At 46.7% G+C, this 142,132-nt stretch overlaps 1 protein-coding gene, 1 long non-coding RNA gene and 2 other non-coding genes across 23 annotated transcripts; 3 read left to right on the top strand and 1 right to left on the bottom strand.

Moving 5' to 3' along the window:
• The first annotated feature begins 6,854 nt into the window (after positions 1 to 6,854).
• On the top strand, positions 6,855 to 6,928 carry TRNAS-AGA (transfer RNA serine (anticodon AGA)). Its single transcript has one exon. It is a non-coding gene; the product is annotated as a tRNA-Ser (tRNA).
• Positions 6,929 to 33,687: 26,759 nt separating this feature from the next.
• ZMYND8 (zinc finger MYND-type containing 8) lies at positions 33,688 to 141,709 on the top strand. 20 transcript variants are annotated; one of them, XM_074347366.1, is made up of 25 exons: positions 33,689 to 33,832; positions 34,514 to 34,747; positions 35,893 to 35,962; positions 43,552 to 43,622; positions 67,857 to 68,005; positions 75,839 to 76,057; positions 79,088 to 79,201; positions 81,127 to 81,219; positions 82,342 to 82,429; positions 85,067 to 85,122; positions 87,817 to 87,894; positions 89,083 to 89,198; positions 94,503 to 94,984; positions 105,068 to 105,208; positions 113,423 to 113,575; positions 116,242 to 116,754; positions 121,328 to 121,708; positions 123,654 to 123,844; positions 127,676 to 127,756; positions 129,510 to 129,588; positions 131,370 to 131,609; positions 132,800 to 132,957; positions 134,112 to 134,178; positions 138,149 to 138,232; positions 139,993 to 140,327. In XM_074347366.1, exons 4-25 carry the CDS (start codon positions 43,598 to 43,600, stop codon positions 140,130 to 140,132), a joined length of 3,648 nt encoding a protein of 1,215 aa, XP_074203467.1. In that variant the 5' UTR covers positions 33,689 to 33,832; positions 34,514 to 34,747; positions 35,893 to 35,962; positions 43,552 to 43,597; the 3' UTR covers positions 140,133 to 140,327. The 20 variants fall into 20 exon arrangements, with proteins under 20 accessions (XP_074203466.1, XP_074203477.1, XP_074203471.1 ...); XM_074347365.1 differs by lacking the exon at positions 35,893 to 35,962 and having other exon boundaries at positions 33,688 to 33,832; XM_074347380.1 differs by lacking the exon at positions 35,893 to 35,962 and having other exon boundaries at positions 75,914 to 76,057; positions 121,328 to 121,564.
• On the bottom strand, positions 108,619 to 113,365 carry LOC141574059 (uncharacterized). Its single transcript, XR_012500655.1, has 2 exons — positions 109,971 to 113,365; positions 108,619 to 109,572 (listed from the first exon to the last, which is right to left on the bottom strand). It is a non-coding gene; the product is annotated as an uncharacterized LOC141574059 (long non-coding RNA).
• Positions 109,421 to 109,574, top strand: LOC123617964 (small nucleolar RNA SNORA79). The gene has a single exon (XR_006726290.1). It is a non-coding gene; the product is annotated as a small nucleolar RNA SNORA79 (small nucleolar RNA).
• Positions 141,710 to 142,132: the final 423 nt, after the last annotated feature.

The following is a 142,132-nucleotide window of genomic DNA, read 5'->3' as shown; positions in this document are numbered from 1 at the left end:
ATATAGTAAATGTCAAGGAAATGTTTAACGAAATAAAGAACAAAGGAAAAACAAGCAGAACCCAAGATTCCTGCCCATAATGGAAGTACCATTAATCTGAAGAGACAAAGGAACCCAGATGAGGAACGGATGTATCGCAAACAACACAAAATACGGTGTTAAATCACTTAACGTTGTTTCTGTGGGGTAAGTCATTTTGTCTGGCTCCATGAGACCCCCTCAATCTCCTCATTTCCGCAAGAACTAACTCTCTAGACTGTGATTTACTCTATAGGACAAAAATCTCCACGGCCCACCCTTCACCTGGATCCAATTTCTAATGGACAAAAATATAAGTGACAGCAGTTGAGGGTAACTGGACAACTGGAACCCTTGTGAACTCAGATATCCATGCAGGTTTATCCTTGGAGAAAGTCACATGCGAGAAACACAGTTCAACAGCTGAAAGTAATTAAAAAGAAATTGCATTTTCCCCGCACTGCTCTCAAGAACATAAAACGAACTTCACAGCAACACTAATTAAAAGTGCCTGTCCCCCCATGCCCCTCCGCTGCTCTAGCGCCTGGCTTGCCAAGCCCCTCATCACCCCGTAAACTATGCCCTCCCTCTTCTCCTTCCCCTCAGCCCTCTAGATGAGAGGTTCTCAAAATGTGGTCCATGGACCAGCAGTATTAGCGTTATCTGAGAACTTGTTTGAAATATAAATCCTTGGGCTCACCCAGACCTTTCCAATGGGAACCTCTGAAGCAGGGCACAGGGGTTCCGTATGCACACTGAAGTTTAAGAAGGATCTTACCTGAGTCAGTGATTCTCAACTCTGGCTGCACATCTTAGGAGTTTAGAAAAATTCGGATGTCCGGTCCGCACCGCACGCAGGCCAATTAAGTCAGAATCTGTGGTTAAGGCACCAAAGGCCTCGCTATTACGAAGCCAGATTTGAAAACTGCTGATCTAAATCTTAGACCTTCATTCTTCTTCCCTCGTCCTAGGACTCTTTCCCTGAACCATAAGCGAATCCAACTCAAACTAACGAAAGGGGTGAAAAATTGGGAGAAGACGTGTAACTTGTAGAACTGAAATAAAACGTCCGAAATAGCTCTATCTTCCACCACGGGCAGGTCTCAGGTGCTCAGAGATGCAACCAGAATCTTCTATTTTCTCACGTTCTCAGCTTCTCCCGGGTGGGCTTCACTCCCTCAATGTGGTGGCAAAAAAAAACATCTGCTCCCAATTTCGAGAAAGATTTTCAGCGGCTCGGGCAGGAAGTTAATCCTCTGATTGGTGCAGCTTGGGTCACGTGTCAAGCTCTGATCCAATCACAGTGGCCAGATGGATTGCGTTTTCTGATTGGCTAGGCCTGTGACCTGGGTCCACAGCCGGAGTTGGGGGATTTAGCGAAGCAGACAGAATAGCATTGAGGGTGGGGCCGTCCTCTAACGGAATGACTAGCGGGTGAAAATACAGACACCTGTCCACAGTTCCCTCTCTGCCTTCTAGTTCATTCTGCACATCACAGAAGTCCGGGGAAACTATTGAAAAAAAGGAAATATCAGTCTGAGGGCCTCAGTTGCTGGGCCGCCGAAGACTGAACGGTCTTCGGGCACAGGGGTGCTGTAAAGCAATTCTATTAATTATTTAATCATATACATTACTACGAGGGATTCTGGATATATGTTGGGGGAGATTATGAATAATTCATATTTAAATCATAATGTATACATATTCTAATGCCAAATAAGTGGAAAATTATACACCAGAAATACTATTCATGCAAATGTGCATCTTTACATTCCCCACGAAGAAGTTGTCACGGATTAATTGATAATGATGAAGCCAAAGTAACAGTAATTTTAATTCTGCAGTAAGTTTGACTTAATTGATTATAATGCATTAGAAGTAAGTTTATGGTTTCAAGTTTTTAATGTGTGTATCTACACATATATATGATTTTACGTAAAATCATAAAGGTGACCGTGTCATACATATTGAGGGGTTTCACTTTTCTAGCGAAATCTTTTTGTTTTTTCTCTCTTTTTTTTTTCTGGTTGGCTTCTCTCTTGCCTTTTCTCCTTTTCCTCTCCATTCCTCACCTCTGGTTGATATACTCTCATCTTTTGCTCCATACCTATGTAATTTTTTGCAAATATATATATACACATGTGTATTTGGATACATATAGATATACAAATACATACATATATACATGTGTACATACAGTGGATACACAGGAGTTTATATAAATAGGATCATGTTATCTTCATTTTCCTGCACCCTGATTTTTTTGTTTAAAGGTATCACATGGAAAGCGGAACGCCCTCCAGGTGAGATGACAGAGAGCACTTTTTTTAACAGTGTGTATATATATATATGTGTGTGTGTATATATGTTATATATATATATTTCTTTTTTTTTTTTTTTTTGGTTGGGGGAGGTAATTAGGTTTATTTATTTTTTAAGTGGTGGTACTGGGGTTGAACCCAGGACCTTGTGAGTGCTAAGCATGTGTTCAATCACTGAGCTATACCCTCCCTCGACCCCACCCCCAACAGAAAGCATTTTAATGGTTGTGTGGGACTCTGCGGTGTGGCTAGATCATGATATATTCAACCACTTCCTCTGGATAGGTATTTAACTTGTTTGCCATTTTTGCCACTATGAACAATACTGCATAAATTTTCTTTCATGTATATCCTTACATATTGGTTCCTAAGAGTGGAATTTATCCCATAGAAGTGTTGAAATGTTAAAAGATATTGTCCAGGGGGAGTTTATAGCTCAAGTGGTAGAGCACATGCTTAGCATGCATGAGGTCCTGGGTTCAATCTCCAGTACCTCTGTTTAAAAAATAATAATAATAAAAACAAATAAACAAACCTAATTACCTCCCCCCAAAAATAAAATTTTTTTTAAATTTTAAATAAAAAAAAGATATTGCCCAAAGGCCATTGTAACAATATACAAATGTATGTGGATTTCCTCCATATGGCCACTGACAATAACTCTTCTGGTTCTTTCTTTTTCTTTCTTTCCCTCTTCCTCCTCCTCTTTCTAAATTGAGGTGGAATTCACATAACACAAAATTAACCATCAGTGGCATTTAACACAATCACAATGCTGTGTAATCACCACCTCTAGTTCTAAAGCATTTTCATCACCCTAAAATTTAGGAACCACCCCCCCCCCCAGCCATTAGCATCGCTCCCTATTCCTCCCTCCCCTCAGCCCCTGGCAATTGTTAATCTGCTTCTGTCTCTATAGATTTACCTATTCTGGACATTTCATATAAATAGAATCATACAATAAGTGGCCTTTTGCACTTGATTTCTTTCACTCAGCATGTTTTCAAGGTTCATCCATGTTGTAGCATATATCAGTACTTCATTTCTTTTTGTGACTGGATAATATTCCACTGCATGACTATAACATATTGTTTATCAGCTGATGGACATTTGGATAGCTTCTACCTTTGCGGGGGGTGGGGGGAGGCTTTTGTGACTAGTGCTGTTGTGAACATTCGTACCTAAGTATTTGTTTGAATACTTTTTGTTTTCCATTACCCTGGGTATACAGTCATCCCTCAGTATCCAAAAGGGATTGGTTCCAAGACCACCACTATTCCAGTCACTCCCTTGGGTACCAAAATCTGAAGATGTTCAAGTCACAGTCAACCCTCCATGTCCAAGGATGCAGAACTCACTGGTACAGAGGGCCACCTGTATACCCAGGAGTGGAATTCTTTGGTCAGAAGGTAATTTTATCTTTAATTTTTTGAGGAATTCCCAAACTGTTTGCCACAGTGGCTGCAGCATTTTACATTCCCACAAACAGTGCACAAAGGTCTGTTTTCTCTTCTTATAAGGATTCCAGTCATTGGATTAGGACCCACAATAACTCACTACAACCTCGTCTTAATTTAATTACATCTGCAAAGACCCTGTTTCCAAATAAGCTCACACTTACAAGTAGGGGGATTGACTTGACCATAACTTTTTGGAAGACAATTCAACCACAAGAGGGTGGAACATCTTTTTGTACACAGGAAAAAGAAGCAGCTATTGAAAACCATAATTCAAGATAATACCGATAACAAAGTGTCTTTTCCTTAAATTGTAGGAATTTCAGCTGTTTGTGCAAAGGCAAGGCCATCAAGCATTGAGTGGCAGCCAGACAGACTTGGCAGAACACCGGCGTGGATAAATTGGCTAATTTTAGTTCATGAATACCACATTTTAATAACCCTTAATAACTCATGCAGTGAATTACTCTCAAGTCTCCTGTGGATGTATAGTATAGAGAAAAATTATGACAATGTCCATCATTTAGAGGCAAGAACTGAAGGAAGGACAAGAGATTTCAATATTCCAAAACATTATGGCTTTTTTTTGGTTTCTTGTGGCAGATAAAGCCAATTGGCTGTGCCAAGTACCGTTCCCTGACCCTCTGAATCTCGTCTTCCTCCTATTTTAGAAGCTGAAAAGATCGTTTACAGCTATGGTTGCCAACTATGCTGTTGGATTTCCAGGAATATATTTGCTTTCCTGATAAAAGGGACAGACACAACTGGCTGCAGCCCTTCCCCTACCTCTTCCTGCCTTGAACACTGACGTGACGCCTGGAGCTACAGCAGCTGTCTTGTTGCACTATGAGGGAAAGGCCAAGATGATCACAGAGTAGCCGGCTCTGGTATCATTCACCCCATAACAGCAGCTACCTACTTCTAGATTCCTTGTTTTGGAAGAAAATATAAGCCACTCTTAATCAGGTTTTCTGTTGCTTATAGTCCAAAACATTCCTAACTGAGTCATAGCTTACGCTACTTAGACACAGCAGTACAATGCTGTAATTACATTTATGATTTCATTTTGCCTGGCAGTTCAGAAGTCCACTCCCGAAAGACAGATCTTAACGGGCTCCTTGAGAGTTGGCACCTCCAGGATTTCTTTTTTAATGAATTGAAATCCAAGGCTTAAAAATAGAGAGAAAAACAAATCAGACAGCCCCCTCCATCACAGAGGCTGATCGTCAAAGGGCTCACCTAAGTGCCACGGGGGGCCAGTTACATTTGTATTATCCAGGTGGCTTTTTTGTCCTCTTAGTCAGGACTATAAAAGGATCTCCAAATTCTGTAGGGATTTGGACTAACAACCGTTAGATGGTTTTAATCTCTTTCACAATACCACGGAGTATGCAAAGACTCACCCACTATCGGTTCCGAATCTTATTCTTTATGCCCTTTTGGCACCATTGGGGCAACATAAATTCTTCTGGACTGTTGTTAGAAGTGTAGGCTGAAACAATCTCTTGGAAGGAAATTTAGCAAGATTTCCCAAACTTGTAAATAAAGAGAACTTCTCCCCACCACCGGGCAACCAGATGTTCCTGCCCAAGAGTTTCAGCTCTTGAGCCAATAATGCCAAAATAAATGTACAGAGAGTTTGGATTTCCCTTGCTTCCCAGGAATCAGCGGCTGTGTGCTCAGCCAGGGCCAGGGTCCAGCTGTAGATGTGTACAATCGTGGCAGCAACATTGACCTGGGCAGAATCTTCCATGCTTATCCTCCCTCATCTCCTGCCAGTTTTTACCCTTCTTACTGACTCTATAAGCTCCCCACAGCCTACGAAGAAACCCCTTTGCAGTTGGAGTCTCTGTTGCTTGCAGTTGGCTTAGCTGATAGAAGCTGTCCCTGCAGCGAATCTCTAGAAAGTGACAAGAGAAACTGGCAATGTGCCTGCTTCTAGAGAAGCCAACTGAGGCCTGGGTTGGAGCCGGAAAGGACACTGCCTTCTGTCCTGCTTGACCTTTGGTGATTTAAAAATCAGATACACATATTACTTTTTTATGAATTAAAAATTCAAAGACAGAAACATCAAATTTTATTTGTAGCTCAAATCACTGTCAGATGGGTGGTGCTGATGTGCTTAGTCTTGGGGTTTTGTTAGTACCAATGTCAAGCCACTTTTCATAAAAAGAAGCACAAAGGAAAACATCCCTGGAAGGCTACGGAAGAGAGACAGTCTTGTGCCTGCTTGTCTGGTCTCCAGCCCTCGAGGGGGAATGTGGCTGGGTTTTAAGTTACCATCCTTTTATGAGGATGACCTGATTGTCATCCTCATAAGAGCAAAAACTGAACTGCAGTGTATGAGCATACATATGTCTTTTTAGCTTTAGAATCTGAATTTAGCAAAAGGAAATTTTTAAAAGCCAATTTTCTTATTTATGGGCCTTCCCAGTAGTATTACCTCATCTAAACTCTTGGAGAGCTCATGGGAGCTGTTTCTCATGTCCCATTTATTCCCACACATGGACTCACTCATTCATTCAATAAATATTCGTTCTGTGACCGACTGTGCTGGGTGGCAGAATGGGTGGGGTAAGGGCTATGAGTGAATTATTTTGGCTGTGAGAACCTAAGCCTAACTCAAATTGGCTTCAACAGAGGAAGAATTTATTGGCTTATGTAACTGTGAGCTTCAGTGCAAATCGGCTTCAGGCACGGTTGGTTCCAGCGGCATAAGCTACAGCATCTGTATCTAGCCTTCACCCCTCAGTTATGCTTTCTTCTGTGAAGGCTCCCCCCGTGAAGTGGCTTCCCCCTTCAAATAGTAGAAATCATGGCCTCCAACAGCTCCAGACTTACCAGCTTAGCCACCTGCAGGGAAAGGGCATTTTCCCAACAGTTCCAGTTAAAGTTCCGAGTTGGCTCTAATTTGGCCCAGCTTGACTCATGTGCCTTTACTTGATTGATTGAGAGATTAACATGTTGACTGGCCAGTGCTCAGTCACATGGTCAGACCAGGAAGTGAGGGAGCAAAGTCAGTCCCATCTGAATCACAGGGATTAAGACTGAAGGTGGGGGAGGATAATAGCTCAGTGGTAGAGCACGTGCTTAGAATGCACCAGGTCCTGGGTTCAATCCCCAGTACCTCCATTAAAAAAAAGAAGAAGAAGAAGAAGAAGAAAGCAAACTCATCAAAAAAAAAAAAAAAAAAAAAAAAAACCTAGGAATTTCCTAAGTGGTGAGAGAGATAACTTTTAAAAAAGATTGGAGGTACTTCCCCCAAAAAACACTTGGGTGCAGTGACCAGAAAAAGATGTATCCATGCAAAAACAATGGATGTCCAACTATGTATGTAACAAAAATGAATAAAATACCTTTTGGGTAGAAACCCCCATGGCTGCTGGTAGGACGGAAGACTGGGAGCAGCGATGCTGGACAGCAGCCTGGCCATACTTGCCACCCACACACCCTGTGACCTGGTATCTCCTCTCCTGAGTATAGCTCCCACAGAGCTGCTCGTTCAGTCCGCAGGGGACATGCACAAAGATGCCCATTGCAATGACAGGTGCAGAGGTGGAGGCAGGGATGAGGGCCCATTGCTAGGAGAATGCATTGCTAAAATGTGGCCAATGCACAGAGTAGGGGGAATTATTAAAGGCATGCATTAGGTGTGCACAGGGATGTGAACAGACCTTAAAAACAATGAAAAAAAACCCACTCTAGAACACAAGACTACTTGTGTAAATGTAAAATGTATGGCTACACTCTTAGTAATCAGAATAGGGTTTTCCTTGCAGAATGTGACTGGAAGGAAGCACAGGGCTGCCCAGTGAAAGACTACATTTCCCAGCTTTCCTTGCAGCTAGGTGTGATCATGTGACAAGGTTCCAGCCAATGGGATGGGAGCAGAAGTAATATATGCAACTTCCTGGATCAAGACCTTAAAAAGGAGAGCACACTCCCTCTGTCTTCCCTCTTGGGACCTGAAACAGCCATTTGGCCCCATAAGGCGGAAGCCACATGTTGATGATACTGAGCAAGACAAGGCAGAGCCACCCAGACAGCCCTGGACTCCTTACATAGGGTCTATTAAGTGAGAAATAAAAATCTCTCTTGTTTAATCTACTGTTTTCCTTTGGTCTTTGTACAGCTGTTGATCTAAAGCATTTCTCAGGTACAGTTCAACGAATTCTCTTGGAATCCTAATAGTGGAGGCTATACCCCCTTACAGCTCTCTAGTTGCACCTCTGGCTCAATTAAGTGAAAAATAAGGAAAGTATTGGTAGGCTATGGGAGAGTTTGTTGACTCAAAAGAAAGCCTGAAGAACCAGGCTCCTGGAAAACCAGGATCCGGGGCTAGTCCTGGACACCAGGTGGTAGGAACTAGAGAACACTGGTGCAGAGGAGATGAATTGTGGTTTATGGGGCAGGGAGGCTGTGTCTGCACAAGAGCATCTGCTGGGGAGGTCACTTCAGAATGGGCATCAGGGGAAGCTTCTCGAGAGGTGACACTGAAGCTGAGAATGGAGGAGGGGAAGGAGCCAGCCCTATGACACTGGAGGACAGTATGTCAAGGAAAATTCCCTTGGCAGGGAATCTTTGAGAAACACAAGGTGGGGCAGAGAATGGATGAAATGCAATCAGAGGCCAGCGTGAGGTCATGCAAGATCTTGGAGGCCAATGGAAAAGAGGTTTTATTCTGGTTGTTATGGAAAAGCAATGGAGAATTTTAAGCAGGGATCTGGAACTATTTGATTTACTTTTTCAGATCCACTTGACTACTGGGTAAGAAATTGATTGCAGTGGGGCAAGAGCGGAGGTAGGGGGACTGAGAGATGGGGGGTAGCGGGAGCCCACAGGGCTTGCCACTCCCGGATGTGGAGTGGGAGGAAGAGAGAACAAAGACTAGGCCTCACTTCTGTGCTTATCAAAGCCAAATGGAAGGGGGCAAGTTTGGTGGAGCAGGAGGCAGTCAAGCATTCTATTTTAGATAACCGACAATGATCGGAGATACCAGTCTGTAGATTTGGACATGCTTAGGGGACATAAATTAGCAGACACAAATGGGGAAGTCATCAACATCAAGATGCCATTTCAAATCTTGGCACTAAACAAGATTGTCGAGGAGGACAGGATCCAGGACCCAAATCCTCGGGTCAACCAAGGTTGACATGCACACGAGCCTACTTCTCATCCACTTGGACCCCTTCCTGGATGTCATTCCCAGGGACTGCACCATTTCTCTGCTCCCTTTTTTGGGGGGTGAGGGGGTAAGTTAGGTCTATTTACATGTTTATGTGTATATATTTTTTTAATGGAGGCACTGGGGAATGAATCTAGGACCTCGTGTATGCTAAGCATGCACTCTACCACAGAGCTGTATCTTCCCCCCTTCTCTGCTCCCTTTTTTGGTAAACTTTCTCAAAGACTTGTTTATAGTTCCTCTCTCCCCCTTTCTCTCCTCCTGTTCGCTCCTCAACCCACCCTGATCGGACTGAAATATGTATTTAAGTTTTGGAATTAAGTGACAACCATTTTGTTCATAACTGGGCAAGTGGTTCCTGACTACGAAAAAAAAAATATCCCAATCTATGATCAAGAACTAGGTCCTCAAACATACCTGCTTGCCCTGCCCCAGGGCCTTTGCTCTTACCATTTTCACCTCCTGGAACATTCTTTCCCCAGATATCTGCCACTTTCTTTCTCTCTCCTCCCTTATGTTTTTGCTTAAGTGTCACCTTCTCAGTGAGGGCTCCATTCCCCATCCTTATTTTTCTCCACGTGTTTCACTCACTCATTCATTCATTCATTTATTCTCTGATCGTTCTAGAGCAGGAGGGCATCATGAAGGCAGGGATTCTGTCTGTTCTGTGTATTTCTGTATCCCCAGCACCTAGAACAGTGCTGGCACACAGCAGGCACTCAAAAAAGAATCTGTTAAATGAATAAATGAATGAGCAAATGGACCAGACCAAGCAGTGGACACTGGCCTTCAAGGGAACACGCCAGACTTTGATAACAACCCCAGGAGATTTAGTCCTGGAAGTTCCTCGGCAGGAGTCTCGGGGAAGGTCAAAAGGTCAAAGTCCCGATTGTTCTCAGCCGCTTTCACCATCTTCACCATTTTACCCCAGCCCCCTGAGATCCCAGGGCCCAGTCCACCGCCCTTCCTCTACATTCCTCAGCCCTGAAGTCCCCACCCCCTTTCAACACCCTGAGTTCTTTCTGAGGATGGAATGAACTGAATAATATTTTCCGTGTTAGCAGTGGGGCCCAAGAATGCCTGTGACTCACTCAGAAGACAGAGCGCCCCGCCAGGGCAGCGGAACGTGGCTCTCCAAACAGCCACCAGGGGGCGCCATTCCTCCACGGAGTTCAGCGCCGCCTGCTCTGCAAGCAGCTGAAAGAATTAAAAAGCCAGGAGGATTTTGGGTGTAAGGCGCGCGGATGGGGATGCGAGCTCTCCAGCAGCTGGTGGGAGAGTTTGCTTTGATGCCAGGAAAGAAGTTGATGGCCCAGATTCTGTCTTGCCTTTAATGATATAAACCAGCGTTCAAACCCAGACTTTGGCAACTTTCTGGCTGTGTGACCTTGGCCAAGTCACTTCACATTTGGGAGACTGGGTTACCTCCTCCATAAAATACCGGCAATCAAGGGACCCCATTGCTACAAGGATGGAATGAAATACACCTTCCAGGTGCCAAGGATTGATCTGAGGTGGGAGATGGTGCCCTGAGCTGGATTTGTCCATGACCATGACAATCAACTCAGAACAGTGGTTCTCAAATCGTGTTCCCTGAACCAGCAGCAGCACCTGGGGACTTATTAGAAATCCAAATTCTCCCTCCCAACCTAGACCTTGTGATTAAACTACGGAGTGGGTCTTTCAGTGTTTAATAAATCCTGAAGGTTATTCTAATGGTGCTCAAATTGGCTCAGAGAGGTAAGGAGATCACAGCTGTTTGGAAAGTGAAGCTGGAATTAAGAAAAAAAATTGTGTTACCGACTGCAAAGCTTGTGTTTCTGTATGCACACATGCCCGCGTCTCATTAGATGCTGAAATTCAGAACCGCCCCTTGGAGTTCTCTTTAGAGCTAGTTTAAAGCTTTTTGTTCTCAACACTGGCTATACATTAGAATCAGCTGGAGCTCTTTAAAAACTGTATCAATGGTGCTCTCCCTAGACCAAATAATCCAGAATTTCCCAAAGCATCTGTGCTTTTACAAATGCCTCAAGTGGTACTGACACCCAGTGAGGATTGAAAGCCCCCACCCAAGAAGTACCTAACTTGCTATTTATAACAAAGACTCCAACTTTGGGTAGTTAGGGACATGTTGGACTCACAGAGAGATGTGGGTTCAGAGCCTGGTTTCCTCATCCGTAGAATCAGAATTGTGATACAGGCTTCTCCTGTGTCTTGTGAGAAAGAAACTAGAGAAACTACAGAAAGCTCCTGGCGTGGGTCTTGCCCTGGGGATGAATGGGTAAATGGGCAGCCAACAGTGAAGCATTTGCAGTTTGCAAAGCATAGTGCAAATCCCCTTACAAGCACCATCTCACCTAATCCTCTGCAAGACCCCCAATTCATAGCTGAAGACCCCGAGTCTTGGGGACATTAAATGTCACTGGGCCTGGCCACCTCCAGGTCAGTCACAGAGCCAGGACTCAGCAGCTCAGGACGGAAAAGCAGGCTGGGACTGGGGTGGGGCAAGGAGGCACCCAGAAGGCAGCATTTAAGGAGGCACTGACACTCAGGGTCAGGCGAGTGTGGAACAGGCGCCTGAGAGCAAGCGCCTCCTTAAATCTGGGGCCCTGGGTCTCTCTGGCCTCCCCCTGGTCCCAGCCCTGCTCCAGAGGCAGCCTGCTACGTCGCTAGGGTAGATCTCACTCTGAATGAAGGATTGGAGGAGGAGGGGTGGCTAGGCCAGGCAAAGGCAGCCTTGTTCAAAAGCCCACATTCTGCTACAGCAACAGAATTTTCTTCCCTTTAAGCAGAGAACACATTAATATATAAAAATAGAAATGTGTGTCAGGAAGGTGAGTTAATGATTAATAAGCAATGTACAGGGGGCTTGTAGTGGAGCCACTGGGAGAAATTTAAATTGGGGGCCCTTAAGGCAAACTTTTCAAAGTCTACATTATCCCATCCTTAGAATGAATGAACAAATGAACAAATAAAGGAAGAGTTTACTAAGTACTTAGATATGGCTTCAGGGGAGGACGGAGAGAACAAAGGGGCCCCATAGCTGCTGTCTGTCTACACTCTAGAAGTGCGGATCACTTCAGACAACCCACATGCAGGTTGAGTGTAGTCATGGAGACAAGGTTAGGATCCTCATTCTAAATCCCTTTAATTTACCCAAACACATAAGTCTGCACACTCTGCAAAGAAATCTAAGTGTGTTAAATAACATTTTATTTCTAAATGGGTGTGTTTTCTTAAATAGGTAATACGTTTACATAGTACAAAAATGAAAGGGTTCAAAAGAGCTACTAGTGAAATCTCTCTTCTTCCCTTGAAACCCACGGGCCAGGCTCTCATCCCCACAAGCAACCTCTGTTGTCAGTTTCCTGTGCATCCTCCCATGAATCTTCCACCCTTTCTACGCTAATTTACATTTTATAGCTGAGTCTATCCACAACCCACTGGAGCTGGAGCATGTGAGGATCTGAGGAAGGGAGTGCTGGGCACTTGTCCCCACTGGTCCCCAGGTCAGCCTTGGTCCCAGTGTGCCTCTCCTGGGGCAGCTGTGTTTTAGGATTCCATTTGCCTGGGACCAAGGGGTTCTCAGGATGCAGGATTTTCAGTTTAAAAAAAAACTGGGATGGGGTTTGAGTACAGTTCAGTGGTAGAGCGCTCTTGCTTAGCACGCATGAGGTCCTGGGTTCAATCCCCAGGACTTCCATTAAAAAAATAAATAAATAAAAAATAAAAAAAACAGGGACAATCGCCAGCCAACTGAGAGTTGGTCACCCCAGTCCATTCCTTATAGTAACTGTGATTCTAGCAATTAAAGATGCATATTTGCATACAGTTTCCCTCTAAACAACTGTTTTATCTAGAGCTCAAAGAAGCAGTTATTTTGTTCTAATGGAAGAGGGGGAGCTGGAAAGGTTGGACCAACTGAGAGATAGTATGGACTTTCAACTATGGTACCAGGAAGGGTTTCCCAGGGCAATTTTACAGGGTATGACTTAAGCTTCATGTGCTGACATCAGCATCGACTTGCCCATGTAAGTTTCCTTCTCCCTCAGGAAATGGATTCATTAGGGTAAAAGCCAGATTGCTCTAATGTCAGCTCTTGACTCCTCAAAATAAAGCACCAAACCTGTTGTTCAAGCAAAAGCATGTTGGGAGAGTCAGTAGAATCTCAGGAGGTGGAAGTCAGGGTAGGAGACTTACGGGGTTTGAGGACCTTCAATGGGTGATTTCAAGACAAGTCTTGCAAGACAGGGAACTGGGTAGAATTGGCAGAGTTCGACATAATAACTCTGGACTGGTGGGCACAGCAAAGGAAGGGTGAGTCTTGACCTTGATAAGTACGCTAGTTTAATGTGTTCAGTTTTATATGCCAGGAGCAAGTATTTCCTGAAGCAGGTAGCTCACCTTCAGCTCCCAGACTTGCTCAGCACAGGAGCAGGGAGGGATGTTGGCTTACACTGTAGCCTGAAATACATGTAAAAATTTGTTTAGATTTGTTGCGGCTGTTTACAGAATTCTCAGAAACCAAAAACTTGAAAATAACTTTTCACATCTATTAGAAAAATTTAAATGCCTAGACTTTCACAGTTTTACAAAAGCAAAAGAAACTGTATCTTATGAAAAATAATACACCATTTTACAGTGATTGGCAATACACAATGTAAACTTGTAGGCATAAATGAAACTCAGTAAGCATATGATTGAGTTGAGCTAGGGGTGCAACTTTAAACAGAGTAGTCAGGGAGGTGATACTGGGCAATGACTTGAATGAAAGGAGGGAGAGTGCCTAGAAGTATGTGAGGGAAGAGCAATCCAAGGAGAGCAAGTGGCAAGTGCAAAGGCCCTGAGGCTGCAGGATTTCCATGTGAAGAAAGAAGAGATGCACAAAGTGGTGGGAGTGTGTGAGCTGGGGAGGGTGGGAAGGAGAGGAGTTCAGAGAGATGGGGCCTGAGGGCCTTGTTTCTTAACTGGTACAGACGTCCTTCTTAAGCGGATTTGTTATTGTCTGGGGCTCTTTAGGGTTACAGATTCAGTGGCCCCCCTTTTACACTGCAAAATCTTAGTATTTTAGCCAGACTGCAGCCAGCTTTCAAAATATTTTGGCCAGTAATTGACTGAGGCGAAACTCAACACCTACCATGTCTGTCCTGTTCTAAAACATTTCCGTCACTGCCAAGTCGTGGTAAAGATTTAACTTCACACTGAGTGGGGTGGGAGCTCCAGGCAGATTCTGAGCAGAAAAAGGACCTGATGAGGTGACTTGTCCTGGAGATGGTGTAGACTGTGTTACCATGGGGAGCAGGGAGGGTACTGAGAAGCTAGACTCATGTTTGTTTGTTTTTAATTTTTAAATTTATTTTTAGAAACTAATAGTTTTTTAATGGCAGTACTAGGGATTGAACCTGGGACCTTAAGCATGCTAAGCGTGCGCTCTACCACTGAGCTCTACCCCCACCCCCATTTCTCTAGCTTTTAATTTAGTTCTCATATTAACTTTTGACTTCACCTCCTCCCAGTTGGTTTTTTGTTGTTTTTTTTTTTTTTTTTTTGAGGAATATCTCTTTGCATACCCTAAGGGCAGAGCACTGAGCTAATACAGTGTAGCTCTGATACATATCTAGTCAGCTAATATCTCCTGCTGTCTTCCCAGCAGGCCCACCCCAGCTCTGTCAGAAGAAGGAGCATCTGCTCCTTAGAATGTCCAGCCCCTGGTTGAAGACTTCCTCCGGAAGTACCCGGCCATCTCAGGTCTCAGGGATAGTCACTCCAAATCTGCCCCCACCCCAGCATACACAAAAGGAGACTCCCAAACCATTGCCTCCATGTGCTCCATGTGCTCCATGTGCCTTCTCTTATACCATTGAGAAGCTAGAAGCTGAGAAGCTAGAAGCGTGCACATCAGTAATGTGGCAAAAACATCACATTTTAAAGACACACACACCCCCGTATTTACACCAAAGCTGAAATACACCGAGACCAGCAGTTCCACTCTAGGAATGTTCCCTGTGGATAACTCTTGCCCAAGACAGATGAATAGCGATGTTTATTGTTGCATTGTTTGTAACAGAGACTGGAAACAACCCAGATGTCCGTCAATGGGAGATGGTTAAATAAATTACGATACAGCTGCCAATGGATACTACTCCTCAGCCACTTAAAAAGAATAACACAGGGGGTGTGTGTGGGGGTATAGCTTAGTTGGTAGAGTGCATTTTGAGCATGCACGAGATACTTGGTTCAATTCCCAGTACCTCCATTTGACAAAGAAAAAAAAAGAAGAATAAAACAGGTCTATGGCTATGGAGAGGGAGCAGTTCTCCAAGACAGACGGATGAGTGCAAAAAGCAAGGAGCAGAGCAGGTGACATGCCACTATTTGTGTCAACAGAAAAAAGGGAGGGAAGGTACCGTGCTTGCAGATGTAGCCATGCAGGAGCTTTCTGCTAACTGGTCCTAGTCATTGCCCCTGGGGAGGGCATCAAAGGATCAGGGTTGGGAAGGAGACTTCCATTACTCCTGGATAACTTTCTATATTTTAATTCTTTCCTATGTGCATTCATTTCCTATTCAAAATCATTTCGATTAATGTAATATATGCATTACATCTTGGTCAGGAAGCGCGAAGGTTTTGGACCTCACGCTAACAGCATGTGCCGTTCTTGAAAGGTTGAGATTTCTCAATCTGTTCTCTGCTGGGTGATGTCAGCAGGAGCTGAGCGACCTTGAGAGTTGATTTCGGTGGTGGTGTCTTTACAGAAGTGCTCAGTCGGCAACAATCGCCCATATAAGACATTTCACAGTTTATGAGGCTGAGAGCCTCTTTACTTACTGTGAGCTCATCTACCCTGACCGTGTTGGGGGGTAACTGGGGCAGGCAGGAACTTGTCCAAGGTCACACAGAGAAAGCCTGAGCCAGGCATGAACCCACATCTCTTCCTCTGCTGCTTTTGCATGGCAAGAAGTGGCAATCTTTGGAGAACATTTGAGACATTCCATCAACCAAGATTTATCAAGGGGCTTCTGCGTGACAGTCACCTGTGACGCCGTGTTTCTAAGTCCAATTGGTGGGCAATTCTCAGGCCTCGGCCAACTTGACCCGTCAGGAGTATCTGATGAGGTGGCTCACTCCTTCCTCCTTCACACACTTTCTGCCCTAGGGTTCTAGGAAGCCCCTCTTTCTTGATTCTCCTCCCACCTCACCAGAGACTTCTTGGCATCTTTGTTGGATCACTGTCAGAGCCAAAGGTTCCAATTGTGGAGAGCCCCAGGGACTGGCTCTTGGACCTGTCTCTGGAACCTCCAGTTCCAGGTGATCTCATCCTCCATCATGGTCTTAAGTACCATCTGCATGCCGATGCCTCCTCCCACTTTTATGCCTTCAGCCCAAACTGCCCCCCTGTGCTCCTCTACCCAAATGCTTGCTTGACGCCTGCACCTGGGTGACATAGTCCCTCGTCCCCTCTCCCGTCCTCCCCCAAGCTGCTCCTCCCATACCAGCCCCATCACAGCTGCCACCAACTGCTCAGGCCAAAAACCCTTGAAGCCACCCATGCCTCTCCTGCCCGACACGAACACTGTCTGCTGGACTTCCCAAGCAGATCTAGAATCTCACCACTTCTCTTCACCCCACAATCTCTGCTCCAGTCTGAGCCACCTTCACCTGGAGCCTGGAATATTCTAGCAGCCTCCCCACTGGTCTCCCTCCTACCCTTGCCCCTGTCATTAGGCCTGCTTTCAGGCCCACAGCCAGAGATCATCATTCAGAGCAAGTCAGTCTGTGTGTCTGTTCAGAGCTCAGTGGTAGAGCGACTGCTTGGCATGCACAAGGTCCTGGGTTCAATCCCCAGTACCTCCATTAGTAAATAAATAAGTAAACCTAATTCCCCTCCTCAATAAAAGAAAAAAAAATAAAAAGAGAAGAAAAAAATATATATTAAGAAAAAAACTTAAAAAAAAAAAGCTGCCATGGATTTCCCGTCTCATTTAGAGTAACAACTGAGCTCCTTAAAAGGGCCCCAAAGGCCTTCCTGTTCCTCCTATCCTCCATGGGCTCTGACCTCCACCACTATCTCCTCCCCTGGTGGAAATCCTTCCAGCACCCTGAGCTGCATTCCTCCAACACCCAACACCCCAGCAGGCAGGAAGCTCTCAGGGCGGAGCTTCCTCTTCCCTGTACCTCTGGGCTTCTCAGCCTCATGCTAAGGACGTTTGGGTTTGGGGCCAGTTAATTCTGTTGTGGGGGGCTGGACGGGCAGCAGCATTCCTGGCCGCTGCCCACTAGCTGCCCCTAGCATCTCCACATCTCCAGAAATTTCCACATGTCCTCCAGGGGGCAAAATCGCCAAGGCCCTACATGTAATGCACCCCCTAGACACCCCCAGGCCTCCTCCCTAATCTCTTCAGGTCTCCACTCAGCTGTCACCTCCTTATCCAGGCCTCTGACCACCCTGATTATCACTGCCGCTCACCCCAAACTCCCCATTTCCCTTCCCGCTAGAGTTTTCTCTGAAGCTCTCCCCACCACTTCCTGTTTCTTATCTCTCTTCTTACGAGACCATAAGCTTCAAAAAGCCAAGGGTTTTTGTCTGTCACATTCACTGTCGTATCTCCAGCAGATAGTAGGTGCTCAATAAATGCTTTTTTTAAAACATATATATATATTTTAATGGAGGTACTGGGGATTGAGCCCAGGACCTCATGCAAGCTAAGCATGTGCTCTACCGCGGAGCTTTACTTACCCTCCAATAAAGGCCTCTTGAAGGAACAGATAAACGCCAGGCTTTGCAACAGATGCATGAACATTAGACCTTGGCCTTGAGACACCTGCATCCCAGGGCGGTGCAGGGAGTCAAAAGAGTGACGAATGGATCCAGGGCAGGAGCTGATCAGTGGGAGGAAGAGAAAGAAAGCAGGTGTCCCGGTTTCCTGTGCTCCTGGAACGGAGTGCCACAAACGGGCTTCAAACCGCAGAGATTTATGGTCTCTCGGTTCTAGAGGGCAGAAGTCTGAAGTCAAGGTGTCGGCAGGGATGGACATGATCCATCCGTCTGAGACCTGCAGGGGGCTCCTTCCTTGCCTCCTCCGGCGCTGGTGGTGTGCAGGCTCTCTTGGCGTTCCGGGGCTTGCAGAAGCCTCCGTGTGATCCTCCATCTCCACAAGGCCTCCTCCCTGTGTGTCTTCATGTCGTCTTCCCTCTGTGCCTGTCTGTCCAAGTGTCCCTTTTGTACAAGGACACCCGTCTTGCTGGGTGAGGGCCCATCTGGATGACTGCAGATTAACCTGACTACTTCTGTAAAGATCCTCTTTCCCAAAAGGCCACAACATTCTGAGCTCCTGTTGGGGGTGGGCACGGTTTCAACATATTTCTTGGGCTGGGGGGACACGATTCAACCCCTCACAGCAACTCAGAGGTGCTGGGAAGGCCTCTGAGTTGGTGATATTTGAGCAGAGTCCTGAATGAAGGCCGGGGAGAGTCCTGTGGCTATCGGGGGCAGGGGGAGGGGGGAAGAGCATTCCAGGCAAAGGGAACAGCCTTTGCAAAGCGGCATAATCAAGGTATCTACCTCACGATACTATGAAGGTTCAGTGATTTAATGTCTGAAAGAAGCTAAGAGGCCTGCTTGGTACATAGTTAGCAGGCAGTTAATACGAGTTAGCGTTACTATTACTGTTATTATTACTGTTCATTCTTTTAACAGCCTCTTAGTGTCTACTCTGAGCCTGGCAGCCTTCTGGGCCTGGGGATCCAGGACAAACTAGCCAGACAGCATCCTGCCTTCATGTCCTAAAGGCCTAGCTGGGGAGACCAAGAGACCAACAAGTCAGAAAGCAAAGAACAGCATGTGGTGTGATTGCTGACAGCCACAGTGCTCAGTACAACAGGCTGATGTCATAGAGGGTAACTGCTGGGCGGGGCAGGGGCAGCCCTCTTAGCTAAGGCAATCAGGGAAGGCCTCTCAGAGGAGGTGATCTTGGAGCTGAAGGATCTTTCCTCCAGGGGAAGTCCGTGGAGGAAGGTCCTCTGGTCAGGTCGAGATCCATGACCAGGCTGGCATTGGCCATGGGGGCAGTGCCCCAAAGGTGAGAATTTAATGACCCTAATAACCTGCAAATCACTTCTGGTTATTACAAAGAGCATGAATCCTGATCAAATGGGTCTCAAACCCCAGATTTCTTTTATTGCACCCCACAGCCATCCCATCCTTACCTCCAAATAAAGAAAACATCAGTGAGAAATAGAAAAGAATTCCCTCAGTCAGACCACAGTGTTTATGTCTGACTTCAGGTACAGGTGGGAGCTGTTACACGGATGCCCCTGTGTACCTGTTGGGTGACTCTCAAAGAGACTTAACCCACATGATCAGCTAGTGGTTCCATATTCTCAGTGGGTCCTCTAGGTTGGATTCAGCATACCTCCTCCAATACCCTTGAAAATCCTTTTCATCTGAAAATTCCTTTATTCCCTAATTGTTTCGGGACAATTTGCCAGCAGATGGGAAAGTATGCAGTGTCTAATGAATGCTTAGTGCAACTGTTCCATCAGGTTCTCAGAAGTCCCTTCTCCCCAGCTAGAAAGCATCCAAGGTGGCTGTTTTGACATCCCCATGGTCATGTTTCTTTCTGTTGGAAGCTGCATTTTGCTTCAGTTCTGGGGGAAAAAAAAGGCAGAAATCTGCCTTAATTTCCCTCCAGTGTAAATGGGGTTATGGAGAAAACACAGAAAGGCAGACCTGGTTCAAGTCCCAGAACATGGCGAGAGATGGAGAGAAAGAGAGACCCACAGCATTTTGTTCTCTTATGTCATGGGGACACTGGTGGAGCTGTATTCACTCATTCCACAAATATTGTGGCACAACTCCTGAGGGCCAGGCACTGTGTTAGGCTCTGGGAGTCCCCCATCAAAACCCAAGACAAGGGGTGAGGATGTAGCTCAGTGGTAGAGCACATACTTGGCATGTGCAAGGTTCTGGGTTCAATCCCCAGTACCTCCTTTAAAAAATATATATATTTATCTCCTAATTACCAACCCCTCCAACAACCCCCCCCCCAAAAAACAAACCAACAAGACAAGTCCCTACCTTCCTGTAGCTTAAAGTTTACTGCACATTCACATCTGCTTGGCCCTGCCACTGAATAGCTGTCCTCAGTTTTCCTCCTCTGTAAATTGGGCTCAGTCATTCATGCTGCATAGCTCAGAAAGCTTTGGGACAAGGTCCAGGAGAAAGGGGTAGAAGGGTGGCCGTACTGGTTGCTCTTGACGGCGGGCTTCCTGGGTGCTAAGAACTGGGTAGGTCATTTTCTTGGAGTCCTGACTCCACCCTGAGTGGCTGGTGCTGTTATCTCCTTTACCCAGAAGCAGAAACAGATCAGAGGGGTTGAGTCATTCTTCCAAGGAGGCTCAGGACTCGAAAACAGAAAGGTAACTAAGAGAGGACACTGCCTGGGAGAGTTTGATGGGACAGGAGAGTTAGGGGATGCCAGACTAAATACAGGATGTACTTAGACTAAAGACTATTCATTGTTTATCTGAAGTTCAACTTTAAGTGGGTGTCCTAGTGGGGAGCGAATAGCTCAGTGGTAGAGTGTGTGCTTTGCATGCATGAGGAGGTCCTGGGTTCTATCCCCGGTACCTCCATTAAAAATAATAAAAAATAAATAAACTTAATTACCCCCCAAAAAAGTAGGTGTCCTACATTTTCATCAGCTAAACCTGGCCACCCCACCCCTGGTGGAAGTCTGGGGTATAGCTGGAACAAGAGGCGTTGGGGTGGGCGGGGGAGCCGCTGTTTCTGGGGCTGGTGAGCCGGGAGGGTGGGGAGGTGAAGGGTTTTAGCAGCGGTAGGAACAGTGAGGAGGGACAAGAATGGGAAGACCAGAACACAGGCAGCCTCCTTCCACAGAGTGGCACTACCTCGGCCTGTTCAGCTCTCAGCTGCTCCTTTGTTTGAACTGCTCTCCCATGAATTCTAAACAGTCAGTTTAGGCTGGCCTTCCCCTGCCCGCTGGTCGGCCAGCCCAGTCCCGCTTTTGCTTTACATACCAATCACTGTAGCTTCCTTTTGTAACCTGGCTACCCCCAGCTGGCTTCGGTTTTTCGGTATCCTCATTAAAACTCTCCTAATACTTTGACTGGAAAATTGGAGGTTCAGGCATCCTCGTGGTTCATTCATTCAGCCATCCCTTGTTCGACATTCACCAAATTTTTCTTGAGCACCTACTATGTGTGAGGGAGATAGAGAATTGGACCAGACATTAAATAAGAAGTCAATCATGAAAACTTACATCCAGTTATTAAACAGGTATTAAGCATTAAATTATAGTTGCCGCACCAATAGGGCCACGCATAGCAGGGGGGCAGTCTGATTAATTGGGAAATGAGTCGAGGAAAGGTACTCGGAAGAAATGAATTTTGTGTTGAGTTTTGAAGGATGAGTAGGAGTTACCTAAATAACAACAGTGATAGCTAAGTGGTGCCAAACACTGTGCCAAATAAGTACGATTGCTAAAGGAACTAACTGAATCCTGACAACATTATGGGATGTGTTATTATCCACATTTTACAGGCCCAGAGAGGTTAAGTTACTTGCACAAAGTCACACAGTAAGTGAATGGCAGAGTCAGAGTTTGAACCCAGCCAGAGGGCTGGCTGCTTTCAGAGCCTCCCATGCCTGCTAGGGTCTGGCTGGAGCTGAGACTGAGCTGAGGTTGGGGAAGGGAGTCCAGCAGACCCCTTGAAAGCCTGGTTAAGAATGAAAGACTTTGACTTGAAAACAATAGGAAACCTTTGAAGGGTTTTTAGAGGTAGGGGGTGAGAGGTGGGGGTGTGTCCTGGTCCAAATTGAAATTTCAAAAGATTCCTTTGGCTGCTGAGGGTGGGGGATGGGAGCGGACTGGGGCAAGGGGGCTGGTAGGAGGCTGTGCCCTTCCTTCCCGGATCACAGCTCACGGTGGACCTGGAGCTGACCACCGGCTCTGCAGAATGGAGCTACGTGGCCGGACTCGACAGTGTAAGACGCCCAGAAGGTAAATCCCGTAGGACTCCCAGATGGGAGGTGGGAGAAGAGAGGTCAAGGGTAAGGGCCACGTTTGGGGCTTGCAGACCTGGATGGGAAACACTGGGCGAGACTGAGGTTTGGTGACCTGAGAACACCTGAGTATTGAGTTTTGATGCAATCGCCCAAGCCAGGTGTTTCTTTTTGGGCTTTGCAGTGCTTCGTGCTCTCTTGTTGCTGGGAAGTTTGTTCCAGATCGCCTTTGACTGTTTCCTATCTACGCTGGTTCCCTTTCTCCGCAGTATTTGTTTCATGGAATTTGAGAGGCTGGGATTGCTTACACTTTTTCTTATGAATGTCTTTTTCAGATGAGTGCGTTACTTAATCTCTCTGCTCCTCAGTTTTCTCATTTGAAAAATATGGGTCATAAGAGGGCTTGGTTCATGGAGTCATTGGGAGGATTAATTAACTGATACGTAAATTGTGCTTAGTACGGCGCCTGGACGTGGTTGACTCACGCTCGTGGGAGGTAACAATGCTGCTGCTCTTATGACGAGGCGGGAGGTGGAGGCAGGGGAGGCTGCAGAAGGAGGCTAAAGCCCACAGACGTCCCTCCAGTTACTTAGCAAGCACATAGGAAGCATCTTTTTGTGCCCAGTAATAAGCAGACTGTTTTAAAATTGTGTACAGAAGCTCAAGAAATGTACAGTCACTCAAACGAACAAACACCGAGTGCCAGACCTGCTCTAGACTCTGGGGTGACAACTGTGTATGTGAAAACAAGTTTCCTGCCTTGAAAAGCAGATACAACACTTAATTTAATTAGTTTTAAATTTTTATTTGTGGTTTATTTATTTATTGGGGGGAGGTAATTTGGCTTATTTATTTATTATTTATTTAATGGGAGGCACTGAGGATTGAACTCAGGACTTTGTGCATGCTAAGCACATGCTCTACCACTGAGCTATACCCTCCTCCCAACACTTAATTTTAGAATGTCCTAAATGATGGGAAGACAATGAAACAACCGTTGGGACATGCTGTGATCTCGGAGAGCTTCCTGGAAGAGGTGACGTTTGGTTCTGGATCTGAAACAGAAGGAGCAAGCAAAAGTCCTTAAGGGGTGGGAACTAGCTGGGCAGGAGACAACTAGCACATTCCTAGGACCTCAGAGTAGGTAAGGTGGCTGGAGTGCAATAAACAGCTGAAGGGAAGAATTATTTATTTGCATTTCTATATTTTGCCATGAATGAAATTACTGGTTGGCAGCTTTAATTTGTATACAAATTGTAACTCCATATGGTGAAAGAAGCTAGAAAATCTAAATCATGGCCATGGCTGATCTATTGGAGATCTTGTAGAGAAACTCCTTCATGTAAGAATTTGCCATTCATGGGACAAATATTAATTGAGCAACTACTATACTCCAGGCTTATGCTAGCCTGGGGAACACTAGTGAACCAATTTACAAAGTCCCTGCCTTTTTGTCCACAGACAAAATGTAAGTAAATGGAGAAATAAGGTGCTTGTATGTTATGCTAAGTCCTAGGGAAGAAATAACAGGTCCCAGAAAATGTAACACAGTCAGTGTCAGATGGGTAGTTAGCAAAGGCCTCTTGGAGATCAGAGAGTAACCACCAGCCCAGAGGGTAGCGACCAGCCCAGAGAGTGCTCTGCAGGCCATGTTCAGAGACAGGATTTTCTTCTGAAGGGGGATTTGTAGAGGTTTTCTGTAAAGAATCAGAGAGTAAATATTTCAGGCTTTGAGGGCCAATATGATCTCTATTGTAACTATTTGACTCTATCACTGTAGCCTAAAAGCAGGCCTGGACAGTAATAAGTGAATTCCCCAAGGCTGTGTTCCAATGAAACTACTTATGGACACTGAAATTTGGATTTCATATAATTCATGGATGCTACAAATTACTTTCATTCCTAATTTTTTTTTCAACCATTTTAAAATGTAAAACATTTTTTAGCTTGGAAGCCAGACAGAAATAGTTGGTGGGCTGAATTTGGCCAGTGGGCTGTACTTTGCAGACTCCCAGACTAAAGTCATGGGAACCCTTTGGAGGGTTTTGAGCTGGGGATTGAAGGGTTGTGATTTAAGATGGGAAGGTATAAAGACATGGTCTGATGCCAGGAAGTGGATGTAAGGATTCCATTCTAATCAAGCAATTAGTTGTTCATTCAACAAACATGGATTTCCTATAATAGTCATGGTACCACTGGAGGGGCCTATGATCTGTGAGGCACAGTTCTACACTTGTGGACTTCATAACAGCAGGTGAGATTCAAGAGCAAGATAGAAATAATGACAAATTTTAAGGTCAAAAGAGACAAAAAAGCAATAGTTGCATTGAAAAACAGCAAAGTGGCAGACAGATAGCTGGAGTCAAGTAAGTGGGAAATTGTTAGGAGTTGAGGGGCTGGCATGTGGAGGAGTTGGGATTTTATTCTAAGTGAGATAAAAAGACTGTGGAAGGTTTTTTAAAAATTGTGATCTAATATACATGACATAAAATTTACCATTTTAGAGTGTACAATCCAGTGGCATTAAGTACATTCACAATGTTGTGCAACCACTACTGTCTAGTTTCAGAACTTTTTCATCACCCCAGCAGAACCCCACCCCCTGCCCCAGTCCCCTGGTAACCATCAGTCCACTTTCTGTCCTTAAGGATTTGCCTCTTCTGAACATTTTATGTAAATGGAATCATACAGTCTGTGGCTTTTTGTGTCTGGCTTCTTTCACTTAAGCATAAAGTTTTCAATGTTCGTTCATGTTGTGTTTATCAAGTACTTCATTCCTTTTTGTGGCTGAATAATACTCCATTGTGTGGAAAGACTGGATTTGTTTATTCATTCATCTGAATGATAGTTGGGGTGTTTCTTTCTTTTAACTATTGTGTTTTCTTTTTCTTATTTTTGGCAAGGGAAGGTATTTACTTTTAGAGGAGGTGCTGGGGATTGAACCCAGGACCTCGTGCATGCTAAGCATGCACTCTACCACTCAAGCGATACCCTTGCCCCCTCGTTTGGCTATTGTGAATAGTGCTGCCCGCAGTAAGATTCGAGCAGGCAAGTGATATCTTGTTAACAGGATCCCTCAGGCTGCTGTGTGGGGAAGAGCCCAGAGGGGGCAGGAGGGGAGGTCGGAGACCAATTAGAACAGGATTCTTAGACTTGACTGCCCAGGGTGAACCCCTGAGAAGGAAAACATGTTCTCCCGCAGAACCAAAGCAGAATCCTCCAGGTGATTCTCAAGTGAAGGAGGATGGAGGATTGACAGCTACTGGGGGGAAGGCTGTAGGCTCCTCCCGGTTAGCGGGGCCGGTGGTGCTGACTGAGGGGATTTGATGACAAGCAGAGGAACCAGGTTTGGAACAGGGTGCCCAGGCTTGCTGATAGTTTGGATGAGGGTGTGTGCAGATGTGAGGAGTCCAGGATGGAAGTTTGAAGTGACCACTGGAAGGGTGATTCTGTTAGCTGGGATGGGAAGACTTTCGGAGGAGCTGGTTTAGGAGAGTCTCGAAGTTGGGTTTGCTTTGTTCATTGAGTGGTCCCAGGAGACCCCATGCTGAGAAGTCACACAGGCAGGGGCTGTGTGCTTTGGGGGTGGAGGAGTTCGGGAGCCCAGAAGCCTCCCAGGAGAGATATCAGGAAAGATCCTCTGGATTTGAGTTGGTACCTAGGACTTGAAGAGTGGGTGTTATGCCAGCAAAGCAAGGGAAACACGGAAAACGAGCCACGGTGGGACATAACATGGGTCATGTGTCCCAGTTTCAATGAGTGACAGAGGAAGATGAGGCGGGAAAGACAGGTATGGAGTCAGATAAAGGGGTTCTGATGGGGGTCAGGGTTGCATATAGTTAGTGGAGAATTGCTGACAGTTTTTTGAAAACAGCAGTGAAAGTGATCATAGCCAATGTGTGTTTTGAATGTTTTGTTTAATGGCAGGTGTCTTTATGCCCTTTAATTCATTTACTCTTCAGCACAACTTTATGAGACAGGAAGTACTATTCTTGTTTATAGTCAGAGAACTAGGTGTAGAGAGTTACGGAAATTATTTGGGGTTTTGGAACTATATAGTGGCAGACATAGTCCCAAGTTGCTCGGGTCCTGAGTGTACATGTTCCATGAGGCTCTCATTTGGGTAGAATCAGAGATGGTGTGGACTAGATGAACGGAGGGGAATGGAAGGATAAAGAATATTCTGGAAGATTTTGAGTCTGAGTAATGGAAGGATGACAGAGGAAATAGTGGGCTTATTTCTGACTTCTCCATGCTCAAGCATGGCAGCCATGCTTGAACTTTTTTTATTGTTCCTAGGTCAGGAACAACAAGCTACCCAGGTCGGGCCTGCCTCAGGGCCTTTGTACTTGCTGCTGGCTCCACCTGGAAGGCTCAAGCTCCTTTAGCTCACTGGAAGCCTTCCCTGCACCTGTCTAAAGCAGACCCCATCCTGTCACTCCCCTATACTCTCACCTTGCTTTGTTTTTTTTCATGGCGTTAGTCTCAATTTGATATTTTGTCTTATTCACGTATTGGTTTAATAGTGCATTACGTCCTCTGCTCAGCTGTCAGCTCCTTGAAGGCAGGAGTAAGAGAAAATAAATCTGGAGCTTAGAGGTGGAGGAGGGCTCCCCACACATTTATGGACTGCTTGAATCCACAGCAAGAAAATGCCTGCCCAGCAGTCAGATACATAGATCTAGGGGTTGGGGTGTAGGTTGGACCTGGGTAGTTAGATTTGGAATTTGCTGTGGCAGTGGATGAAATGATTGCTTGGAAACACCATCCTCTGCCTGTGTTAATCCTCATGATGTCTCTGAGGCAAGGACTATAAACCCCACTTTACAGATTTGGAAACTGAGGCACAGAAAGGTGAAATAACTTACTCAAGTTTTGTCAGTAGGAAGGGAGGAACCTTGGAATGGATTCCTTTTCCCCAACAGGCTGGCTCCAGAGCCCAGATGAGGAGCCCCGTTGGCCAGAAAGACAGAGCAGAGTCTGGAGGGAGTCGTGTCAGTGCCCTTGGAGAGTTGGGGTCACTGCACGAGGCAGTGGGTTAGAAACTCAGAAATGTCCAACATCAAATGTTAGCAAGAGGTCAAGGAACAGTGGACCCAATACACACTAAGCCTGCTGGAGGTCAGTGATGACTTCTTTTTCTTTTAAAAAACTACTGTTCAAGAGTAATTTTAAACGGTTACATTCAAATATAAAATGAACACATCAGAGATTTTATCTAATTCATTATTAATGAGGGCACTTGTAAGGTGTTATGACTGATTCCAAGGTGGATTCAAAGTACTGCACAAGGAAGGAAGGTGAACGCTGACATGAATTTACAAACAGATGCAAAAACCAGCAAAAACTCAGTCAATATCCACCAGGCAATAATCAATTGCATTCCAGGGAATTACATTTGCATTTCTGTGGACAAGAGTCATTTACATTACTATTAGTCTTCTACAAGTTACAGAGTTGTAAAATAGCTCCAAAACAATGAAGGGTCCAGGAGACTCAATGGGGAAGCTAGACAGACTGTACATTAATCTTTTTTTTTCCTGCCCATTTCCCAGTCTTCCACAATTTTCCAAATATTACATTTATTATTATTTTTTTAATTTTTATTTTTTTGGTGGGGGGAGGACATTAGGTCTATTTGTTTATTTTTGTGGGAGGTACTGGGGATTGAACCCAGGACCTCGTGCATGCTAAGCATGTGCTCTACCACTCGAGCTACACCCTCCCCACTATTAATTTATTTTTGAAGAAGTGATACATTCACATGGTTAAAATTCAAAAGATACAATGCTCGGGGGAAAAAAAAACATAATGGTGACGTCTCTTTCTCACTCCTGAGCCTCAGCCACCCAGTACCCCTTGGAGGCAACCATTGCGAGCAGTTTCTTAAGGATGCTTCCATGAGATTCTATCATAATAAGCAAACATGTTAAGAAAAGATAGACACACATAGGTTTACTTATTTAGGAAAAAAACAAAATGACATTATATTCCACATTCTGCTCTTGTGTTTTTTAAACCCAGCCATATGTCTTAGAGATTGTCCCATTAAAGTGTTCCCAGATTCTTATTTTTAGGTGAAAAACACCATTTATGTATTTATTAATTATTATTTTTATTGCAGTAGAGTTCACATACAATATTTTAGTTGTTTCAGGTATACAACGAAACGATTCCACATTCGTGTGCATTATGAATTGATCATCGTGCTAAGACCAGTTACCATCTGTCACTGTACAAAGTCATTGCAATATTATTGACTAAGCCCCTATGCTGTACATCACACCCCGGTGACTTGCTGATTTCATAACTAGGGGTTTGTACCTCTGAATCCCCTTCCCCTGTTTCACCCGGCCTCCCCCACCCCCGGCAACCACCAGGTTGCTCTCTGTATCTCTGAGTCTGTTTTTGTTGTTTTTAAGTCCCAGATTCTTTTTTCCACAGCTTCATAATATTCTGTGGTGTGGCAGGATGTGTTTTTTTAATCAGTCCTTTATCGATGGCAGGGTGACTTCTGAGTAAATAGCTAATTGAAAGGTGTTGAGGAGTGAGTGAGCAGTGAGGCAGAACAGACTGCAGGAGTTTTCTTAGGGGAATGGGACTGTCAATAGCTCCAACCTCAGTTTCATTATCTAGGAAGTGGGGTGGTTGATGATAATGGTGCCCACCTTACAGTCGTGAAGGTAAATGGGTTAGTTCTTGTAATTTGCTTAGAACAGTACTTGACATAGTACCTAGTATATGGTAACCATCAGTGTTTCATTATCCTCCTTTGGGAAGTTTGATGGTGAAAGAAGGAAGAAAACTGAGGGAGAAGCTTCCAGAAAACACCTTTTCCAGAGTAAGCACAGAGGGAACCAGTAACAGTGATTAAAGGAGTGCTGACTGTGCGCTGTGTTGCTACAAGCTGGACAGGCCCGACCCATCGAAGGTTTCTGGGTTGGCATGACGACCGTGCCCATTATACAGATGAGGAAAACCAGGCACAGAGAATGTTGTGCCTCAGGCAACGCTGCCCAGCTGGCAGGCAAGGCAGCTGGATTCACACCCAGACAGTCAGATGTCAGCAGCCACACACTCGACCACTGCACAGTTCTGCCCCTTGATGTGGGGAAGAAAGGACAACAGGTCAGGGTGTTAGAGAAAGGGGGCTGTGGAGCCAGGGCTCAGATGAGGAGGCATCTGGTAGAGGGAGCAGGGGGAGGAGATGTGGGGATGGGCTTGAGGAAGTGAACCTCCATACACAAGAAGGCAGGAGGGGAGAGGCCGACCCGTGGAGGCAGAGGAAGTGGGAGATGGGCTGATCGTGAGACTGGGAAGATCAAGAGCAAAGGCCCGGCGGCGGGAGGGAGGGAGTTAGGCCCTGGAAAGAACAGATGGGTGATCCGCAGTGGCTGGAGCAGAATGAGCCCAGGGAACGGGGGAAGGAGATGAATGAAGTCAGAGATGACGAGGATACTGATCCCGTCTCCCAGGGCCATTTTTAGCTCTTGGGCTTTTACTCTGAGTGATGTGGGAGTTATTAACGGATTTTGAGTAGAGGAGGGATAAGCTCTGACTTTTTTTTTTTTTTAATAGAGCTACTGGGGATTGAACCCAAGACCTCATGCATGCTAATAATGTGCTGTACCACTGAACTACAGCCTCCCCACAAGATCTAACTTGCTTTGAAAGGATCCCTGGGTGCCTCTGTGTCTGTGTCTGTGTGTGTGTGGTGTGCATGTGAGAAAGCATACACATACACACACACACACACACACACACACACACACACACACAAGCATTTGCAAGGGCAGAAGCAGAGGGCCCAGGTAGGAGACATACTGCCCAAGTAGGAGATGATGTTTTATTGAGCTCTAATACCCGTAGAACATGGTGTTAGACTCAGGGCACAGTGGTGAAGGATTCAGACAAGGTCTTTGCCTTGTTGAAGCTTTCAGTCTAATGCAGGGTTTCTCAGCTTCAGCCCTAGTGACATTGGGGCTGGCTAGCTGTCTGCTGTGGGGGCCTGTCCTGTGCGCTGTAGTGTATTTCAGTAGCATCCCTGGTCTCTAGCCTCTAGATGCCAGTAGCATCCCCCCACCTCCAGATGTGACAACCTAAAATGTCTCCAGACATTGCTACTGGTCTAGGGAGAGAGAGAAACCAACAGCAAATAAACACATGCTCTTTTTTCCATAATGATGATTGTTAGGAAGTAAAAAGAATGGTCAGGAGAAGTCCTGAATCTTCTTCCTTCTGATTTTCATTTTTCTGCATCCCTTATGTGTTTCCCCAGCCTCACCACTGCCATCTGCCTGAAGAGGGTCCAGAACCACCCCCCTCCCCTTTCCACCTGCCCTTCCCTCCCCGCTCCATTAGCCTCATCCTGCCAGTCCTTCCTAGAAAGAAGGAACAAAACAAAATCAAGAAACCTTCTAGAGGACACCTCTTCTCCAAGGGAGGGCCGAGTCCTAATTGCCTGTTGGAGGCTGTAACCTGACTCGATCAGCTCCATGCTCTGAAGGTGAGCCCTTGTGTCACTGCGCCCAAAGTTGGCCTTGGTTCCAATTGGCCAAAAGGGAACAAAACAAAACAAAGATATTTAAGACACTTTCCTGCTTCAATCCTGTCCGTTTCACATAACGGACAGAGAGGCCTGCTGCTCGCTGGAGGCAGATAACTCCAAGGGCGCTTATTTTCCTCCTCAGCTGAACAGACTATCTCGAGACGCAGCTTTGCTCCTGCCGCCGCTCCTGCCGCGGGCCTGGCTGTGGGCCATGTCAGCGGGGCCAGGCCTCATCCTGGAACGTGCCTGGGGAAGGGGCTGGGGTCAGCCCTTTGCTCTCCTTGGAGGCCAGCTTTATCATGGACACGCGCTGTCTTCCTTCAGTGAGATTCTGCCCCTGCCCCCCATTCTCTCTGTCCCCTGGAAACAGTGAGAGAGACACATTTTAATCTATTTTTATTAGCTCACGGTTTATTCCTATTACCACGGAACCTGCTTGTTTAGGCCTGTGATGACTTTGCTAGCCAGAGCCACAGTGGCTGCATTTTTTTCTTCCTTTTCATTTAAGCTAAGGTTTCCCCACCTCAGCACAGTGACTGTTTGGATCACATAGTTCCTTGTTGGGGGCTGTCCTGGGCGGGGTAGGATGTTTAGCAGCATCTCCAGGTCTCCACCCACTAGATGCCAGTAGCATCTCTTCCCCACCGAGTTGTGACAACCCCAAAAGTCTCCAGACATGGCCACATATCCCCTGGGGGGCAAAACCACCCCTGGTTGAGAACCATTGATTTTAAGGACTATAAAAGCCTGATTTTAGAGATTGCAATGTGTCTATTTTGACATCTTGCTGGAGGTTTGTAGGGAGGGAGGAGCTTTCTCTGGGCCTTCAAATGAGTCTGATCTAAAGGTCTCGCACCTCCATCATTCAGTACTTAAAACTTATGCTCCTAAAAGAAAACACAGACCATGCAGTTGCTGTTGGTAGATTTTAGTCTTGTTTCTGCTCTGCTTGATTCGTTGTCTTTTGTTTCTTTCTTTAGAGGCAGGTGAAGGTACAGGATTTAGGCATGTGGAGTCATAACTGGGTTGGAAGTCTGACGTCTGGCACTGGCCTGCTGTGTGACCGCAGGCAGCTCACTTTACCTCTCTGGGCTCAGTTCCAGCTCTCTAACAATGGCTCCTACCTCACGGAGTCAGTCTGTATAAAGTGCTGATTTTAACTAGTGTCACGCCCAGGGTGAGCATGCAGAAATTGCTGGGACTACTCTGTGCACTGGGGGCTTGAGAAGGGCCCACTGGGTAATCTCCAGATTGAGGCCGGCAACGTTTGGTTTGGTTTTCTTTATTCCCTGCTTATCAGCGACATTCCATCAAACCCAGGACTGGCCCTTAGTAGGCCTGCCCTGGGCTTCCCTTTTCTATCCCTGTCCCTCCCAGGATTCCATCTGCCACCATACCTTTGTCTCTGTCCCCAGCCGAATTGCTGTTTCCAGATAACCTCAGACCTCCCCGAATGCCAACAGCATTCCTCAAACAGAGAAGAGTTGCCAGAATAAGCCAGCGGCTTCCTGCTCTTTGCCCCAGAAAACATTTCCAGTGATCAAGTGATCAGAGGGAGGGAGGGAGGGAGGTGGGGGGAGGATGCTGCAGCTGCTTATGCAATCAGCTTTAATCCAGGGTTAAAATCCACCACACGAACCAGCGGCATATTTTATTTCCTCGTTGGGCTGGGAAGTGAGTTGTACACGAGGTCTGCCAGAAACTCAAAAGTCCTATTTGTTCCTCCCAAAGCAGCACCCACAGACCCAAAGAGCATTCCTTATGGGATGGCAGTTGGGGGGCGGGCACTGCCCACACAGCCAGCAGGGAGAACACAAGGTGATTAGCTCTGGCCTCCGCCTCTTATTCCCAGTTTGGGGACACGGTTCCACTCCCAGGAAGGGGCGGCCCCTCCCTCCTGGTGAGGCCCAGGCCTGTTGTCCCGAGTGCAGACCTTTGTCAGGCTGGGTGGCGGTGAAGGTGTCCCTCCCTGCCTCTTGGCCTCTTCAGCCTAAAACACAACAACACCAGCACCAAAAATCCCCTCCCTTATCATAAAGCCCGGGCCCTGGCCCTGCAGCACAGTGTGCTTAGACGCCTGGCTTGCTCCTGTCTGATCTAAGATTCCCAGCCAGGGAGAATTTACTTACACGCGGTGGGCATCTGTCGTCCAATGGGGGGGGGCAGGGCGAACAGGCCATCAGCTCCATCGTTTTCTTTGTGGCAACGAATGGGGTGGGATGAGAAAGCCCACAAGCCTTACTTTTAGGAGGAGAAGGGGAGACTTTATTGGGCCATCGGTTTACCTCCTGGCATATGGCTACGTCACCTCTGGAAACTTTCTCCAGCCTCTAAAGAATGGTGTTTATTTAGCGTCTGTTGTTCCAGCTTACTGTTTAAGAAAAAAACCTTGCTAATTAAGCACCTTGCCTTTTTTTTTTTTTTTTTAAAGAAGCAAGCCAGCATGGACATTTTAAGATCCTTTTGGATTTGCCTTTTCTTTCTCAGGCTACAGACGAGCTACAAAGGCAGCTTTACAGAGGAAAGAGGCAAAGACCTCTTAATACTATTGAAATGGTAGAATTAAAAGCAGTTCGGAAACACTAGTTAATATTTTACTGGGGAGCAGTGCCAGAGATATGGGGGTGGGGGGGTTGCCAAGGGTAGGGCTGGGTGTGAAAGAGCTGTTCCATCTGCCTTTGGGGATCCAAAGAAGCCATTCTCTGTGGAAATAAATTTAAGCAAGAATCTTTATAAAGCTCATGGGATTTGTCTGCCCACCAAGGGCCCAGTTCCCCAAGAACATCCCTCCAGGGATGACTGTGACAGGAAGGGCAAAGCAGTGGGTGTAGGCCTGCCTAATAATGGGGGTTCTTGTTCCCTGGCTGAGTTTGACATCTTTCTTTTTCCCTCTGGATTTAAATGGCTTCTCAGCCTGAGAGGCACTGCCTGTGCCCTGGATTCAGAAGGTACACGCCTCCTTGGGAAGCCAAGGCGAGAGACAGCAGCTCACTCTCTCTCTCTCTCTCTTTCTGCATCTGCCGGGAGAGCTGCCGCTGGTATTTTTCCACAGGCCTTTTCTGCGATCTCAGGGCCTAGTTTTTCCCAGCCAGGCCCAGAGTCCGAGAGAGGGTTAATAGGCAGGAAGCTGAAGCCATCGCAGACTAATACGGAAGTCAGATTTTTGTTTAACTGACAGGTTTAGCAGGCCTCAGCGGTGGGGGAGGGGGCCGGGAGGGGAAGGGAAGTTTGTAGATCTAGGCATGTGGCCTGCTAGGAGCGCATTTGGCTTTTCTTAGGGTAAGGACGGAGGGGAGGGGGGGCCCTGGCATCCTGGCAGGGAGGCAGGAACCCTTTTTGGTTTTCCTTTGAGTTCTGGCTGAGGGGGGGAGGCGGTGAGAGGTTAGATTCTGGGCCGGGGCAAATGGCCCTCCGGCCTGCTTCGTCCTGGAGGCATTTTGACAATGACTCTGCAAACTTGACCACTCGGTTCCCCTCCTCCCCTTGCAGCCTGAGTCCTCTGCCCTCTGAGAAGCCCGGGCTGCTCTGGAGCGATCTGGGGGGAGGGGGAGCTCCCTTGGCCTGTCTGTTTTGCCTCAGAGGCCTGCCTCCAACCTCTTTCTCTTGCCCCCTGGGCTGTTTTCCTGGCCCTCCACTCCCCACCTCCTCAGCTTCACTTCCTCCCTGGGGGTGGGGGAGAACATTCTGCTGGATGGTTCTAGAAAAGGGCCAGCCTTCCTCCCAGCAGAGAGCCGCTTCCGTGGGGGCAGAGGAGGGTGAGCCTTTCCAGCTCACCCCCAAAACTCTCTTGCCTGTGGCCTCCGGGCCTCAGGCTTTGCTGGAGCAGGTCAGGCTGGCTGCACGGGTTTGGCCGTGCCGGGAAATCTAGGCAGGGTGTGGGAGAAGGGCGTCTGGGGGCCCCTTTCCTAAGTTTTTCTTGCTGCAAAAGGCCTAGCTTAGCCTGTCTTTTTCTATGCACAGGATGGCTCTTGCTCACCAGAGCCTCACAAAGATAATCGCTCAGGAAGTGTTTCAGCCAATCCGGGGCCGCCTTACACTCCGATTTGCCGGGGCAGCCAATCGGGGATGAGCTCTTATTAGGCGGCCAGATCATCCAGCCGAAGTGCCAAACCCTTTTTCTGTGAGAACTAGGAGCCTGTCCTCCATGTTTTATAAGTATTGACATTACACAGTGTTAACAATGCATCCACAGAGGTAAGCTCGACTTTTTAACCATCTTTTCTCCCCCTCCCTCTGAGACATCCGAATTGTGGGCGAGCAGTGTGATTTCTCTGTGGCTGGCCGTGCCACACTCACCCCCACAGCACTTAGGTTAACTTGGAACTGTTTAGAGAGAATTTTTTTTTTTGCTTTCTTGGGTCACATGGCTAAGTAGCCATTAGCCAGAGCTTGATTTTGCAAACTGGCAAGGGCCTGGCACACCTTTTCTTCCACCAGGACATGGTGTTTCTAGAAGAGTGTGAAGCCAGATCCTGGTATTGCCAAAAAAGAAGGTTTTTTCCCCCCCCTCCCTCCTCTCTTTCTCTCTCTCTCTCTCTCTCTCTCCCTCTCTCTGAGCAGTCGTCCCCCCCAACCCCCGCACTATTGTCTTCTCATGCCTGCTGGGGGAAGAATATGGAAGGTAAGCAAGCAGGCTCCTCTCCAAGGAGAGCTCATAGCAGCCAGCTAAGCAGGCAAGTTTACCTCTCCAAAGAGGTGCTGGGAAGGCTGGACTCAGCTCTGACCAGAGAGGACGTGTGTTTGAAAAAGAACCAGGCCCTCAGCAGAGCAGTGCTTAGCAGAGATCCCAGGTCCTGGGGCCTAGGTGGGTGGTGGTGTCTCCCCATGGTCTTTTCCTACAGGGCTTCTTCACTTGAAACTACATTGTTCAGCCTTTTTTTTTCCTGACTTCTGTTGATACAGAGTGTTCTGCAAGCCAGCCTACAGCCAGCAAATGTTTCTGAAAGTGTTTTCGAGGCTTTGGAGGAAGTTTTTGGAGGAGGGATGGTGATGGGGGGCGGGGGGAGTGTAGGAGGTGGTGGTGGTGGGTGGGGGAGAGGTGATGGACAAGATCCTGCAATAAATCTGAGGACTCTTTTTTGAATCCCTTAGTTTTCTACTCTTGCATGGTTTTCAATGAACTCATGTATCTTTTCTCCTTGTTTTCATTTTCCTTTCCCTCTTTTACATTGTATCCTCCTCTGTCCTCCTGTGTGATAGAGTGCAGAGGAAATAAAATCACGTCTGTGGCTCATGACAGCATTCCATATTCAGTGGTTGGGTTGTGTTGTTGTTGTTGTTGTGTGTGTGTTTTTAATAATCCCATGTAACTGTTTAAAAAAATTTCCTTTTTGATCAAGTCCCAAATCTGCCAGCCTGTTCTCTCTTCTTAACTGGGAAAAATGAGACGGTTGCTTGAACATTTGTTGGGTAAGTAAAGCAATCCATTTCCTCTGTGACCATGTATAAAGAGTTTGGCGAACATTTGGGGTCGGTTTGTAACAGGGGGTCTTTGGCTCCAGCCGTTGGGGGCTTTTTATGAGCAGGAACTCAAGAAGGGCTTTTTAATAGGGTCTTGATTTTAGGTAATTGTTTGAATCCACTGTTTTTGCTGATAACCTGCGGCTAGGATTGAAGAGTGTACTTCCTGTTTGCCCTCAGACAGGGAAGCAATGTTCAGCTCATTGTGACTTGACTGGAGACCTTGAATTGGGTTTGTTTGGATATATTAGGTAGAAAACTCTGGGTAGGTGAGCTACTTGTGAAATGTAAGGACAGTGCTGTTCTTAGAGTCACAGAGCCTTAAGCATGGGTGGCGGGGGCGGGGAGGGCCGGAGCTGTGGGTGGTGGTATGTGTAGGGGGTGGTGGTGTCAGTGCTTCTGTTTTAGGATATTTCCATGTCTGTAAAATCCCACCCACCACCAAACTTGGTCTGATTCAGGGCTCAGTACACACCAGACCCAGCCCTTTACCAAGCCTGACTCACACCTCTGAATGCACGCTGGCCTTGGCTTCTGATTTGTTTCTCACTTTTTACATCCCCCCCCCCCTTAATGCTGTAGCTTGAACTTCAGAGTGAAAAAAGTAGACTCTTGTTTAGCATTTGCTTCAGAATTTCCCTAGAAGTTCTCCACAGCAGTTTCCAGCCTGGAGACCAGTCCAGTGTCACTGTAAATGCTGGAAATATATTCAGTTGCTGTGTTATGCCAACTTTATGGAGTCAATAATCTTTCTTCTTTTAAAGTGGTGTCCAGCAAGCTACCTTTTAGTGCCAATGGGAAAAAGGCTCATTTAAAAATGAGAAATGTAACGCAGTCTAAGTTGAGAAAAGTCTGTCTAAGACAGGCCAGCTTCTTGGAGTAAAAGTACGGGCAGTTAATGATGTTACAGACTTAAAGCTGAACTGCTTCTGCATGTCTGCCCCACACAAGAAAGTTCAGACACTTAGCTGTTTGCTTTGTTCTTATCTTCTGGCTGTAAATGGAAATTACATATTGAGGTTCTTGTGGCCTCCTCAGAAGCAATATCTAATCACAAGACTCCTGGTTTGGTGCCTTCAGTGTTTGCATAATGGTGTATTTGTTGGGCTGGAAGGGAACCTAAGGGCAAGGCATTTGTCCTCCAAAAGCTTGCCTTAAAATGGCTCCCACAGGTTTGCAAAGCCAAGCTCTGTTTTCAGATGTGCGGCCCCAGCAAGTTCCCAGCCCTGGACCAAGCCAGCCCCTTGCCTCTGGTACTGTGGCCACCACCAAACATGAGTCTGTAAAAAGTTAATGGTGTTCAAAGTCGCATGATTTTCCAGTTTCACTAAAGGGGGGATAAAGTAAATGTCTGCATTGCAGCAGGACGAGGTAGGGACAGCATTGCTGGCTCACAGTGCAGCCCAATGGGGTTCCTCTCTCCAGCTTTTGAACCAATAGACTTGGAGGAAAGGTTACAGATTGACAATTGCAGTGGCCGGCCTGAGAGCAGGCCTTCTGGAAATTTCTCCCATCTTTGTTCCTTTTAGGAAAAGCAGGTCTGCAGAGCTGAAGAGTCTCCTCCATTCCATGCCTGGGGCACCCCCCCATTTCCTTTTTACATCAAGGTAGACTGTTCTCTCTGCCACGTTTGTAAATTGCAGAGGGAGGAACAGAATGTTGGGCTGTTTTCCTTTTCCTTCTGCCTCCTCAGTCCCCAAAGAGGATGCGCAGCTGCAAGGAACAAACACAGACACACTGGAGCTTTTGATTCCCCTCATTTTTTTTTTTTTTTCTTCCCTTCAAGACCCTCCAGGATGGATTCACTTTCTGCTTTGGGAAATTAAGTGGCATTCGTGTGGGGGAGGGGGAGGAACAGCCTTTATTAGCTCCAGAAAATGGTCAGTGTTCCGTCTGTAACTAGGAATTAATTATATATAATCACTCAGTAAACTTTCTACAGAGTTTTTCTAATTGCTGCGCATGAACATGGTTAGCCTGTTGGAGCTGAGTCCAGTTACTTTTATAATTAACAGCTCAAAGATTTGAGTCAGAAAGAAAGAAACAACGAGGCCTCTTGGATTATAAATTAGGGATGAAAACAATAGCCTTTCTTTCTCTTTCTATCTTTCTTTCTTATTAACCCTTTTCTTTTAAACAAAACATTCTCCCTTTTCTTTTCCTGGGAAAACAGTGGAGAAATGGCTTCAGGTCTTAAATAGGAGTGGTGAGGGGGAATGAGTCACTCTTTAAAAAGTAGGGTGACAGCAGCCCAGAAAACCCTGAAAGCAAAGGTAGGTTTTTTTCTCCAAAATCCAACCACTTCAAACGTGTGATCTCTTTGTTTCTTCTGCCTCCTTTCCCCCTTCCCTCTCCTGTGGAAGAGGCCACAAACATTTGTCAGCTGGGGAGCCCTAGATCTGGCTGTGCCTCTGGTTTGACCCTGAAAAGAAAGACACAGGCAGAAGTGGTCCCCCCCCCCCACCCCAGCAGAGAGTGAGGAAGGGAATCTGTGTGGAAGCCCTCCCCTGGCTGGCTCTTCCAGGCACAAACGGGGGAGGATTCACCCTGGGCTTTAGGTTGCTGAGGCTAGAGCGGCCCTTCCCCCTTCTCCCCAGCCCGCTGACGGATAAACAAGTAGGCAGGAGCCATTTCAGCGCTGCAGCTCGCCTGGCTGCCAGGCTGTCCCTGCTCATCAAGATTACCTACCTACCGGCCAGGAGCCAGCCGCCCGGCCTCACCCTGGCACAGCCTCGGGCCGTCTGCCCTCCTTTCTCTCCTGAAGCTACAAAACAGTCACCTTGAAACTCCCCACTCGCAGCACCAGAAGAGTTCTGAGGCCATGCTCAGACCTGTACCAGTAAATTACATGATCCACCGTGAGCCTCTTAGTTCGGCCTGTGAAAGCGGGTCTGGCCAAACCCATTGTTAATTTTGAGGGCTCTGTTGGGGGTGGACAAAAGTCTAATTTGTGAGTATCCCGCGCCTTGGCTCAGGGACTGTTTTCCTGTTGTTTCTCCTCTGCAGACGCGGATTGTCTTTCCTTGATGTTAACTGTCTTAGGACTGGCTGGGTGTTTGGTGGCCGTTTTCAGACTTAATAAACAGCCTTTTTATTTCACTGTGGCCTCCGACTGGGGTGCAGCCCTGCAGTCTGGCTTTTCAGATGCCTGCTGCCCTGGGAGCACTTTGCATTCTACCTGGCTCCTGTGCGGTAGGGATGCAGAGCTGGCTTCTGGTCCCCCAAGAAGGGGGAGTGGGTTTTCTCCCCCTCCCCAGCCTGCTCCTTTTGAACATTTTTGTTGTTTGCGCAGACACCTGTCTGTCTGCAGTTTGTGCCACAGGGCTGCCTCTTGCTAACCTCCCACCCACCTCATTCGAGGGCCACGGGGCCTCATTTTAGAGCCTCACGTTGAAGGCTCAGGAGCTAAAAGGGAAGGGTTTTCCTTAGGAACCTGTGACTTCACAAACTCCCCCTGTCATCGCAGATTTTTTTTTTTTTTAAGCTTCTAAACGTTGGGTTGTTGGTGTCCTTTGGTTGAGCTTTGCCTAGTTTTGATATTTAGGAAGGTGGCTTTGAAACTAGAAGGCAGCTTAAGCAAGAGCTACAGCTATTGAACAAACTGCTACCATTTTAGCTTCAACACAGGAATGAGGCAGTGTTGCCAGACGCCATTTTAAGAATCCTGCATAAATAGCTTAGCTACCGATGACTCTGCCTGTTTTAGGTGAGTGCTTATATAAAGCTGCTAACCATTCCCTCCCCTCCCCCCAATTTTTTTAAAGAAATTAATTGCAGATTTAGGGAAGCATGGCTTTTGATTCTGATGTTCACTGTTTTGTGATCTGGAAGAGGAAGATGTTGTGTCTTGGGGATTAACTATTTCTTACAGCCTGGACCAGTTTTGGTATTTTGAATGAAAGTAAAAAGCTGAAGGAAAAGTCCTGTCGAATGATGCATGATTCTTGAGTTGCTGTGTGATGATCCTCAGCTGTAGAACCAGAGTCTCGTGCATGCTGGTTATATGTTCTAGACGGGTTAGGTATTCTTGGTTAAGAGTCAAATAGTAGGGGCACTTGGGGAAAAGAAATATCTGGGCATTGTGTTTCCAGGCGTTTTGCTGTCCAAACTAGAGCTCTTCTCTTTTCTCTTCTCTCTGTCCTGGAAGTGTTGAGGGGATGGGATTCCTGGGAATTACGGACCTGCCTTGAGTCTTCAGAATTAATAATCAGAAGGCTTAAAACATCCTGGAGGTGCAGTTCATCTGCAACTTTTAATTGCTCTTTTCCAGTGCATGCAGGTTAAGAAGTAAGCAGAGGTTTTCCTTGCTCAGGCATTGGGGGAGAAACCTTTTTATTCTTCCTGGGACGGGACGGGATGGTCTTGGTTGTATTTGCAGGCGCTTGTTATTTCTTCTTTACCTGAAATCTATCAGTTTGCGAGATCCAGGGGCAAGTGACTTAGGGGAAACGTGAGTTCAAGAGGTGGTGGTGGTGGGAACATAAAGTATATACAGCTAGTTGATGGTGTATTTTCCAGTTGGGGTGGGGGGGTAGAGGTGGTTGATTTTTTTCAGCTAATTTTACCCTTCCCTTTAGCTGGCCCCCAGCCTTCCCAGCGACCTAAAAAAAAAAAAGTAATGTCAGTTTGAAACAAGGGCTGCTTGTTCCATTGTTTTTGATTTAAATAATCGGGGTTGCTGGAAGCTAGCAGATACGGAGGGAAAGATGCTGTGTATTTTCTAAGACTTTAATGTGTTAATGATAAGAGTTCAAAGTCTTTTCTCCAGATGCAGCTGCTTTTTCTTTTTAGCAATTATTATTTGACTGTTTTTTTTTTCTCCTCCAAATGACTGAACAGTTCTTAACCTAAATTGACCAAGCTCTGTGGGGGCATTCAGACAGGTACAAATCTTTTCTCACCACCACTTTTGATGTAATATTCATAGTTTTTCCCCTAATAACATACTAGTACTTAACACTAAACCAGAAAGGAAAAAAAACCATGAGATCAGTGGTGTAGAAAAAAGGAAGTCCCTTTAGATGTGGCTGTTCAAAATGACTAATTTTGCATTCTGGTCTTTGCTTTTGTAAATGAAGTTTTTTTTTCCCCTTTAAATGCATAGACTTTGCAATTTCCTTTAGTCAAATACAAGTTATTGTGTGTGTGTGTGTGTGTGTGAGAGAGAGAGAGAGAGAGAGAGAGAGTGAGCGCGCGTGTGTGCATTGGTTCCCTTTGAAAGGATGGCTTGCTGATCTGTGAAAAAGATGGTTTTCTGAAATTGTTGTGCTTCAAATCCTTGGCTAAAGCTGGTGGTGCTATTGCTAAAGTTAGGTGATTATAGTGCCTACTTGTAATACTTGGAAAGATAAAACAGCTTCACTTTCTTTTCCTTCTTTTCTGCTCCAGGATTGATTCTCTTAAACTCAGCAGCAAATAGCCACCACCTAACTAGTTTGCATTTCCTTAGCCTCTCAGCTGCTTTCCTGCCTGAAGTATTCAGCTCCTCTAGGCTGTTACAAGCCAAATAATTGTTCCCTTGAATGGAGCCCTCCTCTGTGATCAATACACCTTAGAATGTTTTCCTCCCTGCAGAAATCCTTCGAGTGGGTTTGGGGGGCTCTGTTCTTCGTAATTGTTCCTTTCACCACCGAACATTTTGGTTGGACCCAGAAGAGCGTTTTTCTCCATCCCTCAAAATATGGGATCGGTTTCAAGAAGTTTAGGATTTCACAGACTTCATGCTAGAGAGGGAAACAATTCTAGTTGCTAGAAAGATCAAGATTGCTTTGAGTTCTTTTGAAGCTGGCCGTCTACGCCTCTCCCCTTCTCTGAAGGAGCTGCAGGGGGCTTTTTGTTAAAATGTATTTCCAGTCACCCCAAGCAAGAAATCATCGGCAGTATCCATTTGGACAGTCTGTGTATGTTGCAGGCAGGGTGTGTTTCTGAGTGGAGAATGTTTGCCTCTTAAGTTGGAGTCAAAAGTTGTTAGTGCTAAAATCACCTTCCACAAATCACCATATTATTGCATGTTAGCTATGTGTTTAAATTTCAGAGGCGCTTTCTTCTGATGAAAACCATTTGTGACAACATGTCAGTTGTTCCTTCGGTGATTGTGTCCCAGGCTTTCTCTCCAGACGCAGTGTGGATGAAATTGTCAACGGGATTCAACTATCGGAGAGCTAAATGTGTTATTATTCTGATTTAAAACTAAACTGCCTCTCTTCTCTCTGCTGGGACTAGTTAAGTTCGAGGCCTCCAAGTTCTTCTAACTTAATTCTGAGCTCTCATCCTTTCTATCTGGTTCCCCCAGCAAACATGGAATTCGCCTAAACACATCTCCATCTGACCTGAGGTTCCAGGCCTTTTCAGACTTAACTTTTGTCTCGTCACAGTCCCAGGCCACGAAGCACAGAGGGGACATTCTAACTCTTCCTCTCTTACCCAGTCCCCCTCCTGTCCTGGTTTTTGAGTCTTCCAAATGGAAAGTTTCAGCCATCTCAGTTGGTGATGCGCCCATTTCTTCTTGTTGAACCACAGTCCGATGGAGTTGCACCTAGAGGAATTATGCAGGTTCTTGTCACTTTGTTGTCAGCCAAATACTTGGGAAGTTCCAGCACCTCAAAGAGTTGGCACTTAGAAAAGCAGAACTTTCCTGGCTTGGCCGGGGAGGCGTGTGTGGGAGATACGAAATGGCCTGCACTCTGTTCAGCAGGGAGTTCCAACAGAGAGAGGGAGAGAAGCTTCTGGTGGACGGCCCAGCAGAGGGGCCTGTTTTCCCTGCTTCTCTCCCCACCCCCTAACTCCCAGCCTGTCCTTTAAATAATCCTTCCTCATTCCACTTTTGTGGTTGGGGGGGTGGGGGTGGCGATAATTAGTCACAGCTCAAAAGAGTGCTGAATGCTTTTCTTTAAGCCATGCCTGCTACAGAGAGGAAACATGCAGGCAGTTCGGAGTGTGGACACCCCAGTCCTAGTTCCTGGGCTAAATGCTGGTGGTTGGAACGTTTTGACACCAGGCCTTTTGCTTCTAGCCTGGGCGTATTTTTCTACTTTGTAATTTAACGTGTATCTTTTTTTCATGTTCCTGCCTCACCGGGAGATTGTAAGATTCAGCGGGGTGGTCTGGGAAAATACTCTGCCTTGCAGAACTCAGAGATCAGAACTCTGGGTACCCAGAAAACCACCTCCAACCTGAACCCGGTGTTAACAATGAGAAACTTATTTACGTGAAGGCTGGTTTCTCATTGGTCCACAGGGGCTGATGGTAATTGTGTGTCTCAAAAAAAAAAAAAAAAGCTTTTTTGTATCTTCCGACAAGATGACAAGTGGCATAGTAATTTGACTTAAAGAAAGAACAACCTAGTGTTTAAAAAATAACTCCTTAGGCATCTGACCATTTTGTTTGAAATCAACTGTGAGTTTCTTTCCTCCTACCCCTGCATAAAGATGGGGGATTGTCTTAAAAAGGTGGGTTTGTTGTTAGAACTTCAAAATAACTGCCCCTGTGGGGCAAGTTCTCAGTCTCCCTAAACGTGAACGTAATTTGCTCTGTTTCAGCTTGGCTGAAGAGGAAATAAAAACAGAACAGGAGGTGGTAGAGGGCATGGATATCTCTACTCGCTCCAAAGGTGAGTAAAAACCTTGTATCGTCTATTCCAGAGCAGAGGAGGAAATTGGAATTTCTTTTTCTTGTTGTGGTGGTGCAGTGAAGTGTGGCTTACGAGCCAAGGTTGCAACACTCCTCCGATTTTGAGATGTGGCACCTCTTTGATGGATGAACCTAATTTATAGAGAAATCTCCTTTTGATCTTCTTTCCCTTGCGTGTCTGTGTAGGTGTTCTGATCTGTCGGGGAATTGTCCCGTGAGTGAATTTTGCGTGTGTGTCATGACCGAGGGCGGCCGGCTACCTCTCTGCAGGGTGACTTTCAGGAATCAATTTAAATAAAGCATGTTCTAGAAGCCACTAGAGTCGCCAGCTGCTGCTAGGTTTCTGATTTTAATAACAGGCCTCTTTGGAATCGCAGAGGTGGAACGAAGTTGACCCACTTCATTGAGATAAAAAGGAAATGTTAGGACTTCCTGGAATGCTGGGGCACGTGTTTGCATGTAGGACGCAATTTTGCAAATTACGGTAAATGTGGTGTCTGCTTCTGTTCAGAATCTCTTGTATTAGAACTCCTTAAAATCTTCCGATGGAGGGGTTGGTACTTTTTGTTTGACCCCTGTGAGACTGGACGAGGTTTCCCACAAGGAAGCAGTTACCCACGTGGGCCTTCTGGGTGCTTTTAGAAATGAGCTGCTGGAGGGTTTTTTCACCTCTTTGGTTGACGAAAGTGCTCATCCCCAAAACTTAATGGTTGTACCACGGCGCTGTCATTCCTTCAACAAGTCACCGAGTACCTGCTCTGAGCACACACATGGCAATGGGTTCTGGGGGAGGCAGGAGGGCTAGAGAGAGGGACACTATGGACTCTGCCAGAGAGTCCCATCTTGCTCAGAGCGTCACAAAAAGTGGCTCCATAAAGCGGTTGGATCCAACAGAGCTTTTGGAGGATTTTTGTAAGATAGCATGTCATTCGGTGCAAAGATGAGGGTCAGATAGTGGCGGCTGGGACCTGGGATGCGGGTGCTGGCTGTTGTGGGGGGCTGGCATACCAGATGGGGCTGGGCCTGGTTCTGGGAGGAGGGGATGCATCTCAGGTGGGGAGGCCAGGCCTGGTGGGTGGTCTGTACCTGGGGGAGTTGGGGGGAAGGACATTGGGAGGGAGGGAGAGCCCAGTCAGAGGGTGGCTGCCCTTCACCACAGCCCCCACTCAGCAGCCCATGCTGGCCAGCAGCACCTGAGCCATGGGGGAGTCTGAACAAGGAAAGAACCTTTCTGAAGAGATGTTTTGAGGAGACAGTTGCTGATGGGGAAGCACGTTCGAGCCCCTTGTTGTGGTCAGAAGGTGTGGAGTGAGCCCAGAGCATGGGGGCCGGGAGCCGGGGCTTTGTCCTTGCTCTGCCACCCACTTGACACTTTCTGTCTCTGCCTCTCTGTTTTCTTATCTGTAAAGTTGGGTATCGCATTAGATTCTAAGATTCCTTCTACCTTGGGCTTCTCTTGTGAAAATAACCCTTTGCTGGTGGCATGTATGAAGGCTGTACTTATAGGATCCAGGAGCCTTTTCTTAGCTGGGAAGAGGTGGGAGGTGGTGTTACCGTTTTGCAGATGAGGAAACTGAGGCTCCTAGTGGTTATGTCTCCCAGGTAGTAAGTGTAGGAGGGGAGCAAACCAAATCAAGGCTCTGCATCCAAGGAGGTGCCTCCTTCCTGAGCCCTTGGTGCCTGGAACGCCCTGGAGCCCCGGCGTGGAGACTTCTTCCAAATGGTCAACACTGGGGACTGACCACTGGGTGGAGGCCTGCCTTGCTCAGGCCCTGCCCTCTGCGTGTGAAGACCCTTCTTCTCTTCCCCTTGAGTGTGGAGATCTTGCTTCTTCTTTCAGACCCCTTAGATTCTCCTGGCTCTTCACCCCATGTCTGGGATCATCATTGTCCCTCTTTCTTATCTGCCCCACCCCCATTCTCTCTGACAGCAGCCAGGGCCAGGGTGATCTGGGAAGAACACGTCTTGCTGAGTCCTTCTGCTGACCTTCCAGGGCCCTCAGCCTCCAGTCTGAAGTCACTGGGACCTACCTGCCTGGCCTGACCCCTTCAACTTCCTTCAGCTTTGTTTACCTTGGGACGTTCTGTGCCCTGGACTGGTTCTCTCCCTGACCCCACTGGAGCTCCCCAGCCTCCTTCCCCTCTGCTCCCTCCTGGGGGGGCCCTTTACTGGGAACACGCTGCTCTGGGTCCTGCTGCAGATTTTCTCATCTCTCAGGTTCATCTCAGATGGGGCTCCTCAGAGAGGCCTCCGGTGGCCACCCAGTCCACAGGAGCCATTCCATCCTTTTCTGTTACATTAAAAAAAAACCAAACTTCTAATTTCAGAGCAGTTTTAGATTTCTGGGTAAGTTGTGATGATAGTACAAAATGTTCCTGTATCACCCCCCCCACCTACACACACACACACACACACACACACAGAGTTTTCCCCCTATTATGAACATTGTACATTATTATGGTCCGTTTGTCACAATGAATCGGTATTGGCGTGTTATTATTACTAACTCGGGTTCATGCTTTGTTCAGATTTCCTTAGTTTTCCACTGAGTTCCCTTTTCTGTTCCAGAATCCCACCCGGGATCCCGCAGGATGCTTAGTTATCATGTCTCCTTTGAATTCTCTCGGCTGTGGCAGTTTCTTAGACTTTCCTTGTTTTCGATGGCCTTGAGAACTGGTCAGGTACTTTGTAGGATGGGATCTTCCATTGGGGTTTGATTGCACTGGGGCAGGCTGGAGTTACGGGCTTCTGGAAGGAAGAACACAGACTGGCGTGCCATTTACATCATGTCATATCAAGGGTACCCGTTATCAACGTGATTTGTCCCTGGGGATATTGACCTTGATCACTTGCCTGAGGGCGGGTTTGTCAGGTTTCTCCTTTGGAATGAAGTCACAGTGCCCAGCGCACACTTACGGAGGGGGGTGTCATGCACCACCTCCCTAAGGCCAGAGTATCTACATAAATTATTTGAAATTCTTCTGGGTGGGAGATGTCTTGTCTCTCCCAGTTATTGGTTTGGTCGTTTATTTAGATCAGCACAGACTCAGCTATTTTATATTCTAGGTTTTAGTCCAGTACTACTTAATTTACTTTGTATGGGCTGTCACTTCATACCTGTCAGAATGGCTAACATCAAAAAGTCTACAAATAACTAGTGTTGGTGAGGATCTGGAGAAAAGGGAACCTTTGTGCACTGTTGGTGGGAATGCAAATTGGTGCAGTCATTATGGAAACCAGTGTGGAGGTTCCTCAAAAAACTAAAAATAGAACTACCATATGATAACAGCAGTTCCACTCCTGGGTGTATATATATGGAATAAAAAAGAAAAGTAATTTAAAAAGACACATGCACCCCAATATTTGTAGCAGCCCTATTTACAACACCTAAGATGTGGAAGCAACGCAAGTGTCCATCAACAGATGAGTGGATAAAGAAGATGTGTATGTGTGTTTGTATATACATACACAATGGAATATTACTCAGCTATAAAAAAGAATGAAATTTTGCCATTTGCAGCAACATGGATGGACCTAGAGAACATTAGGCTTAGTGGGGTAAGTCAGGCGAAGACAAATACTGTATAGTATCACTTACATATGGAATCTAAAAGATAAAACAAACAAATGTATACAGCAGAACAGAAACAGACTCACTGATACAGAACACAAACTAGTGGTTACCAGGAGGGAGAGAGAAGAGGGTATGGAATTAAGAGACACAAACTACTATGTATAGTATAGATAAGCCACAAGGATATACTGTACAGCACAGGGAAGAACAGTCATCCTTTTGTAATAACTTAAAGGAGTATAATCTGTAAAGATACTGAATCACTATACTATATCACTATACACCTGAAACTAATATAATACTCTAAATCAGTGACAAAATTGTACTTGCAATTAAAAAAAAAATTAAAAATTGTAGGGCAGCCCAGCAGGCAGGCTTTGGACCGGCATCCTGTCCTCTGAGACGTTTGAAGAAAGCCAGTCTGCAGCTGTTTGGATGGATTTTCGTAGGTATTTTGGAACCTCTGTTATGGTGGGGAAACGTGAAGGGGAAGGGATCACCTGGTTTTGAGGGAGCCCATCCTCTCTTCCCAGGGTCTGCCTTGGACGGCTTTCATTGTGTGGGGCTGAGCATCCTGGTCATCAGATGGCCAGGTGACTGGCTACTTCTGTGTCTAAGGAACCTTTCCTAATGAGCCTCTTGGGTCAGGCAAGGATGTCGCCTTCACAAAGGCCGGGGGGTTGTGATACTGGGTTGCTGGGGTTCTGAGAGCTGAAGTCAACCTGCTCAAAACGTGATGCTTGCAGAGGTGGGGGCCAAGGCTTGTCTCTCTTTGCATCCTAATTATCTCCAAATCCATGTTGTGATGGTGTGGGCTCCGTGAACACGTACTTCCTCGTCTAGCCTGCTTTTCTTATGGTTTGGGAAATTTGGTGCTTCAGCCCCAACCTGATACTGTCCAATCAGGCTTCTTTGGTTGTGAGCAACAGAAGCCAGCTCTGGTTAATTGGAGCAGAAAGGGGTGGACTGGGAGGTGGTCAGTTGGCTCATAGGGTCGATGGATTGGCTGGAGGTTCAGGGCTGCTCTGGGAATAGGACCTCGTGTATAACCTCCTCAGGGTTAAAAGGACAAAGTGCCCAGGGAGAGTCCCTTACCTAGTGTCACGTTTCTGCCCTTTGGCCAGGGAAGGGCTGGTATCTAGACACCTGGACCCACCAACGTTGCTCCCACTCGGGAAGAGATACTTCCTCAAAGGAAGGTGAGGTGTCTACCCAGGAGTCTTGGGAAACTGGCAACATCATCCTCTGTTGTGGGTGGATAAGAGGCCCAGAGCTGCCCTGTGCTGGGGAAACTTAGACCCTCTGACAATAATTGACTCACAGTTCTTTAATTCTATTCCTACATCTAGTTCGTACGACCTTTCAGGTTCTCTAACTAAATTTCAATTTGTCTACCCTCTTCCCCCTGACACGTACTCACTCATTAACTAAGTAATTCCCAAGCCAGTCATTGCCATTACGCCAGCCTTGGCATTTACCGGGGCATTTTAGTTCTCAGGAGACAAAGCTTTCGAGCTTTCAAGATGTCAGGTTGACATTTGTGTCCGAGGGTAATGATCTGCGGAAAGATGCTCAAGTAGAACTCGAAGTACCGTCTAGATGCCAGGCGCGTTTGCCTAGCTGATGTTTTCTGAGTACTTACTGGGTGCTGGGTATTATATACAGATTACTTTGATTCTCCTAATAATGCTGTGTTGTTGTTCCCATTTTACGTTTAAGGAAATGGAGGCTCAGAGGGATTGATGAAGCAACGAAGTGGAGAAATAGGGTCAGGTTTTATCTTTGATTTTAAACCTTTGTACTTAGTCACGAACTCCATCTCAAGGATCCCGAGTGAGTTGTCTTCAGGGGTCGGCGGTAGACCAGTGAATGTAGCTGGTATCCAGGATGCGGGGCCCTTTGGTGAGTGGGAGGGTATCTGTCCTAAGGGGGGGACTGTGCCTCCATCTGATTGCTGACCAGCAGGAATATGGATCACTTGGTGTTGCCAGCTGGGATTTTTTTTCCCCTTTAAAAATGCCTGATTTAGAAACGTGATCCATGCAGCCTTGTTTCTGAAAGACCATGCATGAACCTAACAGAACACATCTCCGGGTCACAAGTGGCTGAGGGTTATAGGTTTGCATTCTCTGCCTGAGACTTGTCACAGCCCAGTTCATTGCATGACTGGCCACACGATGCAGGAGTCGAAACAAGCCCCTCCAAGGCCAGGGACTTGAAGTCTGAAAAATGATGCTGGGAGCTCAGTGTCTCCATACAAAGGCTCCCCTGTTTGAGCTGCTTGTGTCTTGATCCTGCTACGTGTGCATTTTGCAGTAATGATTGTGCTGTGCGGATGCCAGGCTGCCAAAGCTGAAACCATTTTTTAAAATGTCTGTGTAGCGTCACCCGCACGAGGGAACGAGCCACTTGGAAACCATGCACAGATGCAGCGGAAGTCCAAGATATTAAAATCTTGAACAGTATCATTCTTGCTGAGATTTGCCTGGGTATGGATATGTTTTCTGAGACAGGATGCTGGAGAATATACAATTATAGCAATTTGCTCACCAGCCCCAGACCTTAATTAGTACAGGATCCTCGTTCTCACTGTTGTATGTAAATTAAGACTGTTTCACAAAGGGATAGTTTATGAGGATGGCTATGAGATAGAGACCTTCTGTCATTTATTTTTTTCAAGGAAATTCTTTAAGAAAATATAACCATAAACACTCTTAAATCACAGTGCGATGCTGAAGTGCTGAGAATTTTTCTTTTAAAAAATGAGCATCGATATTTTTAACTATTTTGGCTCTTCTACATCTCCTGCAGCCCCAGAAGTGCCATCTATATACTGTGCAATGGGAGGAATTTATTTGCGACTTAGATACTACCAGATTGTTCCTCTCCCAACAAGGTCTAAAATATCCCGGAACTCTGAGGATGTCGCATAACGGCTTTCCAAATGAGAAATCTCCCTTCTCTTGGCCAGCATAGCATCCACCGTGCATCTGTTCTTGGAGTCCTGTCGGCACCGTCCGTGCAGTTTATCTTTGTGGTTCACTTGTGAGAAATTTTGCATTTGCCCCATTTTTGAAGCCTGACCCACGTTACATGTTTAGGTGACTACTATTATTCCAGAAGACTGTGATCTAAAGTAGACCGTTTTCAACCTTAGTTGAAAAAAAAAAAAACCGTCTCTTCTTTTTCTTCCTCCAAATGCCTGTGGAGTTTATGTAGTCGGACTGAGGCCGTGTAGAGACCCTGCCACTTTTTTTTTTTTTTTTTGCCTGAAAGTTTTAAACAGTAGTTATTTCATTTTGTTCCTCTAATGAGGGTTCCTTTACTGTTGACTTGAGGAAGGTAAGTTTGACAAGCCCGATCTCAGAGTGAGGGTGAGTGCAGTGTTACGGGGCCCTCCCAACACTCCCCCTTCACCCCATTCTCTCCACCTGCCTCCAGCTTTCCTGGAACCCAGAGATCCATCCTTTCAAAGTGATCAGTAATATGGTTTTTAATATGTTCATAGAATTTTGCAGCTGTCATCACAATTTAATTTTAATTCATTTTTTGATATATATATGGTTATTGAAATATAGTCAGTTTACAATGTTGTATCAAAATCACAGTTAATTTTTGAACATTTTCATCATCCCAGTTAGATACCCTGTGTTCCTTAGCAGTCACTCCCTGTTCATTCCTCCTTTACCCCAGCCCCTGACGACCGCTCATCTACTTTTTTTTTTCCATCTACTGTCTTACTTTGGACATTTCATAGAAATGAAATCATACAGTGTATGAACTTTTGTGCCTGACTTCTTTCACTTAGAATACTGTTTCCAGGGATCATCCCTGTGGCAGCACATATCCATCCTCAATTCCTTTTTATGGCTAAGTAATATTCCACCATCACATTGTTACCCATTCGTCCACTGATGGACATTTGAGTTGTTCCCTCTTTTTGGCTGTTGTGAAGAACGGGGCTGTGAATGTTCATGAACAGGTTTTTGTGGGGAAGCATATTTTCATTTCTTTTGGGTGTAGACCTGGGAGTGGGGTTGTGCCGTCCTGGGGTAACTCTTTTCCCCTCTTTGAGGAATGTACAGACTCGGGAACACACCTAAGTCTCTTCCATGTTTCCTCTCCACCCTGCAGCTTCCCTACTAGCAATTCTGTCTCTGACCTCTTCACAGTCAGACTTCTTAAGAGCAGTGTCTGGGCTCGGGTCTGGGTGTCCTCGCCTCCTGCTTCGTCCTGCCAGCTCCGCTGTCGTCCCACTGAGTCCCTGCTTGTTTGCTGGCAGGGCTGGGCTGTGCTTCCTGTGGACCCCATGTTGCTTTTTCCGGTGGATGTTTTCAGGACTCATGTGCCTTGATCTAGCGGAGGCCTTGGGCACTGCTGATCCTTCTTCTCCTGGACACTGTCTCTTCCTGTGCTTTTCCTGTTTTCTTGGCTCCTTCTCGTCTCTCCACCTATAAATGTTGGAGTTGCTGAAAGCTGGGCTCTGTCCACATCTCTCCCAGCATGTTCTTTCCCTGGGTGAGCTCGCCCACATCTGTAGCTTTATGACTCACAGGTATTTTCTTTCCAACCCAGATCTTTTTCCTGAGTCATGATGCAGAGGGCCAGCTGCCGACCTGGCCACTCCTACCTGTTGTTCATGGGTGTCTCAAACGCAGCATGTCCAAAACCAATCTCACATGTCAACCTTCCCTTCTGCTCCCCACCTGCCCCCCAACAAAACACCTGCTTCTGCACCATGACCAATAAGCCAGGACTCTGCCAGTGGGCTAGAACAGGGATATGGGACTGATCCTCCGTTCTTCTGTCCTTTGCCCTTTTTGTGTCACTTACTGACAATAATATATTCTAAATATCACTCTTCAGGTTATTACCAGCGAACAGCACTTCTCTTTTAGCTGGTCTCCTATCTCCATCTGCTCCACCCTCTCGATCTTTCTAAAAGGAACATCTCTTCCAGCTGCCACCTCCTACTTTATAAACTCTTAAGGGCTTGATTCTTGGTTTTAGGATGAGATCATAATTCTAAAATCCTTACGTACTGGCCCTGCCCACCTTTCCAGCCTCCTGTCTCCACATTCTCCTTTCTTTCCTCCAGCCACGCTGATCTTCCAGATCCTCAAAAGAGCCATCTCTGGCCTGGAAGACCCTCCCCTCGTTTTTCTCTCCTAACCTCCCACCCCCACCAGATTCTAAGGCTCCCAGTGAGGGCGGGCCCTGCCTCTTGTTTTTGTGCGTCTTCTTGTCCCCTGGGCCCATTTTACTGCCACTGTGCCCTTTCTGGTTGGTGTACAGTAAATATCTATTTTGAACGAATGAGTGAATGAGTTGACTGTGTCTTTCAGGTGGATAGAACTTTACTCCTGGAGAAGGAAGTAAAGGCAGCCTTTCAGCTAGAGAGGATGGCTTTGTTTCCAGCATAATCTGTGCCTGGAAGTAATTACCCAAGCTCAAATGTCTGCTCTCTCTGAAATGACGTGGCCTGTCTGTCCTTTCCTCCAGGGACATAGTACTCTCTGAAATGGCCCCATTCTCTCTGATTTCTTTCCTTCCCTGAATATTCTAATAGACCATTTCCCAAACACGAGTCCAGTTGTCCTGTTCGCCCGCTTCAGGTTGCCACTGGTTCCTGAAGATGACCACAATCCTGAGCAGAGGTTCGAGGCCCCGCCCTATCTGTCCTTGCCAGGATCCGGTCAGTGTGCCTGCGGAAGCTGCCCCTCCTATACGGCCTTCCAGGCCCAACGCTGGTCCTGTGATGTGCCGGGTTCCCTTCTGCCCTTCACCGAGTCACACCTTTGTAGATCCTTTATCCTTTTAGACTGCTCTCCCTGAGGACCTGCCTTCCCTCTGCCTTTTGCATGTCCTTGGGGACCCAGGCACCTCTCTTTCTGAGCCTTCATTTATACCTCCTGCAGTGGCGTCCTTTAGCTTCCAGAGTCAAAGTCACCCTGGAAGGTCATTTAAATTGCCCACGAAAGTACAGTCATCAGCTCTGATTAGACATTCGCATGCATCACAAAGGTTTGAGAATTTCCAAGCCAGGCTAAAGGAGGCAAGTCCATGTACACACTTCTAGGCGTCCGGTCATCAAGCCTTGAAGGCTACCACCAGATCCCTCAGATGGGGGTAGGGGGTTCTGCGGTGTCCTGCTCGCCTGCTAGGGTTCGTCCCTTGTCTGCTACATATTGAGCGCCTACAGCTATGCTTGTCTGATAAGGTAGCCACTAGCTGTATGTGGCTGTTTCAATTTACGTTCATTTAAAAAAAAAAGAAAGAAAGAATTCCTTCCTCAGCCACATTTCAAGTGCCCAGTAGCCACACGTGGCGAGACGCTTCCATGTTAGCACAGATACAGAACATTGCCATCCTTACAGAAAGTCCTCTTGGACAACACTGCTCTTTGCACAGCGTGTAACATGCTCAAAAGGTAATTATTGTATTGGCATCTTATGTTTTACTTGATTAGATCCTCCTGGGCCTACTCTTTTTTGAAAAGTTCTACAAAGAGGACATGACTCTCTAAACATCTTCCCAGTTTGGCATTTCTTATCCAGGACCCACTGAGCAGCCTTTCTGCTGGGCCTTGTGGCATCTTGGTGCGCTGGCTGGGGGAAGATAATCCAGAAGGGCTGGGCCACCCTCTTTCCAGCCTTTCAAATTCTCTCCTGTTGAGTTCATTCACCTGTGTCTCCTCGCCTAAACAGACAAGGGGGCTGGGCCCCTCTCACCTCTTTAACGTGGGGCTAGTGATTCATAGTAGCTGCTCAGTAAATGCTTTTTAAATGAAGAATCTCTTAAAAGAATAAAGTCTATTTAAAAAAAAAAAGGATCTCTTCCGAGAAATATAAACTAATTAAGGAAAGAAAATGGTTTACTGGATTTTCCTTTCACATGATAAAATCAGAGCACCTCCTTGCAACAAGCCAAAGTATACAAAGAAAAAGCGAAAAAATCCTCTGCCAGGTAACCTCAGTTTATTCTATTTATTTTGGTGGTGGGGAGGTGATTAGGTTTATTTATTCTTAGAGGAGGTGCTGGGGATTGAACCCAGGACCTTATGCATGCTAAGCATGCGCTCTACCCCTTGAGCTATACTCTCCCCCACTCGTTTGATATGTTTTCATCAATACTTTTCCTCCCTCTTAGAAAAATGTAGACAAACGTAGACCACATTGGGCTTGAACTGTCTAGAACTTGGTCTTTCTAACAAAGCATTCCTTATCTCTTGTCCTTCTGTTTCTCTTCCTGCCCTTCTCTGCTTTACTCTGCCTTGAAGGGATTTTCAAGGTTATGTTTAATTATCTTGACAGTCGAGAAGGGTGGAAACCTTGGCAAACAGGGAAATTTCATATTCCATCCTAAAGCTGGGGCAGGAAGATTGTACCATGTAGAAATGGGGACCCTGTGTGGCTGGAACTTGATTTCTCTCTTTTTTTTTAAAGAGAAGCTAGTGATCTGGATTTCTCGATACAGTGTCTCCCCATTTTTAACTACTGACAACTAACTTAAAGAATCACCCAGCAGTGGGTGGACTGGATTGAGTCTGGGGTCCTTTGATGGGCCACCACTGGCCCAGGCCTTAGCTGCCAGTTTCCCTGGATGGTTTCCTGGAGATGGCTTCCTTTCTGCATCACTGGTTCATTTCATCAGCTGTCACTCCAGCCCTCTTCCTCATAAGGCTGACCTGGTTTTGTCCTTCACCTCCTTAATGAGCCTCTAGTAACTGCCCCCCCCCCCATCCCCGCACAGGAATGAGGGGACCGTCTTTCAGGCCAGCTTTTCCTTGGGTGAGGACCAGGTATAGTAGTGGGTGAGTTGTTTGACAAATATCTTTACCATCTAGACCTCCATTCAGGCCTGGTGAGATGCTTTCCTCTGAGAAGCCCGAGGGAATGGAGCAGGAGACAGGGAAGAGCAGATTTAATATCTCTTGACTCAAGCCTGTTGAGTGGTAAGAAGGAAGATGAACTTGAAACCTAATTTTTTACTTTCCTTTTTGAGCTTCTGTTGCCTCCTTCTCGTGCTTCACTTGCCATCAGTGCTTGCGGGATGGGCCCTGGGGCTTCACCCTGCCGGGGCAGGGCAGGAGACTGGGCGAGGATTAAGGGAGGTGTTGAAAAGAGATCTTCAGCCTTAAAGGGGTCTGATAAGAAAAAGGGCGAATAATCAGGACTAAAAAATGTGGTTAAATGGTCATCACAATGGGGGGTCGCTCAGTGGGGAGTGTGTTTTCCCTGGAGAAAGTCATTCCTCTTTTTTAATGCTAAATGATTCTGAAACAATAGCTCTCCCCCAGAAGAAAGGAGAGCGTTAGGAAATGGGAGGCCTGAGAAAACCTCCTGAGTTTCCCCCCAGTAATTGTGTTTAGCTGCAAGGGCCCCATCACGTTCAGGATATAAATCCTCGCTTAATCCCCTCCTTTGAGGGAAATGGGTTCTTTAGGGCAGAATCGAGAATGGCTGAGTATCTGTTGACAAGGGAATTTCCTCTAGTTTCTTTTAGACCCTGAAATGGCCGGGCTCCCTTTTGTGTAATCTTCCCCATCGACTTCACAACCATCCGGCCGTCCTGGTTTGCTGCTGGGACAAATTCTTAGACCTGGGAAGAAAAAACTGGAGTTTCCAGTGAGGCAGGCCTGTGGGCACATCTCGGAGCCCAGTGGCCCTCCGCGGTCGCTCATGTAGCTGGTCAGAGGTGTGTTCAGAGGGTGCCTGTGAGCCAGACCTGGCATTAGGGACTGGGCTGCGTCACAGAAAGACAGAAAAACTGATCAAACTCACATGGTGGGGGAGACACAATATACAAGTGAACCAGCCAAAAAGAAAATAAGTTTTGACAATGTTTAGCAAGAGAGGACCGCAAAGAAAAACTACTTCAAGCTGATACAATAAGGGGCCTGGACGCTGGGGTGGTCAGGGAAGGCTTCTCTGGGGAGGTGACCTTTAAGCAAAAAGTTGACGCCAACTATGTAGATTGATCATAGAACATTCAAGATGGAAGAGTCAGCGAGTACAAATGAGCTTGGCTCCTTAGAGGCTGCTGCGGTTAGGGCTGAATGAGAGGACGAGAAACGGTGGGCGGGCCCAGATCCCTGGGGCCTCGATAAAGTGCCTCCGATAAACCCCTGGGTGGCTTTTCAGCAGAGGACTGCTTGTTTTATTTAGGTTTGAAGAAGACTGCTGGCCAGGGCAAGTGAATGGTCACTGGGTGCCCACTGGGAAGGCTGGACTGAGCAGGCGCACGCAGAAGTGAGGGTGGGCAAGGGAGGAACCGCCCTCTGCAGAGCACTCGCTGTGTGCCAGACCCCACGTAGGCGCCTCCCGGCCATCATCCTAGCCCTGAGAGGTCCGCATTCCTCCTGCACGTTGCACGTTACTAGGATTCTCTCCCAGGCTTCCTGAGCCTCAATTGAGTAGGGAGGAGAGGGCCTTAGGAGCCTCCTAGGGTGGAAGGTCAGTCCGGAAGGGTGGGGTCGGGACTGTGGGCCACCACCTGGTGCTTCTGCTTTGATCTGGGAGGAAATCCTTGAGCCCTGAGGGGATTTCGAGCCTGGTCTGGTTGAACTTGTGTCTGCCTGGGAGGACTGACTGTAAGAGGTGGTATTTCTCATCAGTGAGCCCATTTCAGAATCAGGCCAGGAAGAACAAATCTGGTGCAAAGCAAGATGAAGATACAAAAAGACTTGGGGAAACTGGGTTTGAGATTTCTGGGTTAATGTCTTTCCTTGGCCCTGGCACCTTCTTCTACAGGAGAATCACCTACCAGTAATAACTGGTGGTGCTGTGATGTGCTGTTCACTGTACATGCACTGCCTCGTTTCTTCCTAACTGTCCTTTAAGGGAGAGTCTTACCATTTACAGCTGAATTGACTGAGGCACAGAGAGGCTAAGTAACTTGGCGAAGGACACACAGCAGGAAGGTGGCGGGGCTTGGATTCAGACCCAGTGGTGTGGCTCTGGAGCCCACACACTGAACAGCTGTGCTGTGTTGACATTGGCTGACACCAGACATGTCCCCTTAGTGATGGAGAATTTCAAGGTGGTGCTCTGTACCTCAGGGAAGTCAGTGACTGGTTTGAAGGGCTTTGGAGTGGGACCCAGCTGTTCCCAGCATGATATTTTGACCTGCGTGCCTTAAGCCCATTACCTCTCTGAGCCTCACTTATGAAATGGGTACAAAAATACCATCCTGACCTCATGGGATTCTTGGGGAGGGTTTGTTAAGTAGCTTCTTAAAAAACAGTACCTGTAAATCTCGTGAACCCAGTTTGAAAAGGAAACAGAAGTGTTTTCCCCTCCTTAATATGTATCCACAAATTCCTAGTATTTCTCCTGCTCAGCTTTTTGTCCATCTTTAATCAGTTTCTCAGTCTTTATTTCTAGATTGAATATATTCTATTTTTCTATATTCATTCTGTATTTACTAGCCACTTCGTTATGGACTTATATTTCCCTGGGCTTCAGCTTTCTCATCAATAAAACAAGGCGGCTCTGGCCCTGCCTCCTTGTAGGACTAAGGTGAGGAGTAAGTAAACTGACATTGTATTTAGAACAGTGTTTTACAGGTGGTAAATGGTCAACAAAAGGCAACTATTATTATTTGTTTCTGGCTGTCCTCCCACGGGGGAAGGCCCCTCCCTGGGTAGTTCCCTGGGTAGCCCAGATGTCTAGTAGTTGCTCAGTGACTATTTGTTGACTGACTGGTGCCCATTGTTTTCTTCTCTTTGAAACCTGAAGTCAGGGCCGCCAGGTGAAACATAAGGCATCGTTTTCCTTCTTAATGGCTGCAGATGCCTCCGTGGGTGGTGTATTTACACAAGGTTAGACCTGCCTGGCAGCTCGCTGCAAGTTTTCTTTACACCAGGGTTTCTCAACATCGGGCACTATTGGCATTTTCTAGGCCTGATCATTTTCTGTTGTGGGGGCGGTCCTGTGCGCTGTGGGGTGTTTACCAGCATCCCTGGACTCTACCCAGTAGATGCCAGTAGGAACCCCTCTCTTTGCCTAGTTGTGACAACCAAAAGATGTCTCTAGACATTCAGTGTCCCTTGGGGCGACTGGGTTGAGAAGCACTGTTTCTCACTATTCCAGACACCTGAGCCCCTTAAAAGTGGCACGTGATTAATGCCGGGGCGGGTGGGGGGGTGTTCTGTACTGCTGTGTGCCGAGGGCTGCAGGTGCAGACCTGGTCCCTGGCTGGTGAGGTCTGTGGCCTGTAGTGAGAGTTCCACAGATCTTGTTATTATCATCCATGTCCCCAGGCCAGAGCCATTTAAAAATACCTTAAATAGTTAAATACGTGAATGTGGTCAGAAAGAACTCAAAGAGGAGTTCAGTGTTTACTGATTCCCTGGGTGTTCCTCCAGGCCTTTGCAAACCCACAGCCACGCAGCTCCATTTCTTCCACCCAGGTTCTATTTCTGGCCTTTTTTGACTTGATTTTGTTCCACGCCAGTGCATAAAGACGTGATTCCTTCTTCATTTCATTTTGTGGCTGTATCTCAGTCCCCTGTGGATGACACTGAAGTTACTTCCCATCTTTGGCCTCCAGAAGGCATGTTGCAGTGGCCATGCTAATCATCCTTCTGTGCACTCTTAACAGCCCGCAGCCCCCAATATCCAGGTGATGTTAAGGCGTCCTTTTGACCAGGGTAATCTGGGTGACATTCTGGACCTAAAATCTTTGCTTCCTCAAAAAAAGGGTGATGAGATGAGACTGTAGAGGGCCTGTCCCTTCTTCCCTGGTGTCTTCCTAGAGAATTTTCTTTGTCTTCCTTAAGGTGACTTATTGAAAGGCCAGACCCCGCCCAGGGCGTGTAGAGGGATGTTGCCTGGTTACCAGCAGCGGTACCTCTTCCTTCATCTGCCCCCTTCCCTGAAGCCTGTTCGTTCCCCGTTTCTTCCCTCACCCACTTCTTTGCTTCAGCTGCTGTCGGCAGTCTTTTTGTTTCGGAATTGGCCCCGTGATGCTGCAGTTCCCCATTGCAGTTAGCAAGCCACCCACCAGCACCTGAGCTTTATGAGAACCTGAGCTGAGTCCTGCAGCCTAGATAAATAATGCACACAGGTTTCAACCACTAGAACCAGCTCCTCCTGCAAGCTCTCCCCTCCACCAGCTACGCAGTAAAGACCAAAGGCAGTGGGTTCCTCCACATTTTCTTTGTGGTGATTTGGCGGAGTTTTTAGGGCCTCAAAGATGTACGCGCGTCAGATGTAGCCTTCCGGGCCTGGACCTGCTGAGGGGGCGGGTGAGGCGCAGCGTCTTTTCTAGCAGGGAGTTGGGCCCTGCCTCCCCCTCTTGGTTAGGACTGAAAGAGCTTGGCATTCTGGAACCAGGAAATTCCTGTTGAGATGTTGTCGGTTTTTCCAGAAAGCTTCATCTCAGCTGAGGGGGGAGAAAGGGCTCTGTGGTTGCAATTGCCTCTCGTTGTTGAGGGCTAAACAGTGAATTCATTTGTAAATCAGCCTCTTCTCCCTAGATGGAAGCAATTTCTGTCTTGCCAGGAGAGTTTGGAAGTTCATCTTTTACATATGAATGTGCCCATTAATCACCACTTCTGCATTATTGAGAGAGAAAGAGAGGGAGAGAGGGAGGGAGAGAGAGGGAGAGAAGGGCAGAGGAGGAGGGAGGGAAGGGGGAGGGGGGAGGCGAGGGAGAGGAGGACTGTATGTGTAGTGGGAAGATGGTTTTCTCATTTCTAGGAGAAAAGTAATTGGAAACAATTATTTCAGGACACCTTCAAAATGCAAACACCCCAGCATCCTGCCACCCAACTCCCTTCCGATATTCTCCCGCCAGCAAGCGGAACCACTGCAATTTGTTGTGTTTATTCACATCAGTGAAATAAATGGCTCTTTGGTGCTTGCCCTGAAGATCTTCAGCTTAGCCGAGCTGCTTTCTGTCGAGGGTGATAAATTAGAGCCAGAAGCCTGGGGCCATGAAGGCAGGTTGGCCCGGCCTCAGGCTGCCTGATTGCAGGGAGGTGAGGGTGTCCTTGCCCCGCTGGGTGACCTGGTGCAGACGAGACCGGGGCTGGCCTGGTAAGTGGTGACTCTTAGCCTGTCCTCTGCTGCTTCCTCCTCCCCCTGGGAGAGGCCGCGGAGGATCCGGAAGCAGGACCGTGTGAGCCTCTGTTCTCTAGAAAAGAGAGGCTGGGTCCTCAGAACAGCAGAGCTTTCTCGATGGCAGGTAAGCGCCCCTTCCCAGGGTTACCTGTCCTTCACTGGCTTGGCCTCCGAGGTACCCGGATTCCTGGAACAGTGACATTTCCCCGAGTTGAGAATGACCCCCTTCTTTCCACTACTTCGTCTCCATTCCAGCCCTTCTTTTCCTGATCCAGAAGTTCACAGGCACGTGCGGGAGACCTTGTAGAAGCCCAGCTTAGGCGAGTGCAGCCTTTCCCCGGGAGGCCCAAGTCGGCCAGGCTACCTGCCGCCCTGTCTTCCAGATCCTGTGGGTCCGGGCCACGTTCAGTGTGAGCAGACTATTTGCCTGAGAGTTTCTGTCGCTCACATGTTCCTTGTGGCTGAGACATTCTCTGTTGCAAGAAAAATTTGGCCCCCTCCACCTCCCACACCCCCATCCTTTGCCCCTGGTTTCTCTCATTTCTGCTCTGGGCCTGGAGGAAATTCCGGGCTTTTGTTTCATTATGACGTGATCACTGGCTGGAGAGGGCCCTGAGATTCCTGGGGAGGGGGGTGTGTCTTAGGTACCTGCTCTGTGTCTTTGCAACGATTAACCACGCTCTGCTCTGCTGCTCCCCAGAGAGCAGCGCGGGCTCACGTTTGAAGCCGGTGACAGAGAGGCCTGGCAATTCCTGCGCGCGTGCTCCTGCCTGAGCCAGCACAGGCCTCTGCTCCGGACCCTGCCTCTCAGTTACAGGAGGAGACCTGGACTTGTCACAGTCTGATGGACATGGAGAATCGCCACCTGGGCTGATTCCGGTCTCCACTTTCTATAGGCGGGCGTTTCTGTAGCTGAACTTGCAGCATTGATTTAACCTGCTCCTCAGAGAAATCAGCTCTGTTTTTGGAGGGGGATGGTGGTGGAGAAGGAGGGGAAAGGAGGAAAGGAGGATGTGTGTTCGTTTAAAAAAAAAAAAGCTACTTTTTGTTTTTTTGGTAGCTGCTGGGCCTCCCCTCCCTTTTGGCCACCACACCCACCTCCCCTCCAGCTACTGTTCATTGAGTGCTTACTGTCTGCTAGATATTATCCTAAAAGCATCACATGAATTAACTCCTTTCATCTGTGGATAACTCCATGAGGTACCACGATCTAGAGGAAGGAAGAGCGGAGGCACAGAGAGGTTAAGTTGCTTTCTTAAGGCCACACTGCAGGGTGGCAGCAGGATCAGGTCCTGACCCCTGTGCACCCCGCCTGTATCATCTGTGACCCGGCCTGATGTCTGTGTAGGGTGATTAACTTGTCTGGGTTTACCTAAGACCGTCCATCTCTGGCTAACCAATGGTTGGTCACCCAGCTTCTTTGGCCTCTGATGCCGGCCCCAGCCTGCTGAGCGGCATTCTCCTTTCCCTCAGTCCCAGCCGTCTTGCCATTGACATCATCAAGGAAGTTTAACACCCGCGAAAACACACTGCACGTCTGGTCCTCGAGGGGAAGTGCCTGGCCTTGAGCTGGGGCCCAGTCCGTCTCCGGAGGAGACAGTTCCTTGTAATCGGTGTGTCATTTCCTAGACTCCGAAGATCGGCAAGTGCTGTGACTCAGGCACCGGATGTGGGCGGGGGGTGAGGCGCCTGGTGTGGCTGGGCCTGGATGGACATTGGGAAGGAGTGTTGGGGGAGGGGAGGTGGCTGTGGAGCCCCTCAGCCTATTTTGTGGTGTCGGCCAGGTTGGGGTGCCACCATTGAAGGTTGGGGGCTGAACATGCTTTCTGGGAGCTGCCTTTGGGGGCAGTGTGCGTTGTCATTAGCGAGTGACACGTGCCCAGTCTTCCACCTTTCTCCCAGTTCCTGGAGCTCCCCAACCCCCACAGCCCACCACCTGCACTGGTAAAAGGCAAAATGAGAGAGTCCTCTTAAAACAGAGAGCCTGGATTAGGAGGTCATCTGGCTACAGAGCTGGCACAAGCTGACCCTGGTGGTTGGCCACGTGTGAGCCTTGGATCCACACTGCCTGAGCTCTCGTCCCAGTCCGGCCACTGGTGTGATCTGGGGCGAGTGACTCAGGGGGAAGGACACAAGGCCTTTCGAACAGGGCCTGGTACGGCTTCGGCAATGAAGGAACATCTTAGCCATTAATACTCATGGCTGAGGAAAGCTAAGAGACTGGGTTCTCTTGAGGGAAGGCATCCCTTAAGTCCAGGGGCGTCTAGGAAGGGATCAGCAGGATTATTTCTGGCCATTCGCAAGACACAGGGTCGGGGAGGATGTCCTCACGTGCTTGGTTCCTGATGCCCAGGAGACCTCTCCGTATTATTAAGACTTCAGTGAAATGTCACAGGAGGGGGACATTCTGCTGCTTCCTGCTGCACGCCACGCTCTTTTCCCTGAGTCATTGCTCTGTCCTTCTGTTCCCACGCCCACGTTAACTCCTTCGGAACCAGACTTATTCTGGGGGGGAGTTGGGGTGGAGACAGGGTTGCTGGTCGGCCAGACACTTGGAATCCCAGGTCCTTCTGCCTCCGAGGAAGGTCTTTCAGGTCAAGGCTGAACCATTCCCCTGGTGATTCAGTGCACAGTGGCCGTTTCTCGTCATTCCAAATTTATACATGAAGTGCATTTAGAAATATGTCCCTGTCAGAATTAAATCATTAAAGATGGGAAATAAAAAATGCCTAAAAACTTTGACTCAGCTTTCTGGAAAAGGTCTTTAAGGCAGCTTTGTTACCATGACTACAGCAAGGTTCCCACCCACCATTCTCTCACCGCCAGCGGCCTAGCCTCCACTGGAGTGGGTAGGTTTTTTAAGTTAGAATGCTGACCTGCTGTCTCATCTCTGAAGGACACTGAATCCAGCCAGCATTTCTCAATTTTTCTCCCCAAGTGCCTTCATTGAAAGCCTCTGCTGTTGACAGATGTGTCTGTTGTTTGGAACCTATTAAATTTCCACCCCTTGGATACAGCCACTGAACTCCCATTAACTCTGGAGGGAGTCGGTGTGTTTGTCACTGGGAACGGAATTGGGGTTCTTATGTTTTGCTCAGACTAGAAGGTTGGGATAGATAGGTACAGGCAGCCTTGGGTCAGATCCCTCTGCTCACCGAGCCAGACCCTGCTTTTTTTTGTTTCTCAGTGGCCCTGGGCAAAACCGCCCCCGCCCCCCAGCTCTGAATGGCTTATGAGTATATTCATTTCTAATAATTCTTTCCCCTTCTTTCCCGTGGAATTAAACAATTTCAAAGATAACAGATTGTATGATCCTCTGGGGCTGTAGCTTTTTACTCGTTAGAGGTGATGACATCTTTGAGAAGGTGAAGTAGGCCGTGGCCCCTCTTCCCAGGGAACTGGACCCACATCCAGAACCGCGGCAGGTGGATCCTGGGTCCCTGATGCACTTTCATAGACTCTGGGTAAAAACCGGTCTGATCTCTTTCTCCACCTCTCCTCTGGTTTTACAGATGTGTACAGATGTGTCCCCGAGGCCCTGAGAAGTAGGGAGAGTCGCCTGGGGTCATCTGTTTTCATTCTTTCTCCTTGTCTCCTTGCTTGGCTTCTGTTTCCCCAGTCCTGCAGCAACTCTGCAGGTAGCGGCGAGGAAGCAGAGGAAGACCGGCTCACAGGCGTCCAGCAGGACTCTCTGGGCTTGAGAACTCAGACTCCACCCCCTAGACACACACCCTAGAGCATCTCCAACTAGCCTGGGTCCGAATCCTTCAGGGGGCTGGTTAAACCTCAGATGACTGGGTCCCACTTCAATGTCTGATTCTGTAGCTCTGATGTGGAGCCTGAGAAGGTGCATTTCTAGCAGATTCCTATGTGATGCTGCTGGGGCCAGTGTAAGGATGGCACTTTGGGGATGACACCGTCCTAGGGGAGCTCAGCTACAGGCAGTTAACTGCCCAGGGCGGAGCTGCAGCCCCTTCTGGCTCCTGAGTTTGATGAGGTGTGGGCTGGGCTGGGTGTTCACCCGCTGGGCTCTCCGTGCGCCTGCTCAGCGGTTCTGCAGGAGGCTCCTGGGAGGGATTGGGATGTAAGTGGGGTGCTTTCAGTTGTCACAGTGTTTGGGAGCACAGATGGCAGCCGATGGGAGGGTGCTGGGATTGTCCCTGTCCCTTCCAAAAAATCTAGCAGTGCCCCATCAAGAAACATCAAAACACGACAGTTGACCCTTGGACAACACGTGTTTGAACTGCTCGGGTCCACTTATACGTGAATTTTTTTCAGTAAATAATAGTACCTGTATTTTCATGTTACCGATCTTCAAGTGTGGGGTAGAGTTTGTATTTGATCACAGTGTATGGAATCACAAAAGCTAGGGTCTGCTTCCTGATGCTGTCCAGACGGTTTCAGCTTCCTGCCCTTGGGTGAGGTGTTTATCAGTCCCTTTGTTTCTCAGACAGAGATAACAGTACTTGGATTTTCGGCTGTGAGGGGGTTGAAGCCCCAACAACCCCTGTGGTGTTCAAGGGTCAGCTGTACTTGGGTTTTTCCGAACCTGGTCCGAACTTCCCACTGGCCTGAGTTTGCTCACGAGCTCTCCTTTCAAAATCTGTTCACACACGGAACAAAACATACAAAATCAAAACCTTGGCCCACAGGCTTTCAATTTTTGCCCAGACAGGTGCCATTTCTTCTGGGACACATCTCCTTTGAGCCCCCCTAACACCTTTCTTAAACACCCATCCTCTGACATTTGAGAAAAGTTACTTGAGTAGATTAAATCCAAGGAAAACAAATCACAGTTTCCTTCCTGGGACTGACAAGCCCACAGCAGTCAGCCCCAAGTCTGTCCATCTGGTGACATTTTTTATCCTGAATCACGCTTCAGTCATTTGCTCATTACTGGCTTTGGGTTTGTTTTTTTAATTTTTTTTTAATGTGACATTGGACCTTCTAAAATACTTCATTTAAAAATTTTCTTATTTTGATAACATAGTCTAGACAACGTGATAAAGTACACGAGGGAGAACAGTGAGAAATAACCCCTCCCCACTCCCTGCGAGTTCTCCCCCTGAGGGTGACCACCGGTCCCCACTGAGAGCTTGTACTTCTGTGTTCAACCAGGAATATATATAAACATATTTTTGGGGGGCTATGTGTCTTGGTCCATTAATGGTGTTACACATGCATTGCCTTGTTTTATATGGTGTTAAGAGAATGTTCTAATTTCATTTGCATGTCACTGTCCAGTTTTCCCAGCATCCCTTATTGAAAAGACTCTCTTTTCTCCATTGCATATTCTTGCCTCCTTTGTCATAGATTAATTGATTGTAAGTGTGTAGGTTTATTTCTGGGCTTTCTATCCTGTTCCATTGCTCTGTTTTTCTGTTTTTATGCCAGTACTATACTGTTTTGATTACTGTAGCTTTGTAGTATGGTCTGAAGTCAGGGAGCATGATTTCTCCAGCTCTGTTCTTCTTTCTCAAGATGGTTTTGGCTATTCGGCTATTGGTTTCCATACAAATTTTAAAATTATTCTCGTTCTGTGAAAAATGCTATTGGTGTTTTGAGTTGTTGAATTTTTAACCTGATACAGAAGCTTGGAGATAGTCACATGTCAGTTTGTCTAGAGGCACCTCATTATTCTTCATGGCCATATCCCACTGTGAGTTATCAGACCAGCTCTCAATTTGTGGACGTGTAAGTCCCATCTAGTTTTAGGTATAACATGCCACACTGCAGCTGAATCCTCTTGCACGTCCTCTGCTCGCCTGTGGCCTTGTCTGTAGAACGTGTTTCCAGGAGGAGGTTGCTGGGTCACAGACCTGATAGAGAAATTGAGAGTTTTCACGTATGATGGCAAAGCTGGGTGAGGCTCCCTGCGGGAGTGAGGGGAGGTTCTCTCTGGGGAAACATGCCAACCCCAGGCTACATCTTTTTAGTGTGTTTTCTCACTAGTGAGGTGTGTTGTGCCTCGGGGCCAACCTTTTGGGCTTTTGGGGGCACCATTTTGCTGTCTGTGGGATGGTCACCTGAACTATGGAGTGTCTTCTCCCACCAGGTGCCTGTGGTTAGCATTTAATTTCCCCTCTGGGGCTGTGTCTCAGGGTAGTACCCTGAACATTTGTTCAGGATTTTCCTGAAGCCCGCTGTTGAGCCTGGAGAATTCCCTCTAGTGGATCGGATTTTGCAAAAGCAATCCATTATCTTCCTTCATGAGCCTACTGGAAGGTGCACCACCTTTCTGTCAAAAGTAAACCACTGGGAGGCCTCGCCGGTGGCCATACTGGGCCCTGTTGAGCTGCCCCAGCGGCTCCTGTCCAGACACAGAGGACAGTGACACACACACAGCCTGCATGCTGGGACTTGCCCGAGAGTTAACCCTGGAGTGGGAACGCCATCAGGCTATCTTTGTGGAGAGTCATCCTTCCGGACTCCTCATCCCATCCCACCACCTCTGCTCTCAGCATAGCTGCCTCCCATTCTGGTGCCTGTGACTTTCACTCCACTAGAATCGTCCCTGATCTAACAAGACAGCCGTCGGGCATGGAATGGATTCAGATCTTTGCAGGTGAAGATTGGATGGTGGTGGAAGTGTAAATGTGTTTAAATGAGATGCTGGGAGAATAGGAATAGAAAGGCACAGATGGTCAGAGTAGGGTTGGCATTTTTCAGACGCGAATTGGTGAGCGTGTAGTGTTGATCTCTTTGGAGGAGTGTCACAAACTCGATGCCTACTGGTGACTTTCTGGTGCGTGGGGTATATTCTTTTTCCATAGTTAGACTTTGTTAACCCAATACACATGAATAAATGTCTTCTACAACGAAGTATCTGCCTTCATTTTCTTGAGGTGTGTGGTCTATCTTTTCTGGTTTCCTGCTTTTGTCATGGAGCAAGGGTGTGGAGAAGAAATATTTCTTTGGGATAAGGACAGTACTGATGGCTGTGTGACAGCTCATGGCAGCTGGGTCATGGCTTCATCAACAGGGACACAGTGGGGAAGGTTGGGGATTGTGGCAAATGAAGGGTACCTTCCCATCTAAAACTGGCTGGCTGGTATTCAGCTCTGTCTGTTCCCATGAGGCCCTGCAGGCCCTGATTTTTTAAAAAAATTTTTAATGTTTTTTATGATTATTTTATTTTATTATTTTATTTTATTTTATTTTATTTTGGGGGGGAAGGTAATTAGGTTTACTTATTTATTTGTTTTTAGAGGAGGTACTGGGGAGTGAACCCAGGACCTTGGTGCATGCTGAGCACACACTCTACCACTTCAGCTATACCCCCCGCTTTTTAAGAGAAGCCCCAAATCTATTGGTATTATGTGAAGGTTCCCAATTTTTATATTATGGCAGTGAATTAAAATTTTTATAGAAATGTCACATAGGCCAAAGAAAGCCTGTCTGACCTCTGAGACAGGCAATGGAGAGGCGGGAGGTAAGTGTGTTTTAGGAGGAAGAACACTAAAATGGCATTGGGTTTGGGGACAAAGTGGGTTGTATCCCCCGTATCCCCTTCCTGCGGGGCCTCGTCCTCCCTGACTGCTTTAAACTACGTGATCCATTGTGTCTCTTTCAGATCCTGGCTCCACAGAGAGAACAGCCCAGAAAAGAAAGTTCCCCAGCCCTCCGCATTCTTCCAATGGCCACTCGCCCCAGGACACATCAACAAGCCCCATTAAAAAGAAAAAGAAACCCGGCTTACTGAACAATAACAATAAGGAGCAGGTAAAGGGCCACCGGGACTGGCGTCCACACCTGCGGCTCTCTGCGTTTTTCTAGCCACCGGTGTGCTTGGCTTTTAGCAAGCTGCCTTGCCCCGGCTGTTATTTGCATAAGACAAAAAGGACAACTCAAAATGGGCCTGTGTAGAAATTTCCAGCAGGTTTTCAGATCTCTTTTGGGGACAGGGCAGTGACCCAGATAAGATAAAGATACCATCCTCTAGGATTTGGGGATTTTCCTTGGGTGTCTTTTTTTCACACTTTAGGACTGTTTCCCCGTGTGGCCTGGGGATGCTTCCCTGCTGGGCCACGCCCGGAGGACAGTGCTGAGCTCTGCCTGGAGGTGGTTGTGTGGCTGGAGCGTGCTCCCTTCTGGTCTCAATTTTCTCATCTGTAAAATAATGGGTTAAGGTCAGTGGTGAGAGGAAGCTGCTCTCTCTGCCCATTGCCCACCTCGACGTTGGTAGTTGGTCGCCATCCTTTCTCATAGAGCGGAGTCCCTGGCAGACCCTACCCTCCCTCTGCAGCCAGGGCCAGTCAGCTAGACGTGAGAGTCTGTTCACCATCTTGGGTCTTGTCTAAGGAACCTTCTAGTTCTACAATTCTCTGATGCAGGCTAGCGACTCTTCTGACTTAAAAAACTGAGAGATGCTTTCGTGGACCATGAGGTCAAGTCTCCTAGTGCTGGAGGAAGTCAGATGCCCGGAAGCTCTGATACCATTTGAGCAGGGATTCCTTGGGATGTAGTGATCCGTTTGTGCAGATCATGGATGCTGAAGTGGGCCCTGGGGACTTGAGGTTGAATATAAAACAAGATTGTTGCTTTCACGGGAGGAAACCTAGCAACAGTTAAATGCCCAGGACTGTGAGAGGGGTATGGTTCTGTGCACGAATCTATTTTCACTCTCAAAATTACATAGCGAAATGCCAGCTCTGCTTTTGCTGTGTGGCCGTGGGCAAGTTAACCTCTTTGTGTCTGGTTTTCTCATTTACTGAGATGGGAATTACGATACCACTGCTATGAAACCCACAGGGCTGTTGTGAAGATGAATTGAGCTAAATAACTACGACTACTGCTACTTTTATTGTTAGTTTTAAAAGTTAATCCAGGGTCTACACTAAGTGGAATAATCACACAGACTATCCATGAAATAATTAAACAACAGTGATAGAAATGTTTGAGGCCTGCATGATTCAGTGTGATAGCCACAAGCCACGTGTGGCCATTGAGCACTAGCAAAAGAGGCAAATATATACAAGGAACTGAATTTTTAATTTAATTTAAATTTAAATGGCTACCTCTGGTTTGTAGCTACCATGTGGGACAGACAGCCCAGATTTAATGAGTTGGGAATCTCATTATAGTAGAAGAAACTGGTGGGTTCTTAAGTAAATTTCTGAGGGGACTGCAGTTTGAAAAAACAGAGTGTTGGTAATAATAATAGTACTAAAAGCATTGCTTACAGTGTGCCCATCCTATTGTAAGCCTTTTTCTGCATTAATGTTTATAATAACCCCATGAGGAAGGATTATAGTTGTTTCCATTTTACAGATGAAAACACAGAGGTTCAGAGAGGTTAGGTCACCTCCCCAAGGCCTCAGAGCGAGTAAGCTTAGGTCTGTCTGTCTGTCTGGCTTGAAGCTGGTGACCACCCACTCCTGCCACCCAGGAGTCATCCCATATCTGTTGGACTGGAACACTTAAGAAAGGAACGGGAAGGCCATAGATAATCCCCAGGTTTTAACTTTGTCTGTCATTCAACTTCTGGGGCAAACCCTCTCTTACCAGTTCCCAGTAAGTCACGAAGCAGCATTGTCCCCTCTGGAAAGAGATGGTCTCCTAGTGCCTCCTCTGTGTGTGCACACACGCACTCACGCTTTGGGAGTTCCTCCCTGTACTGGAAGAAGTGGCTTGCATCTCTTTCTAGAAACTGATCAACTTAGGCAGTTCACGCATTTTCTTCTCTCCTTTCCTCATCTATGTGTTAATACCACTCGTGTAACACTGAAGCCTTGTGACCAGAATGGTGTGTTTGCGAATCTTGGTCCCCCTCTGGACTAGCAGCCTCAGAAAGTGGCCAGTGGCTGCTGTTGCCCAGACTTGGACACAGGGTAGGAGCTCATGAATGCAGAACACACTCTGGCTGTGGAGCAGAGCAGAGCAGAGCAGGGGTGCCTGGACACAGGGCATGACGGTGGTTCTGAATAATCAGTCACCGTCAGAACGGATAGAACCATGGCCCCGGAGGGAAAGGGTTCCACACCTGGAGACCTGGCTCCTTCTAGCCCCACTGCATCTGGGAAACTCACCATGTGACCTTGTCTGTTGCTTTCCTATCTCTGAGCCTCAGTTACCTTGTAAAGTAAGGATTGAAATTCTAAGGTTGATTGTAGGTTTTTGTTTTTCACATCTCAAACTCCCTAGGGCTGAATGGCCAGGAGTTGGCAAAGGAGAAATAGCCTTCACTGCAGAGAATAGAAATTCCTGACCCTTGACCCCATAATTCATTCTAGCATATAATGTTTGCATAGAAGGGGCAGTCTCCCTCACGCACAATCTGTTTTCCGAAGGGGAACTTAAATTCTGTTAAAAAAAAAAAATTCTGCCTCTTTTTTCTTTTCTTCTCTTCCCTTTCCATTTTCTTTCCTCTTTCTTTTAGAATGAAAAGAATTTTAAAAATTAGGGAGTTAAAAGCAAAGTGTAGGTTTGCGTATGTTGGGTTTTACCAATGCAGTATAATTTCTGTTAGTAACTGACATTTGAATGAAGACCATGAGATTTCAAATAACAACTTGTATTTCTGGGCTCCTATAAAAACTCAGAAAAATCCAGCAGTAAGCTGGAGTTGAGTAGTGCCTGGGCTGTATAGACACAGGGCCCGTGTGCTCTGGTTTTTCGCACTCCCCACCCCTCCCTATAATGTTACACCCTGCCAGCTTTGCTCTCCCTTCTGCCTCTGGCTCTTTTAGGTGTTCAAGTTCTTTTGATTTTTTGCAAATAACAAGACTTTACACCCCCTTCCTCTTTTTCTTCACTCTACAATTCTTTTTTGTGTTCCAATGTTCTAAGAAGAAAACCTTTGTAGCCTAAAAATACCAACCTCCCCCCACGTGTTTTTTCCCATTTTTCGTAGAGACCTTTTATTACAAAATGGAGATAAAGATTAAGTTTTAAGGTTTCACCCATTTTTTCCTATATTGGGAAATCATGACTTGTAGGGGAATTTTAAGGGTTTTGAGAAGAACTTCAAGACACATCTATTTTTAGGGTAAAAATCTAAAGTTTCTGATTAAAGTTTTTTACAACCCTCTGTCCAGTAAGGTTTCACCTTTTAGGAAAGGTTTGAAAACATACAGGCGCTTTTTCTTGGGACTGGGGTGGAAAGTTGCTTCTGGCATTGTGTAGAGGAGGATCAGGTTGCTAAATGTCCTGCTGGGGCAAGAAATACCTTGTCCCAAGGGACGTTAGGGCCTTTACTGAAAAATACCAATTTAATTTGTAGTTCTTGGGACATTCTGAGTTTGAGAGTCCTTTGGGGAGGTTGTCCTCTCCCCTCCCCCACTCCTCCTTTACTCCTCTGCCCCTCCCTTCTTCCTTTTTCTTTCCCTTTTCCCTTTGCTTTTCTTCTCTTTTCTTTCTCTTTAAAGGATTGAACAATAGTCTGCTAACAAATTTATGCCAGAGGGCCTCAGGTATACCTTTGATCGAACATGGCAAAGAAACGATGGGGCCCCTTCATCCCCTCTGAGTGCAGGGGTACACGTATAAATCGGAGGGCTAGGACTTACTTTGTTGGGCATGGGTTGTCTTAAAAACTGGGACATTTCACAGACCCTTGTTGGGTGGGGGCAGTGTATTAACAGCAGAGACAGGCCAAGGGACAGACAGCAGGGCTGCGGGCTGCACGCTCCTCCCTGAGCCCTGGCGGCCTGGCCCCACTGGGTGTCGGCCTGGCTGCCTTGATCACGGGAGCTGAGCGCCCTTAAGTCAGGCAGGAGCTCTGCCCCTCCCCGCTGTCCCGCCGGCTCCGCCGAGGCTGGACGCCAGCATTGTGATTCCATATACTGCAGGGCTGAACAGCTTTTCTTACGACAGAGACATATTCTGCAGAGAAACGAAAGCTGAGCGAGGACTCTTCATCTCTGTTACCTGTGTGGCCCCGGAAGGAATTCGAGTTTGTGGTCCCCTCCCCTCGTCCCCCAGCCCCGCAGACGTGTACCCTGTGCTCACACCCAGCCCCATCCTCTGGTTTATGCAAACCAGGTGTGGCCCGGAGCCCGTTTTTGTGAATAAGGTTTATTGGCCCAGAGCCACATCCTCTCCCTTCCATATCGTTGAGATTGCTCTTGCTCTCCTGTGACAAGGGTTGAGTAGTTGGAACAGAGATCACATGACCTGCAAAGCTTCAGTGACTTACTATCTTTAAATAGCCCTTTTATAGAGAAAGTTTCCTGGCTCCTGGTGTAGACTGAGGTGTTCCAGAAGCGGACGTGCAAGCCTGTGTATTTTCTCACAGAGCCAGCCGGTGGAAGAAGCAGGGAAATGAGAACGTTTGCGCTCCGAGCCTGCAATTACCCCGTAACAACACAGGTTGTAACTTGTTTGCTTTACCAGCAGGCTGGGAACACACCTTGTGCATGTGGGGGCGACAAACCCTAACTTATTTTACCTGAAATGATTTGCCTTTCCTTTTAAACGTTCCATATCTGTTATCAGATGATTTTTACGGAGTAGGAAACACTTCGAAGCAGCAGATAAGGCAGGTATCTGATTGACAAGGAGATTACCAGGAGGCTAGTTCTCAGCACCAGCTGCTGCTTCGCTTCAGGAAAGGGTGAAATCTGAAAAGAGTAGAGGTCAGTCCAGCCCTCACTCCTCACGGTCCTCCCAGGAACGCCACCCCTAGCCAGGTGGGGGCCGGGGCAGGGATGTGGTGGGAAACTTCACTCATGAAGTGGCAATATCTCTGCTTCTATTTGATGGAAAAGACTTAGGTTGCCGGCTAGGGAGATGACCTGTCATATTCGATTCTTCTCGTTTCATTTAGGTCTTAATGACTCTTCCTGGCCTATTATTAACTTACTAAAAGGAAGTCAGGCCCTGAAATATGGCTTATTGCTATCTTGCAAAAGCCACAAAGCATCCTGGAAGACCCCACTCAGGTTAGAAATAGTTCCTGCTTGCTTGATGTGTACAGTTTATCTTTCAGTGGGAATTCCTTCCTCCTCCTTCCCCTCCGCCAATCCCCCCTTTAACAACCCCCCCACCCCAAAGAAACTCGAACACCCATTTTCCTAGGCGGATAGCAGGTCCTCTACATTGGTGGCTCTCAACTGAGGGTGGCTTTGTCCTCACCAAGGGACACTGTGCAGTGTCTGGAGACATTTTTGGTTATCACACAGTTTTGTGAAGCGAGGGTGCCACCAGCACCTAGCCAAGGCTGATGCCATTCACCCTAAGTGCCCAGGACAGCTGTCTACAATGAAGAATTTTCTGGCCCAAGATGTCATCTGAGTCGAAAACCCCTTGCTCTGGATGCTGGTATCTTTCCATGTCCCCTTCTGTTATGTTTCTAGTTGTCTTTCTAATTTTCAGATCTTTTCTCCCCCCTCCAGCTTTTTGCATTAAGCAGAAGGTATTTTGAGTTATAGAGAATGTTCTCTGAGGGGGTCACTTAATCATCAGAGTCTTTTTTGCATCCAGCATCATCTTATGTGGGGCCTAGGGCTGAGAGAGAGTCCTGGGAGACCCAGGCTGGAGTCCTTGCTCTGGGCTTGGAGGGGGTCAGATAAATCTTTTTAATCTAGTTTTCTCATCTGTTCAGTAAGATTCGTGGTATCTACCCTGAGTATCTCTGTGGGTGGTTGTGAGGATAAAATGAAGGTGGTGTGTTGGAAAATGTAACATGGGAAGAATATCGTGACAATGATTTTGTTCTCTGGAAACCAAGTAGAGTTCTCTATGTTAAATGTTGAACTGAAACAGGGAAATAACTGTACTGAAGAATTACGCAGTCGCCCTAATAATAAGTCTTAGCTGTGTTCTTAGTAGAAATGATGGTAGGGGTGCTTAGAAGGACTGGTTCACAAAGATTTGCTAAATAAGCATCTGTGAGGCTCTTTATCAAGGAGTCTGGAAGTAGCAGGCATTTCGAGAACATTAAAACCTCATTAAAAAGACCAGGAGCAAGGTGGGGAGGGTAGAGCTCAGTGGTACAGCGAGTGCTCAGCATGCACGAGGTCCTGGGTTCAATCCCCAGTACCTCTATTAAAAATAAATAGATACTGGGGGTTCACAGTCCTTAAGGCAGTAGCCTGCTGCGATGCCCTTTGCCTGGCAAAACAGTAAAGCTGTTCTTTTCTACCCTCTACCCCACCCACCCCCATAAATAGATAAATAAATCTAAACCCAAACAAGAAAGCAAAAACAAAAACCAGGAGCAAGACAGGGGTGCCTGCAGTCTCGGCCACTCTTTTCTATTATCCTGGGGGTCCTAGGCAGTAAAAGAAGGAGGAAAGAAAAACAGTGTAAAAATATTCAGTGTGGACAAAGAAAACTACTGTTACTTAGAGATAAGGTTTTTAATCAATAAATTATTAGAACTGTTTATGTTTGAGGTCAGTATTAAAAATCTAACAGCCCTTCTATGTACCAACAATAACTTTTTAGGAAATGTAATAACAAAGAAGGTCCCATTCGCAGCAGCCACAAAAATTACGCAGTTCCTAACCCATATGTGAGCTCTTTACAGAGGAAACGGTAATGCTTACCTGACGGACAGGAAAGAAGCTTGTTAGACAAGGAGGTTTATTCAGAGGTAGGCACTCTGGTTATGGCTGAGCTGTTGTCCACAGAATCAAGGCTGAATGGGCTAAGTAGCTGTCTCAAGGTCACATAGCCACTTACCAGGTCATTTTGACACTAAGCACCAGACTTTCTCATGCTTTCTGAACAGGATTTCTTACTGGTTTCCAGTAGACATTTTCCTAGTGAGTTTCTTCTGAGGGACTGTATATGCTGGGAGGGTGGGTCTGCTGAATCGTATAAAATATCATTAGGGAAGCATTTCTCTTGCTTACTGCCATGAATTGGCCACCCCTCTCTCTCATCTTTCTGCCACTGTTGGTTCTCAGTAGGAAATGCAGCTTTTCTGCGAATACTCAGACCTACCCTGTTCTAGGGTCATGGTTTTAGGGAAGCCTCTTGTTGGCTCTGAGTACTTTATGCATTGGAGGTAGACTTAAAAACATGATCATTTTTGGTGACTCAAGTCCAATTGATCTACTCCGCAAAAGACTCCCAGGGCAAACTGCTATACTTTTACTGGCGTTGTATGTTTAGATTTCCTTACGTTGGGCTGTTAACCATATTAGCAATGTTAGTAATGGTGGCACTGTGTTAGACGCATACGTTATATGATCCCATTGAGTTCCAACCACAGTACCATGAAGTTAAGTATTCTCGTCCCCATTTTACAGATGAGAAAATTGAAGCTGAGAAGTTAATTAAGAGACTTGCCCTGAGTCGTGCAGCTGGTGGAGCTAAAATTTGAACCATTGTACCTGGGTTGTAGCCATTGTACTGCCCTGCTAGGGCTGCCATAGACACCAGCTTTTCAATCTGTGGCCTCTTAAAATACAAGAAGAAAAGATAAATCTCAATATCTACTAACAACTTGTAAACTCTGTGTTTAGTAGAATAACCCCAGGTGGCTTTTTAATGAATGTGTGAAATGCTGTAATTTTCTTTTGTTGTGATTGATGTATTTGTTCAAATTCCTTTTGAGAATGCACATTTGTTTTGAAACCAAACCTGTCTTTCTTGCCTACATTTCAGTCAGAACTAAGACATGGTCCGTTTTACTATATGAAGCAGCCACTCACCACAGACCCTGTTGATGTTGTACCGCAGGATGGACGAAATGATTTCTACTGCTGGGTTTGTCACCGGGAAGGCCAAGTCCTTTGCTGTGAGCTCTGTCCCCGGGTTTATCACGCTAAGTGTCTGAGACTGACATCGGAACCAGAGGGGGACTGGTTTTGTCCTGAATGTGAGGTTAGTTCCTGATGAGTGAATGCGTTGTCTGCCTCGCTTCCTCTCTTTTCTCTTTCTTCCTTTTATTTGTAATTTTTCGAATAATCCAGACACAAGGAAAAGAGACATTTCTTGCCTTCCATCTGCTCTATCCTGGTCACCCACTTTTTTGGACCAATCATGGCAGTGGCCTCAGCACTGCAGCTCTTGGAAAGACAATTGCACTGAATATCGTTTCTGATTCTTCGTGGGTCTCTGGATCACTCTGAGATCTGCAGCCTTCTCTGATTCTCCTGTAATGAACATTTCAGAAATTAACTCACAAACGTCTAACAGCTCCCGTATTTTAAAAAGATCTCATGCTATTTCCCTGCTTCTTGGATGTTGTCTGTACTTCATCATTGAATTGTCGGCAGTAGCCAAGGGAGACCAGCGTTTGTCGTGTGTTCCATGTGATTGCCATCTGATGCTTTCATTCATGCACCAACTGTTTCTCCAGTGCCTGTCAGGTACCAGGGATTCGACAGTGAAACAAAAAGAGGCCTGAATCACATTCTTTTCCACAGAAAAGGACAAAAACCAAAATAAATAAAATCATACATAATGTGTTTGAAGAAGAGTGTTCTGGAGAAAATGAATTCAAGGTGAGGAATAGGGAGTGAGGGGTGTGTGCAGGGTGTTCACATTTTAAATGAAGAGGTCCTGGAAGTCCTCATTAAGATTTGAGAAAGACTTGAAGAAAGGGAAAGTGTGAGCCGTGGAGCCGTGGAGCTGTGGGGAAGACCGTCCAGGCACAGGGGCTGCAGGTGCAGAACCCGAGGCAGAAACTCACCAGCGTAGTGAAGGGAACATGTGTATTTCATTTGTACTAAAGCCTAAACATTCTTCGTGAAAACACCTGTTATGGTTTCTACTCTTCTGGGGTGTCTTCTCATCTTGGCAACTTCCAGCAGTGATGCTTTTTTCAAAATGCTGCAAATAAGAATGTCACCTACAGCATCATGTAATGGGGAATGTCACCTGGACTCAAAGGTATATTGGCATTAGATTTCAAATGAGGATGCTCTCTATGTATAAGATGGAGAGCTCTGTCCCAGATGTCGAGAGTGGGGGGAAGAGCAAACTCTTAGGGTCTGTTAACCCCGCTTTTGTGTACTGAAAGGAGAAGAATAAGAAATATATGGAAAGAAATTAGACCTCAAATCGGCAAGATGATGACATTTTCATGGCGTTTGGCCCCTAAAATTGCAAAAGATGGCCACCGGTTCTCTTCGGGTTACTCCAGATGGAGAGATGCTCAGGACACGCGTTGCCCAGTGATGCCCTTCTGTCCAGAACCTGACCTCGTTCTGCTGCATTTAGTGTGGGAAATGGAACCTTCATCTAGTTCCTGTCTCTACCACTCCTTCCCGATGGTGTAATAATTTTACAAAGAAGACAGTGGCTTGGATAGGATGCTTTTGCTGCAAATAATAAATGTTGTTAAAAGGCTGAAACAATAGGGATTTGTTATCATGCGTAGAAAGAACCCAGTGGCAGGCCAGAGTTTGTTCAGAGCCAGACTGTCTGCATTTCATTGTGGAGATGACGTGTCTCTCATGGCCACAAGGTGGCCGCTGAGGGTTTTATCATGTGTATGTGTCTAGACAAAACCCCCCCTAAAAGGAGTATCTCTCCTCACATCCCTTTTAATCAAACAGAAGATTTTGCCTGTCAGCCTGCAGCTGACAAGCCCTTGGGCTTGTTGGTCTGAGTCTGATCACCAGTCCCCATGCAAGAAAGGCTTGAAAATGGTCATCTGGTACTTTCAGTCTGTAATATGGGAACCAGGCATTGCCGGCCTGGAGAAAGGGGCTGGAAGAGGGGAGGGGAAGGGGTGAGTGAGAGTTGAGTGGGCAACCCAAGTGTTCGCCATGGAGAGTTACCTGGAAACGAACTGGAATTCAGACAGACAGGTGTTCTGTGTCTCAGAGACCCGAATCTCTTCTTCCGGGGTGAAATGATGAGGTGGTCACTGGGGAAGAAGAGCTATATCAGACTCTGAATCTAAGCAATTAGATATGTGTGTCACGGTCCGATTTCAGCTTCCTAGCACCTCTTCTGTTGCCCTTTTTCTCAGCAACCCACCAGACACCCTTGAAGGTTTCCTTTGGAGGAACCAGAAATCCGAAGAATGGAAATGAAATCCAAATTAACTGGAGAAAACTCTTCTCAGCTCTCCCTACACAGATGGTTCAAGAGTGTTTCCTGACATCACCAAAATCTGCTATTTTTGTTGTTGCTGCTGCCTTAAGGATTCTGAAGCTCTGAGATAAAGTACCCAGTTTACGTAGCAGAATCTGGTTTCAGACGTTTCTTTGATGGGAATTCCCCTTACAAAGTGACGTTTATTGCCCAAGAGATAGACAGCTGCACTCTGCTCCATGCGTGCTTTGCCAGAACATCCCGAGTGGGTTCACATCACTGGTGACAGAGAATGAAGTCATATTTATTATTAGTTCACTACCATCCCTTGGATTCTTTCTGCAGGGAAGCCTGTCCCTTTCTATCAGTGATGTCATTAAGTTAGTGCCTTGTCAGTTTCCTGAAAGATAGCCCAGAACCTTAAGAAGATAAGTGAAGTAGCTGATTCATTGTATGAAGAAATTACCCCGAAACCATCAGTGGCCTTTCGTGTACTCCTTTTTTTTTTTTTTTTTTTTGAATTTCATGTCCTCTTCTCCAAATCCAAGGTTGCAAAAATGACGAGCTTTCAGGTCCTTGCCCACCCAGACCTTTTTCAGATTATATCATCTACAAGAGCTAAAAAACACTTCTTAATAAGGTAATCCATGGATGGGAATTGGTGTGCTTTTTAATTTTTATCCACTGATCCAGCGCACACAAGTTAAGTAGATTGGAGTCTTTGTCAAGTGAAACAATTGGTCTCATTTAGATGGGAATTATTTTTTTTCAGTGTGAGCTTTATTGGAAAATTAGGAGGAAAGGGAAATGAATACATGGGATGTAACTCTTTTCCCTAACTGGATATTTGTGTCATTTGACTTGTAGAAGATTACAGTAGCAGAATGCATCGAGACTCAGAGTAAAGCCATGACAATGCTCACCATTGAACAATTATCCTACCTGCTCAAGTTTGCCATTCAGAAAATGAAACAGCCAGGGGTAAGAAGGCGCTTCCTCTTGTTACACGTGTGAATGGGAGCAGTGACTTGGTTTGTTCTCTTTTGTTCACATTCTTGTCCCTGGTGAGTAGTTGCCTTAGCTTTTCAGGCATCTGTGCTTTTTGCACTTTGGGTCCTGTGTGCCCGATTTCAAATCTCTGTAAGTTAAATAGAGGGCGTGACAGCATTCAGTTAATTCCCAAAAGTGAGCACTTTGTGTCCCCAAGGAGTTTAATCAGGAAGCGACAGATAGTAGAAAGTTGGTGGGGATTTAAAGTTTTGAGTTGTTGTGAAGTGAAACTTCACACCGCTTTGGGTCAGGGGGAGGTAATAAAATTCCATTTCGGTGAGAGAGCTGAGTGCAGCCTGGTTTATTTATAATCAAGGTCTAATGATGGAAACTTCAAGTAAAACTCAAACCACTGAGATTTCCGTAAAGGGTGAGAATTTGATTCATGCCTTCACTTTTAAAATGGGATTTGCTGTACAGTCTTTGCCCTTTAGGGAAAATCTGCATGTGAAAGCAGGACCCCCGCATTCAGCTGGCAAGCCCTGTCCTTCCTAGAGGTTTTCCTCCCAAGAGTCCCGGTCACAGCATAGCCGTGCTGGTTTTGTCGTTTTGAGATAGTTTTTAGAAAGATGACAGTAAAATACCTTGCTTTTAAAAATAGCAATTTACGACAAGATAATCAACACGTTATGACATTTTTTTTTCCTACAGAGACTTGGGTTCTGTTCTGATGTGCACAAAGGTACCACATGGACTAGTGGTGACTCTTTGTGAAACTCCCCACAGTTGGTTTTCGAAGTCAAATGAATATATGGAAATGTAGAATCTTAGAGCTTTTAGAAACCACGGTGGTTTAAGTTCTTTAAAAAAAAAATAGAAGCTTTAGTTTTGAGATTATGTTCTGAAATCTGATATCATGATGAAAAAAATTCAAAGCATACCAGTTGGGCGTTGCTAAATTGGGAACCTGTCTGTCTCTTTCACAAAATCTCCGTCAATGGAAGCAAAAGTAGATAGTCTGAGTCTTGTAAAAAAAAAAAACTTTGACAAGAATAGATTCATGTAGATTTGTCAACACTGTAGAAGAAGAAGAAGGTGTCAGTTTCTTATGTAAATTGTTATAAAATCAGTTAGGGCAGAGAGCTGTGGATTTTGTGGAAGCATCTTTGTAACTTACAAGGGCCAAGCTGATTCTGGATAGAAGAGAGCTCGGAGGACTGCAAACGGTAACCCACTCAGATGCCTTGCTTGAGCATAATTTGGTGTTCAGTTAAGTCTTTCAGATTTTTTTCTTTTGATGAGTAAATAGCACCCATCAACAAACCAGGCCTTACATTTTGAACTGATTCAAGTAGGGCTTCAGAAAGTAGATCAAGCTACAAAAGCTTTACAGAGTCCCTGTGTTGAAGGTAATTTGGCTCCTCAAAGGAGGAGCAAAATCTCACTAAACTTTTTCTCCATGTGTCGAATATCTGTTGGCACTTAGGGAAGCTTTATTTGGCGTTATCATCTCCAGGGGTAGCCAGACTTGACCCTCAGTCAGTTCCGATTATGGACATTTGCAGTGTATAGATAAGTGTCCTTTGGAGTTCAGGTCTAAAGTAATTGATAGCGTGTTGTTCTTGTCAATCTTAATTTAGGAGGCCTGGACCTGTAATTTGAGTATATATTGAAAACAGAACAAATGACAAAGCTGGAACACAACTGGGCCCATGATTATTGATAACCAGGCAGAATTAGAAGGTGCACTAGTGTGGAGCTTCTCAAGGTCCTGTTTTTGTAGAAAGCTTTAGAACTGTATTGTCTGGGGGGTTGTCTCCATTTTTTCAAGTACTTTGTTGTTGGTGTTGGTGCTTGTTCTTCCACAGCAGTGACTGGGTTTGTGTCTGTATACGCATCTTTTCTTTCTTTTATAGACAGACGCATTCCAGAAGCCCGTTCCTTTGGAACAGCATCCTGACTATGCGGAGTACATCTTCCATCCCATGGACCTTTGTACATTGGAAAAGGTTGGTTTCCATCCAAGAGCCCACAGTTGTCAAGATGACTGAAGGCCCTCCCTTTCTTCCCATGCCCCATCTCCAGTGACATGGTTTCTCTCCATCTCCCCTGCGCCATTTTTATTTGGATGGGAGAACTCTCAGTTCCCTGTAACTTCTGTAACATTTTCCCAAGGATTCCAGAGGGGTGTTGAAATCCACTGCTTAGCTCCAAATATTACTCCTGCTAGTGATGCTTTTTATCTGAGAAAGTCGACAGCTTCTAAGAATTAGTGAGCTGATTGATTTGAGGCTTGCCCTTCTCTTTCTTTCGGAGGTGCTAATGAGAACAGCAGGAAGGAAGGAGAGAAAGTTACATGTCTGGGAAACCTCCGTGTTAGCAATAAATATGTGGCTTCTTAGATCATGACTTACTTCACTGATAAGGATATTTCTTTAATGCCTGAAGGTGCTTTTAAAGGTTCAAACTAAAATTGCTTGCTGAAAATTATACTTGTAACATTTGTGTATGTCACCCCGGTGCTGATTGCCCAGTTGCACCAAAATATGGTTAAAGAAAAGCATGGATGAGATGAAAACCTTACTTTACATTGTCTGCATTGATGTCCCCTCCCCCCCCCAAACAATAAATCCAGGCTGCTTTGGAAAATTGCACACACCCTCATGGTATTATAAAAAGAAGGCATTCCAAAAAGACAAGGCTGGCATCTTAGCTTCATGAATTAATAGCTTTGGAACTTCGGATTAGTTCCTTAACATTACCATACCTCAGTTTCCCTGTCTGTAAAATGGAGATAGTAATTGCTTCATTGAGTTTTCAGTTATGAGGCTTATGTGAGACTACAGTTACTAGTCAGTATGTAAATCTATAAAATACCCTGGTTCTTTGGAAGAAGCCACTTGATAAATGACAGTGTTATAAGATGAGAAAATTCAAGTTAGTGTGATGAATTCAGTGAATGCATTTTTATAGAGTTATAGATCTCAGCTATAATAGCATCTTGGGAAATGAGTAAAAGCATTAATTAATTTGGCAAATGACTGCTAAGAAAATGATATGGGGACGCAGGTGTTGCTGCCTGTGCTTGTAGAGACTCGCTGGTGATTATTTTCCATGACTTTTCTCCCCAGAACGCTAAAAAGAAAATGTACGGCTGCACGGAAGCCTTCCTGGCTGATGCGAAATGGATTTTGCACAACTGCATCATTTATAATGGGGGTGAGTGGCTTAGATGACACCTAGGAAAGAGAGTACGCTGTGTGGTGCCCATTTTCCTACCCTTCAGACAAAATCAGGCTCTTTTTTCATGCCTCAGGGCCAACAGCTTAGAATCCTTGTGTATAGATTGCTGACGTGAATAGGGGGCAGCAACTATGTACATTTTAGGGTCTGAGCCAATGTCCATAGGGGCTTGTGACTATACGATACTGTTACCTGTCCTTTTTAAAAACCTTATTTTACTGGAGGAATACTTACATAAAATAAAAGCACAGATTTTACAGGCACATTCCATGAATTTGACAAATGGGTAACCACCTCTATAACTAAAACCCCGAATAAGATCCTAGAACTTTTCTATTGCCCTATTATATTCCTACTTGCCCCTCTCCAGTAAACCCACCCTCCTCAAAAGGAACTGCTGTTCTCTTTTCTGTAACTATAGGTTACTTTTATTTATTCTAGAATTTCCTGTCAGTGGAGTCAAAGTACCTCATTTTATGTATGGCTAAGTTGACAGAGCTGAATATTTTGGGGGTTCATTCATGTTTCCCAACGTGTGTATCAGTGGTTTGTTTCCTTTTATTGCTGAGTGGCTTTTCATTGTTTCCACGTGCAGTTTATGTATCCGTTCCCTTTGCTGATGCTGGTGGATATTTGAGTTGTTTTTGGTTTTTGGCTATTATGAATAAAGCCGCTGTGAGCATTCTTACACAAGTCTTTGTGTGGACATGTGTTTTCATTTCTCCTGGGTAAATAAATACCCAGGAATGGTATTGCTACATCATTGAGTAGGTTTATATTTAAATTTATAAGAAATTTTACCAAACTTCTTTGCAAGTAGGTTGTATCATTTTACACTCCTCCTGGCAGTATATGTGAGAGTCTTTGTTGCTCCACATCATTGTCAACACTTAGTCTTGTCTCTTTTCAATTTTAGCCATTCTTGAAGGCATGAGATACTACGTCATGGTGGTTTTGCCTGTCTCTGATGACTAAGGGTGTTGAGTCTCTCCATGTGCTTATTAGTCATTTGTATATCTTTTGTTGGTAAAATAATCTATTCACATCTTTTACTCATTTCAAAAATTGGGTTGTTTGTGTTTTTATTGTGGAGTTTTAGGGTTTCTTTATATTTGGGATAAAATTTTGTCTGTGGTATTTTTGTGAATTGAGCCTTCTGGACAGAATGAAGGAGGATTCCCATTAAAATCCCCTTGATGGCGCCTTTCCCATTGCCCTGCCTTCTCTCACAGTCCTCTCTGCCTGTCTTCTGGCCAGGTAGGCCTTTCAGAGTCCTGCCCCATCCTGCCTCTCTTAGCCCATGCTGGAACACTTTCCCCCCTTCTTGCCTTGATGATTTTTCCTTAGCCTTCAGTCTTAGCCTCTCAGTCCTCTGAGGAGCCTTCGCTGGTGACCCAGACCATCCTGTGTACTCTTGTTAAGGGCTCTCCCGCTACCTGTACTTCCGCGTGACAGCTTTTGTCCCACCCTCTGGATGGTGCTTTTTTCATTTGAGTTGCTCACCAGGACGTCAGCTCATTAAGGGCAGATGCCACATCTGGTTTCCTGTTTACTCCTGGGCGTAGCTGATGTTTGAGGGCAGATACATGAACGGATGGCCGTCTGCTTAAAGTACATGTTTTGCATTAATAACTCAGTAGCGGGGCTGGGGGTGCAGGGAGGGGAGAAAGAAAGGCACCTAGGTGTCGAGAATCTGTGTAAAGGTTATAAACGCAAATATATAGAGAGGCCGGCAGGATCATAGAAACAAGTGAATGAGGTGAGGTAGCAGAAAAACAGCAGCATAAGCTGGGATGACCCCTGGCTGTGGGGAGACCGCAGGGAACAGGGATCTCTTGCCTGGTCTGGAGGGGTCGCCACTGCGCACTCCAGTGGCTTGTTGGATACAGAGTTCTCAGATCTTCTGAGTTTTCAAGGCAATCTAGAAATCTAGGTATTTGTGTGTGTGTGTGTGTTTATGTATGAAATCTTTTTGCCACCAGATTCACAATTTTGAAAAATACAATGTTTGAAGAAAACATGGCTTTTTGGCCATCTTGTCCTCTGGCTTAGTGAGAAGGTGGCGAATTTAGTTAGACCTGGGACCATATCCTCAACTCATTAGCTAAGTGGTCTCATATAAGTGATGACTTCTGAGCCTTGATTCTCTCATTGGCCTGCCTCCTGATACGACTTCTTGAGAAGGTAACAAGAAAATGTGTTTCATAGCACCAGGCACACCAGTTACTCAATTAAATGTCTCCTTTCCCCTGTACTCTTGGGTTGAAGTCTGGGACAATTGGTAAAAGGGGGCCCCTTTCTACTAATTTGAACCTTGAGAATATAAAAGCATCTTTTCAAATATTAATTCATGAACTGCAGGGAAACCAGCATGAATGGCTTAAGTTTCAGAGAAGATGTCATCCAGGCACCAAAAAATGGATTCATGGGACAAGTCACATAATTTGAACTAATGTTAGAAGCCAGAAATGTCTGGTTTTTAGTATTTAAAAGATTAAAAAAAAGGGGTGTAGCGGGGGAAGCAAATTAAAAAGGTTTTAATGGAAGTATAATCCCAAGACTGGGCCTTTCAGTGTTTCCATTTGAATTAATCCTGTTTTCTTATTCCCGTAGGAAATCACAAATTGACGCAGATAGCGAAAGTAGTCATCAAAATCTGTGAGCATGAGGTATGTGTTTTCCCAGGGTCACCTCTTTAAGTGTACCTGGAGTGAGGGGTTGGGGTGATTCAAGTTTGCATTTGTGGAATCTCCCACAGTGGGCAGCTGTGGGATTTTGTTGAGGCACAGACAGCGTTCCCTCTCTTCAAGGAGAATAAAAACAACAGGGGGTCCCTAATATGTTAATAACCCCCTAACCGTAGGGCAAGACCTCAGGGAGATAGTATTTTTCAGCCTTGACTCATGGTCACGCATTGGACGACCTGAGTTTTCTTGGTCGCATAGAGTTCCTGATTTCTTGGCCCCGCAATCAGTGGCACTGCCTCAGGTCCCTTTCAGCCTTCTTGCAGGAGTTGTTTGGGTTTTTATGTTATTTGCAGGGAAGGTCCTGACTTTCTCAGAGTGGCCCAGGTGTCCTGAAGAGTCTGTCCCTCTCACAAGTGCCCCATAGTTTTGGGGATGCGGGTGAAATGAGCATCCTGGGCTGGGCGCCCTGAGGCTCCGCCAGTTGCAGGACAGGCTGATGGCGGAATGGCATGTGGGAGACTTTCTTTGTTAGTTCCCCGTTGTGAGCGTAAAAATCAAGATGTAATGGCCTTCGACTTGTCTGCACTTTTATCCATGCACTTGTTGATTTATAAAGAAAAAACATTTGGATATCTTAGAATATGTCCATGTCTGTATCTTTGTACATAGGGAGTTTTATAATTTACATTTTTCACTTGGAGTGTTTTCCCAGGTAATTAAACACAGGAGGAGTAGGATTTTCATGACTGTTCTGATGATTTATTTCCTCAGCATAATTGTTAGAAATGCAGCTACCAAATCCGAGGCTGTAAATGTGGCTTTGTTGTTTTCTTGAAACGCTATAGCATCTGATACAATGACCTGGACAAATGTGGTTTTTCTGTGTCCTTTGCCATGTTGGAAGTTCTAATTTACAAAATATATGTGTATATGTTTTTGCCCCAATGTGATCAGTAAAAACAGTGGCATCTCACTGTGGTTTTGGTTTGGATTTTTTTGATGCAAGTGGTGGTGGACTTTTTTTGATATGGTTGTCGGTGATTTGGAATTACATGTGGATGAGTTCAGTTTTTTTTCCCTTGAGGGTTAGTTTCCCTGGATTTGGGTGCTGAAGCCTAGACTTTGAATCAGTGGATTGCCACAAGGGAGATTTTATTGACACCAAGATGCTCTTTGTCTGGCATTCTGAACCTTCCTCTTGACAACAACACACTGCTGCTTCGTGGGCTCCAAGGCCAGGGCTGCCCTGGACCTGATGTTGCCACTTTGTTCTACCCAGTACTTTGAAATAACCCAGGAGGAGAGTGGGGAGAAGGAGGAAGTCGATCCCACCATTCATTCATTCATTCATTCATTGCCTGAGTCAGTCATACCATTACAATTAATTATATCTATAAAACTGTTAAATAATAGTCACTAACTGAGCACCTGCTATGTATCTGGCACCTTGCGTGATGCGGGAGATAAAGAGAAAAACAAGCCGCATGTTGATGGAGGGTAATAGCCACCAACAGGGCAGTGGTTGGTGATGTGTGTGGGCTTTGGAGCCCGACTACCTGAGTTCAGACCCTGGCCCTGCCACTTTGTCCAGTGAGACCTTGGGCAGGTCTCATTGATTTCTTGAGGCCTCATTGTCTCCTTCTATGAAACAGGGATATGACCAGCACGTGAGTTCATACCCGTAGAATGTCTGCTGACGAGCACACTGTAAATGTTAACTGATGCACTGATGACTCTGTCACTTGGAGTGCTTCACACTGATCTCATTTGATTTTTATAAGAAATCTGTTTGGTAGGTACTGCTTTCATCCCCATTCTATGAGGAAACGAAGGCTCAGACAAGAATAGCAACTTTCCTAAAATTACAGAGCATGTAAATGCTGGAGTCTGAGTTTAGATCCAGGAAGGGAGCTTCTGGGGCCCTTAGTTCTATGTCTGATGATTCTCGGGGGGCATGCACTTTCTCAAGAGGGAGAAGGACAGTAAGTCAGTTATAGACTTTTCCAGATTGCTATCTGTGAAAATGAAATAGGGTCACGTGGTCTTAATTAACTGCTCCAGATGGTGTGGTTAGAGATGCATAGAAATTGAGCGTGACAAGCAGAGGCCAGAGGTGCGGGAAGGGATTGGGGAGCTCAGACAAGGTGGGCCTGGGCAGCCCACACATGGCCTTGAAGGAACTGACCAGCTGTTTGGATTTCATCGTTAGTTTCTCAACCTCAGCACTGCTGACATTGAGGCTGGAGAAGTCTTTGTTGCAGGAACTGTCCTTGTTCCATTGTAGATTCTGGTTGCAACTGTCCACTCCCAGTTGTGATAATCGAAAATATCTCCAGACATTGCCAAGTGTCCCTGGAAAGATTAAAAAGCCCTGAAAGAGAACCACTGTTCTAAGGGGAGGGCCCAGATTGGATCTGTGTTTGTGGAAGATGACTCTGCCTGCCGTATCTGTGTGGAGGATGGACCGTAGTTGGGAAGCTGGGAGACAAGGTCCAGAGAGAGATGGGAGTGGCTTGGGCTTGGTGGGAACATTGGGGTTGGTGAGAAATAGCTGGCTTAATGTCTAGGGTGGTCCCCACCGTGGGACTTGGTTGTCAAATCATCATGCATTTCTTGAGGGCTCGCATATAGAAGGCCCTTGGGAATGACACATTCTAACACGTTTTTGCTTTGCAGATGAATGAAATCGAAGTATGTCCAGAGTGTTATCTAGCTGCTTGCCAAAAACGAGATAACTGGTTTTGTGAGCCTTGTGTAAGTTGGATTTCCTTTCCTTTTTTTGTTTTGCGAATTCTTTGCCTTGCATGACCCAAGACGGCTTTCTCCAGGTGGCTTACTTGATGGAACTTTGGGTGAAGTTTTTAAAATAATTTTCTTACTGATCAAGTTGTGGCAGACTGGGAGTAATCCAGGCGGGATAAACCTCTTTGCTGAAAGTTCAGGTACCAGAGGCAGCATCATGATTTACTGGGCTCATTAGCCCTAGAAAACAGCAGGATGCAGAGTAAAAAGCAGCTCATTCGGGTGGAGGGACACACCCAAGTGATGCAGATAATGAGATCAGTGTTAAATGAGTGTATTATTTACAGACCACGTTGGGTCTGTTTTAATTTTTGTTCTGTTTTTTGTTTTGTTTTGGGGGAGGTAATTAAGTTTATTTATTTATTATTTTTAGAGGAGGTACTGGGGATTGAACCCAGGACCTCTTGCATGCTAAGTATGTGTTCTACCACTGAGCTATACCCTCCCCCTGGGTCTATTTTAAGAGGTTTGGAAATCCCTCTTAGGATTAATTCCATGGTGTCTCCAAACCATGGTTCTTGAGGGTGGGATTCGGGGTCGGGGGAGACAGTCACCCTAGTTGCCCCCACGGATCTGCGTTTTCCATACTGGGGTTCTGCAGAGAAGAGTGTTGTTGGGGTGGGCTGGGAGAATGGGGGTTGGGTGGGCAGCAGGAGTGGGCAAGTGAGAGTTGAGAATCAAGACATCGTTTATGTCTTTTCCTGCCTTTGGAGATGACCATCTGAATCGCTAAAGCTTGAGGAAGGCTTTAGCGATAGAATAAAGGTGGCTAATACTGTACCTTATTGTTTGCTGGACATAATGTGCATTTAACCCTCCAGCTCAGCAGAGGGCGTAGGTATTACTGTCAGTCTGTTGCCCAGATGGGTACAGTCTCTTGCTTCTTCCCACCCATGTGATAGAGGCACAGCCAGGATTCAACCCTGGTTTTGTCAGCGTTCCTCCCTTCTTCTCGGTTTCCCTGTTTAACCCCATTCCCAGCCATGCGCAGGATGACCGGCCACACAGCTAGGGAATGCCACACGGGGAGACCCAGCTTGGAACTTTTTCAGTTTGTGGCCTGAATCACACACTGAACTTTATCTGCATATCTTGATGTCAAATGCCTACCAACACTGGATTTTGTTTTTCTTTTCCTAGAGCAATCCACATCCTTTGGTTTGGGCAAAACTGAAGGGGTTTCCGTTCTGGCCCGCTAAAGCTCTGAGGGATAAGGATGGGCAGGTTGATGCCCGTTTCTTTGGACAACACGACAGGTGGGAGTTAAACACAAGCTTCAAACATGTAGCTTTAACTGAACCTTTGATACTGTCAACAGATACGAGATGGGGACGTGGGTGGGGTAGGGGTATGGCTGTTATTTTGTCTTGATACCAACCAGGGCTATGGTAAGCCGGATTATGCATGGGCTTCAGTTTTTTTCAGTTATGTTAGGAAAGAACCTTGCCTTCATGGCTTTGTTGATGAAACTGACATCAGAATAGATTTCCACATCTATTTTAAACACTGCTGTTCTTTTTGGATTTTTCTAGAGTAAATTAAATCACTGCACAAATTGCTCTTCAAAATAATGCTTTCAGGGATCAGAAGTATTTCCCCAGATTGCCAGTAAATGAATCTCCCATCGTTGTGCTGGGTAGTCCCCTCCTGTTTCCTTTTCTGTGGAGCTAAAATGGGAAATTACAAGGGGTTGCTGTTTTGACAGGTGTGAGCCCTCCCTCCCAGCCTTTGCACCCTCCCCTTTCCTCCTCTCCTGGCGAACTGAGTTATGCTGGCTAATAGCAGTTCTCTGCAGAGTGCAGCCCCCTGCCAGCTGGAGAACAACAGGTAGACGGCGATGAGCGGCAGTGAAGAGCTCGATGCCCTTTTAGCAAGTTGTATTATGATTAAATGAGGCTAAAACCCTCTGGAAGCCCTTCCAAGCAGTCGAGAGAGAGAGAGAGAGAGAGAGAGAGAGAGAGAGAGAGAGAGAGTGAGAGTGAGTGTGTGTGTGTGTGTGTGTGTGTGAGAATATTTTAAAAGGCACATTTTGAAAATTATTCCCACCCACAGAATATTCAGAAAATACAGTTTATCGTTTTAAACCACACCAGAAGCTGAATTATTGCCTTTTGTTAAATTTTGCTTGTCATCTTGCAAATAGAAAAAAAAAGTGAATTTCAAAGTAATCTACAAAATCATTTACTAGGAGTCCTGGCTGTCCATTGACAGGAAACAGAATGGAAATTAGCTGAGATGGTACAGGGTGTGATAGGAAGTGTTATACTTTGGTTTTGACCATTTTCATTGGAAATCTTTCTAAAATGAATTTATTCGTTCAAAGAAATATATGTTCGGTGCCTGTCGTGTGCCAGGCCAAGTGCTAGATGCTGGGGGTGTAGGCGTGAGCAGGTGGACACTGCCCTTCGGAAGGCTGACACCCCAGTAGGGAGGACAGATAATACCCCAGTAAGCAGTCGGCGGTGTGATCTCAGGTTGGGAGGGAGCGGCGGGGGCCGCGTGAGGATGTGGGTTGAGGGACCAGAGAGTGCGGGGACCCAGGCAGGGAAGGGCCAAGGCTGCGTGTGTGCAGGGGAAGCCAGGAGCACAGTGTGGTGTGAACAGGATGAGGGAGGAGAGGGTGGTCAGAGGTGGGATCACAGGGGTGGGCAGGGCCTGGGTCCCCAGGGTTGCTATCAGAAGCCTGCTTTTTATTTGAAGAGCAGGAGGAGTTGGTAGCAGGTGGTACATCTTCCTGTCTCTGCATTAGAGCGTGACACGTGTACGTGAACCAACCACCCTGATGATTCGGGATTAGTCTTGTTCTGCGGTACAACATAGCGTGGGTATACTTAGGGTGTTGGTGGGCGTTTGTCCCGAGGCACCAACCATTCCCAGGCCCTGAAGAGTCATGGATTCTCTCTCAGCTCCACCCACTCTGCCCCAGCCTCTTCCTTCCACCTGTCTCACAGCCACTGAAGATGGCGTAGGGAGTATGAGCTTTGCCAGTCCTGTTTCCAGAGGCTGTTTCCCCTGAACTTAACCAGTGTAGGTTGGCTCTGGGTGGGAGCTGTGCTGGAAGCCAGGCCCCTACATTTGTTTAAAAAAAAAAGACAGCAGCCCGAGTCTGATGCCCCACGAGATTTTGCTAACCCTCCATCCCTTGGAAGGAATGTGTCGAGCTCTTGGACTCATACTGGGTAAGGGGTGTGCATTGGGGGAGTTGTTAAGGACATCCCACTGGTGGGATGTTTCGCTTGGCCTTGGGCAGGGAGTCACTGAGAGCTGCAGGGAAAGCCACGTCTAAAAGGAGGATGTCTTTTCCTCCCCAGAGAATTTTTTTCTTTAAATTAAAAAAAAAAAAAAAAGGATGTACTAGGGATTAAATCCGGAATCTCACGCATGCTAAGCATATGCTCTACCACTGAGCTATACCCACCCCTCCCCACCCCCTGGAGATATTCTTAAAGCAGAATGGGGCAGGCTTGTTGACAGTCTGCTCTGGGTCAGACCCAGGAACACAAGGCGGACTAAAGGGAGACTGCACAGGGTGTAACAGGCTGTCCTTGACTCAGGGACCTGCTCTGGGGTTGCAGAGCCAATGTGTAAGCCTGGGCCGGGGTAAGCGAAATCGGGCAGGACAGCAGAGTAGGAAATAGCCCAGACCACTGCATGTTCATTGTCAAGTTAATAGATGCTAGAGAGGGCTCCGGGGGGGTCTCTTGCACAAATCAAGACATATTCTGAAGACTCTCATCACGAGCCTTTTGTCCTTTAAAAGATTTTGCTTTTTTTTCCCCCTTTGGTTTTATTTCACAGATAGACACACAATATTATACAAAAATGTAGAAAATATTTTATTAAATGCCTGCAGAGCTAAAAAAAAAGAAATAGCTGGCATTAATTGAATGCCTTTATGGCAGCAGGCACTGTGCTTTTTGTAGAAGCTGCTTTTATCTCCATTTGACTGATAAGAAGAATGAGGCCCAGAGGTAGGAAGCAGCTCAGCTCTGTGACTCTGGGGTGCCTTGGGACATCGCACTCGCAGGCCCCCAGCTTTATATTGTTAAGCAAATCTGATTTCCCTTTCACTGTTTCCCGGGTCTGCTTTAAGGAAGAGAACACTTTATTGAAATCACTTACGAAGCTGCTTCGTTGAGGTTAAGGCCCTGATTCTAGGCAAAAGTGTGGGGGAAACAATCACAGTGACCATCTGGCCGATCAGCTGCTGTTGGTGCGAGGACTGGTCAGGCACATCTCATTGGCCTCCCTCAGCATCTCTCCAGGCAGGGGCTCATCCTCCATCTCAGGCTGGCTTAGAGAAGGGGAGTAACCTGTCGGGGGCAGCCTAGGGACCCCCACTGCTCCTCAGCCCTGTCTATCCAGGCTCCTGCCCACGCAGCTGAAACCCACAGAGGCCCCGCGGACCCTCAGCCTGAGGGCGTTTGGCTCCTGCCCAGCCCTCATTCTGTCTGGCTGCACCTGTGGTTCCTCAGGTCTCTGCAGAATGACAGCAGCGAGTTGGAACAGATGAGAAGCTGGCGATTTCCAGCACTGAGAGAGCAGGGAAGTATTTTTGGGCGTTCAGCGTTCATTTGTGTCGTGATGTAGCATCACCAAGAGGTGTGAGCAGCCAGCCTGCGTCCTGAATTCTGTCCCATGGACAGACTTTATTTCTCTTTCTTCATTTGACTTTCTCTTAAAAATGGATGAATAAAATGCCAGCTGTTAACATTTGGGGACAGTAAAATACAAGAAGTCCATATTTTCTCCTCTTTAAAATCATAGAAGACTTGGCAGTGTTGGGACCAGACAGCATCTAAGTAGATGGCGCTGGACTAGGTGTGAGTTTGCCATCTCCCCACAGTCTACTTCGCTCCCTATTGCTTTGGGTTTCTTTCTTTTCTTTCTTTCCTTTCTTCCTTCCTTCCTTCCTTTCTTTCCTCTTTCTTTCTTTCTTTCTTTCTTTCTTTCTTTCTTTCTTTCTTTCTTTCTTTCTTTCTTTCTTTCTTCCTTTCTTCCTTTCTTCCTTTCTTCCTTTCTTCCTTTCTTTCCTCTTTCTTTCTTTCTTTCTTTCTTTCTTTCTTTCTTTCTTTCTTTCTTTCTTTCTTTCTTTCTTTCTTTCTTTCTTTCTTTCTTTCCTTCTTTCCTTTCTTTCCTTTCTTTCCTTTCTTCCTTCCTTCCTTCCTTCCTTTCTTTCCTCTTTTCTTTTCTTTTCTTTTCTTTTCTTTTCTTTTCTTTTCTTTTCTTTTCTTTCTTTTCTTTCGATTTATTTATTCATTTTGATGGAGGCACTGGGAATTGAACCCAGGGCCTTGTACTTGCTAAGTACACACTCTGTCACTGAGCTATACCCTCCCCCTCTGCTCCCTATTGCTTTGTATGTGGCTTGAGTTTATGGTCTGTGAAATCCAAATAGCCTCCTAGGAAAAGCTCATTCCCATCAGATTCCCAGCTACAAACTGGGTTGAGGCTGAGGAATCAGATGCCACAGAGTTACACCCTGGATGTTCTGTATCGGCCTCCCCAGAGCATGGCAGTCGTGTTCACATCTCCTGCCAGCAGTCACTTGGATGGCTCGTTCCAGAAAAGCAGCTCATTTTTCTTGAATTTCTGCAGAGCACCCTGGGATGTGGGGAGTTGGAGGGCACAAACCGCAAGGCTAATAAGCTTTTTTTCCATTATTTTCCACGTGAATTATCTCACATTCAAAACCACACACCTCCTCCTGGGGTTGTAGTTTTCCAACATTTCCTTGCGTAGAATCCCAATTTTAAAAAGAGAAAAGAAAGCTCTCCATATCTGAGTGCAGGAGAGTGAGGTTTGGGGATAATTGCTCTTTTCTGAGGTTTAGTCCAGGTTGCAGGGACAGTTCGGCTCTACCAACCCAAAGCCAAAGGGGATTTATTATTTTTTTTAATGGATTAAAGGGCTGTTGAGTCGTAGTTCATGTTTGGTCCTTGTGACAGAATGTGTTTGTTAAATGGATCATTTATTAACCCTTCAAACTGAGTTATGTTTAAAAAGTGGAGTATGTATTTAAGAATCTTGGCAGATCCACTAGGCTAATTTGGTTTGCATTAAGGAAAAGGCAGTTCTGGAAACAAACTAAATGACAGGTGAATGGATCAAGAAAATGTGTGTCCATACAGCAGAATAGTATTCAGCCTGGAAAAGTATGTGGCAACATGGCTGAACCTTGAGGACGTTGTGCTAAGTGGAATAAGCCAGTCACAGGCAAATACCACACGATTTTGCTTGTAACGAGGTATCTAAAATTGTCAAGTTCTAAGAATGGTGTGTTAGTGGAATGGTGGTTGCCAGGGACTAGGGGGAGGGAGAAATGGGGAATATTAATCAACAGGCGTAACTCAGTTAAATAAAATGAGTAAGCTCTGGAGATGGTATAGCACCGTATACCTGCAATTGACAATAACGTGTTACACACTTAAACATTTGTGAAGGGGGTAAAACTCACGTTCAGTGTTCTTGCACAATAAAATAAGTTTTTTAAAAAAACTTAAGAATCTTGGAAGCCACCAGAGCCAGACTTAAACGCTCTTTCTCTTTTGTACTCCCAGGGCCTGGGTTCCAATAAATAATTGCTACCTCATGTCTAAAGAAATTCCTTTTTCTGTGAAAAAGACTAAAAGCATCTTCAACAGTGCAATGCAAGAGATGGAGGTTTACGTGGAGAACATCCGCCGGAAGTTTGGGGTCTTTAATTACTCTCCGTTCAGGACACCCTACACGCCCAACAGCCAGTACCAAATGCTGCTCGACCCCGCCAACCCCAGCGCCGGCGCCGCCAAGATCGACAAGCAGGAGAAGGTCAAGCTCAACTTCGACATGACGGCGTCGCCCAAGATCCTGATGAGCAAGCCCATGCTGAGCGGGGGCACGAGCCGCAGGGTCTCCCTGTCGGACATGCCCCGCTCCCCGATGAGCACCAACTCCTCGGTGCACACGGGCTCCGACGTGGAACAGGACGCCGAGAAGAAGGCCACGTCCAGCCATTTCAGCGCCAGCGAGGAGTCCATGGACTTCCTGGATAAGAGTACAGGTCAGTCCAGGTGGGGTAGAGTGGAGCAGGCCCCTGGGGCCCATGGCTTTCCCTCGGGGCCACACCTGTGGGGCCCTAGCTGGTGAGTGTCACAGGATCAAAGGGAGCGGTGTGGGGTTTCAGCCAAGTGGAGCAAATTTTAAATTTTAAAGGAATAGCCCATTGGGATTCTTGCCGCTAGGGACCCCCAAAATGAGAAAAGTGTTCTCAAAAGGCCAGCTGGAGGTCATTCCTAGTAGTGAGCAGAGGATGGCCAGAAATTGTTCAGAGTTCATTTCAAATACCTCTGAGATAAATCAAAACTTCCTGCAATAGCTTTTTGTTTTCTTTCCCAAGAATTTTGTTTTAACTGAAACATTATTTCTCTATCAAGACCGTATACTCACATTTCTTAGTGCTCAGATATTAGAGAAGCGTGTAAGTTAAACAGTATGCTCTCCCCAGAGCAATCCCATTTCTTAGGTTCCCCCTGTTGGTCAGTTGTGTTGTTCTGGAGACTTGCTGCTATAGCAGAGTAATGAAGGAGGATGCTGGCCTCAAACCCAGTCCCAGCTCTGCCACTCGCTAGCTTTGTGGCTTTGGGCCTGGTACCTAACCCCTCAAAGCCTTGGTTTCCACACCTGGAACATGAGGATAATGGTAGGACCGGCCTCCGCGTTCTTGTAAGGATAAATGCACCAGCTTACACAGAGGGTTTAGAACAGTGCCTGAAATATTAACTAAGTGCTACAAAAATGTTGGCTACTTAATTATTTCTTCTGGTAGTTACTCATCACATGCCTGCAAGGATTCAGAGAGGTGATGTAAACGAGGGATGCTGGCTGAGAGTAACAAAAGTAAGGGTGACTCAAATTGAATTCTTTCTGTCCACACATAATTCGGTTGCATGATAAAACCTTAGAACTGTATGATTTCCACAAGGAAATGGGTTTACTCTGATTTTTTTTTTTGACACATGGCTGTCACAGTTTGTTCTTTCTTGTTCTGCCTTTGAAAGACATGGAAAAGAAGCATTTACATTGGGTGGGAGGATGAAGGCAGTCAGCCCTCGGGCTCTGGGCTAGGGAGACTGTTGATGGACCCAGGGCTGGTGAATCCCAGGGCACACGCGCCATCTCTGAGGTTTCAGCCCATGGATGCCATACAGGAATGTGGACCCATGGCTTTCACATCTTAACATTCTTCCAGAGAGATGGGGAATCACATTTTTATATGACATCTCCAATTATGAAATTTCAGCTGAAAATGTCTTAGAATAATTTCCAGAGTGAATGAAGCATGTCTACAGGTTGCACCACCAGTGGTAGACTTCTGGCCAGGGCATTATCCTTGGATAGCTTTTCAGATTCTCTCCTTCCCTCTCTCCCTCCCTTCCTCCATCTCTTCCTTCTTTCCTTCACATGAGAACTTTTTAAGGAGCAGGTATCAGTTAAGAGACCACCAATGTCCCCAGAAGATAAAATGATGGGGAGTTAGTCAATGGTGAACTCAAAGAGTTCTACTCATTTTGGCTGTGTTGTGGCTTCTTTTTGGGTAGCTGGTTATTCTCAAGTACTGCTTGTAGCTCTCCCAATACAGGTGGAGCACAGAGTATTAATTACCAGTGGCTTTGGATTCTTCAGAATGAAGTCTGCAGTCTCTTTCCCCAGTTCTGATCCAGCCGTGTGGTTGAGGGATTCACAGTTGAGTTTTAGAGCTTTGTTCTAGGATGACATAACTTATGTTGACATAGCCTCAGAAGAAAACTTCCCTTTGCCCCCTAGTTTCTGACCAGAGTCCTTAAAAGCTTACTTTTATTGCACAACATGATTCCGTTGAAGCCAAGTTAACAAAGCATCGTATATTTAATCAAACCCCTCACCCTGTTAGTTCCCATAGAGAGCATGCTTATGGAGAACACGTTTGGCCCAAGCAGCAATCCTGTGACTTACTGTTGCCTGAATTTCATCGCTGTGATTTTTGCCGTATTCTGGTTCTGGTACCATCTATTTTATTGCATTCTTCAAATACTAAATTTGCAATTTAGTTTCATTGTAAGCTAAATAAAACATATATGCTCAGGTGTTTAAATTGCTTGCTGTTTTCTCCTAATACACATGAAATTACTACGTAGCTTGTAAAATAAAACATGTTGGTTTGTGAACTGCTGTCGGTACTCCTGTACTGTATTTCTGGAAACATGATTTTACAGGAATACAAGAACACGTGTAATGTGTTTCATTAAGCTTCTCTCTTCCCTGGAGATGCAGAGGTTGAAATGACAACTGAATTCCTGACAGAATTCCTCATTTGAGTGACTTTTTAGGCGATAAGTTAGTGGGTACCCCATTTCAGTAGAGTTTAAAGTCCCTTTCCCAAAATATAGTCTGCTTGCTAGTATGCACTCGGGTTATTTTGCGAGTTAGGCAGCCAGTGAGTGATGTAGGAAGGGAAGGTGTTTATTCAAAATGGTTTTAGTCTTACAGATTGCCCCCTTTTCCTGTGAGGAGCCAGTCAACAGATATTTTAGACTTTCCAGGTCTCTTGTCACAACTGTGCAACTGTTCAATGCCATGGTTGTTACTAAATCAGCCATAGGCAGTATGTGGCTATGACACTGAATTTTTAATTTCATATAATTTGTATATTTCATGAACTATGCCCCTCTCACCTCCCAATTTAAAAATGGTAAATACCATTCTTAGTTTGCAGGCCATAGCAGAACAATAGGTGGTATGCCAGATTTGGCCCATGGGTTGGTTTGCCAATTTCCATTGTAGAGTAAGAGAAACTCCAAGTCAGTCTCCCCATTTTACAGAAGGCAAGTTGAGGTCTCTGTGAAGAGTATGGGGGTGTGCCGAGGTTCCCACAGCCAGATCCTGAATCTAGACCGGCTTTCCTTGCATTGCATGCCACTGCCCTCTCCTGTTAGCAGTGATAATAGCATTTGGTTGAAGGAGAAGTGGGATATTTATTGAAAATGCCCCCACAGAGAGGCTATAATTGAGATAAGACTCTGCTTTATCCAAAATTGTGTTTAAAACAAGAGAGAGAGAGACTGCCATAGGATTGAAAAACCTTACTAGTTTCAGCAGTGAAAATTTTGTAACCAGCCACATAAAACAACACATTGGAATAAATCATTAAATAAATTTTTTACGAGAGTTTAGAAACCCTCCTTTTGTTTGGGCCATTGAGAAGCTCAGAATCATGAGTCTGTAATCCGCAGGGCTGGATTTAGCTTTCTGAGAAGCACTTTGCCCAGCCAGAAGCCTTGCATTCCTGGTGTCTTGGAATCCTGTTGTCTTGAGGGTCAGAGTGTTTTATATTCTCAGTAATTTGTCTGCTTCCCCCCTTCTCTAGACCTCCTGGGCAGAATTGATGCCTTTGCCAATATTTGCTTGCGGGATCCTGATTTAAGTCATAAATATGTACAAGGGTAAGAGTCCTGGGGCCTGGCTTCCATCAGCCTCTGAGTTAACAGTGGTCCTTCGGTCTTGCAGGTCCATATGGGTTACTTTAGGAAGATGGGAAACGGTTTTCAGATACTCTTTTTTTTCCCTGGGAAATCAGTACGTATTTTTTGTAAAACAATTGTTCATTACAAAAACTGAAGTCACAGGTAAATCCCACCTCCCACAATCAGCCCTTTGATAAGTTTTCCTGGACTTTTCCTATGTTGGTTTATACATCATATTATCAAGTTGAAATCTTGATACTTCCAGGGATCAGCTAGATTTGGAAATGATCAGGGTTTGGAAGTGATGGGGACTGGGATGAACTAAAGCAGAAATCCTCTCCTCCCTGGGACCAGTTCTACACCCACTTGTGCTTGTGTCGCACTTCCCAAAGCAGTACTTTTCTGAAACATGTGCGCTGAGCTGGAGAGGTGTGCCTTTTCTCAAGGGCACTGGGATCTTTTCTTCTTGCTGGTTCTAGCCAAGTGGGAATGTGAGCTCAGTGTTGCCAGATTTCTGGTTGTTCAAGAAATGTCTCAAGTATTTTTGTGAATGCAAACTACCCTAACTTCTGCACGTTGGCTCAAATTTAAAAACATTTTTTATTGACTGCACCATGTTCATCTGTGAACTTCTTGGTCACTTGTTTGGTATAGCTTGTTGAGGGTTTTCTTTTTTAACTTAACCTGTGTTCTGAATACTTTTCTACGTTAGTATACAACCATTCAGAGCAGCATTTTCTGTCCTGTCCCAGCCCATCCAGTGATTCTGTGCGATGTAGCTCATTTGTGCGTGCCACCAGGAGTTGTGCAAGATGAAGCCAGCCCTTTTAACACAGAGGTTGCTTCCAAGGCTTTGTAAGTAGAGGAACTTCAGCACGAAGCATTACGTCCTCCACTGCCACCCCACCCAGATTTTTTCTAATTTTTTCTAATTTAATTCTAATGTAGTTCATGTTTCATGCAGTCAGAAGGGCACTCAGGACAGGCTGGGATTTTGTAAATGTGGATAATAAATGATGTGTTTTAGCTCACACTCGTGAATTGCACATCAAAGCACAAAATCTGATTAAATTATTTGTGACTTCAGAGGCAATTAGTTCTTCCTTTGGGCAAGATTTATGGCTTTATAAAAGGATTGGCATCCGTTTCAAAGCTTAATTGAAACGAGCATTTCCAAATGTCGTTTTGCTTTTGAAAACGTCTAGGCAAGAGTGATTTAAAACAGGGTTTCTCAGTCTCAGCACTGCTGGCATCTTGGGCTGGATGATTCTGTCGTAGGGGAGTGTCCTGTGCACTAGAGGCCTAGACCCATTAGATGCCAGTAGCACACCTCTGCCCACAATGATCACAGCCCCAAACACCTCCAGGCATTGTCACATGTCCCTTCGAGGGGCAGGGCATGGTTACCCCCTAGTCCCCATTGAGAACCATTGATTTAATGTACCATGCTTCTGAGTTTCAGCACTGATAACAGAATTCTCGTTGCTTATTGGAAGCTCTTCAATATTTATGTTTAACTTTTCATTGTTTTTCTCCCTGGATATAAAATATTCCTTTCAGATTTTATTAATATAGAATAAATAGCACATAATTCTACCCTAAGAGGTGACAACTGCTAAGAATTGGGTGTTCCTTCAGATTTTTTAATGAATATGATCACATTGATGATGACAATGATAATAATTGTGTGTGTAATGGAAGGGGATCATACTCAACTTTTTGCTTTTTTCAACTTAGCGATGTTTCTTTGACATCTTTCTATGTGAGTACGCATAGCTCTACCTGTCAGTAGTAGGCAGATGGTACATAAATATGACCAGTGATGGGGACATATGAATGACTGAATTTTGAGAAACTTTCTTGGGGAAGAAACCAGATTTTATGAAGTAATACAAATGCAAATATTTTCCACAGATATATTGATTTGTTTTCTTCATGTGAATTACATATATATATATATTCCTTGCTAGGTTTCTGATTCCCAATGCTGTGGACATTTCGGCCAGTTTAGTATTTTACATGTTTGATGGACATGAATAAAAGTCTTCAACAACATATCTATTAAACATCCTAGAGTCATACAGTTACAGAATTCCTCTCCCTTTGTTTTTTTTTTTATATTAACAACTACATTTTTACACCTGTTTTAAAGCCCCCCCCCCAACAAAACCACAGTAAAAGCATTTTTAAAAGGGCAAAATGGCCCATAATCTAAATGCCTCTAGTTGACTTTTTTTTTTTAATGGAGGTTCTGGGGATTGAACCCAGGACCTTGTGAATGCGAAGCATGTGCTCTTACCACTGAGCTATACCCTCCCCCTGACTTTTTTTTTAAATGATGGGAGTGTTGTGTGCACATTTATAATTAAAACAACGAAACAAAACCCAGCAATATTAGAGCAGTATAGAAAGGCATAAAATAAAAGTGAAAGGTTTTTTTATACCCACATTCTGAGCTCTAGTTTTTCTCCAAAGTTTACCATGATTATGGAATGTGCTGCTAGAAAAAAAAAGTATACATTCATTCAAAGATGTGTGTACGCTTTAAAAAAACATTTACACGCTTGATTCTACCTTTCTCTTTTTTCCCCACACATATTTTTGTCCGCCTGGAGATGTGCATCATTCTTTGTAAGGGTTGTACGGCATTTATAACATTCATTTAGCCAGTCTCTAACTTAGAGGCATTTATAAGCCATCTTCCATTCCTTTACTGTTATAAATACTGCTGCAGTGGACCCTCTCATGCATATACCATATTGGAGACATTTCTACCTGTATATCTGTGGGGTGAATTCGTAGCAGTGGAAATTTGGGGTCCATGTGTTGTATACACTTTAATTTTGGGTAGTATCAAATATCCCCTAATTGCTCTCCTAAATAAGGTTTTGGATGCCTGTGAGTGTTCCTCTTTCCTCACCTGTCCTAAACACTAGGTGTTACTTTTTGAAACAAGTGTACCACGCAGGTGGAAAAGATGTAGGATGGAGGTACATCCATATACCTCCGTGCCCCCTGTTGAGCTCAGGATTCTCTCTAGACACTCTCCTTGACCGTCTGTATTCTTCTGTGAGCTGCTTATTCGTGTTTCTTCTTTGGATGCTTAATCACTCAGCACACCTTGTTTTCAGTAGCTGCAAAATATTGAGGAGATGGTTTAAATTGGCATCTTTGTGTGGAAGAGATCTGATTTTGGTTGTCATTATCCTTTCTTTATTGCTAATCGTGACCACAATAACGAGAAGAGAAATGGAGACCTCATTCTTCAATTAACTGTCTCATGTGTTTGCTCGTGTTCCTGTAAATGCCTCAGGTGCCTTGATAGCATCCTAGGTGCCTGGCGGCGTCCGAGGCTGGCAAGGAGCCTGCTCTCCCGGAGCTGGTGTTCTCGTGGCCAAAGGGAGACAGTAAACGAAGGACACTTGAGCCACCTTAGTGGGGCCAGCAGGGGAGGGCTCCCAGGAGGTGGTGTTTGAGCTGGAACGAAACCTTGAGGATTGCCAGCCAGTATGATCTGGGTGGGAGTTTGGTGAGGGTGATCTTTCCTCGGAAATCCCAAGTGTAAAGGCTTGATGTGGGAGCAGGCTTGATCTTGGAGGAACAGCATGAGAGGCCACGTGGCTGGAGATTCCGGAATGAGGCCAGGGAAGGTCGGATGTGCTTTTGGAGTTTATTCAGGGGTAGGGGTGAGGTGGTGGGGAGGGTGCCCTGGGTGGTTTTAGATGGAGGAGTGATGTAGCCTCTCTCCTGGTTTAAGGCACCGCCCTGGCTGCCGTGTGCAGGTGCCCGGGGAGAGGGGTGCTGTGGCAGGCGGTAGGGGGACCCGTGGGAAGCTCTTACAGGGGCTCTGTGGGAAGTGATGGGCAAGGACAGTGTTTCCCAACCTTTCTTTTCATTATTACCCACTAAGGAGCCTTTCTAGACACTTTCTTCCTGGTTCCCATGAATATTGTTTTAAATGGGGGTGAGATTCACATAACAGAAAATTAATCATTTTAAACAGTTCAGTGGTATTTAGTACATTCATAATATTGTGCAACCACTACTATTATCTAGTTCCAAAACATTTCCATCACCCCAGAACAAAACCCTGTACCCGTTAAGTGGCCAGTTCCCATCCCTGCCCCTTGAGCCTCCACCCCTGCACTTTACCACTCGCCCCTGGCAACCACAAATCTAATTCTCTTTGTACGGATGTGCCCTTCTGGATATTTCATTTAGTGAAATCCCACAAAACGTGACCGTTGTGTCTGGCTCCTTCCACCTAGTGTGACATTCTTAAGGTCACCCGCACTGCAGCACGCGTCACAGAACCTTGTCTTTTTCCCGTGGCTTGTCTGTCTGTTGATGGACATTTGGGTTGCTTCCACCTCTGGGCTTTCGTGAATAGTGCTGCTTTGAGGATTTGTTTTGAATGCAGGTTTTTCACTTCTTTCGGGTCTACATTCCAGGCGTGGACGCTCACGAAACTTAAAAGTATGGTATGTCTTTCTACGTACTCCTCATGTATCTGTGCTTTATATATATAAAAAAGTAAGATCTCCATTTGGAGATGGAGATGAGTGGGGAGAGGGGGTATGTTTTGAAAGTGGTGTGCAGAGGCCTTGCTGAAGGGTTAGGTAAGTCGAGGCAGGAGAGCAGAGGAGGAATTGAGCCTGTGTAGATGTGCTTGACCTTGAACAATGGGGTGTGAGTGGTTGTACATTTCCTAATGGGTCAAGGCAGGTATAGGTGTTCCATAAATTGGGGAGGTGCAATAGGTGGCACCCAGGGGTGAGCATGGGCTGTTGCTTTCTCAGAGGAGAGTTCTGCAGTGTGGGACCTGGGGTTGCTAGGTGACCCCGAGATGCTGTCCTGCTCCCAGCGACATGAAGCACTGTGGTACCAGATGCCTGTGAGGGTGACCCCTGCCCTTTGGTAACTGGGTGGGAAGTGAACTAGAGACAGACCCATCTCCGTGGGAAGCCGACATTCGTCTCAGTGGTAGGGTGTGTGCTTAGTGTGCATGAGGTCCTGGGTTCAAGCCCCAGTACCAACATTAAAATAAACAAACAGATAAATAAACAAACCTAATTACCCCCCCAAAGAAACCCGAACAAAACAAAATAATAAAAAAATTAAAAAAATTTGTTTTAGGAAGGGAAGGAAAGTGATATAAGAAGAGACAAATCCATTTAAAAAAAATAAATCACTCCTGGCTGAGAACCACTGGTTTGGATGATTGAAACCAAAAACTTAGAGGTTAGTGGGGAAATAGAAAATTATACTATATTAATAACAAATGATGACATAGTATTTGATAGCTGTCAGGCACTGCTTAGATAATTGATTAATTTATTTGATCCTTACAACTTGAGGAGTTAGGTAGTTTTGCCAATCCTTTTGCATTATATACCAGTATTTTCTTATAGCTACCAGGAAAGGAGATTCAGAGACACCAGGTCACTTGCCCAAGGTCACCCAGCACGTTGGCCACAGAGCTGGGACTTGAACCTCACGTCTTGTTCCCCATTCATGCTGGAACCCACTTCTCTCTCTGTCTAGAGTCTTTCCCACTCTATCACGTTAACACTAGTATTGGCGGGTCCTGACCCTGGAGCTGAGGCTGGCTCACATACATTGACTCGTCAAGCTGGTGTACAGTTTAACCCTCTGAATCTTTACTCTGAGGATCCCCATTTAGCAGGTGAGGAAACTGAGGCAAGAGCCCCCAGAGCGTCCAAGCACTTCTGGAGTCCTGACTCCCAACCCCGTCGCTGTCAACAGCTCTCTCAGTGTTTCCTGTGCATCTGAGGGGAGCTGGCCAATCTGGTTGCCTCTCGCATGGTTATACTGTTGGGACCATCCCAATAATATGGAACCCTTTGTGCAAAGCAGCAGGGTCTGAAGGATGGCTGGAGGCTCCAGTTGGCCCATCTGAACTCTTACTTTGTTAAGTGGTTTGGTTTCTGTCCTCCTTTCCCCAACCCGGTGGACGCAGCTCAGGGGAGCAGTAAGCAGGGAGTTTTAAGGTATTTTTAAAAGACTTGGACATAGGTGCTACTCTCTGTCCTCCTGTAAAAGTTTGAAACCCAGTAAGGAGGGAGGTAATTTACCACTTTACCAACGGCCCCTCATACCATCTGGTGCGGAGATTGACTTCATTCAGCATCACAGGACCTTTGAAATGGGAAGCCTGGATCTCCCAGGGGGTCAAGTTGGCCCCCGGCAGGTGCAGTGGCTGTGTGAGCCGGCTCCTGTGTCTCCCACAAACCGATGACATGTCATTTGTAAGCCTGGCTCTCGTCTGTGCATCTGGACCGTGGTGAGGGCTGGTTTAATCACTATTTATTTTGAGATTTACACCCGTGAATGGGCCAAACCAATTTCAGTGGCAGCTTAGCTGATTTGTCTTAGAGCTTTGTATTTTACAGAATGACTGGACAGGCCTTCTTCCTTCGTGGCTTTTAACAGTTTAACGTTGGGTTAGAGCCCTTTGCTTGAAATAAATGGCCAGCCCTCCTCACTCCAGCCACCTCTGTTGATGCTCTGGGGGCCTTGTTGAAATCAAACACGATTTCTCCACTCTTCCCCCCGCCCCACAACTACAAGCTTTGTATGTTTATTTGTAAATCTGTCTTTTAACAAGTAACATACTTTTCCAGCTTCACCAGCCTCCACCAAGACGGGACAAGCAGGGAGTTTATCCGGCAGCCCGAAACCTTTCTCTCCTCAAGCGTCCACACCAATCACGACGAAAACAGACAAGACAGCCACCACGGGAAGCATCCTGAATCTTAACCTGGGTCAGTTGGAATTTTGGAAATCCTCTTACTACTGTAGCAGCTGTGACTATTTCTGCAAGCTGTGATGTCCTCTTTTGTGTGTGGTTCTTGAATTCTTTCCTCTGTGCAAAATATTGAAAAGGTACAGTGGCTGGAGATGAAGAAAGAGCAGTACAAGGAACTAGCAAGGGATTTCCCAGGGCTTGTGGACATGCAAGCTGTTTTATCGTGAAACACCTTAGGCCAGTGTTTACAACCTTGCTTGCCCTTGACCATGAGAACCCAGTTCTTATATGTGTGGATATATGTATTTAAAGTTATATGTATGTATACACACACGTGACACTTTTTTTTATGAATCAGTATTTACCTTTCCGTGGTATAGTATGTTCTGATATATTTGTTTCCTTAATTCTTCTCATTTTTAAAAAAAATGCTGGTCTTCATCCATAATGTAGTAGTTTTTTTTTTTTTAACCTATTTGGGTTTCAGTTGGTTGTTTTAGAAACATTACCTTAGGCTAAAGTCTTTAACAAAAATTGGCACCAGAAATGCTAAACACCCAATGATGAAGTTCTTAACTCATTCCATCATGAGCCCTGATTTTTATTAAGCATCTATTATGTACTGTGTATTGTTTTAGGCCTACAGCAGAGAGTGGTGAGTGAGGTCTGTGCTTTCTTACAGAGCTTGGTTCTAGAGAGGGAGAAATGATAATCAAAGGTGGAAAAACAAGACAGGTCATGCTGTCATGGAAGGTAAAAGGTGTTAATAAGATGAGGAGGCAGCCGGGCAGGTTGGCGCTGCAGAGGCAAGAGGCGGTGGTTAGGGGAGCCCTCCCTCGCAGAAGGTGATCCCTGGACATAGATTTGCATGACAAGAAAAACCAGCTATGCCAGCATCAGAAGGAAGAACATTCTAGAAGGAACAAGACATTTACAGGCTGGAGGGTCAGGATGAGCTTGGTGTGTTGTAAGAATGGCACAGAGGCCCAGGTGGTGTGTTTGAAGGGGTGAAGGGGAGAAGGGAGATGAGGACGGAGAACACAGGAACCTCGGGGACCCTCTGTGGGGTCGTCTGAACAGAGAAGGGCGTGAGCCGACTGGGCCCTTTGGAAGGACCTCTCCGGGTGCTGTGTTGGAAATAGCCTGTGTCAGCCGTTCTTAATCAGGGGCAGTCCCCCCACCTCCACCCCTGACACTTGGCGATGTCTAGAGGTATTTGGTTGTCACAACTGGGTTGGGGGGGGGCATTGCTTCTAGCGCCTAGAATAGCCCCCCATCCCCCAACAAAGATTTACAGGGTTGTGCCTGTGCTGACAGATTTAGTTATGGCAGGAGACATGGGAGCCAAGAGTTCAGTTTTAGATTTTGTAAGTTTGAGACGCTGACTGGATTCCTAGGAAGAGAGGTCAGGAGGGCAGTTGGAGGCCTGAGTCAGGCCAGGCCAGGGCAGGAGGTGTAATTCTGGGAATTCTGATTTTATACATGGCGTTGGGTTAGAGCAACAGTTCTCACAGCTGTGTGGGTGGGTGGGTACGGGGGAGGGGGGTGCTGCTGGCATTTATTTAGAGGTTGCGGACCAGGGATGCTGCCTAACTTTCTGTAGCTTACAGGACAGCCCCCATAACAGAGAGTTATCTAGCCACGTACCAGCCGTGCTGAGGTCGAGAGACCCTGGTCCAGAGCATAAAGAAAGAGTGAGGGGCCCGGGACACTTGAGCATGTTGGCATCGGGAAGAGACGTAAGCAGAGGAGGCTGGGACCTGGGGAAAGTGACACTAGGGGACGGGGAGTGTGTTTGGTGGCCTCCAGTGTACCAGGTTTTAGGAAGGGAGGGGTGGCCATCTGTGTGGAGTGATGCTCTGGCCTGAATTCACAGCCTCTTGTGGTCAGTTCACCTTGTCCTGCAGTGCCATTTTTAGATGGAGAAACTGAGGGCTGGAGAGGAGGCTCCAGGGGCCCAGGATTGCAGAGCCAGAAGTGGCAGGGCTGGAGCGAGCCTATGTCTCCATGGAGGCCAGTGCCTCGTTCACCCTGGTCACCTGTTAGTGCCGCCCGGACGTGATGAGCCAGTCCAGGCGGTGGCTTTCGGGGCTCCAGCTCAGGTTGGTGAGTAGGAATTCCTCGCTTAAACAAACGGGAACCCATCTGCAGCCCTCCCCTCACCCGCACTCATTGTTCTCAGCAGTGTGGTCTGTTTTCTCACACCCTCCTCCCACCTCCGTGCCCCAGAAAAGAAAGCTGTATGGGGTTGTTCTCACGGTCATGCTTCTTCTCTGCCAGCCATGAGTGGTGACAATAGCTCTGTCCCTAAGCCTGGCTGTCTTTGGGCATCCGTGTGATGTTCTGGGCCTTTCTGTTTGACTCGACCCACGCTGGGGGAGTAGAAGCTTTCTTTCCTGCTGTGTTTCAGCGGTGGGCACTATGGAGTCCGGAGTCCCAGGTTCTCCTGTGCAGAAGCTCCCTGCTGGCTCTTCCTGTTCCTGGGACACATGCCTCATTTTGTCAGAGGGAACGGAAGCATTGGGAGTGTAGGCATTTTATGGGTTGGAATTTCAGTTACCCAGTGGGTAGAGGATCAGATAGGGACCAGTGAAGGGTGCCATGGCTGGGTTGAAAAATCAGAAAGTGGAGGGAAATGCTGACTAATTCTCATGGGACTTGACGGTGTCTGGTGTCCGTGTAACTACTTTGAGCAGACAGAAGTGAGACAGAGTGCCAGGGATGATAATGACAGTATTATATCTAACGAAACAATATTTTAAAAAAATAACTGGAAAAGGCAGAAGTATAGGGCTGGAAAACAGATCAGTGATTGCTGGGGGTGGGGAGGGTCTGACTGTCCATCACAAGGGGATTCTTTGGCTGATGGAATTATCCTGTGTCCTATTTGTGCTGGTGGTTACACGCACCTATGCTGGTGTTAAAACTCATAGCACTGTGTTCTCCAAAAAGTGAATTTTACTCTCTTTAAGTGAAAACCATTAGAAAAATGATCACCCCATGGCAGAGAAGTGGAAACGGAGGCAAAGAGAAGCAGTTACCTGCCCAGGATCACAGGTGGTTTGTGGTCGAGTTTTGGCCTTTAGACTCGGGCCTGTCTGCTCTGTCGCTCGGGCTGTTAACCGAGACACATGAACTGAAACGCTGCGGGACAGGGCGCGTGTTTTGACTTTTCACGGGCCCCCGTGCCTCTTTGTGCTGTTGGGTTAGGCCACTCGGTGTGCAGGGGTCGGGGGATCAGGTGACCATGCAGAATGGGTTATTACACGAAGGACAAACTGCTTTTCTAAAGGAAGTAGCTCCCACCAGTGAATTTTGTGTTGTCAGACTCTGAATTTTCCAGATAAACAGAGATTCAGATTTTTTTTACGTGAACTCTTCTAGTTTTTAAAAGCTGACCAGTTTCATTAAAACAAACAAAAACTCTTTTTGGGCCAAATAAATATAACCAAGTATACAAAACCCAGACCATGGGTTGCCAGCTGGATATTTCATTCTGCTGCCTGATGGAGGGTTGGCCTTGCTTGCTAACACGCAGGGCCCTCATTTGCTGTGTTGGGCCCCTTCTGTCTGCTCTGAAGTAAGGAACTGAGCCCAGTAGATGGTCCGGCCTCCTTCTGTGCCTTTCTGGCGACTGTGAAATAAGTTCCGAATAAGAATGAGTTTGTGGCTTGGGGAGAGAGGAGGACAGCGTGATCCTCTCCTTCCTCTGCACTCCTGTTTGCTTTCTCTGAGAATCCTGTCTCCTCTTACCTCGCACATGAGGTTTGCTTTGGGTTCAACAGACCCAGCAGTTCAGCCGTCCTGTTAGTGACAAAAATGAGCCTTGTTGCTCCGTCAGAGGTGCCGACAGAGCAGAGAGTTGTCAGACCTGAGGCCTTTCTGCTTGTTTATTTCTCTGTCGCTGATCCCAGGCCTCTTTTCTCTGCATAAAGTGAGACTTTGGAAGCCAGGCGTTCTTTGAGAGCCGGGGCCCCAGGTTTCCCAGATGTTGTCTTGATTTTTTTTTTTTCCCCAATAGTGAATGAGATGGGGAAGAGCTCTGCTTGACTTGGGTTGATAAGAGCATGGTCTGTTGTCTGGAGGATTTTGTTCTCTTGAAGGAGACGTTGTTTGGTGGCTCCGGGAAGACCATCCACTATAGTCTGCCTACAGCTTTTGAATAAAGGAGATTTTTTTCTTTAAACTGAAAAAGAAGTGTTTATATATATTTCAAAACGTTTTGTTTTGACGGCCGTCCCTCTCACTGCTTGGGTGGAGCCTTAGGTCGTGGGGTTTCAGTAAACATCATATATCCAACCGGACTGGTCTTCACTCAGGGCACCGTGGGCATGGGCTGGCTGTCCGTTAGTGCCTTCTGATTTCTGCGGAGTCAAACAACTGAAGAAAAAAAGAAAATGTTTTGTTTTTATAAGTAGTGAACGCACATGGTGAGAGACGTTTCAAAGTACAGAAAGACTTTTAACGAAAAGCCAGTCTACCTGACTTCTTTGATCACCTGTCTCTAACCCCACCATCCCCCCAAAAAGGTGACCACTGTTGAGTTTTTTTGGTCCATCCCTCTCTCCGTGTTGGCTCTTTTTAGTCTCCTTGGAGAGCTCTTCTAGATAACAGCCTGGGTGATTTTGTCCCCATTTGGCAATGTCTGGATTCCTTTTTATTGTCCCCTCGGGATGTGGGTGCATCTAGCTGGTGGAGACCAGGAATGCTGCTAAACGTTGTACAGTGCACAGGACAGCTCCCAGCCGCCTTCCCCGGCCCCCGCGGCAGAGACTTACCCAGCCCCAGATGTCAACGCTGAGAATCCCTAAGAACACGCGTATCTGTGTCTGTGTTCTATTTCCTTCTCCTTCTCCCCAGTGCCGGTGTCCTCCACTCACTGTTTTCCTTTTCCCTAACCAGGCGGGCTTTCCCTGTCACCGCCCAGAGAGCTGGGCTGCCACGTTACTTTAGCAGCCGTGTTTGATTCCATTCGAAGAACAGCGACTTTCTTATCCAGACACCTTATTTATCCAGTCTCAGTAGTTTTCTGTTGGTGCTGTTGGGAGCAGCTGCAGTGAAGACCCTTTGGCCCACGTGGGAGCGAATCCACAGGGTACCTTCCTAGAAGTGGAACCAAGGGTCAGAGGCCACGTGCGGTTGACGTTTCGGGAGCTGCTGCCACGTTGCCCTCTCAGGGCTGGTTCTGATTTGTGTTCTCTCCAGCACTGGGAAATTGAGTCTCTTCCCTTGGGTGTGGGTATTTTTTTTATCTCTGGTTTCCATTTATAGCCTCAGCTGTCTTCATATCAGCTGAAAAGTTCAACATGTTGGCAGGAAGGGTGGATTCTGCAGATTTCTCTCGATACAGAAGGGCAGGGGTGGAGGGAGTCCTGATAAGCTCCTCGGAGCTACATGACAGAGAAGCTTTTCTTTCCTCCCTTCAGAGGAGGGTCGAGTCCACAGGCAGCTGAAAGTTTGAGAAAGATAATAACATTTGGCTAAACTTTTGGAGTCCACTCCCAGGGACCTGATCCTAGTCCCCTCCCTGGCTTTTGGTGGTTTCTTGTTAGAATCAACATTAAGGTGGCTCATTGTCCCAGTAAACTGTATTTTGTGAAATGAGGTGCTTTACCTTCTTTACGTTCCTCTTGATTATGAATATTCAGTCTCTAGGCTCAAGTTAAGATACTGCATTTACCGTCGACACACAGGTATGTCCACACACAGGTATGTGCGCGCACACACACACACTCTTGCACACGATTATTCTGGTGATGTGTAGATCTATTGGTGTGACCCCCAAGGTTTAGATACACAAGGGTTAAACCAAATCATGAGTTTCTTTGCTCATAGAGAAGGTTGCTCAATATAGGGGCTTGCAACCTTACCTATCCCTAGGAATCACCTGGAAAACTTTAAAAGCCTGATCTCCAGGCCTTCCCCCAGGCCGGTGAGTTCAGCATCAGGATTTTATTTTGGATACTCTCTGGGCCATTTTGATATGCAGCCAAGATTAGCAGTCACTGGACTAGTACAGGGTCTGGCAAAATTTGTGGCCTACAGACTAAGCCTGGCCCCCCTCTTGTTTTTGTAAATAAAGTTTTATTGGCACACTCATTTAACACACCATTTTCTGGCTGCTTTTGCAGCCTGTATACCTGCAGAGCCTAATTTACCATCTGAAAAAGTTTGCTGACCCCTGGTATAGTCGGCTGTGTTTTTTGGTGTAGTTTGCTGTGTAGAATATATTAACTACGTAGAAATGTTATCGAGGACATGGTGTCCTCATATCACTTGGGCAGCATTGTCCCCCCACCCCCCACTACCCTGGAAAGTATTTTTGTGAGATTCTTCATTTCCAGCTTTATGCTTGAAAAGGCTGTCTTTCCCCCTCTGGAATGCGGGATGCTTCCTCATTTCTGAGAGCAGGAGTGATGAGGCGGGCCTCATTTTGCTGTCAGATTCACAACTCAGCTTTTGAAGTCCTTACATTCCTGCTTGTACTGCTGTTTCATCAGATTTTCCTTGTTTCCTATGCGCCCCTGTCCTCCTCCTCCTTTTTTGTCTGTCTTATCCTTGCTTCACTCTCTGGATTCTCTGTGTAAGGTGCTTCTCCAGGGGAACCGAAGGACTGTTCTCCCCACTCCGTAGTCGGGGTGGATCCTCTCTGCGAGCATCTTCAGTTGCAGTCCTCATAGGCTCTTTGAAGAGCCCCCAATCAGCACATGCCCAGACCCGGGTGTTTTTCAGAGCCTCTGATGACAAGGATGCCGTCCTGTTTGCTCTGAACACTCACTTTTGGAATTTCCTTGGCAGCCAACCTTATGATGATAAATGAAGTTGGAGTGATTTGTGGCTCCAGTTGCCTATGAGTAGGTTGAGAGGGGCTTTTGGGAGACCGCGTCTGGTCCCCTTTAAGGAATGAATCTCTGGTGTGTGGCGTGAGGGCATGTCCCCTTCCCGGGTTCGGGGGTCATGCCGAGTGGGGATAATGCAGGCTTTGGATGACCCTTGCGGTCCAGCTTTTAGTCTGTATCTTGGCCTCTCTTAACAGTCTGATGGATGGCGGTGTTCAGGGTTGGGTAGCAGGGAGATGGAGGGATCTCACAGCTGGTGGAGTCACGTCTTTGTCCTTGATAGAGCCCACATCCTTTACAACCTGCTTTGTGGGTTTGCCCAGGGCAGGGCAGACGCCCGCATTCTCTGCTTACAGTCAGTTGACAGGGATGCCAGAGCAAAAGACAGTGCTTCCCACCTGCGAAGTCTCTTGTTGCTCTCTGGGCCTTTGAAGTCACCACCGTTTTGTCCCCTTTTTTATGTTTTGGGGGTACTAGAGGAGGCAGCAGGGGAGGTGGGGAAGGAATTCAAGAAATACAAGCTCACGGACCCTTTGGATTCTGGGCCAGTTTGATTGTACAAAGAACCTGCAGAAGTGCAGGGCGGGACCTCGGGGCCTGAGTCATCAGTCAGAGGCCTTTGCCCGGGGTTGGGGTGAGGAGCTGGGTGAGGAGGTTCATGGCCAGGGCTAATCTGTTCCCCTTTCCTCAGATAGATGAGCCAAAGGGAGGTACAGCAGACTTGCTGGAAGTCTGCCTGTCTTTCCTGTTTTCCCTGTTATTCTGTTTTCTTTTCGTTTCTTGTCTTCTCTTTTCTTGGTATTGGGGATTGAACCCAGGACCTCGTGTGTGCTAAAGTCCCTTTCTTTGTAATTTGAACTCCACACTAGGTGGACTAAGAATGGAGAATGAAGTCCCCATGGTAAGTGGGGAGCTGGGCCCCTCCCTCATCCGTGTGTTCTCTGGGGGCTCAGCGCCTCGCTCAGATACGAGCCCTCTCTGATCTGGGCCTGGAATGCACAGTGCACTCTGGCCAGACTCAGTGTCACTTTCTCTGCTGCCGTTGAGGTTGAACTTTTTACTGTAACCTTTGGCTTTGGGGATCCCTAATGATGCTGCGTTTCCCAGACTGCCAGCTGTCCGGCTGGGATTGTGCGTTTTCAATGCTGAAAGCAACCCAGGCGATTGTTCAGAAGCCTGGGTAGACCTGCCAGGTGTTTTCTCGGGCTGTTACCTACAAGTCAGTCATGCCTTTGAGCAGACGACTTGACTGGGACAAACGACAAAAACGTTTTGGGTTTTTTCCCTCCCGTGTTCAAAAGTGTGTTTCCAAGGAGGAAGCTGAGTGATGGGCATCTTTCGTACTTCCCTCTGGTGCCTGGCCTTACGAGGGTATGATGGGTCTCTTCCAGATCGAAGCAAGGCTGAGATGGACTTGAAGGAGCTGAGTGAATCCGTCCAGCAGCAATCTGCCCCTGTTCCTCTCATCTCTCCCAAGCGGCAGATTCGAAGCAGATTCCAGCTAAATCTCGACAAGACGATAGAGAGTTGCAAAGCACAATTAGGTACGTCTCTTGGTTTTCTTACATCACCGTCCTCCTCCTCCTCCTCATCATCATTATTTTCAGGGATACCACCGGATGAAATTAAAGTCCGATCCTGGCTGCTTTTACCAGCTGGTTGAGCCTTGAATTGTTGGTTCAACTAAAATAGATTTCCACCCATGGCAAAATGTTTTAGATTGACTAGGTTAATTATTTGGAAGGGCTTTTGAATTCCACAGAGTGCATTCTTTGGTTGCGGCAGCCTGCAGACTCGAGGTGCGGGTTGTAAGAAAGTTTGATAACAGAGCCTCCTGAGTTTGCCTTTGTGCTCCCTCTTGGCACACGTCACTGTCTCAGCGTCAGGACAAGTGTAGCTCACAAGTGTCCAACACAAGCCCTTCCCCAGGCTGGGCTGCTCCTCGCTTGGCACACCCATCCGGCTTCTGTGGTTGTTGCCTCCCTTCCTCTTCCCCATGCTGCCTGCCTTCACACTGCCTGCCTCAATCCTGTCCCTAAGGCTGAGCTCAGGCGTCACCTCCTCCAGGAAGTCTCCTTTGACTACCCTCCCCATCTGCCCGCCTCCTTTGGTACTTTATGGCTTGGAAGCCCCAGTGGTCCCTTTGTATGGGAGTAGCCATCCCCATCTAGACTGGAAGCTCCTTGAGGGCAAGGAGGTTGTCTTGTAAAGATGTGCTTTCTCCAGGGTATGTGGGCTTGTACACATAGTAATGCTCGGGAATTTTTGTTGAAGAGGTAGATAAAGCCAGGAAGGCATTTATAGAGAAGTAGGGGATGGCTGGGTCTCAGGAGAGAAAGCCACTCCAAGGCAAGGTTTACACGTCAGTGGGCGCACTAGACCTTTGGATGAGAGAGAACTGTGGTTGGGAGTCATCCAGGCTGTCAGAGGAGAGCATTCCTTGCTGGGTTGCCTGTTTGGTTAGGACGTGGAATGGCATGGATGAAGTTTTGCAGGTCATTTAAATTCCTCTCTTGGGTCCTTCCATGCAGCTGGTCTAACTCCTTGGTTTATCTTGTTGTTAGTAAGAATTTTAGTATTTCCATTTACTGAGGGCTTCCTGTGCTCCCCTGCGCTGGGCTTAGAGTGTCCTGGGAGGTTGATGTGATAATCAGTCCCATTTTACAGATGAAGAAATTGAGGCTCAGAGAGGTAGTTCACTCATTCAGCATCACACAGCTAACAGAAGCAGAGGAGCAGGATTAGAATTCATACCCTTTGGGCTCCAGTCCCCAAGCTTTTCCTGTCAGATGTGTGCTCATGCTTCTCTTTCTGCTGCCCGACCATCAGTTACTGGTAGCACCAGCCCTAGGACCCAGAAATTAAACTACATCTGGGTTTTTGTATTTTGATTTCTTTCATTTTTGATTGCACCCTGGAGGAGGCGGATATAACTCGCCCATGATTCTGATGGTGTCCAGTTGGCTGGACTGTTCACGGCTCCCATTCTTTCACGAGTTTCCCTTCCTTGTGTCTTGGGTTGCAACAGGGACCCCACTCAGGATAACCATGCCTCTGGAATGAAGACAATACAGAATTGATTGGGATTTCCTCTTTTCAAAATTTTAGGATATAGAGTTATTTATCTACGCCGGGTGACACTCATTACTGGTAGCAGGAAATATAAATGGGTTAAAGGGAACTATTGTTAGAAATATGCTTTTTGCCCATTTTTGTCTGTGGGTGTGTGAAACTCCCCCTGTTGTATCTTTTTTACTTTTGATAGAGACATGGAAATGTTTGCTTGTCCCCTTGACTCTGTTAAAAGTAGAAGAACCATGCAAACCCATTGGCAGTTGATTCTCTGCTTCAGTGCCAGGAGCAAGACCGGGGCTGGGTCCCTGGGTCACCCAGGCATGGTGCCCCCCACCCCCCAAAGGGACCAGTGTCTTCTCAGCCGCAGGCACCTGCTCCCTTGCAGGCCCGTGACCCAGGGAGGCCACTTCTCCTGCTCTTTTAGCAGGAGCCTGCCATCTTGATTTCTGTGTGAAATTTCCTGATTTGTGAATTGGGTAGTGAGTTCTCAGTTAAAAAAAAAAAACAAATAACAAAATACCCTGTGGGTCAAACTACTGCCTCCTGAAAAAAACATGTCTGCTGGCCAGATGTTGCTTGTGGGCTCTTGTTTGCAGCCTCTGCTTTAAGTCTTTGGCGTATGTCTTTGAGCCCTTGGACACAAAAGGGAGAGGACTTGAATACTCCAGAAATTTGTGGAAAGAGCGCTAGTGGTGAGCCAGGAGCCCAGGGTTCTGGCCTCGCCTCTCTATCTTGGTTTCCTTTGTGCCCTAGGACAAGAAATTGCTCTAGGCCTCTGTTTTCTAATCTGTAAAATGGGTTCATTTTAATAGCCCGTGTCTGGCATTCCCTTCCATCCCTACCATTCTCTGGGTCCCAGTGCTGCAAAGGTTGAGTTCGAAATTCATGTTGTTTGGTCTCATTGTCATCTTTGAATGTTAGTAACTGAAACCCTCTCCAGACAAGTTCCATTTATCAGCTGTAGTCAGCTGCAGCTGGCCTGCACTGCTAATAACCCCACCAGGCCAGTGTGATGCGATTTGAAATGTTTTTTTTTTAAATTCCAGCATTGGGTGTGGAAAATGTTTGCGTTTTTTTTGGTCCTGCTCTTTATTTTGTGACTGCGCCACATGCTGGGTTTTCTTTTTGAATTTAGGCATAAATGAAATCTCTGAAGATGTCTATACGGCTGTAGAGCGCAGCGATTCGGAGGATTCTGAGAAGTCAGATAGTAGTGATAGTGAGTATATGAGTGATGACGAACAGAAGTCCAAGAATGAGCCGGAAGATGCCGAAGACAAAGAGGGAGCTCAGATGGACAAAGAGCCATCTACTGTCAAAAAAAAGCCCAAATTGGCAAACCCAGTGGAGACGAAAGAGGAGCTGAAAGTCAGCACGTCGCCCACCAGCGAGAAAGCAGACCCAGGCTCAGTCAAGGAAAAGACAAGCCCCCAGCCCGAGAAGGACTTTGCAGAAAAAGCAAAACCGTCGCCCCACCCCACAAAGGATAAGCTGAAGGGAAAAGATGAGACGGATTCCCCAACAGTGCACTTGGGCCTGGACTCTGATTCAGAGAGCGAACTTGTCATAGATTTAGGAGAAGACCATTCTGGGCGGGAGGGTCGGAAAAATAAGAAGGAACCCAAAGAACCATCTCCCAAGCAGGATGGTAAGTGACTGTACCAGTTTCCGGTTTCTTGATTGGGTTTCAGAATGCCACCTTGCAGTCTGTAGTGTTGAAAGGCTGTGTGACCCTCTAACTTGATGAAGCATGGCACAGCACAGATTTGATTGGCTCAAGGTCACCTAGCTGACCCAGGACCAGAACTTAAACTGGGTCTGCCCACCTTTTACCTGCTCGATACCCAGTGTGGCTGATTTTGAGCACAGAAGCATAAACCTCTTAGAAAGTAGTCTTTTCCTTCTAGCAGTCAAGTCATTTTTAGCCTAAGCAACTTCTTTGCCAATATGCTCACTCGGTTCCCTAAAGTGTTTGTCAACATTTAGACATTTGATGAGGCTGAAATTGTTAGAAGTGTTCAGTTTGAAGATCTTTATGAGTTTAGCCTCCATCCCCTCCCCTCATGCTGCCCGGGCATCTCTAAGTGCATTTTCTTGCTAGAATGTAAGACCGTTTGTGTAGGTGGTACCAGAATGCTGAGTTCCTGGGGCACTAGAAAGCGAAGGGGTGTTGTCAGGTGCCTGCCTGTATTGCTGTTCCACCTTATTTGTGTTCAACTGACATGGGCCCAGGGTTTCTCATCCTTGGTACTGTTGATGTCCTGTACAGGATAATTCTTCATCCTGTGCACCCCTGGATGCCAGTAGCACCTGCCCATTGGTGGCCATCAAAAATGTCCAGACGTGGCCAGATATCCCCAGGATGGGGGGCAAAATCTCCCCCAGTTGAGAACCACTGCCTGAGTCTCCTTTCCCGCCATTACCGACTGAACCCGCAGTGGCTGCCCTCAAGCCTGCCGCAGCCCAGGCATGTTAGCATGCCCTCCAGAAGGAACGGGGGGATGATTTGAAGGATGTCCCACCCGTTGACAAAGCAGTCAGCACATTTTTCAGCTGGTTTGGCAAGTGGGTGGTGAGGGGATTCCAGCATGCCTGAGAAAGATAATGAAGAATTAATTGAGAGCCCAGGAGGAACATTGCCTAAGGACAAATTAGAGGTTGTAGCCATAAAACCTCATGTACCATGTGAGTTACTTGAAGGGCTAGCGAGGTTTAATTTTTGACTATGCCTAACTTCTGACAGGAGCTAACTTCTTGATTCAGTATCCCCTGGGGATTTCTAAGTCTGACTGCTTAACGCAAGAGGAGGATGGGCTTTGAGAATCTTTTCTCTTTGTTGCTATCAACCTGAGCTGTTACTGAACCTCAGTTCTTGCAGCTCATCAAAAGAGGATGAAATGAGAGGTGGGGTAGAGCTCAGTGGTAGAGTGCGTGCTTAGCATGCACAAGGTCCTGGGTTCAATCCCCGGTACCTCCATTAATACACACACACACTAAATAGATAAATAAGCAAACCTACCTCCCTTCCCCAACAAAAACTTTAAAAAAAAAAGAGGATGAAATGTCTCAATGGTACAGTGGAGGAAGAGAGAGAAGAATGAGTAGGACATGGAGGGTGGACCACCCCACCATCCCTTAGAATTATGGATGGCATCTGAAAAATCTGATTCTGTTGTGAATTGGGGGTTTGAGGGACCATCTCAGATGTTGCAGAGAACATTAGGAGTAGCGTTTATTCCATGAGATTTGTGGGAATGTTTGGTGCAGATGGCAGTGTTCCTATGAATGATACATTTATACTGTTCCTTTCTTTCTGGACTAGTTTTTTTTCCCCTTTCCAGAAAGGATTTGGGACAGATTGCTAAAAATCAAAATGGAAAGAAAAGAAATCAGTGTAAAAGTTAAAGGCAGACTAGTGAGATATATGGGGAAAGTTTGTATACAGAAACACGTAGTGTTCCAGCCTTCAGGGTTAGCAAAGTTGGCCTTCTCCCATTTTGGCAGTAAGCTTCCTAGCAGTCAGTGCAAAAAAAGGAAACCCATATGAGCCCCTTAAAAGATCTCATTTTTCCAAAAAAATTAAAAGCATTGCAGTTGGTTAAATGAAGCTGAGCTCTGTCTTGCACTGATACTTGAAGGAAATTTCTCCAGGAGCCTCTAAGTGTGTAGTGGACTATTCAGCTGAAGATGGTTCTGAAACAGTTCAGTTAGAGCAGCTTCCCAGGGGTCCTGCCTGGTCTTAAATCTAGAGCCCATGATGGTGGTTTGGGTCTTAAAGAATTGGCTTCTTGTCAGACTCTGCAGTTGAGCATCTTTTCAACGATGTACTTTGACTTACGAGTTTATAAGTGGAGGACGTTTTGGAGAGTGCTGTGGTGACCTCCAGCTTACCTTCAGCTAGGAAGGCAGCTTATGTGCAGAATATGAATCTTCAGATAGCAAAACAGCTTTTCTAGCTAGTGATCTCAGAACAGAGGCAAGGGGAGCTTGCTTAAGGACCTTTATTACGCTTACCCTGTAACATCAGTCATTTCCATCGTTTTCCTAAAAAGTCCTCCTTTTAGGTACAAGACAGCAACCAAATTCTGGAATAAATAGATTAGTTGATGGCACTGCTTTTGTAGTGTTGACTTTTAAGAAATTCACCCTTCTTTAGGCTATAGGTGATCATATACTCCGAATTTCTACGACAAATGGAATTTTCCATGGCATTCTTTTCCCCCTCTCTATAAACCATCAGAATCCTCTAGAAATCAGAATGTTTTAGTGTCTAAATGGAAACCCTCTCCCTGTTCCCCCAGAGATTGCTTTGAGCCGGGAGTCTTTGCAGATTGCACACTCCTATTGTTTTATTTGGAGAAGAGCACCAGCTGTGCCTCCTGCAGAGCAGTGACTCATCGCAAAGCCAGCTGTTTGCTTGTGCAAGTTAAGAGCGGGGAAAAGATCTTTTTGTGGTTGCCTTTTGCCCGAAGAGGGAGTAGGCTAACTACTCAACAAGAACAGTATAGTTTTTGGTTATATGGCAGAAAAGGAGGCATGAAAGGTGCTTTCGCAGGTGAGAAGCCCTGCTCAGGGGGAGTGCCCGGTTGTGGGGTTTTTAGAAGGTCCGGGTTCAAAGCCACCTCTGCCCCTGGAAGGGGCAGGGTCTGTATCCAATACCTGGCAGGTCATCCTAGGGAAGGATGGGGGGCTCCTCACTGCAGATAGAGCTCTTCTTCCAGCCCCACCCTGTGTTCTTGCCCATGAACTTGGTGGACTCTTCTGCAGAGAAGCAGGAGGACCATCCAGAGGTGATAATCACTAAGAAAGTGCCCTGCCCTGCCCCTAAGTCAGAAAAGTCAGCCTGTCTTTTCCTCTCACTCTCCTTGATTTCCTCAAACCCACAGTTTACTGAACAATTCTCCCTGGAATAATCAAGCTCACTTCTTTTCCAGGTGATAGAAATCTACAAAGGCAGGCGTAATCCTTACTAAGAAGAGGTTGATGTCAAGGCACATTGTCTAAGATCGGGGGTTGCTGACTTGCACCAGTGTTTTGTGTGTGAGCCCCAGGGAATCCCCTCTGGGGGGGGCAGGGTCACCTGTCCAGTGGCTGGGGCCTCTGCAGTGGTAACCGACCCCCCTTTTACAGACAAGCACTCACGTGGTCACCCGCTTCCTTCTATGCTGCTCAGTGCTTCCGGCTCTAACCTGCCTTCCGGCGTCTCCCTCTCACTGCCTGCCCTCACTTACCAAGATGCCGCCTACTCCTGAACGTGTCTTGGCTAAAGCTGTTCCCCTCCAAATTCTCCCTGCTGCCTGTTGAAATCCTACCCTCCATCTCCATAGCCGATCTCCTCCCAGAAGACAGACTGCCAAAGGCAGCTTTTTTCAAACTCAAGACACTCATATTCACTATTTTTTGCCATTCCTAAGTCCTGTTTGTATAATCATTGACTTAATATTTTTATTTGAAGCAACGTCACATAAAAACCATTAAACTCATTTGAGACCTAAACTTGACCATCACACAGTAGATAAAACAGTATTGTGTGCTGTAAGGTGAAAGATGCAACAGGAATAAATACAATCAAGACCAAACCAAGACTCCTAAATTCTAGATAAATACCACTGTGCCTGGAAAGGATCTGGCTTCAGGGTGGAATTCCCTTTAGTGTGAGGTTGGCAGCACCACACTGAGACTGTTCTGGAAGGAATAAGAAGGCAAAAGAGGGGTACTTCCCCTTCCGGGTGACTCAGTGTTATTCGGTACTTTGGCCATCGGGAAGCCGTCTGCTTCTCTGGGGTACGTGTACTTTAGTTCCCTCGCCAAAGGGTTTCTCCTAAACTCTGGATTGACTTTGGCTGGGTCTTTTCTCCAAGTGCTTCCCCAACTCTGACTTTATAAAACAAGGCATAGCAGTGATTCTGTTCATCCACTGTCTCATCTCCTCATTGGTGGGCAACTTGAGGGCAGGGGTCAGGTTTGCCTTAGTCCCCCAGAGGCCTTTCCATGTATCTCAGATGTGGGCAGGTGCTCGTTACATAAGGAGGCTGATGTTTTAAGATGAAACATGCTGCACAGTGGCTTAAACGTATAAGGTGTGACCGTGCTTGTTCACTGGGGAGTCCCGGGCCTGCTGGCCTTGGAGGGTCACCCAGAACTTGCTGGTGTAGAGACCCTGCAGGAGAACCTGAGTCAAATCCACTTTTTGTCTGTCTTTTTCACGCATCGGGCTTCAGTTGTAGGTAAAGCTCCACCATCCACTACGGCGGGCAGCCAGTCTCCCCCGGAAACGCCAGTCCTCACCCGCTCTTCCTCCCAAACTCCCACGGCTGGTGTCACGGCCACCACCAGCACCACGTCCACGGTCACGGCCCCGGCCGCCGCCGCCACGGGAAGCCCGGTGAAAAAGCAGAGGCCGCTCTTACCGAAGGAGACTGCCCCGGCCGTGCAGCGGGTCGTGTGGAACTCATCAAGTAAGTTTCAAACGTCCTCCCAAAAGTGGCACATGCAGAAGATGCAGCGTCAGCAGCAGCAGCAAAGCCAGCAGCAGCAAAGCCAGCAGCAGCAGCCTCAGTCTTCCCAGGGGACGAGATATCAGACCAGACAGGCTGTGAAAGGTACCGCGCCTCCCCTTCTGCTCTCGTGGCGCCCGGCCCCTTTTTTTGCCACACGGACAGGAGAAAAACAACCGTTTTCTTTTTTCAGTTCCCCTTGGTTTCCTGGCCCCTGTATCCTGGAGGCCTTCTGCATTCCATTTGGCATTATTTTTAAAAAATTGTTTTGCAACTTGCTTTTTTACTTTTCTTTTTTCTTTTTTCCTTTTTTTTTTCATTTTCTAAACAATACATGCATATGTCCTCCTTAGAAAGGGATGAAGTAGACACAAAAATCTCTGTCTTGATTGACTTTCCATTTCATTCTCCACCCTTTCTCAGCGGCCACTGTTAACTGTAAGAACTTTTTTTATGCATGTATGCATATATATTTATGTATATATATGACTTCATAAAAATATTAATTTTTTTCTTTTTTATTTTTTAAGATGTAAAAATGGTACCATACTTGCTTTTTTTTTTCCCCACCCATCAGCATGTTTTGGAGGTCCGTCCATATCAGTACATATAGCTCTACTTTATTCTTTTGGACTGCTGCATAGTATTCCACAGTTGATTTAAAGTATTCCCCAACTGATGGACATTTAGGTTGCTTCCAGGTTTTTCCTGTTGTAAGCAGTGCTGCAATGAATACCTTTGTGTAAGTTTCCTTGTGCACATCCGTGAACCTCTGGGCATTATTTTGGAAAGGGTACAGTGTGAGAAGTTGGCAGCAAAGGCTGCCTTCATGACTAGGGATTAGCCACACGTACAAGAAGAGCCAGCATCAAGAACCGGTTTCTGAAGGTGTGGAATCACAGCTCCCAGCGGGAGGCTCCACCTGGAGTTGACGTAAAGCCGAACAAAGTGCTGATCGATGGGTACCAGTTTGCCCAGCTGTTGTGAGCACTGATGTAGATCTTGTGGAACCACAGGGATTACCCGCATTCAGATCCTTGAAGGCTGGGCCCCTTGATTGAAACTGTCAGGTACTGAGGGCAGCCTTGTGAGTGGGACTCTCAAGAGCAGCAGCGGGATATGAGGATGAGGAGTAGCCAGATCTTGAACCAGCCCTCCCCCCGAAGCCCTTCAAAGACGGCGGGAGGCGGGTGGAGTGGGGCAGACTGAAGGCTGGATTGGATAAGCAGAGCTGGACTTCAGCTGGACTGATCTTGCTTTTTAAAGAGTTGTGCAGGCAGAACTAGAGTCTAGGACATTTCAGATTGGGTTGACAAGTTCCAGACCCTAAAGCCTAATGAACCTTCCTCAGGGGAATTCACCTGCTGGCAAGAAGGAGCCATTGATGTTATGGTTCCTGATTCCCATGTTGTCTTGTCGAAGCTCAACAAAACTGGGCACTAGCTAAAGTAGTAAGGACAGATTTTAATCAGCCATATTCTGTTGCAAAAGAAGGGAGAGTCCAGCATGAATTGAAGTCAGCTCCACTGCGTACACAGGAGGCTGGATGTTTTAAAGGGGAGAATTTGGGAATAAGGAGCGGGTGGGTGGGGCCTCTGTAGAGTCAGAAAGTGAAAATTGACACAGAGAAGTGGGAAGGGGTGGTCGGTCCATGTGAACTGTCTGGGGTTTCTCACTGCTGCCTGTTGAAGTTAGGCTCCTAGGCTCCCGCAGAGCCTGGGAGGTGGGCCCTATCTTTAAATGTCATCTGGAACAGGCAGTTCATCTCACAGCCTTGAGTTTTCTCAGGCAGGCACTTTAAGGGTGCTGTGGCCACCCTAGGGATGGGGCCTTGAATTGTTAGAAACTATATTGGCCTTTATAGACCAAGGTGGGGGCCTAGTCGAGAAAAGGCTCTGAGGAGCCTGGCTAGGATTTGGCCAGGAGAGAACTTCTGTTAAAGGTAGAGAAACTTGCAGGGCAAATGTCGGGGGCTACGCCCCCTCCCCACAGCTCCGTGCTGGGGCGGCCATCCCGCGGCAGTGGGGTGACCACGACCTTTGCTTTCTAGCTGTCCAACAGAAGGAGATCACGCAGAGCCCATCCACCTCCACCATCACCCTGGTGACCAGCACCCAGTCGTCACCCCTGGTCACCAGCTCAGGGTCCACGAGCACCCTCGCGTCCTCCATCAGTGCAGACCTGCCCATTGCCACTGCCTCCGCTGACGTCGCCGCCGACATTGCCAAGTACACGAGCAAGGTGAGTGCAGGCCGGCACCCAGAGGGGTGGGCAAGGGGCCAGCTTCCCGATGGGAACCATTCGGGTCACGACCTCACAGGCGTTAGGGGATGCGTGGGGAGGGAAGATCAAACTACGGTGGGATGTGAGCCAACAACTGTGGAATGGACTGACCCTTCCTCTGAGACAGCTTAGATTCTAAGTGCTTGGAGCAGTGTCTGGGCCAGAGTAAAGGCCACGCAGACAGTGGCTGTTGCTAGTGTTCATCCTACCCAGTGTGACATGCACTCTGACAAGGCTCCTGGTGATCTCAGCCCTCTGGGGTTTGAGCTGTTGTGTAACCCCCTCCGAGAGTGGGCTGGCCTAGTGACCTGCTTCTCAGCCATGGAATATGGCAAAGGTAATGGGCTGTCACTTCTGTGGTTAGGCCACTTGCAACTGTGACTTCCACCTTGCTAGCAGGCTTTCTTTCTCTGTCCCTTGCTGTGATAAAGCACTGTTCCAAGCACTTTTTCTGTTTTACTTAGTCTTCAGGACAGATTGATGAGGCAGGTACTGTTATCACCCCATTTTACAGATGAGAAAGCTGAGGCCCGGTGAGGTTGCACAGTTTGCCCAAGGTCACATAATCAGTGCATGCCTAAGCTGGCATTTGAATGGTTAGCAGCCAGGATCTAGAGAGAGTGCTCTTCGCCTGGCTTTGAGCTGACTTGTGAATTCACACCAAGCCTGCTGAGCATAGCTGTCCAGTGTCCACAAACTGATTGTTCTTACGCATGGCTTTTAAAAGCCCCCCCCTTAAGATTCATTGTGGCTAAAGAGATACTTAGAACCTTGTCATGGGGATAACTTTGTCTCTTATTTGGTACTGCCTGTCCCCTTTTGACTAACATACATGAATTGTTAGAGAGTCCCTGGGTTTCAGAACAGGAAGAATGTCAGCTGTTAGTTAGTTATTTGTTACCATCCTCAAGATTTTTGTCTTATCTATTTACCACCTGAACTAGTACTGACTTATTATTTTTGTTTCAATTGACTTAAAGAACTGAAATAAAATTGTCTCACCTCACCAGATCCTGTTCTTTGTCGAGAATAAATCCACCTCCCTTTTGTCAAAAAGAGAGTTTATCATGAAAGTGTTAAAGGCATGAAGGTACCGGACAGAGACTTTCTTCCTAATGTGACCTGTTGTAGGATTACAAGAGAATTGAAAGAGGGTGATTTTTTAAATGACTGACTTAAGAGGATGTCTGCTATTGCCTGAGTGGTTTCTGGTTCTGCTTGCAATTGAGTTCTTGTATCACCTTCCATTGATTTGGTCCAAGTTGTCCATTTACAGATGAGAAATAACAGAGGCCTGCCTTGTGGATCTGGCAGGTGGTTCGCACCAGGCCAGCATTCTTAGCTCCTGCACTGTTACTCCATTACCTCTTCACCCGCTTCACTCTTATAGCAAAACTGAGGAATGAACAACTGTTTTTTTTTTTTTTTAACTGGAGGTACTGGGGATTGAACCTAGGACTTGTGCATGCTAAGCATGTGCCCTACCTCTGAGCTATACTCCTCCCCACCGAGGAATGAACTTCTTGATAGACATTTTCTTTGCAGTTAAGAAAATGAACACAGTGACATATTTTTGGAGCCGATGAACTTTCTTGTGTCTGAGGTGACCCAGAGTTGAAGACCCAGATTTGTGTGTTTTGGCAGAAAGGAGCTCTTTATTAATGTTGAGTTCTTTGCTATATTTGGAAGTAGGAACGAAGGTCAGTCCACAAATTCATGATTTCTTTAAAATGGAATGTAACTCTTGAATTAGGAACGTCTTGAATTTCATCCACTTTCTAAAATTTTTCTCGTAAAGCAATTTCGTTTTAATACTTTAAATTGACGTGGGCAGGGAGGCCCGTGCCGAGTGACTGACCATAAAGCTGCATTTAGCACAAAGTGTTTTTGCTGGCCACGTCCCCCCATGGCCTCTGCCACAAGCTGGGAGTGGAAATCTCAACAGAAACTTTATTCATTTTCCTCCCATTTTGGGGTGACTTGGGGGTTACTTTTTGGTGGTTGGCCGCAGTTTTGCAATTACATGCTCACGTGAATTAATTTTTCTGTGAAAATGACACAAGCAGATATTACTTGATGAAAACCTATTCCTCCACAGGTGCTGATCCACAGTCTTCTCGTGGTTTTCTTATTTAGTCCTTGTGCACACCCTACAAAGGGGCACTGTTTGTTTGTTGTTTTTAATTGATTGATTGATTGACTTTTTTTCTTCTTTTTTTTTCTCTCTTCAGTGGAGGTACTGGGGGTTGAAGTTAGGACCCTGTGTGTGCTAAGCATGCGCTCTACCACTGAGCTGTTTCCCTCCCCGAGGGGGCACTGTTACTACCCTTATTTTATACGTGGGGGAACCAAAGCCCAGAGACAGCATGGATGGGAAGATGCAATGGTAGGAACAAATCTTGGGCATCAGGGAAGAGGGTGCTCTTTGCCCTGCCTTCCTACTGACTTGGGGCAAACTGCAGAACACGGGGGAGACAGCGGCGGCTGCCAGGCCAGACCTGAGACTGAGTTTGCTCTCCTGTCCCCGCCTCTTCCTCCTGTGATGTGAGAGGGGTCAGCCGGCAAGTGGGAGGTAGAAGAGAAATTCATCCTGCAAACACATTCCGTCAGCAGATACCTACCTGGGTGCCTGCTGTGTGGACCTGAGCTGTTGTCACAAACTCGCTAATGCCTTCAGGGGTCAGATGGTTAAAGAAAAAGGAGATGGGAAACAAACCAGAAAGGCAGTGGATGCCCAGACCAAAGGCATTAAAATAACAGACCAGCTAGATCCGCACAATGGACCATATTATTTGTCCATAAAAAGGAATGCAACACAGACAAATCTTAAAAACTTAATACTAAAATGAAGGAGGTAGTCCCACATGGCTACATACTGTATGATTCCATGTGTATGAAGTATATGTTCATCAAATCCATAGTGACAAGGAAGCAGATTCATGGTTGTCAGGGGTTGGGGGGGTATTGGCGGGGGCAGGTGAAGGTTCAGGGGAGCAGAGTTTCTTTCTGGGGTGATGAAAAATTCTGAAGTTGATTGTGGTCATGGATGTACAATTGTGCACGTACTAAAAGCCACTGAATTGAACACTGTAAATGGGTGAATTGTGTATGACTGTTATCTCAATAAAACACTAGTTTTTTTAAGGGGAAAGAATTAAGAAAAATAACAGCAGCAAAAAACCAAAACAATCCCTCCCTTGAACCCACGGTGCTGGCCAAACCATCTTGGGGCCAGGTTCGGTCTCCCCAGTTTAGCCTGTGGCTATAAACTAGCTTTATGGTTGTCAGGTCCTCCCTCAACACGGTCCAGGGTGATTCCTACCCTGGTTTATACCAGGGTCTCAACCTCGGCACCAGTGACATTTGGGGCTGGATGATTCTGTGTTCTGTCCACAGGATGGTTAGAACATCACCAGCTTCCACCCCCTTAATGCTGTTAGCACCTGTCCCCCACCCCCACCAGTCACGACAACTGAAAATGCTCCGTGTCCCAGGAGGGACAGATTCACTCCCAACTGAGAAACCTCTGCTTTGTACAGATAGATGTCAGGTGGATGTCGTCTAGAAAAAGCCTCGGGGCAGTGATCACCTGAATCGTTCCTTTTTCCTTTTTAAATTTTTTTTTATAGTGAAGCTCAATGCAGTATTTTTTATTTTTATTTATTTACTTATTTCATGGAGGGGCTGGGGATTGAACCCAGGACCTCAGGCGTGCTAAGCACGCGCTCTACCACTGAGCTCTGCCCACGCACCTCCCCCACCTGAATCGTTTCTGTTTTTATCTTTCAGATGATGGACGCGATAAAAGGCACGATGACAGAAATATATAACGACCTTTCTAAAAACACTACTGGAAGCACCATAGCCGAGGTCAGAGACGACACACGAAGGACCTGCCTGCTCTCAGGGTGTTCTGGGGGCTGCTGTGATGGGGCCACGAAGAAGCTTCTCCCCAAATCCCCCTGGGGTCCCGGCTCCAGTCACCAAGCTCACTCTGCTGGTACAGGTTGTGGGGGAGGGTGTTGCTCACTTTGCTAGAAAGCTGGCGCTGTGGAGACACCCCCTGCTCTGTGCGGTCAGTTCACTTCTCATAAAAAACAGCCAAAACCAGAGCCTGAGTTGTTAACCCACTGGTGAAATTGGAAACCAGTGCTTTGGGGCCATGTAAAAATTGGTTCCTTCGTCTTCTCCCGAAGTTTGGACTTCTTTGTACACATGATCCTTGTTCAGGAATTCATATCCTGAGCTTCCTTCATTTATGTGATTGCTTAGGGAATAGTTGGTTAAAACGTTAAAATGTCCACTTAGGGAGTGACCATGTATTTAAAAATAAACCTCCCGAACTTCCCTCTTAGGCGTATTCACTACAAGCCAGGTGTAGACGAGTCACTGGGGGAAATGACAAGTGGCAGGACTTCTTGAGGTCATTGAAAGTCAGGATGGAGAACTGGGAGCAGTCTCGTGTAAAGCCATTGAGGGCCTGGCCAGGTGAGGCTGGCACTCAGACGAACAAGAGAAAATCTCCAGGGCGGTGCCCCCGTAGGCCTTCAGCGGAGAGCCTCGTGACTGTAAAGGTTTAAGAGAGGCCACAAGAGAAATTGGAGAATCCCCTTGGGTAGTTTTGCTAATACGATTATTTTTATGATGATGCTGGGGTGTCAGACAATGACATTTGTTTTAGAAAAGCCTCCCCACCCTCACCATGCTTCATCCCCTTTTGTTCATTTAAGAAACTGGCATGTGGTTCAAAGTATGAATCCAGAATGTCTCACTGGAAACCTTGGGTCCTGATAATGTGCCAGTCTTTTTCAGATTTTAAAGAGGTGGTGTGCAGCCCCCTCCCACAATTAGATCCATTTCTGCCGTGAAACATTACGGTTGTTCCCACTGCATTTGATAAGTCAGGATTCCTCAACCTTGATGCTCCTGCCATTTGTGCTCTGTTGACGGACCGTCCTTTCCCTTGGGGGGGGGCTTAGCAGCGTCCCTGACCTCTACCCACTTGAGGGCAGAAACAGCTCATAATGTCGCCAGCCATTGTAATGTCATGGGAGGGTTGGGGACAGAATGATCCCAGTTGAGAAAAACTATGATTATTAAAACAGTGTAAATAGCTGCATAGCAATTCAGATTGGGTTATATATTCCTGCCTTCCAAATGAATTTGGCTCCAAATTTACTCCCCAGCACCCCCAAATACCCTATAATTTTTCAGAAATATTAGGCCGTGATATTTCAAGTGAATGATTATGGCCGTGTGCCATGCCCCCAACCCCCATGTTAGGTAAAAGATAAAGCTGTCTTTGTTTTAGTTTCATTTTTTTGGACCAAAGTCCTAATGCAATCTTTGATGTAGTATTTATTATGAAAATCTGGTCCTCATCTTCACTCTAAGTGGCATTTTCCTGGAGCATTTGGTTTTCTGAAGCAGAATTGCTCACGAATTCGGGTTAACCCACCGGTGGCCGCCCCTCTGCCTGGAGCTGTGGGGAGACCAGCGCAGGCCAGGCTGCCCGCTCCGGTGCAGCACGTGAGCCTGACCTTGGAGCGAGAGCTGGAGCTTCCGAGCCTTGTTGGCCAAAGGCTCCCAGGCGTGCTTTTTAAGTCTTTCTCTCCCCTCCCAGATCCGCAGGCTGAGGATTGAGATAGAGAAACTTCAGTGGCTGCACCAGCAAGAGCTCTCGGAAATGAAACACAACTTGGGTAAGTCCTGGGGGCTTGTCTGCACTGAGGAAGGTTCTGGATGTGAACTTCTTTGTGCCTCTGGAATCAGGCCCAGATGTGAATTGAGTCAAAAGTAGACCCGGGGGAGCTACCAGTCCTGGGGAGACCACAGAGTCCTGGAGAGTCCGACCTGGAGACACCAGGAACGGAGGCAGGAGGAGCTGGTGGGGACTCTCTTCTCTTCCTGCCTTCAAAACGCCAACAGCAGCAACAAATTCATCACAACAGCAGTGGTAGCCGCTTCTGAGCTCTGACCTTGTGCCAGGAACTGACTAAAGTGCTTTTCCACGAGTTAACTGGTTTAATTCTCACAGAAACCCCTCTGATAAAAAGGAGTGTGTTTCCCCTGTTTTCAGGTAAGGAAGCTGAGGCACTGACGTGTGCAGTCACTCAGCCGTGGCTCACAGCTGGGCACTCTGGCTGCAGACTTTCCCTCATAACCATTGAATGTTGGGCGTTTTAACAAATTCTGGAATGCCTCCTGTGCACCCCACATCGTGGAGAGAGTGATGTTGGTCCTCGGATTATCGATAGATCTACTTCTTGTTGTAAAGGTTTTCCCCCCAAAGGTGTAGAGCAGCTTTCTTCAGACCCTCATGTAGTATCAGCCTCGGGGCAGGATGCTGGCAGACCGTCAGGTTCTGTTCCCACCTGTGTGCAGGCGGTACATGTTGAAATCGCGCGTTGCAAACTCACATCCTTAGGAAGCCAACAGGAGAGCCCCGCCTTCCCCTCCTTCCTGCTCCTTCGCTTGTTGCCCTGAAGGAAATTTATCTGAACGTTGTTGCTGCTGCTTGTTTTTCTGGTCAAGTCTGGGAACCTATTTTTATGCAGAATGGCTCCAGTTTAAAATATTGGCTGCACATTTGAAAAATTGTGGGCTGGGCAGAGCTTCCCATGGTTGAGAGTGCCGGAAAGGCTGTGCCTGGACACAAGCGTTTTTTTTAATCTCTTTACAAGGGGTCAGTTTTCTTTACTGGTGTTTTTTAGAGAGTGTTTTGTTTCTTCAGATTTCAGGAAGAGGATTTTAAGGAGTCGAGGAACCATTTATTTTTCTTTTATTCCGGTGTGCACGTTGCCCCCAGGTGAACTGCGATGCACTTGGTGTCTGACATAAAGTTAGAGAAATCTCAGTAGCCTGAGTGGTTGGATGGTTTTCGTGTTAGTGTAAGGATCAATCACTATGCCCTGTCTGGTAGGTTTGATCCACTGCTGCTAAACACACCAAGAAGAAAGAGTGTCCAAGTTCTACTTGCTGCTCTGCCCTTATTAGCTGTGTGCCTCAGTTTTCTCATCTGTGAAAGGGGTATCCTGGTAGTACTTACATCATAGGGTTAGCATAAGGATTAAAGGAGTTCGTATTTGTAAAGTGCTTATATCTGCAGATAGTAGGGGATGTATAAGTATTTGATAGAAAAAAGGCTTATGCTAATGATAAACTTCAAAGCGAATTTAGTGGAAATTGTTTCAAGGGTTTACTTGGAGGCTTCCCTCATCCCCGTCGCCGACACCGGTCATTCACGATCACAGGCAGCTCCGTCCGGTCCACGTGATGAGTTCCCACTTTACAGATGCAGACACGGGCCCGGGGAGGCTCGGTGACTCGCCCAGGGTTGGGGGATCACACAGCTGGGACATCTCCGAGCCAGGATTCACACCTGGTCTGTTGGGATCCACGTTCTGCTCGGGGGTGAAACACCCCACTCCCTGGGCTGGAGGGGCGGGTGAGGAAGCCGGTGTCCCCTCACCTCTGCCGGCAGAGCTGACCATGGCGGAGATGCGCCAGAGCCTAGAGCAGGAGCGGGACCGGCTGATCGCCGAGGTGAAGAAGCAGCTGGAACTGGAGAAGCAGCAGGCGGTGGATGAGACTAAGAAGAAGCAGTGGTGTGCCAACTGCAAGAAGGAGGCCATCTTCTACTGCTGCTGGAACACCAGCTACTGTGACTACCCCTGCCAGCAGGCCCACTGGCCCGAGCACATGAAGTCCTGTACCCAGTCAGGTAGGGCCCCGGGGCGGGCACGGCAGGGCTGGCCTCCCCTGGCCCTGACCACACTCACCCACCACCTGTGACCCTTACACATGAGAAGGCAGCACACAGACGTGTAGCTGAGGCTCCAGGCACAAGTGTTTCCAACCTCTGGTCTCTGGGGCGTTGTTGCCACAGCGCGTGTCTTGTAATGACAGCTCAGATCACTTTAATTTCATGTGAGTTGTGGTGGTTCTCCACTGGGGGCAGTTTTTGTGTCTGGCCCCTCTTCAAAAACACTGGCAATGACTGTAGACATTTGTGGTTGTCATAGCTGGGGGGTGGCCAGGGATGTTACTAAACACCCTACAATGCCCAGGACAGCCCCCTACACCAGAGCCCAAAACATCCATAGTATTTAAGTGGAGAAACCCTGCTTGTTAGGTAACCCTGGACTCAAGGCTTTAAATAATCAGGAATCCCAGTTCTTCTGTGAAGGAAAAAGTGTTGGTTCAGAACTAATCTGTCTTCATAATCTCTTTCTAATACAGAGCAAGCAGATCCCAGGCCAGGAGACACTGTCTAATTAGAATTTACTACTAGTAGTTAATAATACTATTTTACAGTTAGCTTTTATTTATGGCCAATAACATGAGCTTTCTGTGCTTACAATTAAAAATCTCCATTTCAAAGAATTTATTTGACTTCAAGTAAATAATAGGACAAAGGAGTATATCTGTGGATTGGCAAAATTTTCAAAGGTAATGCATGAATGACCCAAGTTTGAGATGCTCTAGGACAGGGTTTTTTTATGAAGGTCGAAGCTATTTTGGGATCTGTGGGCCATGTGGTCCATCAGAACCACTCAACTCTGCTGTGAAAGCAAGTCCATGGGGCGAAAATTGGCCTAAAATTAGACATTATGAAATGAGTCATCCTAGAAGAGCGGTTACAGGCTGTTTGTTCCACAAACATGCTGTCAGCTCGAGAATGATTTAATAAAATATGAATCAGACTTAAAAGTGAGCACATGTTCACACGTGGTCTGGAATTCCCGTGTCTGGAGGAGTGTGGCCGCTCGGGGCGTGAGCTCGTGCCCTGCCCGGGGCTGAGCCGTGGCCGCATCTCTTGGAGACACTGGTTTGTGCAGAGTGGGGCTCCCTGTGGGTCCGGGAGTCGCCTCACTCAGCTCATCCGTGGCTTCTGTCCCTCTTTGCCCCCAGCTACCGCCCCTCAGCAGGAAGCAGACCCCGAGGTGAACACAGAAACACTAAACAAGGCATCCCAGGGGACCCCCTCCAGCACGCAGGCAACCCCTGTGGAAACCAGCACCTCGAAGGAGAAGGAGACGTCCGCGGAGAAGGGCAAGGACAGTGGCTCGGTGAGTCCCAATCCCACCGCCTTTGGGCCAAGCAGAGTCTCAGACCTGCCCCTGGACCTGCCACCCGGGCGAGTCCTGTGCTGTGGGAGGTTTATCTGTCATCAAGCTGTAGGTGGCCGTGACGGAGTCTTGGCGGGGCTCCTTGCCACCAGGTGTGCATTCAGGGCAGCGCTGTCTGGTAGCACCTTCTGTGATGATGGGAAGGTTCCGTATTTGCTCTGCCCAGTAGGGGAGCCACTAGCCATGTGTGGCCTTTGAGCACTTGATCTGTGGCTTGTGTGACCGAGGACCTGGATTTTACATCGTATTGAATTACAGTTAATTTAAATACAAATAGTCACAGATGGCTGGTGAGTGTGGTATTGGACACGGAGGTGGCTCCTCCTCCTTTCCCAGGGTGTGCAAACGTAACGTGGATTGTATGCAGACATCACTTTGGGTGGGACATTGTTCATTTTTAATTAGTCGTTGTGGATTTATTTCATGTGTATTAGGGGAAAAACAGATCATCCCAGAAAGTCAAAATCCTTTTGAGTTCATTGATATTATTGCCTCGCAAGAGGTGAATGTGAAATAAATGTGAATTGGTGTAATTTTGATGGAGTATACAGTCAGCGCTCTGTATTCGAGGGTTTCTAGCTTCCACCAATCGAAACTCCACTTGTGGTTGGTTGGCTCTGGATGCGAAACCTTTGGATACGAAGGGCCCGCTGTACTCACTGTGCTCGCCATTTCTCATAAGGGACTTGAGCATCCGCGGATTCTGGTGTCCTCAGGGGCTCCTGGAACCATTCCCCGACGGGTACCACGGGCCGGCTGTACTTCCTTTTTGGATGTGGCAGAAGTCTGGAGGGTGGGTAGGTCAGGGAAAGGAGTTGAGGAAACAGTGAGTGTTCTTGATGCTGAAGCTGTAGGGTTGAGTAAGGGCCACCCCACTGCTGTGTTCTAGCCTGGCCGTTCTGGGAGACAGAGCACGAGAGCACAGGCTTAGGGCCACCCCAGCTGACCTGGCCGCCCCGACCTGGGCACACCAGGCAGAGGGCAAGAAGGTGATTTGGGAGCAGAGAAGAGCACCCCATGGATCCCTGGGCTTCCCTGGGGGGCTACATTGGCCCCAGTGCCTTGCCTCCATCTCTCTCTTTTTGTATTTCTAGACCCTCGACCTTTCTGGCTCCAGGGAGACGCCCTCCTCCATTCTCTTAGGCTCCAACCAAGGCTCTGGTATGTTGCCCCCTGGTGGGTGAATGGTGCTGTCGCAGTCCCCGTGGGCAGAGGGGAGCCGTGTTCTCTGGGAGAACCTGAAGGCTTTAGGGCAGTGGTTGTCAAACTGTGGATCCTTAGGGATCCCTGGGGGTGCCCCGGGCGGGTCACTGGGGGTGAGGGAGTGGCTGGGCAGGGCGGCTTTCAGGCCCTCCTCCAAACGGATCAGTATTTACCTGTATTTGTTTGATTTCTTGGGTTCATCTGGACAGAGGGTTCTGTTGTCGACCTGGGGTGGGAGGAACATGCATTTGGGTTGGGCAGTTCTTCTGCCCGCAGGGAAATGACCACAGGAGGTGAGACAGTGTGAATGTCTTCCTGAGGCCCCAACGCCCGCATTTAGTGGATGAAAAGGCTCAAGTAGCCTTGAGAGGAAGAAAAGAAAATTTTTAGGTAGATGATCTTTCTGTAACAATCTTTCCACTTGAGGAATAATCTGGTAGGCTGTTTTTGAGGAAATTGTCTGTGGTTTTCCTCTTCTTCTCTTTTCTAGCCCACAGGGTCCCTTCCCTGCACCCTCCTAAGCCCATTTTCGGGCGTTCCAGAAGGGTTCAGAGAAGGTCTGCTCACCGAGGATGGTTCTGCCGTTCAAGGTCCTTTAGCTCCAGGCTCTTTCTGCCGGATTATTCTCTTCAGCTGAGAGCCAGACGTTTCCTTTCACTTCTGCACATGAAATGTGTAGAGAAAGGAGTGACTGGTGTTCCTCGGTAGAGGGGCTGGAGAGGAGTTCCCGTGTGGTTCAGGCTTGGGGATCATCAGAAGGAGCAGCACAAGCTGACTTTAGGGAGAATATGAACTTGGCATTAAATACGATTGAACTGCCTGCTGAGAAAACTAACTCTCTCCTCACTCCCCCTTCAGTCCTCTGATTGCATCTCTGAGGACAAGTTTAGTCTGGTGCTAAGATGTCTTCCTCATCCCTTTGATGTCTTCTGGTTTCTCTCTCTTTAACAAAGGCAGAGCAGGACTTGAGGCTTTAGTTGCGTGGCACCCACCTCGAATTTTCTGTTACAATTTGGTTTTCACTGTGTTGGTTTGTAGAGCTGCCTTCTGCGTGTGGCAGATGTTACTGATTTCCTGCTTTTGGTGGTACTGTAAGAGTTTCTGTTTGACTTAAATTTAAAATGAGTGTAAAATACAAGCGTGAACCCAGCCATGTGCGGGAGGATTGTGAGTGTGTCAAAATTGCAAAGGTGCGGAGGGCTCAAGTTGGGGGAATGCTGCTGCAGACAGGGGACGCTGTTGAGGTCTCCGAGCAGCAAAGTGGCCGAATGAGCACGGGAAGATCAGTGATGCTGGGGCATCTGGAATCTGTTGGGATCGGGAGGCTTGTGTGCAGGAAGGCAGTGGGGAGACGCATCACATTGCAGTTGCGAGGTGAAAGGTATTACCTAGCCCAGGGGTTGGCCAACTTTCTGTAAAGGACCAGACAGTAAATATTTTAGGCTTCAAGGACCTGTACACAGTCTCTGTTAGAATGGCTCACCTCTGCCACTGCAGACCAAAAGCAGACACAGACAGGTGAGTGTGCCACTGTACTGGGAAAAACGATTTGGCCCATGGCCTGTTGTTGGCTCACCCCCGACCTAAAGTGCCCTGGTGTCTGAAGGGGTAGAAAGGAAGGTTGGAGTGAGGAGTCAGGGAGCCTGGAGGATGCTGGTGACTTGGTGCTGGGTGGGCCTCTGGTGTCTGTATCGGGGAGGAGGAAGGGGAGGGGGAAGCGGAGGGGGAAGGGGGTTAGGGAGGAAGGGAAGGATCCCGAATTATCAGAAATTGGAGGAAAGAGCGATCTTCAGGCAGCGCTGCCGCCTTATCCGAGAGCGTGAGCAGCAGGAAACGGGCGGGAGGTCCCTGGAGCCGGGTCACACAGGGATCTCAATTCCCCTCCTCCAGTTTACTCACCAGAGCAGTTTGGCTGATGGTTGTGTCAAAACAGAAAGACCGACTTGTTTTCTGATTTCTCATGTGCCCAACAGCTCCTGCTAGCACGTGCTGTTTGGTGACAATGCAGGTGAAATCTAGTGGAGGACAGTGGGCTTTATAAAGCATTGAGGTTTCTGAGCTCTTTATTGGCTTCTGGTACTAGGGTGGGAAGAGGAGGAGTCTGGTTGGGAGGGAGAAGGGTTTAGTGGGGGGTCTGAGCTTCCTCAGGGTGGGCCTGGGCCTCTCCTGTTCACTTGTCTCTTAACTTTAAGGTTTTAAAGCAATGCATGCTTTAAACATACATATACAGTTGACCCTTGAACAACACGGGTTTGAACAGCACAGGTCCACTTACACGCAGATGTTTTCCCATCATAGATACAGCCCTACACCACCTGCTGTTGGTTGACTCCGTGGATGTGGATATGGAGGGCCGACCATGGGTCTTAAAGTATCCGTGGATTCTGGTAACCATAATGGATCCTGGAACCAATCCCCTGTGCCGTCCCTGCTATCAAGGGATGACTATAGTTAGAGACAATAAAATTGTCCTGGGAAAAACCATCCCTAGTGCCAGTTTCCATGGCTGTCTTTGGTGCATCTGGTTCTTACCTCCTTCTTTGTAAATAATGTAAATAATATATTTCCCCATTTTCTATTTCTGGATTTTATCTGTAGACATTGCTTGTTGACTTACGGCTTTAAAAGATGAGAGTTGGGGTCACTTCTCACCTCTACACTCCCTCTCCCCAGACTACTTGGGTCACTACTGGCTGTGCTCTCCAGGTTACCTTGGTCCAGTGAAATGGTTATTCTTTAGTTCTTGTTCTGTCAGCTAGAGACAGTATCTTTGGGCCTCTCTCTTGGCGGCCCATCTCCTCCCTCATCTCTCCTACCCTGTTATATCCAGCCTTTCCGTCTTCTCCGCTCTGACTTTCCCATCATCAAGGTAGAGGACATGCATTCTGTTCTGTAACTGCAGTTGGGTCTTCTCACTCTGGGCTGTTGGCTGAGTCTAAAAGATTGAAATGTGATCATGTGTGTTTCCATGGTTGTGATCATGCATTTGTTGCAGAGTCAAATAGTGTACTGTGTTTACATTTCCATCCTTGTGTAGCCTTAGTTTTCCTTGGACTTTCTCTCTCTCTCTCTCTCCCTTCCTTCCTTCCTTCCTTTCTTTCTTTCACTCTCCCTCCCTCCCTCCCTTCCCTTCCCTTCCTTCCTCCCTCCCTCCCTCCCTCCCTCCCTTCCTTCCTTCCTTCCTTCCTTCCTTCCTCCCTTCCTCCCTTCCTCCCTTCCTCCCTTTCTCTTTCCTTCTTCCTTCCTTCCTTCCCTTTTTTGTCTTTATCATATCTTCAGTTACTCCCCTACCAAATTCTTCACCATGACAGTTATGTTATTGAGACACTTTCCCGATCACACATTTTTGACTCTTCCATTTCAGGTGTTCTTTGTTGGTGTCCTACCATCATAGCTGAGGAGTGGCCTGCTTGTTAGCTCGTCTGCAGCCCCTTCCTTAATCCTTGTCATCACATACACCTTTGTCGTCCTCTCCTCCATGTTCTGTCATCATCCTTGGCAGTAGATTAGCGATGACTTGCCCTCAATAATCTGGATTCCTTGGGTGGAACCTTCCACTGAAGTGTTGTTCTAGTGCCTCCCCTTTTCCTGGCTGAATTAAGCTATTGGCAGAGCTAGTGGTTCTGAGAATTTTGCTTTCAAAATTCCAAGAATTTATGACTTCACATAGTTGCTTTTATGTCATTGTACACCTTATCTCCCACCCGTAATGCCATGCCATGTCCAGTGATCCCGTTCATGGTTTAATATGCATTTTTAAAAGCCTTAGTCTCCTGTGAATGCATTAAGTTGGAAAGTGGTGACATCAACAAAGCAGCCAACCAGTCCTAAGACCAGTAGCCTGTTGATGAGCAGAGCAGTGAGCACATGGGGTAGTGCGGATCTCGCCCTCTGCCCGCCTCTGAGGCTGCCTGTGCTATCTCTTCAGTTAGCAACAGGTGTGACAAGCAGCCTGCCTCTGCCCCAACCACTACAGACCACCAGCCGCACCCCAACTACCCAGCCCAGAAGTGTAAGTATGACCCTGCCTCACGGGCGCTGCCGGGGACCTCGCCCCGGCACGCGGAAGGCTCGTGTTGTGTGTGTCTCTGTGTCTCCCTTTGTGAGCGTGTCTTCTGCTGGTCTTCTGAGTGGTGGGTCTCGCTTTGTCTGGTTCTTCTCAGCCGTGCCTCTGATGGCGATCGGAATCCATACGTAGCAGAGAGCTAGGGGCCAGAGCATGTGGTCTGGCTTCTCGAACGGGCCTCATCCTCGCTCTTTTCACAAAGGGTCCTGGATGAACACTGATGGTCTGCTGTAGGGTGACTGGCCCTACCTGACCAGCGCCCTGTGTCCCGTCCACGGGAGGAGTTAGGCTCTGCACTTATACTCGGATGGCCAGCCTGGCTGCGGGGTGCAGATTCTGTGCCAAGCTCAGCGCTGCTCCCACGTCTTCTAAGTGGCCCAGCTGGTCTCTGCCTTCACCAGAGCTGGGGACACTCCGTGCCACTTGCCTACACGGTTGTAGGCTTTTCTCTGTGTGGTGATGACCATATGCTCCAGAGACCTTGTAGAGACCTGACGGTGTAGCCATCACAGATAGGGAGGAACATGTCAGAAGAATTAGATTCAGGATCCTTAAGTCAATGACACCGTTGACCCCAGCTCTACCCATCACATGGTCATGGATGCAGGTGACTCAAAAGAGTTCTCTCCTGAGTCAATACAAGACTTGGGAGATCCTTATCATTCTCTTTGCTACTTATCTTCCAGAAACAGAACCTGGGGCCACACACACGCCTGCTGTATCAGCAGCTGATAAGCAAGCTCCTCCCCCAGGCGAAGATATGGTCCCTTGCTCACTCACTCTGATTATGTCTCTAAGCTTGACAGTGGATATATATCAATCAAATATTGTCACCCCACCTGAAAAAATTATAAAAAAAGTTTTGTCCCAGTCTGTCTGAACTTGGTAAACGGTCTAAGATGTGCTGGGTTCTTAGCAACGTGCTGAGAGGCCTCTTAGCTGAGCTGGCAGGCCTGGGCTGTTTGAAGTTTGACAGACACCTCATTTGGCTCTTCCTTCAGTTTCCTTATATCTTAGCCAAGTTGGAGGTCCTTGTGGTGCCTGCATCCTTAAAGCTCCTTTAGGTCTTAATCTGGTTCTGCATCCTTCAGTGACCCTTAAGCTTGTCCTTACTGGGACCCAGTGGGTCTTAACCGTTAAGCCCAGCTGGGCTTCACCAGTCTGGTCCTCACCCCTCCCCTTTGGTGGTCCTCTCCTTTGGGTCATTTGATTGTAAGTCTGTTTTTTGTGGTGCCTATAGACTGATTAAAGAAACCCACTCACATAAGTAAGTAGATTGAATGCCAACTTTTGGTGCCTTTTTTAGTGGCCAAGGTGGACCCAGGTGCATGGGGTGCTGGGTGTCTGGTCATGTAACAAGGGTGCACAGTTCCAGGTACCACACGAGAAGTGTCTTCCTCGATAATTTAGCACCTTTTCCACTCATCTTTATTCTCTCCGAGCATGATGCCCTACTGTGCTCCAACCAGCTGTTGTTAAATCTCCTCAAAAAACCAAAATAAGTTGTTCTGCCTCGGTCCTTCGCAGACGCACAAATTCAGGGCGGTAGGCGGTGGCAGGACTCTGATCATCTGTGTTGGGTGGAGTCGGGGGCGTGGGGAGGTGGCTTCCAGGGGAGCAGGTGCAAATGGAGTTGGGGGATGCTTACGGTCGCTGGAGGCAGGCTGGAGTGCTAACCGTCCCTTCCCGTTGCCTTCCCTCCCCAGACCATTCCCGTAGCAGTAAGTCCAGTTGCTGGAGCGGCAGCGATGAGAAACGAGGGTCCACCCGTTCTGAGCACAACACCAGTGCCAGCTCGAAGAGCCTCATCCCGAAAGAGTCTCGGCTGGACACCTTCTGGGACTAGGGACAAACTGGGACAAAAGCCACCCACCCCATGGAGGAAAAAAAAACCAGACACCAGGAAAACAGAAGACAGCAAAGAAATGTGAGACAGGAGAACAGCCGGCTTCAGGCTGGAGGGTGCCAGCCATTCGGACTTGGCCTGGGCACCTGGACCGAAGGGCCGCCCACACTACGTCACGTCCAGCATTAGCCTTGATTGAGGAACTTCGACCCACGTGAAACCTATGCTTCAGATGTAAATAATGTATAATCTGTGGATGTCATCGAGCCTAGAGTACCTTCCCCTTTTTATATTTGTATTGACTTTAACTTATAAAAAAAAAAGAGAGAAAAACAATTAAAAAAAAAATACACCCAACAACAAAAAGAATGGATGTTGGAGAAGGGACGTCTGCCAGCCCATCTGTTACCGTGTGTGGAGAGGGCATGGGGATGGCTGTGGCACGCGGGTCCCCATCCTGGGACGCCCGGGGGTTATCCAGCCGCTTCCACTCATACGTCTGTACCCAGCACAGTAGGACCTGGAGTTCCCGGCACAGGTGCTGTGTGGTCATGGCCACATCCCACCCAGCCCTTGGCCCCTCTCAAATACTACGTTACTGTGTTATCAAAGGCAAGCTCTCTGGACCAGAAGGACACATGGAGGAGCTCGTTTATTTTATGTGATTTCCGTGATGACTCTACTCATAGAAAAGGGAAAAAAAGGAAAGAAAAAAAAAAAAAAGCCAACGTCCTTGTTTACAGAAGATCAAATAGAAACAAGGCCGGCTCAGCTCAGTGGCCGAAGCAAAGAACATACAAAACGTGTTAAGAGTCAGAAGCTCTGAAACAAAGAGAAATCTTTCCTTTGCTTTGTGGTTCCTTTCAACACACTCACACCCGCTTGGTAAGAGATGGCCGTGCTTCTCGGAGGCAAGACCCCAAAGGCAAGACGCACGCAGAGGACATTTGAGTCTGGGATGAAGCATGTATGTATTATTTATACGATGGAATTCCACGTTTTTATGTAAGCATGACACAGAGGCAGTGTGAGAGGGAGCAGGCATCGCCCTGCTGTCTGTTACACTACGTAGTACCATTTTGTATGTTGTGTAAAACAAAAAGCTTTGAACAAAGCAAACAGGTGATGTATGTATATGAGAAAAATTAATTGTACGATATCATTCCAGTACCTTTTGTTGTACATTTTAGTCTCGTTTACTTTCTCTTCACTGTTGATAAGAGGATCCTGGATGTACAGTTTCCAGCTAGTTCCCCATATTAGAGAAGAAATAAAAAAGAGAGTATTAGAGGAAAATGGGAGAGAAAGAACGTTTGTGAATTGCAGTTGTCAAAACAAAACAAAAAAAATAGCCTAGCTGGCCTTATTTGTGAAGCATAATTGCTTTTAGCATATGGAAGTATTTTTTCACATTTTCTTTGTATAAAATTTGTATTAAACTTAAATATCTTTTTTGATGATGGTGTTTCTTTGTGACTGAGCCAGTGAACTCACACGGTATGCTCTTTTGGGTTCCCCCCACCCCCAGTTTTTTCAGATTCTTCACCTTTTTTTAATTAAACTGTTTTGGAAAAATGGCTTGGTTGTCCTCGAATTTGCAGTTTTCCCTTTGGTCCGGATGGCTGCGTCAGGTTTGCATGACCAAACACAGGAGACGGGGCCACGAGGGGTCGGGCACCTCTCCTTGGGTGGTGGGCACGTTGTGAATAAGGGCCCTCGGTGGGCGCTTTTCCTGGGAAGTCCATTTCCTTGAAATTTACTGACAGGCAGAAACAGAAGGGCAACCCTGGGTCAGTCTTGGGGAAACAGCGGGAGGGGAAGGCATTTTCTTTCTGTGGCCAGGAGGGTGGCCTGCACTGATAGAGGGTGACCAGGCACACCCTGGTCATTCTATCTTCATGTGTCATCTAATGATTTTCATCATTTTTTGATGATGTTTCAACCATTTAGACATGTAAACACTATTCTCAGCTCAGGGCTGGACAAAAGCAGGGCAGGAA

Source organism: Camelus bactrianus, chromosome 19 (genome assembly GCF_048773025.1).
Source record: "Camelus bactrianus isolate YW-2024 breed Bactrian camel chromosome 19, ASM4877302v1, whole genome shotgun sequence".
Taxonomy (NCBI): Eukaryota; Metazoa; Chordata; class Mammalia; order Artiodactyla; family Camelidae; genus Camelus; species Camelus bactrianus.
Note: the sequence above shows the minus strand (reverse complement) of the source record. Positions and strands in the feature narration are given on the sequence as shown.

What these genes read in the sequence shown, in the direction of transcription:
- ZMYND8 (XM_074347364.1), top strand. Translation starts at nt 42,537, where the DNA reads ATGGAGTTGCACCTAGAGGAATTATGCAG. An exon ending in GGTTTTGTCCTGAATGTGAG is followed by an intron (nt 76,058 to 79,087) that starts GTTAGTTCCTGA and finishes TTTGACTTGTAG; the next exon opens with AAGATTACAGTAGCAGAATG. An exon ending in CTTCCTGGATAAGAGTACAG is followed by an intron (nt 94,985 to 105,067) that starts GTCAGTCCAGGT and finishes ATACTTTTCCAG; the next exon opens with CTTCACCAGCCTCCACCAAG.